Here is a 144,179-nt window from a genome sequence, read left to right as displayed (position 1 = left end):
AATATCCTTCTAACTCTGACAGGCCTTTACATGTGAACAAAACGTCCAGGACAGGTCAGAAATGTCTGGATGTGCTGGACACTTCGCTGGATGTCTGCATGCCAAAACTGTCTTGATTTGGCATTGGCCCTTGTAGTTCATTTTCACCTATGCTTGATATTGTCACCATCATAACAAGACTGTGTGTCCAAAATAGTAACTTTACATAGTACTGTTACATAGTAACTTTTCATAGACATTTACATAGTAATATTAGATAGTAACTTTACATAGTAATTTTAGATAGTAACTTTACATAGTAACTTCATATACTAAATTTACATGGACATTTTACATAGTAACATTACATAGTAAATGTAGTAACTTCATATATGTCCTATAACTTTTCATGGTAATTTACATGATAACCTTACATAGTTACTTTACATAGTAACTTTACAAGGTGATTTTATTATTACATGGTAACTTTATTTGGTAACTTTACATGGTAACTTTTTTATGCACATACATGTATATTTGTATGGTTTTGGACTATTTCTATAGGTCAAATCATCATTCAGCTTTCAAATTATCATTCAGCCTTTTCCCCACTGTTATGACTTAGAAACAACTCCGCCAGTTTTCATAGCTTTGCATGTAGTTACTGATTAGCAATCCTTAGGGTGTAATAAACTTTCTGGAGCGTAAGGGGTTAAATCAGCTTTTTTCCATGTTCATAAAACGCAGTAACCTGTCCATCCTGCTGTCTATGTGAAGATATCTGGATATATCAAATATCATATATATGACATGTACATATTAATCCTAATCCAGTGGGCTTGTGATATGACTGATATGGGACACATCTGCCATTCCAACTCTATGTAAAGTGACAGAGTTAGCGAGCGCCTGTATCACACTGACTGTCAATCACCTGTCTTAGTATTAGGGAGGTTGGTTGTGGCAGTGTTTGTGCATGTGTGTTGAGTGTGTGTGTGGTGGGCATTCCTCTGGGAACATTGCTCCTGTTTGATTAATGATGGCCGCATATGAATGAAGGCACCCGGACAATGAACACTTTGTGTGGAGTACTCATGGCTCCCTCAAGGGGAGATGTGTGTGTGTGTGTGTGTGTGTGAGAGAGAGAGAGAGAGAGAGAGAGAGAGAGAGAGTAAGAGCCTGCGTGCAAGCATGTGTGTGTAGATATAATGTGCTCGCTGACTGGCATCTCGTTGAAGCCACCCCCACATGCTAACACACTCCATAGCCCCCTTCATGCCCACGCATGTGGCATTTTTGAAGCAGCAGTCTTCATCAACCTATGCTAGATTTAACACCTATCCGCTATGCCGCACTCTGCTAAGCTGGGCCAAATAGTTTGATTTAAAAATACAAGCGAGAAGCTAACACTGTGTTTTCCACAATGTGAAGGAAATTGAAGGAAACTGGTTGATGATTTTAGCAGCTTTAAACTTTTGAATATTTGGTAGAAAGAAAATTCACTAATTAGTAAAATATCTGGATGCAGAAAGCACACTCAACGAGAAGGCCATAGGGGGCATGATCAGTTAACAGCAATGATACTCAAAACTAAATTTTTGTTTTATTTAGAATGTAACTTTTCTAACACTTTCTACACTAAATCAAAGACTTGTGTGTTTGTCCAAAATATGAATCTTTCTAACACCTATTTTACAAAATCAATAAATTGTCATAATATGAACTACATGTTCTAGCTGTAGCATGTAGCACAAAACTAGACACTGAGCACTTTTTAAATATTTGGTTTGTCAATTTCTTCCCCTTTTTCTCCCAATTTGTTGCTCCCAATTAACCCACACCAATGTGGCGACGTCGGGCAGTCATCATGCTTGGAGGAAGGCATCGGGTCCCCAGCTCCACTGCACCACCCAACAGACCAATATGTGCTGGCCAACATCACTTAAGAGTGATGAGGGGAAAAAGCACCATCTATCCACCCTGAGAGCATGGCCAGTTGTGCTCAATCTGACTCTGGCCGTTGATGGCGAAAAAGCGGCATAGCTATTTGTACGTGCATGGTAAACCAAAGATTTTTTTAACATTACCCAGAGGAGCTACATTGGTGAATGCAAATGTCCGGATCAGTTGTACCGGACATTACCCGGACTTTATCCTGCCAGCTCCCTAGTACAAAGTCCGGGTAATGGTCGATATAGCAAGTAATGTTCTTGATAATCCACAGTCAGTGTGTTGATGACATTGTTGCCATCTTCAATTTGCTGTAAACAAAACACTGCTATTTCAGCAGGGCACTTTTTGGCACGCAGGCACCACCCCATTTGCCTGTAATGTCCCAACTTGATTCTCTGGACGTTTGTCTGAGTTCATATGTGAAAAGTCTTGCGTGTAACAGGATTGCCTCAATCTATTAATACTGTCAGAACCCAAGTCTTGTATTGACAGATGCGTTGCTTGGGCACTCTCTGAATCTTCTACCTTCATAAAGTTCCTCAAAAAAGTATAATGGGAAGTGTTCTTCAGCTCAGAAGGATATGGACCAAGCGTACATTCCCGAAATCCCCCAAATCTTCTCCAGCGAGGCTGCAGTCAATCCTGGCTGGTCACACAGAGCCTAGAATGCATTAGAAGTTAATCTATTGTTAATCATGACTCTGCAGATGTGGCCTGGCTCGTGCTTTTAATACCGCCACGCTTCCAGCTCTGATGTGCCTGTGTGAGATTGGACAGCGTGGAATCGCTCTTTAATGGATTAGCTCTCCCTCACTCAAATCATTTATTTTGGCATCGATGCTCCTCCATTTCTTGGCTGGAGGGGGCCATCCCTGGTTGAGCGCGGACCTCGGCCAGGAGAGGATGTTAGCAAGACTGAGCGCACGCGTGTGTGTATGTGTGTGGGTGAGTGACGAGCCCGGGGGTTCCCTTTAATCAAAGCCAAACCGACAGTTCCAGAGTCAGCCTTGCTTGCACCACAAACAAGGCTGAGCATGGTCTGCGAAACCTGGCAAGGGTCTTGAACATTAGCATGTCGCTAAGCGCTCCTTCAAAATCACAGTTGAATGGTGACAGGAGTTTAGAGCAACATGGACAGGTTCTTGGACCCAGATTAAACCTTGCTCTTGACTGGGAAACCAGTTTACACTGGAGATTTAGCCATGGAATTAAATCTAAAGTGGGTGGGAGACACTGGCCTATAATGGTGACTATGGTGAATATGGAGATCCTCTGCTCCTATTGAGAGTTCAATCCTCGTCATCCCAGTCAGCCAAGGCTGAGAGTCCAAAAGAGGATAACTGGCTTTGTGCTCTTACTTCCCATTACTTAGCATGATGTAAGCCAATGTGGGTGTCTGTTAGCTGATGTGTTTTTGCACGTCGAGCTGTCCAATAATGATTACGTTGCCAACACTTTGAAAAGATGAGGTTTTGTGTCACGTGACTCAGAGGAAGTCTCAGACAAGTCTTTCGTCATTTCAAGACTTGATTACTGCAACTGCCTTCCGGCTGGTCTCCCTTTGTGCATCATCAGGCCCCTGCAACTTATCCAGAATGTAGTGTCACGGGTCGTCTTCAACGTTTCTATGTTCAGCCATGTCCATCTCCTCTGCTGCATTCTCTTCACTGGCTTCCTGTAGCTGCTGCCCGCATCAGATTCAAAACCCTGATGCTAGCCTGCAAAGCCAAGAATGGACCAGCCTCTCTGAACTTGATGGCTTAGCTTGACCCGCTATCCCTTAAGATCCACAGAAGACAAGCATCCAGGCTTTTTTCTGTTCTGGCACCGAAGTGGTGGAACGAACTTCCCCTGGGTGTCCGAATGGCAGAGTTGCTCGCTGTCTTTAAACGCAGACTGAAGACCCACCTCTTCTGAGAGTACTTGTGTTTATTGACTTTTGTCATATCTAAGCTTAGAGGTATCTTTGAATTTTAGTCTATTCTATTTTAGTCATCTTCCTAGCTTGATAGAGTCATATGTATAATGTTTACATTCTCACATTCTACTCCATAAATCCAAACAAAACTAACCCTTTATCTTATCTAGTATATGACTGTCCACCTGTCCGGCCAGACACTGATGGAATTTTGACCATCGGACTCTTCTGTTACCTTGCTCGCTGCTCCAGCTACTGCTACCTGCCTCAGACTAGTTGCCCATCCTCCACTGAAAACTACACTGAAGTTTACACAGACACTAACTATTGATCTTCTAATTGCTGCTATTAGTATTATTATTATTACTACCATTAAGCATCAGACGTACATTCACTATTCTTATGTCTTATGACTTATGACTATACTTGACTTTTTGATAGTAATTTCTAAGTAGTTCTGACCAGAGGAGGATGGGTCCCCCTGGTAGGTCTTGGTTCCTCCCAAAGTTCCTCCCTCCAGCATTGAGGGAGTTGAGCGCTATACAAATACATTTGATATGATGTGATTAATGGAGATGTAAATAGAGAGTAGAAACGGGCCATAACTAAACTAGGTAAAAAAAATAATATAATCATAAAAGAAAGCTTGGTTTAAAGAGGTGGTTCTGGGAAAAGCCAGAATTGGTATAGAATAGTCACCACTAACCCTGATCCTAGAGTTGCTACCTTCCTGCAGACTTTAGCTCCAATCCTAAGACACATCTCAACTGATCTGATCTTCTTGTGTTGGCTTCAGAAATGATAAGCTGAATGAGATGTGTTATATATGGCTTGCTGGTGAAACATGTAGGAAGGCCGATCTCCAGTAGGAGGGTTCGAGACAGCATTCCCTAAAAGATTCTTTGGGAAATAGAAGTGTTTTTTCTAGGCACTTATCCAGAAGCATTTTGGCACTGGCAGAAACTGGAGTGAGTTTATGAATACCTAAATATGCAGAGATTAAATGGAGGAGGTTTTTTGTTGTTTGTGTTTTTTGTTTTCATGTCTGTAGCTCCTGACAAATTGGCATCCAATGAACTCAACCCCTACCATGCTCTATTCGCTTCCTGCCTCAACTCTGGCCCACCACAAGTAGGCACCGCTCCAGCATGGTATGTCTGTTACATGGTGGGGAAGTTCACCCACAGGCTAGCACTACAGAGGAAAAACAACAATGCGGCTTCTGCAGAGAGCGTGAAGGAGTGCCAGAGAAAGAGCACATTCTTCCCTCTTGCCATTTTTCCTCTTTTCCGTGACCATAACCGTGATGGCCAGAGGCTGGGTCTGAAGGGATCAGTGTGTAATCTGCACACACTGGCGGTCCGGCTGCTACTGCTCCGCTCAAAGCTCCGTGTTGCACCCCATGTCTAACAACGAGCTTTTTCCTCCAGGCCGGAGATTAGTTAAGTACAATATGCAGGACAAAATGGCCACGGGCGCTTTAGAGGTTCCACTTGAGTTCTGGCTCTCTGTGAGCAGATTTATGACTCACCCAACCGCAGCGCTCTTTCCCTAAGTGTGCGGTGACAGATTGAACAGCAGCTTTTGTCCTCAGCCTGTGCTGTGTGGGTTTTGAAGGGCCCCTGTAGAATTTTCTCAATGTGGTTTGAAGATGTGGTCACACACCACAGATGATTTGATCAAGTTCTGGCCCAGTATGGACCATCCCATCCATTGTACTGTTTATGGCAACGTGAGGGCAGCAGTACATTTAATATATGTCAACAATGCGACAGGTTTACTAAGCTACCTATGTCTACCTCTTATCTATAGTGTTTTTACTTATATTCTTAACTGCTTTTTTAACCTGGTTTACAGTTTTTAATTATATCTTTAGTTTCCATTCTATCTTTAGTCTAAATATATTTATATTTATAACTCATGTTGTAGTTGTAGTTATATAGAAGTGAGTTTTAATAGCTTGTGTGTTAGTGGAGGATTAGTAAAGTAAGAATGTCCTAGTGTAACTGTGCACATGACAATGAAACTCCTGAATCTTGAGCATTAAGCTGATGTCAGTGTGAAATACAGCTTGATGAGTAGATCTGCTGACCAGTAACCTGGAGTTGTATTAGAACTTTTAGGCCTTGACTTCTCCGGGTTTTATATACATGACAATAGGGCAGAACTTCAGGCAGTGTTACCACTGAGGATCTTAATATGAGACTATCTCTGTTTAAGACTACTGCAAAATATAGGTTCTTGATAGTAAAATTAAAAACACTTAGAATTCTGAGACTGCAATCATCATTAAAAATTGCATTTTGTGTGAAATTGGAAAAACCACTCTGGAGAAACCACTTGTTCTATTAGTTATGTTTTATGCAATTTAAATTGGTCTTGTTTGATTGGTTTATTGTAAACAGCTGAAACTCAATGCAAAGGAAAATTCTGTAACCAAATTACAGGGTTGGGTGAATTTCCTGAGTAAGTATGCATGTAAAAGTTTCATTTAATTATTTAACTGAAAGCAGTTTTGGTTCTACCTTTACTCACATGCCAAGGAGGCCCTCCATAGTGAAAAAGACATATATTTTAGAGTTTTTAGTAGAGAAGCATGTTATATATTTCTTAATTGTGTGCAGACTATCTAAGTAAGCCTAAGCACTTTGAGATGTTTACGGACAGAGTATCTAGGCTGGGATGGCTTCTTAATGCTACGACCAGTTAGGGCCTGAACAACTAATTAAAAACAAAATAGTTACTCTGTATTTTTTTTTTAAATAAGCAGTTTATTCACTCTAATCTGAGTAATTACTGTATTACCAATAATGGTAAATGTACTAAGGTTAAATATGACCCCTGGTGATATTCTTCACTGCATGATTAAGATGTGTATATGTTTCTTTTTAGCCTTGATATGTTCTATTTTGTTTCCAGACATTCCCATGATTAAGTTGTGTGTTTGTGTATGTGAGTGTGAATGCAAGATAACCTCATCATTTCATTTCTCATGAGCAGAGCATGAGTTTAAGTGTGTGTGTTTGACACTGTGTGGTGAATTCTTCACTGTTATGAGGTCTGACGCCACTGCCAGTGGTTACGCACACAGTTTGGATTTCTAACCAACTTTGGAGCCTCGTAAAACACACAGCCTTCCCCTTAAAGCAGGGAGGAAGCTTCATGCAAAAAACAGTCAGTGCATCAGAACACAAAAAATGACTCAATGTACTAAAGATGACTTTTTTGTAATCAGGCTCAAAACTTGAAATCTATGGATATCTGTTGTGAGGGCAGTTTCTATAGAGTTCCATAACATTTGTTAGAATACCACAAACAAGGCTGTGTAAGCCACTTTAATTGTTACAATCTGGCTGCAATTCACTGCTGTAAAGCCGTTTAGTGTGTGAAGCATTAGTAATGTGCTGTGTATACAATCTCAACTATATTCAGCCTGCACGTGTTTAATTATATGTTTGGAGGCATTTACAGTACTGTACATTATTGCTATTCTTAAGATGAAAGGAGGTACAGTGATGATACATGTTCATTAGATGGTTGATTAGGGGAAATACAATGTTCTAGTCAAGTGAGGTGAATAGCTTTGATTATCTCATTATAATGCCATCTTTTAAGAGGTGGAAAAGAAAATGTTAGATGTAGGTAGGTAAGAAATATGTGTAGACCAGAGCCAAATTGTGATGGCGAGATGACTGGATCAAAGCCTCTACAAAACAGTAGGTTGTGTGGGGTGTTCTTGGTATGCAGTGGTCAGTCCCTACCTAAAGTGGTTCTAGGAAGAACAGCTAGTGAATTGGCAACCAGTTCATAACCACCTAAGGATCACTGATGTTATCCACTATTCCTGCTGCCAGCTATCACCTTTAGAGGTCCTGTGGAGTCCATGCCTCAACGGGTCAAAGGTTAGGCCTAAATACAATGTAGGAATTTAATAATAAGTGAAAGTGTTATAATAATACATAAACACAGGGGCGCTGCCAGGGGTTTTGAGACCCATGAAAAGATATTACACTGGGCCCCACAACTCTAACAACTCTTAATACTAAAACTTAATACTCAATGGGCCCCTGTCAGTCACAGGCCTTTAGAATCATCCTAACCTCCCCCCATACGGCACTACATACACATAACGAGAATTACACTGTTATCAGAATAATTATATTACAGAAGCGTAATAAAATTTAAATCATAACAGAATCAATAAATAAATACTTTTTAAACTTAAATTTAAACTTAGATTTGACAAATAATATATGATTTATGGGGACGCTGGACTCCTGCAATTCAATATGTGCATTTTATTGTTTGTACTGTTTCTGAAACCCTACAGAAATAAAAAAAATAATTTCTCTGCTTATTCAGGTGGACTTCGTCCCAATATCTGAATGACATATATATTTTTTTATTAATTATAGTAGGTCATTCTTTAAATCCATATTTGTTTCAAAGCACTCAAATATAAGCCTAGGGTTCAAGTTGTTAATGGCATCTGCAGATATTTACATGGAAAAAACTGGAGACCAGCATTAATATAGAATTCCTGTATCAGTGTCTATCAAATTCTATCATATACAGTATCATAACATTTGGAAAAGAGCCATAACAACTTTAGACAGACATATTTGGATGTGATGCCAGCAACATTCCCCTCTACAAAACCATATTCAAAACCAGTGTGTACAGGACAACGAGTGAACATCGTTCACGCATCACTCACTTCTATAGATCCTTTTGCAAATAGCATCCACAAATCTGGACATACAGAACACAAAATGTCATTAAATCTGCTGAGGACGGGGCTTCTGTTAGGCTTGGGAACTAATGAAAAGAAACAGGCACACATATGGGATGTTTTTTTAAGCTCCCAAGCGTGAGCCGAGGCCAGATTCACACACCATATGGGAGTGGGTGAGAGTGTGGAAGCTCCTAATGCATGTTCGCCTCTCCATCCAAGAGCTTCATGAGCGCGCCAAGATCTCGCCGGTGCCTCTCTCTGGTCTGGCTTCGGTTCTAGCGCCAGCTCATCAAAGCCAAGGTTATACTAAACCACTGCCTCAAAGCACCTTCGTACCGTTTCATGTTTTATTTTGGGTTCTGGCTCTCCAGGGAGCCATCCATGCTCTGTTCTCACCAAGGAAGGAGGAACACAAGCTCATAATGTTCCATAATAGCGTGTTATGAAATACCTTTAACATACAGTAGTATTCCACATGGCGTGCTTTACTGCCACTGGGACTGTGTTCTTTTCGTTTTGGAAGGTTACTGTGGTGCACTTCAAAGTGCAGAACTTTGGATTTCCTCCTGTTGCTGGGTAGCGGTAACTGCAGAAAGCCTATTCATGTAGCATACTATCATTTGCAAAGAGCCTACCCCTGTCCTACTGGTTTCACCTGAGAGTGCCCTTGTTTCTTCTGCATAGTTCCTGGCTGTAAAGAACAGTATATATAAATATATATATGAAGGAGTCGTCCAGCTGAAGGGAGGAACCACTCTCCTTCAATCTTCATGATGCAGAGCAGCTATCTGGAGAGCGTGCCAGCATTCTGGAACCAATTATGGGTCGAGGGAAAAGGGGAGTGGATTAGGTTTAGTGGAGAGGGTTGGTTTAAGGTAAACTGTAATGGATGGGAAGGTTTTTGGGGGAGCAGAGAGGATGAGGGGTTTCATATTATGCCCCATTACAGTCAAGGAGTCGACGCCTCTGTTCTCTGATTGGCTAAATGTTGAGTGCAGTGGGTGCAGGCCATGTAGAAACATGAGAAACTCCATAGGAAACACAAGAAAGCATAAGCAATCTTAATTCAGTGAGGACAAAAGTGGATTTTACTGAGGTATACAGTTCTTGACAAATTACAGCCATAAAAATAAAGGATTCTAAAGGATTGCTGGCTTGGACATATGTTGTTTTTTTTTTTAAGAAAAAAAATGGTGGTGTAGAAAAGGCACATTACATGGAAGTTCTTCCAGCTTTACTAAGGTTCTTCGTGCTAACACATCTCATTACCAGAACTTGTTACTGAGAGAACCACCAATTTAAAGGTTCTATTGGAAAAACAGATGTTTTAATAAATACAACAAATACAATATTCATTTAGTTCTGATATCCTAAATAGAATAAAGAACATTCTAGAAACCTTCTAGAGCAAAGTGGACAGAAGTGGACAGCATTCTTTATTTTAATGAAAAGAGTTTTCTGGAAAATGTAAATAGTGGAGAACAGGAGAATAGGAGAGTGAGGATGGGTTAGATGAATCTAGAACATCTAGAATGAGGGAAAACCTTCTACAACAGTTTAACGTGGGAAAATTCTTTCATACAGTGTGAATGCAGGAGAACATTCTAGAACAGTGTGAATGCAGGAGAACATTCTAGAACAGTGTGAATGCAGGAGAACATTCTAGAACAATGTAAATGCAATAGCGTATTCTAGAAGGTGTGAATGCAGGAGAACATTCTGAAAAGTGTGACTGCAGGAGCATATTCTAGAACATTGTGAATGCAGGAGAACATTCTAGAACAGTGTGAATGCAGGAGAACATTCTGAAACGTGTGAATGCAGGAGAACATTCTAGAAGAGTGTGAATGCCAAAGAACATTCTAGAACAGTGTGAATGTAGGAGCATATTCTAGAAGTGTGAATGCAGGAGAACATTCTAGAACAGTGTAAATGCAGGAGAACATTCTGAAAAGTGTGAATGCAGGAGAACATTCTAGAACAGTGTGAATGCACAAGAACATTCTAGAACAGTGTAAATTCAGGAGAACATTCTAGGACACTGTGGAATAGTGTAAATATGTAAAAACATTCTAGAACAAAGTGAATGGAGAGAACATTTTAAGGTGCAGAATAGTTGGAGAACATTCGAGAACTATAGAGTTGGAGTGGAACATTCTTGAAGTGCGTTAACAGGGTAGAGAGACCATTCTGGAACATTGGGAATGGAAAACAATATAGAACAGTGTGAATTAGGAAATGAATCTAGAACATTGAACATTGTCAGTGAAGAAAAGAATGTAGTGCAACAGAAGTCGATGTTCTAGACTCACTTTAGACTATCATACAATGCATGGATCACCAACCAAACGATTGGATTCGCTGATGTTTATTGGACTGGCCTGCTCCAGGCCTTTAGGGAACTTAACATGGTTCTTCTACGACCTTTCAGCACCTTTTTTCAAAAGTGTAGATCTTAGAAACACAAACATTCACACACAAATGCAGCATGTGTAAGAAGTAATTCTGCCTTTTTCAAGCTCAGTGTGGTTATGTAGCCCACCTCATATGTCTCCACCCCTTGTGTTTCAGTATTAATACCACATGCACCACCTCTCTCTCTCTCTCTCTTTCTCTCTCTCTCTCTCTCTCTCTCTTTCTCCCTCTCTCTCTGTGAGAATGTAGCGCCATCCTGTAAACCCCACAGCCTGACAGCCTCAACGCAGGGGCCTCCAGGGTCCAATCCAACATGTGGCTGCATTTACAGCCATGGCCCGTTTCTCTTTCTCTCTCTCTCTCTCTCTCTCTCTCTCTCTCTCTCTCTCTCTCTCTCTTTCTCTTCCCCCTCTTATAGAATGCTCTAACAGATTGATTTGAGTCATTATGCCCAGGGAGGATATGATATCACCTCCAAGGGGCAGGGGGGGAGGGGGGGGCTTCGCTACATGGGATTTGTTGGGATATCCTGAAGGAAAATGGGGGATGTGTGCAGAAAGTGTTGTATAACCCTAGAAACTGGGCCGAAGGCTGAAAAGTCGGACGCAGGGAGGGGTGGTCAGGCATTAAAGGCAATTACAGTGCTTAAGTCTTCATCACCGCAGTCATCACCGAATTCTTCACCAGGAATGATGCACAGACATTTACCTCTGGGTCTGTTTTCCTGGAATGCCAATCCCTCCAGAGAGGAGATTCATGAGTGAGCACGGAGGATGAGGAGGTGCATTACAGCTCAAAGCTTGTGTGTGGCATCTCTCACACTCACAGTAATCCATGAAGTATCCAATGGCATATAGGCCATTTTGGGGGCCATAAAATTGAGTCAAAACTGGGCGACTCTGCATTTCACCACAGTACTTTGGGCTAATTTCACTTCTAATGAAGGCCAGATTCTCAGGTGAACAGCAGGGTGGAAGCAAAGCTGGCCAAAAAGCAGAGCAGAGGGAGTTGGCCCATGAAAGAAGCTGTTCAAGTGACCAGCAGACCTTCCATACCCTGGGCCAGATGGGAGCCTCCTGATGGCCTGAGGACAAACCCCCAGTGAGTCCCAGTACAGTTACATTTCTACTCTCACGCTAAAAAAAATGAATGCACTGATTTGACTTTTAAATTCAAATGTCTACATAATTCCCAGAAGAAGAAAATTACATCACATCCAGAGGTTTCTGTTTAGCAGTTTACGTCCTGGTGGCAGTGAATATGTTAATGTAGTTCCAACCCAGCCTCCACTGGCCAGCACAGAAACTCTGAATCCAACATGGATACAGGTAAGCTTATACTTTATCTTTCCTGACATGTGCTACTGTATAATGTGTGCAGTAAATGGCACATCAGCAAATAGACCATCAGCTAGCAAGCCTTGAGCACCATACACTCTGGCAAAAATCAGAAACTAACAGTTTTTGATTCAAATGATTTTAATAAAAGGTCATAACATTTCATTTCCATATAGAAACTCTTCAAATGTAGAACGACATCTTTAAGCCCTTCAATAAAAACACTAATTTACCAGCCCTTCCAGAATTGAATGTCATTTGTATGTTCATTTGATTTTCCTTTCATTTGAAGTTTGACCTTGTTGGTTTTTTTGCACATAAATCTTTGTATTTATGACCTTTATTGCATTAATAAATCAATTTAAATATGCTTAAAAAATAATGACAGTAAAATGAGCTAGAAACAATTTCATATGAAAGTAATTAGACATTTAAAATGCTCATTTATGTTTTTGTGCATCTCATTCATCGCCCATGCCAAATCTCTAGTAGCTCTTGGCCTTGCCATACGTTTGGATAGGATTCCAGACTCAATTAGGCACGTTTCATGGTGTTCACAAGATCTATTCGTCACTCAAACCGAATGACTGCAGCTCGGAATTTAAGCTCCTTGGTTGTATTTGCTCTTTTCCTAGATTCCTCGATTGACTGGTCATTATAGGGCATTTGTATGAAACTGAACGGTGTTGCATGGGATTAAAATTTCTGTATGGGATTTTAAATTTTAGATTTAAGAAAAGGATGTAGTCCAATCTTGCTTAAAGGGGCTGTCATCTGATCTCAGTCTCAAATATCTCAATGTTCTCATAGATCTGTGTAATAAATGGGTAGAGGCAGGCTGCAAATGCAGAGTTATTATGATCAACCCAACTCACTGTCATCAAGGGAAACAGAGCCACTGCTTTACCTGCCTGTCTGTAAAGACTGTAAAGACTTCACAAACGTTTTAAGCTTTACCATAGACAGCTGAGCCTCTTATTACTGTCAGGTGAGATTCGGGAAGTAAACACAGAATCACATGACCAACTCTATATGTCTAAATGTTTGTGGACTCGCATTTTAATAAATGCATCAATTGCTGACACAGCTTGTCTAGTCCCTAGAGGACTGTAGTACCGTCAATAGAATCTAGAGCAGGTGAACATGAACCTGTTGGCACCATGCCTAATGCCAGAGGGGTATACAGCCCTCCAGCATTGAGCTGTGGAGCAGTGGAAGTCTGTTCTCTGGAATGATGGATGGTGCTCTATCCAATACGTTTGGGATGAGTTAGGGATGAGGGGGTGGTGATCATCCAACATCCTGACCTCACTAACGCTTCTGTCGCAGTTTTTTAACTCAATAAAAAACTTTAATACCCTTGATTTTGGATGAAACAGGTCATTTCAGTGTGGTTAAGGAGGGTTTTAAAAATGCCAGCCTGATGGCAGTCAGTCAGGCAGAGCGTTAGAGACTTCATGAGGTTTGTGAGGGGCAAGGCTGTGGTGTGGGAAAGGCAGGACTGTGGTGTGTTCACGTGTTGCTGCTGTCATATCAAAATCATACTTGTGACTGTGCTTGGTATTCTCTACAGCGTGTGCAGATTTATATAATAATAAAATTGAATAACAATAAAATTGCATTCTCTTAGTATTTAATATAACATTTAAGTTAAGAATGCTCTTCCTTCTCCTGTGAGGTGAGCATTCTGAAGATGCAAGGTTTTGTTGTGACAACGACGATATACAGCATGCATGTTCTGGATACACGCTCTGGATGTGTGTATGATTTCATACATGCTCCTCTTCACACTGAAAAAAAAGACAGCTAATATTCCAGTGCTGACAGAAACACAGGCTCGGTGATGGATGAGGCTGTGCTGCAGTGGGCCTGTGACATGATCAGAGCGGACAGCCAACATTGGAGCCAACACTGCAGGCCCCAAATGCTGGGCTACCACGCTTTACTGTCTCTGCCATGTGTTTTCCCCCCTCAGCTCCCAGCCCTGCTTTCAATTACAATACAGACAAAACAAGCACGGAACAAATGTCATTTCTCACACTAGACTGAAGACCATTATGTTTGGCGCTGGGTGTCTTTCTCATTTCTTCATATGCTATGAGTTTGTTTGGGGTGTGTGCCCTCCATTATTATTACTGAACGTCTTTATATGCTAATGATTATAGAAAGAAGTTCAAGTGGGGGTCAGGTTGCTGGGATCTGAACCAGGGGCATGCCTTCAAGACATGAATAACAGAAAGTGAGGAAAAGGTACTGCAACTGTAGATGAATACTGTTCTTTTTCTCTGTGTAGTCCAGCTGCTGCTATACAATTCCCAAACTGCCCACCTCCTGTGCCTCCTGAACTACTACTATGATTTCAACCCCTTTAACAGTGCTACAAGAGAAGCTGAAAACCTGAAGGAGCAACTGGTAAAAAATGACGCTATACTCCACACAGTTTATCCACACTGATCCTCTTGTTGTGCTCTAATTAAGTGGTGACAAAATACAATGTGGTTAAAAAATACTAATGAATTCAATAAAACATTTCCTTTCCTAGTAATTAAGATTCCAAAAATGATCCTTCTGTAAAACCATGAGGTTTTTAATGGCTTATGCTCAGAGGTGTAAGTAATGCAGTACAAATACTTTGTTACCTTACTTAAGTAGAATCTGTGGATTATCTATACTTTACTAGAGTAATTATTTTTCAGCCGGTTTTTGCTTTTACTTCTTACATTTTCACACAATTATCTGTACTTTCTACTCCTTACATTTTAAAAATAGCCTTGTTACTCCTATATTTCATTTCGGTTTGTTTTCATTCCAGCTTGTCATCATTCAAAAAAAAACAAAAACAAAACCCTATTCAGATAAATCGCTCCATCTGGAAAGTATGAATTTGATTGTGGTTGGATGAGAAGTATAAGCATATACTGTTCTATCACCCTATTGGTTTGTAGGCAAGCCATCGCACCTGCACGTGACATTACACTCCAGCAAGGACACAGCAGACCTATGTAGCCTAGTATGAAGACGTCTGTGGCTGAGACTCAAATGAAATGTCCCAACTACGCCCCACATTTACATTCCAATAAAGGTTATTGATAACATGCCTCTGAAGTTTGACTTTTTACACCATTACAAAACTTATAGGCAACTACTCATCAGCTTTTCTGCTCCATGAAACATGTTAATGCTCAGTAGTGCACATGGATGGTCCTGTAATATTTGATATTGCTAAAATGCATTTATTTTCAATGGGCAGATATGCAGCTGAAACAGGTAGCCTAGTGCATCCCAAAATGTTTCAACATTAACATTTTAATATATATATATATATATATATATATATATATATATATATATATATATATATATATATATATATATATATAAAACCATAATATAGTCATTATGGTTTTTAGAAAAAATGTTTTTTTGGGGGGAAGTGAGGTAGTGCACTATAGGCCCCTCTGGTATGGCCTAGGCTTTTGGCATTTGTTTTCCTTACATTACTTTAATACTTTAAGTAGTTTTGAAACCAGTACTTTTATACTTAGACTTGAGTAAACAGCTTAAGCTCTATAGGTTTTTTAAACTCTAGTATCTACACTTTTACCTGAGTAATGTGAATACTTTTAATATCTTTGCTTAGGCTAAAACTGGGAGCAGTTGCTAAGATTTTTTATCAAAGGTAATAGGCAATAACCAATCACGTTTGGCTGATGTATGGGTATATGTATATGTATGTATATGTATGTATATGTTCTGCCATAAGTTGATCCTTGCTAAATGTTTTCAATGGAAAATGGGGTGTTGTCATGTGCTGGTGTCTGCTGTCCTCCTCCACATTAAAATCAATAGTGGATACAAAAATGTTCTGAATGTGGCCTTAGTCTAGTAAAACAGGAACCGATTGATGCATGTGGTCCTATGTGAATATATATGGGCTAAATGTGAAAAAAATAAAAAAAAAAAAAATAAATAAAAAAAAAAAAAATATATATATATATATATATATATATATATTTCTTCAAGCCCCATTGTCAATTAGGAATTTCTTAGCAAAATGTACAAACCTCCAGCTGTTTGCAATAAACCAATCAAACAAGAGCAATTTCAACAGTTCAACACAACTAATGGAACAAGTGGTTTCTCCAAATTCAACACAAAGCACCACTTTTAATGATGACTGCAGTCTCAGAATTATTTAACCCTTTCAGGACAAGCGTCTTTACTACTTCATAGAGACCCTTTTTCTGTTATGACCTGCTGCAAGCGTGATGCATAGCCAGACACCAGCTATTACACTAACACCACACTGGCAGCATTCCTGAGGAATCGTATTCACTCCTCATGTGCAGTGGCCTCCAGTTCACCAATATTTGTGGGTTTTTATTCTCGTGCGCTGAAACTCCCTTTTTTATGGGGTTCAAGTCAGATGACTGTGACAAGCATTTCAGAATCTTCTAGGACTTCTTCTGAAACCAAGCCTTGGTGGACTTTGAGGTAATTTGTAGCTTCCTCACAGGAGGCATGATGTTTTCTCCTAGGATTTCCTGATACTGATACTTGAATCCATCTTGCCCTGCACACACTGCAGGTTTCCAGCGGCAGAGGAGGAAAAGCATCCCCAGAGCATCATAAGCATAAAATGGTCCGATTATGTTTTATCGCTCTACAGAACAGAATCTGTAGAATTTGTTTGTGTTGCACTTGTGTCTTGTATGCACTGTCTATGTTGCACCATGGTCCTGGAGGAACGTTGTTTCGTTTCACTGTGTACTCTGTATGTAGTTGAAATGACAATAAAACCCACTTGACTTGACTTGACTTGAATCCCAAAATGTCTGTGGCTTATTTATCTGGATTTGAGCAGATTGGAGATGACTTTTCTTGTGCTTTTCAATCAGTAGAGGTGTACGGGTATGGAGACCTTCAGCATTTAGTATGCGCCTTATTGTGCAAACTGAAACTTGGGCCACCGAATTTTGCTGCAGGTCTTTTGCAGTTTTCTCTTTCTGCCACATCCAGGTAGAGCCGCCAGTGTTCCTTTAACTCTGAACTTCACACTCTGCCTCCAACTGTATCTCTAGGAACATTCAGTACCTTTGCTCTTTTGTGTCCTTTCTCTTGTTTGTGCGAGACAATGATCTCTTCTCTGAACGTTTTGGACAACTCTCTTGACTTAGCCTTATTTTGAACATGCAATCCATCTTCACAGTCAACAAACCCCCTAGAAAATCCAGGTATTTGATGTGTTTTATCTCAAGCTCACCTGATACAACTAATGAAGCCCTTGATTTGCCACCTGATTTGTAAATGTGTGTTCTTATGAGGGACTTTATTCAGGAAGCTGCAGTCATCAATGAAAGTGGCATTTACTGTTGAAACCCATTTGGAACCCACTTTTTATATTAGCTGTGTTGAGCTATGTGTGTTAAGAAATTGCTCATGTTTGTAAACAGCTAAACATGTATGCATTTTGAATTTAAGGGTTTAATCATTTTAGTAGCTCTTCTTACTGAGTACTATACATTGTACAGTTGAAAGTATTTGGACAGTGGCAGCTGTTTTGTTGTTTTGGCTTTGCAGTGAAACTAAAAGTGCTATGAGGTTAAAGTATTAAAGGTATTCACATGGATAGGTATTTGAAGGCATTCACATCATATAGTAATCATAGTCATTTTCATTCATATCCCCTCAACATCAGCACTGTCTAATGTTAATGACTCCAAGGAGTCATGCCAGCCGTGTCAAATGAGGTGACCAGGTGTGTGATCTCATCAGTGTTGACCACCATTATCATCAATTCGCTCTTTTCATTCTCTCAAGCGGAGGCATGACCAGATGAGCACACGCTCACATGTGCAGTCATACATACACACACACACAGACACACACAGACACTAACTATCAGCACCTCTGATCTGACCACAGATGTAATCTAGCATTTTGTAATCTGCCATGAAATTGGCCTATTTTAAATGACACACGCTTTTGTGTTGTGTTTAGAGGAGGTTTTTCTTTCACATACTGCAGCATATACTTGATGCATATATACACTATTTGGACACCTACACATTACACCTACTGGAATCCATTTTAATGACCTATTCTAAATCCATCGGCATTAATTTAGAGATGGTCCCTCTGTTTGCAGGTTTGGAACTTTGCAGTTATTGAGTTGAATTTAATGCACCTTAAAACTCGGCGACCCCGCTCTGTAACTTTGTGGTTTCAGTAATACCACTCACAGTTGATTGTGGAATATCTAGGTATATCCATATTTAGAGTAGCTGTTGAGTCGTGTTAGGAAATCCATGAGCTGAGTTTTTCTTTTACCTGAAAAAGTGATTGTCATTACCAGAGCATGTCATTGCCAACACAAAACTGGTTGTGATGGTAATGACATCTGGTGATGGTACTGATGGGTTTTGAGCTTCACCATCAGTATCTTTTAATTTGTAAAATTAAAAAGAAAATTCATAACTTTCTAAAACTAATTGTTTTGTCTGTCAGTCATTGGCAGAGAGCGCTAAAGAATACAGTAAAGCAGTGAAAGATGAAAAAGTAAGTGACCCCCTAGCAATGACCTGGATGGCAAATAAATATAAAATATATGAATTCTATATACTCGACTTGGCCTTCATTTAACCTTTACTTCTGAACATTGTCCTGACATCATTATTGCCAATTTATTATTTTTTATGTATAAGTTAAGGTGAAAAAAAAGCCCTCAACTGAAGAATTAGCCATATACCCCCAGTTACAACAGTGACAACATATTGCACGGCATATTGCAGTCTCAATAGCTAGCAATACACTCACAATATTGCATAATGTCCAGATCATGTTGCCCTACTCAAAAAAGACATTAGTGTAGGTAATTAATCAGTTTATTAGCCAAATATGTGGCAAGACCGGCCATTAGTTCAGACCCCACCATGACAATGTTAGTTGACAGATAGAGATTGATTACAGGTGTGTGTGTGTGTGTGTAAGCACATGTGCAAGTCAGTGGGTCTGACATCTGGCACTGGGTTGGACTATTAGAGCCAGAGGGGTGTGTGCAGACGTCAGGGACACAGGAGCAGCCATCGTGTGCTGAATTCTCCCCAGAAAGACGTTTATAGATTAATGGGGAAAATGACAAACGCTTCCACATGGGCTTCTGAGAGGATCGACTCCCTCCAGCTCCTGCCTCCACATCATTTCAATTTCCTCTCCAACTACTCAGAGATTAAAAAGAAAACTGTGTATGGGTATTTTAAGGTGCAGACATTCACACACACACACAAAGAAGCAAAGTATGCATTAGATAAGAAGGGGTCATGCTAAGGCCTGTTCACATAAACTCAGAATCGGATCCACAATAAAATGCTAACATCTGTACTGGGTTTTCCTTTCGCATAAAAAAAGAAGAAACGAGAACATGGAACAGCAATGAGAACATTTCAATCACTGAATCACTCAGTTGTCATTGTTGATGTTTGTAGGTTCTGAAAAGGAAAGCTGGCATTGCTTTATTAAGCTGAAAAAGTGTCCCATATACATGATATAATCAGTATAATTCTGTTGACTTGCTTATGTTTACTGAGTTACACAGTTTTTTGTCACAGGTGACTAAAAGGGCTTCAGTACCTTTAGTTACCATATTCTTTTACAGTTTTTTGTTGTTGTAAGGACCCATTGTCATCACTCCAGGCTTATAAAATGTATTTTAAAAGTTATGTTGTTTTTAAAAGGGTTGTGGAAAGTATTTCTGCAACATGCCAGGAACACTCTGAAAACGTGCTGCAATAATTGTTTGTATCTTAATGTTCCTAGTTAGACAAACACTAATGTTATGGAAATGTTATATTCCATCATTAGATATATTCCAACATGAGATATTTACAGACATTTGATCACACTGCCACACTGATACATAACATTCAAAGAAGTGGCATAAAATGTTTTACAAATAAAATAATTGGAGCATTTATTTAAACATAGAATATTCTCAGAATTTACACTGATAATGAAAAATGTGAAAAGCTCATATTCAGTTATAAGAATAAAACAATAAAGTTTACTAAAGCATTTTGAAGGCATTTAATAAAAACATTCTAGGAACATCCAGAAAACTTCACAGATGCTCTTATGTTCCAAGAATCAAATCGTCGTCTAATCGTCAAACCAAAAGTCGTCTAATATCAGCACTCTGTTCCTCATGTTGACAACAAGGTCTCATCGAATTCACAGTTCACAATCTGCTACGGTTAAGTTTAGGTCTAGGTTAAGGTGTGGTAGGTTATGTTTAGATCTAGGTGTAGGTGTAGTGTGTTTAGGTTAGAAAGTAAAGTAAAGTTTAGGTTTAGTTTAAACTGTAGGTTCAGGTAATAAAATTACACTGTTTTGTATCTGTATCATTGTGTCTGTTCAAATTATTCACATTTTGCCTGTCTGGGTTGTGTCAGTAATTTGTGCATGTGCACAGACCAGGCTGTTCTTATATTTATATCTCCATATCTCTTATACCACTAATGAAGCAATTAAACACACCTGAGTAATTACAAACACCTGTGAATCCCTGTCCCGAACATTGTGGTGGTTTAAAACGAGGAGGCTATTTTTATTTAAAAAAGGGAGGTAATTCCCACATGCTGAAAGTAAAAAGTATAAAAAAGTACTGTTCATTAATGATGCATACCTTTAAACAATGTGCAAAACTGTTTAAGTACAAATGAAAAACATTAGTAGAGAGAGTAATAAACAGAAACTATGACTATGCCTATTGTATCATTGACCCTCCCAACATTATGGAGGGTCTGTAGATGGTAATACCTTTTTATTATTATTTTTTTCCAGACTAAAAGAATCCCAAAAGGAGAAGTATAGCGTCTAACAAACTTCACTTGCTGACTGCAATTCTATAGGGCAAGGGTGGCCTTCAGGAACCCCTTAGAGGGTTAAGATGTTAAGCTTTATTTATATTACTGTAAAAAAAAAAATTATCTTATTTCATAAAAATCTGGTTCCACAAAAGAACTAATTTGAATTAAGGTTCATTGTTCCTATCTTTAGGTTGCCAGGTCAAACTACAAGGAACATTTTGGAACTAGAGCTCTCTATAAAGGCTTTCATCTTTTAGAATAGGTTCTTCTAAGGAACCTTCTTTTTAAAAGTTTTTAGAGGTTCCTCCACAGTTTCAAATGCAAGAACCTCCTGTGGTTCCTCAAGGATCTTGTCATTTGAACAGTGTTTGAGTTGGGTTGGGTTGTAGTCCAGGAGGACTGGTTTGAGAACCACTGCTATAAGGATCACTCCATAAGATAGACCTGAATGTGGCTTTTCCTCTTCAGTAGTCTCACCGACTCTTACTGCCTGAAAAGCCTGTTTCATCCCGTTCCCTCTTGCTCCAACGCGGCAATTAAAACATTACAATAATGAATAATAATTAGGTTACTGGCCAGGAAAATAGAGCGTGGGATGGAGATTAAAAAAGAGAGAGAGATGTGTTTTGTGAAGCAATTTTGTGAAGCATCATTTTAGCATTTAGCAAACTTTGTTGTGGAGAGAGAGCGAGAGCGAGAGCGTGTGCGAGAGAGAGAGAGCGATGAGTGGTTGGCAGGCGGAGGGCAGCGTACGCTCCCAGCTCGAGCTTCACGCCAACAAACAAACAAACAGCAGGTTTACTGCGGCGCGTGCACCTGCAGCTCATTACCGCTACTGAACACAGCGCAGGTGCGCAAGACTCAAACGCACATGCGGCCACGCGCATAGAAATCAGTTTTACGCAAATGAAGAGTAAAAATAAGCCCATTCAATACACTAGCCTACACACACATGCACAAATATGTGTATTTTAACATATACATACATACAAAGATTTGGGACGCCCTGCTCAAAATTTCTGTTACTGTGAATAGTTAGGTGAGTAGAAGATCGCCAAAAAAGATGCAAGGACACCCCAAGATATTTGAGCTCTCAGATAACTTTACCAAGGCCTAGGTTAGGAAAGATCAAAGGTCAAATGCAAATTTCTTATGCTAAGCTGTACAATTACTCTCAAGTCATTGCCTCCTCTAAGCAGCTAGCAATCTAGCAATCTGACAATTAAAATAACTGGTGCACACCAAGCAACAGAAGGCTGTAAGAAGGTAGCAATGCTTTTCAGGTAGCTATCACCTCAGTTCATAAAGCAATTAAGAAATTGCAGTTAACAGCAATGGTGGAGGTTGAGATCTGAATAACCAAGAGAACTCAGCACTTAGAGAACCCCTTGTATGTTTGCTAGAAAGGCAAAAAACAAATTTTACTGTAAAAGACCTTCACTAAAATGTGAAAATTACTAGAGTGGTGCACTATTCTGCTGTGCGGCAACACCTGCACAAATATGAACTTCATGGAAGAGTTATCAGAAGAAGACCTTTCCTGCATCCTCACCACAAAATGTAGTGTTAGAAATGTTTAAAGGAACATCATTTAAAAGGAGCAAGCATGATACAAGTCATGTGTAATTTCATGAAAAGAACACCTCTCCAACTGTTAAGGTGTCTTCAACGTTGGACCATTGCCACTTAAGCCGATCTGTACCAAGAGCCCTTCAAGTTTCAAGTATGGCTTGGCTTGACCCGCCATCCTTTAAGATCCACGGAAGACAAGCATCCAGGCTTTTTTCTGTCCTGACACCCAAGTGGTGGAACGAACCCCTTAGTGTCTGAACGGCAGAGTCGCTTACTGTCTTCATACGCAGACTGAAGACCCACCTCTTCTAAGAGTACTTGGGTGAAGTATCGTGTCGAGTATTGTGGTCTCCATACTGACTTCAGTATTTAGTAGATCTAAGCTTAGAGGTATCTTTTGGATTCTAGACTTTACAAACTAGCTAAGGGTATTTTCTGAGTCGTTTTCATTCATCTGCTAAATGCCTTCAATGTAAATGAAAATGCAAATGTAAGTACAGGGTTGGATTGATCATGCTTTAGGTTTGTGTTGCAGCCAGTGGCACAAGGAACATCGGTTGGTTGGTTGGTTGGTTGGTTGGTTGGTTGAAGAAAGAACTAATTCAATTAAATACCAGCAAATTCTGGAGGCAATCATCACCCTTTCCTGCCTAAACAGTAATCTGTCCCTGCACAGAACTTCCTGAAGGGATGAATAAGTGTCTAGTAGTCCATGTAGTGCTCAGTTTTGGACATAGTGCTAATGTTCCACCCTTCCCCCTTCATGATCTATGCAGGTCTTTTTTGAATAATTCTTTAGGTCAAACTGGACCAATAACCAAATGAGGACTTCATTACTGTCCCTAAACTATTATGGCAAAGACACATTCACATTCCCTAAATGCATCCAACATTCAGATGCTGTTGAATTTTTTCCTCACTGTTTAGTCAGACCAAGGTTAAGTGGGTACTGTGGCACCACGTTCAGCATATGATAAACAGCATCAGTGACCGTTCATTACTGTGCCCTAACAACCAAATGAAATTGCTTATGAAAAACCTGTGTTTTTCATGAGTGGTTAGTCACGTAAAGCCATGAATTTATTCTCCATGCTAACTGCCTTTAATGCTGCTACATTACTGCAGTGTATAGATAGGACTGCTAATGCATTAGTGTACATACAGCACGGCTTCTTGAGGATGTTGGACGCATACAGAGAGGTTGTACAGAAAGAATCCAGTGTCGTACAGCATGACTTCTTTTTTTTTTTTTACAGTGCAGTGTTGGGGGGTGGGCAGAAAGCCCAGCAGAAAGATCAGGATGAACAGAGAGGAATCGGATGACACGAGAGCAGTTCTTGCAAGCGCAGCAGAAAAAGAGGAAATGCCAGGCCAGGAAAGGAGTGGGAGGGGAAAACACAAGGAGAGGGGAGAGGGGAGAGGGAAGACATGCATACGGTACAGTTTTAGGAATCTGCTGGGTCGGTTAGTGTAGGTCGGGGACATCTAATAGAATTGCAGTGTTAAAAATACATATTCAAACAGAACAGTTCTGGCTTCTGAATCTGATTGGCTGAGCCAATGTAAACAATGGAAAATATTCATCCACTCATTTTTGTCATTATGTCACAAAATTCAACACATTTACATGTATTCAGAGGTTATTTCAGAGATGGGGGAGGCCCAGTTATTACATGTATCTTGCAAATTGATGTCATAAAAATGTTATAACAATTAATAACCTTTCTATATATAGCCATTGTTTCTATTCTATATCCATTTACTTGTCTGTATTTATTATTCCTTAAGATACGATAAGATAAAATAAGATAAAATAAGATAATCCTTTATTTGTCCCACACTGGGGAAATGCACAGCAAAAAAGGGATAGCAAGATACTCAGATGCAAAAACATAGATAAATTACCACTATATACACAATATCAATAATAGAAGTAAAAAAAGCAATACTTTTTTTTTACTTATTTACAGATTATTTACAGATAATTGCAAATTGATTCTTAATTGCACACTTCATTTTAGGCATTAAACATCAAACTTAAAGCAACACTACAATTTTCAGAATATGACTCTATGGAGCAGATAAACATTAACCTTTTGGCACCATGAGCTGTGGAGCTATGGAACTGTGTTTTCTGGTATGATGGTGCTCCACCCGGTACTTTCAGGATGTGTTGGGGATGAAGTAGTGTGATGATCATCCAGCATCCTGACCTCACTAATGCTATTGTCACTTAATGCAATCAAATCTTCACAGCAATGCTGTAATGTGTAGTAGAAAGCCTTCCCTGGGCAGTAAAGACAGTTACTACAACAATGAGCAGATGTCCCAATACTTCTGTCCATTTAATGTAGCTTGTTGTAAATGTGTTTGTAGTAAGTACATTTGAAGTCAGTTGACAAAAGAGTAGTCTAAATGCAGGACTGTAAAACTACTTAGTAAAATGACTTAGCTCAGGTGGGACAACTGCAACTGCAATTTGCAAAGGCAACGAAACTCTATCTAGGCAAGGATGTGTCACTTAAGTTGTCACTGCAACCTAGTGGTGTTTTGAGAATGTATCACTCCTTCAAGCTGTGATCTATCAGATCACCGAATAGTGTAATGTAATTCACATAATACATTTCCACTAATAGAGTATGTTAGAGGACTTCAGCTCCATCAGCAGAATAACACACTCCAGCCCAATTTAACCATCAAGTGTCGAGACAAAATATCAACAGATAATGGATCTAACTAATAGCTCTAGACCTCCGCTAGATAATAGATGCCTATGTTACCTCCCTTCAGTGAAAATCCAAGTATGGTGTATTTTACAAGTGTAAAAAACAATAAATATAACTGCTGTCTAGGGAAAATCATGCATTTCCATTTTTAGTTTTCTCAGTAGTTTGTTCTGCGCACTGTCTAAATGATTCTGGATAAATGGACCAATAGAAATGCTCTAAATTACTTGGAATAAACTCTTATTTTACAAGTTAAGACCATTTTTGCCTTCTTCTGTAAAGTCACCATTTTGGAGATACATGTCTTCACTGACAGTGACAATATGCAGTATCAGTCCAGTATATATATATATATATATTAGCAAACACCTATTTATCCTAAGACTTGACTCTTGACTCTTAACTGGCCCTGACCAGATAGAGATTTGTACTTTTTTTTATTAATCTACAGGTTGGACTGGGGCTCATACAACAACTTAAAACTGTGTCATTTTTTGTGACTATTCTTAATAAAGAATTCATTTTTTATAGGATGTCTGCAATTTATCATGTTGTTTTGTGAACAACAGCACCCCTGAATGTTGGTAGAATCACAGTAACACATGACCTCTCATTGCTGAGGTATCAGTGTAGTGAAGGGTTAACCCTATAATGATCAGCTACAGCATGTTTTGTGTTTCAATCTCACACTGCATATTTCCTCCAGCATTGTGTACTGCACGCAAAAGAACCGCCAAAAAACTCCAAGGTCAGGACACACCCACTAGAGACACTCTGCACTTAAGCACTGTAATAATAGTCTTTGTGGCGACATCTGCTTTGACTTAGCCCAAACACTCTGGCACTTAATAAAGCATATAATCAAACTGCTGTATTCAAGACGAGAGAGCAAATGTCTCATGGAAGAGTGTGTGTGTGTGGGGGGGGGGGGGGGGGTAGAATTCCTGAAGAGCAGCTCGCTTTACTGTGAGAAAAAAAATAGCTTTCCAGACGATTGTCTCAGCTGTGGGAAAAAAAGACAGCTCACTTTGAGGAGAAAGTCTTTGTTTGTCAATAACTGAGAGCAACCCTCCTTCCAAAACACACCCAGAAGGATGCACTGTTCAATCTAGAAACACTCTGGGCCAGGTCTACAAACTGGATATGGCCATAACTCAATTTTACACAAACTACTTGAAGTTCTGAAGGAGAAGTGTTGTCATCTAGTGTAATAAAAGGCTGAATTTCACAGACAGTGAAAATGTTCATTTGAGCTTTATTTTTCCAACTACTAGAGAGGAAGTGATAGGGCTATTCTGTTGCTAAATAGGGCTGAGAATAGCTTTTCACAATCAGAAATTAATAAGTAAAATAAGACATGATGGCAAAGCAAGCGGAACTAGCAAAGAAGGTAAATCAGCGAAGGTAAATCAGTCATCAGGACAATTTAGCAGGACAATTTAACAGTGCACCTCACCATCTCTAGAAGGAATATGTAAAGAAGCCTGATGCATTTTAGTAAAATGTCTTTTGGACTGCTGACCTCAGAGCAATGGATTGGCTGTAATTAGCATAAAAATAACACCTTTCCAACTGTTAACCACAGAAGTGGATCAAGCATGCTTTGTAGCAGGACAATGATCTAAAACACACCTTAAAATCCACAGTGGACTACCTCCTACAGTCCCTCAACCTGAACATCATCAAACATCTGTGGATAGACCTCAAAAGAGCAGTGCACCAAGATTACCCAAAACTCTTGCAGAACTATGAAGCTTTTTGCAAGTAAGAACAGGAAAAAATCCCCCAAACAATCTGTTGTGACGTCAGGCCTGGCTAATGTAAGTCCTCTAATAACACACATTTGGAACACTGAATCTGCTCATTCATGTCTGGTTTGAAGCATGGGAGACAAGGCTGCAACATTTCTGTTGCTAGTTTCCCTGATTATAGTAAATCAGCAATTTCAATATCTCCAGCCACTTCCACCAAGGTTCTGCCTTGAAATGCTTATGCATGAGGAAGATATGAGGACATATTTAGCATTTTTCAACACCCACCTTACAAGCGGCTCATACTGTACATAACAGCAGGGTCATGCATCCTATTTGCAACTGAAATTGGTGCAAAAGCTTGAAACATCATCAAACTCTGGGCCTCTGAGACTCTATCCCAGCCCTTTCTGGAAGCCATGCATCAGTATGGCTCCCCCTCTGTCATTTGCTGCACTGGGCACAAGTTTGTGTTGGTTGGGTTATACGCATTGTTCACAGTGTCTAGACGGTGCACCAACATTGCTAATCCAGTTGTAGACAGACCATTGACTGGGTAAAATGGCCCTGGCCTCCACTTCTAGAGCATGACAAGGCCCATTTTTTTCTGTCTTGCCCCTATTGTCTGCTGATTCCTTGATGACTCAATCCGTTTACTTGAGACCGCCTTACCCCTACTCTGAGTTGGATTAGTCCTTTCTGAGGAGGATAAAGACAAGGTCAGGTAGCACTGTGAAATCAATTGAGTTGATCTGGGCTATGCTCGCCACTCTGATTAACTACTGAGAAAAATCTAATCATAAAACCATTGTCAACATTCATTCACAGAAACATGCTTAGCCAGATCTGCCCCTTACCCAGAATGTAAAAGTGTGACTCTCTGACCTGACGATGATATGATATCTATTTATGACTCTTTAATAAATAATCCAGTGCATTGGGAAAACTCCAATTTCATCATCATTTTAATTGAATTTATCATTTTGGAACGATTCTGAGTTCCAAATGAATTATTTAATGAATTACTAATCATTGCTATCTATGCTTGTAATTCCATATTTTAATCATCCTGCTGGTCTTTACATTGTGTACACATTTCATAATGAATTGACCAATGGAAACGGACCACTGGACCCAAAAGTAAAAAAAGAGTCTTTATTAATTTTTTGTATTTGTTTATGTCTTTATTTATGGTAATTGTTATAACAGCTTTATATGAGTTTTACTCATTTTCTCCTTAATTTGGATCACCAGTTATCCAGCCCTTACCTATTCCCATGAAACACACGCCTCCTCCAACATGTGCACTGCCAGCCATCGCCTCCAAAATGCTGCTGATGCAACGCCACCGGACAACCAACGCGCTCTGAGGAACTGGAGCACTGCACTGGAGCGCTGGCAGCTGCATGATGGCAGTGATTCTCCAGTCACAGTAAAAGTGTCTTATTCCACTGGACCACTCAGGGCCCCGTTATGACTGATTCTAACATTGCTCATGATCAACGCATTTGAGTCATCATCTTCAGAACTGTGTATCACAACCCATGATTGCACTTTGTACTCGTTTGTACTCTAGTTCAGAGCCTACAAACATAGCATAGTAATCATTGATTAACTGACACAGAAAGAAGAACTAGAGTTTAAAATGCGCACAAATAGTAAACGTACTGTACATGGAGAGACTCTTTAGTGGTGACTCTTCATTTATATTAAAACTCTGGCCGATCAGTCCTAACCCATCTGTGCCGAAACACAAAGCCTGTAAAACTCCCCCCAACTCATTACTTAAGACATCACTCTGCTCGTGCCTCAGCAACATGACCGCCGGTCATTCCCCTGGACATCCCAGGTGCCGGCTTTCGATATCCCTGCCAGAATGCTCAACTCAATCAGGCTCCATTTAGAGTGTGATTTACAAGCCAAGATAGCTACTTTGATTGCAGTCCAAGAGCTGGCCTGTAGTCCTTCCAAAGGAAACGCCACTTGTAAAGGGAAACAGGTAGTGACAGTAGTGTGGGTTAAGCACACTCTTACAAATTATGGAGCCAAAACCATTTTTTTTCCTAAATGATGCCTTAGAAAAAAAGGAGTGATTGCATGTTTAGAACCTTTTTTAAAGTTTGAGGAACCTTCACATAATGTTATGCTGAAGGTTCTGTACGTTCAAGCCAAGAACATTTAAGGAACCGTTATTTCTAAGAGTGGAGCATGGGTTTGGATTTATGTGTGAGCGCTGCATAGCTAGCACTTAAGAGTGAGTAAGATTCACTACTTGTCCTTCAGTGGTTATGAGTCAGCACATTAAGGGGGTTTGGCCTCAAACCATTAAACTTGCAGGCACTTCTGTGGAAAGAACAACAAGGCTTTGCGAACGTGTTTAATCCCGGTGTAATTTTCAAGGAATAAAACAAGCATGTCTGCGGCAACAAAGCAGGGGTTTGTGGTCAATCGAGAGCTTTCTCCTGACAGCTGGATTACAGTATACTGGCTCTTTTGTGGTTGTTATCTGCCAGCTCATGCTGACAAGGTGGGCAGTCCATGCATAGCTAAAATGCTTTCTCCTGTGCTTAACATTCATCCGCTACCATCCTCAAAAGGCACTTAAATCATTCCTTATTTCTCTCCTTCTGTTAGCTTATCATTTAGCTGCGTCCATGTTATGGGCTTTTGGGTAATTTATCAACTGACTGACGCCTCTCTTTGGGACGTTATTAGACACCTAAATACGCTCTCGTCCCAGTGCGTCTGTAAGGTGGCTTGTAGTGCAATTTTTTCACTGGTGTTTAGAGAATCCCTGCGTGACGTCTTAATGCTCCGTTTTGAATGAACTCTGCTGGTGATATAATGTGAAAATCAAGACTTCAATGGTAACATGGTGGGTTCAAGATGCACAGCTAGAACTGTGGTGTGATATTACTGAAGTTCATCACCAAACAGAAATTACCGTGCTCTACCTCACATTGTTGAATAGTGCCTGGGTTAGCAGTTAACATTAGCATGCCTTCTATCTTTTAGTTCACTAAACAACCATTCAATGCAGTTCAACTGACAGTTGCAATCGAAATTCTTTAACCCCCATTGTAAATTAGGCAAATTAGATCAAATATACAAACTCACAACACAACATACCACATTACTGGACTAAAACAGTCTCAGAATTACTCAAGTCCTTCATGACAAGCGTCTTTAGTACTTAGTAGAGCCCTCCTTTTGCTGGACCAAGAACTTTCTAAAATGGCCTAATAGAAAGCATCCATACCTCATCCTGATTTGGGAACCAGGATCCTGCAACAGGGGCATCATAGGAGATGGGGCTCTTGAACCTGAAGGACATCTACTAGGAAGACAAGCTTAAATGACTGTCAAGGATCTCAGCGATCCCAGCAATGCCATATTCTCACTGTTGCTGCCTGCACGATCCTATGGCAGCCTGAGAACCAACCCAGAGAGGTTAAGAAGGAATACAAATACTAATTAGCATTAATTACATTGTTCAGTAGGTAGCATAGCTATGTGTTGCAGTTCTGCACTATACAGCACAGTGCTATTTTCCTTCCACACCTTCTACAGACACATCCGAGCACTGATAATCAAGGATAATCAGTTCCGGTCATGGAGGGCTGGAGTCCAACACAGTTTGGTGATTTCCTTGTTAGAGCACACCTGATTCCACTCAGCAGTTAATTGCCGGAGCAGAGAAATTGCAGAACTGAGCAGGACACTGACCTTTCAGGACTGCTATTGGTGACCTCTGATTTAGGGAACTAGATGTTTTAACTTGTCTAACACAGTGTGTTGCATCAACAAGCAAGTATTTTACATTGTACACTTAGACTGTGTACATGAACCATTTTTTGCACTAGGCAAAGGTAGACAACAGCTTCCATTCCAGGCAGTCAAGCCACCTTCTTTTCTGCTTCTTCCTGGTCAGGGTTGCAGTGGGTCCAGACCCTTCCCAAAGTCATTGGACACAAGGTAAAAACACCTTCTGGACAGGGTGCCAGACCATCGCAAGGGTATCATTCATTCACACTTAGGTGCAATTTTGCATATACAATTTACGCACCACGCGTTTTCGAGAGTGGAAACCTTAGTACCTGGAAGAAACACATGCAGACAGCACACCAAACACCTCCAAATTCTTCTGGGACGGTTTCTGGCCATTAACTTTAGTGTAGATTACTCTAAATGTGAGGCACCTATAAACATTATGCTCCTTCATACTAACTGTTAAACTGTCAGCTGGCAAAACTCTTCAAGCCAAAACGGAATCCTACCCAGAAATAGTGTAAAAACTATTTGAACTATTTGAAGTATTTAATAAGAGTTAGTCAGATTTTAGTCAATATTCACATCAACACTAAGCTTGTTGCTCCATAAATGTAAAGCAAAAGTTTACGAGTCAGGTTGCTCAGGCAAGATATGAGAAGGCCAGAATTAATGAACTTGAGGATGAGTATCCAGGTTGCTGAATTCCTGCCCTTTGCCAAGGACCCCTCACTCTTTCCAAGACATTATTGCCCAGGGCCGCAAAATCATTCAATTCAATGGTGCAACTGTAAAAGTGTTGGCATTATCATTGGGAGATGACAAGTTTGCTCCCTGGTGATGCCACAGCTATCCATGGCCAGGTGTCCAAGAGATTCTTGCTGCTTCTTGCTGTCATTTGGAGGAAGCCCATGATAGCCTTCACCCTTCCAGCGTTGGTAGCATTGTGTAATGGGGGAGTCCTAGCTAGGGAGTGGCAATTGGGATCAAAACTAGAGGGATAACAACCAGTCAATTAAAATGTAAAGAATTTTAAAGAAGATTGAAGATGCTGTTACTTTTCTCAGTATAAACACTATAAACTAATCACTATGAAGTGGGGACTAAAGAGCAAATGTCTTTAGTGGAAGGAAGGAGTGGGTTTTTAATGTCCAGTTTTCTTGCTACAGTTTTGTTTTGACCACCTAGGGTGGAAGGCAGATTGTCTGCATTTACCTATAGCCTCTAATGACTGTGATCATTGCAGGGATGCACAAGTCCATCTGTGTCCACGTCTGCTGGCTTTCATTTGTGCCGCGTTCCGGCCTCTGAGGACGCTCATTACACCCCGCAGATGCACACACACACAACCACACACACCCACGTACACTGTCCCAGGGCCGGCAGCATCCTTGTTTGCCTGTGTTCGAGTGAAACGGGTTGTATGAGAACGGAACGTAGCAAGGGAGTGTGTCTGAGTTCCTTTGAATAGGCAGGCAGGGCTCAATATCAAGTTTGTTTGTTACGTCCCTCCTTGTCTGTGGCATATGCAAATTGGCTGTGTGTGTGTGTGTGTTTTGTGGGGCGGGGGTGTGCGAAGGGAGGGGGGGGGCTGTGGGAAAGTGAGGGAGCTAATCCTGAGACCATTCAGCGAGTGTGCCCCCACCCCACCACTACAACTCCCTGCACGGCACTTCTGGAGACAACGCCGTGGTGTTTTCTCTTTGTGCTGAAAGTCACCCCCCTGCGTACACACACAAACACTTTAATGCTGAACACCTGTTTCTGTACACACACACCCCGCTGACGCACAGACATAATAAAATCCCACGCTCCTGTCTACTGGGGGGGCCACACAAAGAGCTTCTTCATGGATAAGCACAAAATGATAACATCACATAAACCAATAAATCCTGACTGTGGGATCATACTGTTCAATTGAGCGCTGCCGGTCTGTGCTCTTTCACTGCCTCCCTCAATCCTGTCAGGTTTGTTTTTCTTTGTTGGCATCAAGGATTGAATTAATTGAAAGGAACGCTCCCTCGTTTGACAATTGGCACGGCTCTCAGTTAGGTCAACTCTATAGACTGGAAAGGACATCCAGCTTCAGATGTCCGTATAAATACATACGACCGTGCACAAATGAATTCTAGATGAATGCCCCAAGTTTCATACATAAAGATTAATTGTGTTACTTGGTAAGCGTGACCTACTGTAAATGAGCTGAATAAGAAGATTTTGTATTAATAGTCCTTTTTTGTAATCATTATTAATACTGGTGTTCTTTATCAACCCTGCGATGAACGGGCACTCTGTCCAGGCACCTTCTGATTCCGGGTAGGACGCACTGGACGCACCACAACTCTACCCGGGAAAAAGCTGATAAAAAGATGAATAAATAAATGTCTTATTATAATATCTTATAATGTTTTCATGATGTAATTTTGTATCTGTTTCTCAATGTCCAACAACCCCCCTTTCACCCTCCACATTGTCGCTGTCCAATAAAATACACATATCTCCAACATGGCAACTTTACAGGAACTTTTAATGGAAGTAAATGTAGAACATGAGTTTATTACAAGTAATTCTGAGCATTTCTATTGGTCCATTCTTCCAGAATTATCTACATAGTGAACAGAGCAGCTACAGGGTTCAAACCATAATAAAACACTAAAAACGCACAAGAATGGAGATACATGGTTTTCTTTGGACAGCGGTGATTTGTGGTTGTATACTTTCATTTCAGTTACTGGACAACACCCCCTTATAAACAATGTGTCATTTATGTTTTTAATTGTTATTGTTGCCTTTATTGGATGAATAACCTGATCTAATAACATTTAGAAAAATTTTTAACTACAATAATAAACTCAAACTATATTTTGAATAGGAAATTGCATGAATAGAAATACACTGTAAGTCACACATCTGTCATATTTTAACATTCTTAAACAAAACCAAAAACAGTGCATACTGATAATAAGTGATGGTGTGGGACTCCTAATTGGGATGCGTAAGAACATACTCAGGCCATGTCCCACTGTGCCGGTCTGCAGTGTCCTGATCTCACTCTGGTCAGGCAGCTCGCTTCACAAGCAGGCCCACTTCAGTCAGCTTTCAGCAGCCCTATCCAAAACAAAGCAATCACACACAGTGCCCCCTCTCCAGATGCCCCACGAAAACATAATCGGCCCGGATCACCATCTAGAGCACATAACTTCATCAAATCACCAACAGCAGGCCTTGGTGGAGGAGAAAAAAAGCGAAAGAGCCTTGGAAAATATGTAGGACACATGAAGAGCCAAAACCCTACAGACTTGCACCTCCCTATTGAAGCCAGATGTTTACTTAACTGGCCAATTTTGATAAATGGCATAATGATAACCATTATGTATTGGGGTAATTTTATATCAGCATAGCACCATATTGTTTTGTTTTATGGCCAAAGCGAAGTTGTTTTGCGTCTACAGCCAGGTGTTGGTTTCGGCCTAATTGATAAGGGTTCAGGAGGAACGCGGTTTTCATGTTAGTCCAACATGGCACCCATCGAGGCCTGAACATAATCAACTTATTCCCAGCCCTGAGCGTAGCGCAGGATTATAAAGAAGCGTCCTATGCCACCAAGTGCAGCCAGCAGTGCTGCTGGCTTATCTTGCAGACACAGTGGTGGGTATTTACAGCAACTCAAAACTTGGTATGTGAGAATCCTACTTGGACACACAGTCGCCGCTGCGGTTCTTTTCTTCTTACTTCACAGCCTGAGTCCTAAATAACACACATATGAACATTCTCACAACTGAATCAAAAACGATCACAGTGCCTGAGTGTGAAATTCTGGCACTTTCAGGTTTTAGTGCTTACCCAATAGCTTTGTCAGTGGAACTATCTGCAGTTACCAAAAATTGTACAAACCAGTTTTTGAAAGTGAACTTTGTCCAACATTTTGATGCTGTTGTACCATAACCTGGAATACCTTGAAACTTGGCATTAAATGGAGAGTTTATCCTGTTATTTTGGATTACTTTCATTTATCATGAAACGTACACCTTTCTTTGGGGACAGGTGTACAAAACACCAGCGAATGCCTTCCCCACAGCACCTTCAAATAGTCAGCCCAACTGCGTCCTTCACAATTCATTAGCACAGATGTTTTCCCAGATACAGTGCACGATACTAAACAGTAGTGAGCCTAAAATGGAGACTCACAGTCTGAAAAAAAAGACAAAAGAACACTCAGCTTTGTAGCATAGCTCATTTTATTGTTTAAACAGTTTTGCATAGGAAATATATCCACTTCCAGTAATTGACTGCAGTAAAAACAGCTGCTAGCAGTATAGGCTGGATATAACAGTAACAATCACAAAAAAGTCAAGCGCTATTTACACTCATTTTTAATCTTGTGGCAATTTTAGCCCCCAGATGCAACTAGCTCGAAGGCAGTGCCTACTGTTTCGCTGTGAAAACTGTAAAACTCAAAACAGAACAAACAAACAAAAAAACACAAAACTGAAGAAATCAAAACAGCTGAAAAACAAGGCCTTCGCTATACAGCTTCTTGAAGGATACCTGCATTTCCTGAACTGTAAATGAAACATAAAGGTTTGGAAAAGTCTATGACGTACATTCATGAACTTACATTGCCTTACATTGCATACAACTGTGTTGTTACTACAATCACTAGAGGCTGATACAACCTTAAAACACTTGCTGCTGTTGTTGTTGTTGTCATGTCACAAATCCATGTGTGAATATACCATTAAGTTTGCAGAGGGTGTGTAAAAGTGCCACAAGACTCAAACGAAATTAACCCTGCTGTGGAGCTGGCAAGCATCTTTTTTTTATTTTTAATTTCAACTGACATTTTTTTTTCGTCATCTACTGTAGTACTAAGTGTAGCATTGACAATCTAAAGAAACACACTGCCCAACTATCCATTTAATCTCCTCAAAGAAATATCGAGAGACCAGGGCACTCCATCCAATATGACTAAAATATTCGAAAATGAACAAAGCACAAAAACGCTTAAAAAGGACACATCACATAAAACCCAGGGGGGGAGGGGGTAAAAAAAGAGAGATAAAAATACAGGAAGAGGCATCCCACACATTCTGTTTTGACTGAAGTTGTATTTGTTTTATTTATTCTTTTCCCCAAAGAAATCTCAATCAGTGTTTTTTTTTTATTTACAACAGGAAGTCCACTGAGACTCTGAGCTGGAACAGGCACTGCTTAACATATATATACTGTATATATATATATTTCATTTTTTTGTCTTTTTTGTATTTTTTTTTTGGTAAACGTCTCATAATATGCTGGTTTCTTAAAACGTTCCTGTTTATGTCGACCTGATGTTCATTCACGCCACTGAAAATGCCCTAATAATGTACATGGAAATGTAGAAATGGACTTAAAAAGGTCCTCCTGCCTTTTTTCCTGCAGTGATCCACGTTCGGGTGAACTAAAGACAGATATTGCATGAGTGCCACCAGCCCTCCTTGCATAAGGAAAATACTTGTGGGCTTCTCAATGTCCATGAGCATGGCTTTCAGAACCGATACCAAGTGTAATACTCAACGTTACCAGGCCATCCTCTCATGTAATGTAATACATGTAATGCTATGAAGATTTCATATTCACTAATGAACTGATTAAAACAAAACAAAAAAGGATCAGCCCTTTGAAAAAGAAGAAACATCTAAAAATCTACTGAAACAAAACAAAAGGGTAGAAATTGACCATAACTCCTCAGATAAGCCTCATAACACTGTAGGCTGTGATGAAGGGGGAAGTGTTATGAGCTACCATGATGACACTCAATCAGACTAGATGTAACCGTTCAGGCTAACTAGAGCACATTCAAACAACGCACCAATGAAACGGGTAGTGGGGACTGTGGAAAGTGCAAATGCTGTTTGCCAAATTCTCCTCTGTGATGACGACATAACGGGATGTCTACAAGGCCGTGCAAAGCCTTCTGGGACTTCTCCCAGTACCACCCCTGAAAACGGCACGATGAACGCGACTAGCACTTATCTTAGCATGGCGATTGCTGCCTCTGTCGGGGCACATGTAAACACTATGAAACGAACATGCCTACGTGTCAGCATCAGCATGGTATGTCACAAATAATGTCTCATCAGAAATCAAGATGTGCACTGCATCGTGGACAAGCTTCTACCAATGAGGGGGAAGGTGGGGGTGAAGGAAACATGCTTTCTTTTGCACAAGACAGCAGAACAATAAATGATGTCTTTAACAACATTACCCTGGTACTCACTGTTGGCAGACTCAAATCAGGCGGCGTTTTAAAGTGAAGAGGATTTCCGTATACGTCCCCAAAACAACAAAACGCGACCCTAGCCAACCTGAATTTATCATTTGTTCTCTTCCCATTTTTGAGATCACATTATCACGTCACACGCACTCTATGTCCACACTAACCAAAACAACACTCTGAACATTTATGAAATGTCTCCAAAAATCCAAGTTAATCTACACAAAACACAACAAAAGACCTTCATTGTTTTCTTTAAAACATTTACAGTCCCACATAGGAATTCACCTCCACTTTTTAAGTATAACAAAATGAAAACAAAACCAAAACAAAAATTACACAATCATTCTAATTCTTATTTTATGGGCAGCTAGAGCTGTATCTCGAGTCTAGACGCAAAACAATTTTGTTGTAGCCTATTTCTACAATAATAGTAATAAAAAAATGTTGGGCATCAAATTCATTGACTTTTTTTTCCAAAAGGTTTGCTTTTTACAAACAACGACAAAGAAAAAAAGTTTACAGTGTACAAACTTTTGTCTACAAGGCAGGCATTTCAATAGAAAGATCCTCACTTGCTCACATCTTGTAGTGTCAGAGTCAGCTTTACACATTCACACTCGCACATACACACACACACACAGCCACACTCGCACCGCACCAACACAAACGAATGTCACGGAGCTGCCAGAGCAGATTTTAACCCCTAAGGACTACTACCAAAAGACTATTGCTATTACCTCGGCCATCATTTTGGCCCTCACCCACAGCCTTCTTCACCATTTTGAACGCACCTTAGACCACAAAAACAATACTACGACCCTGACACTCCCATCACTCTAGGGGAAATGCACTTCAGTGGCATTGCCAAACGGTCATAAGGCTGCAAAGCACTTCAATTTTATCAAATCCTAAAGGAAAAAAAAGGCAGAGCAGTGCACATAAAACGGGGTGGCTTCTTTTTTTATTTACTTTTTTTACCTCTCTAAATTTGAATGAACATGTCCGTGAAGGAGGAGAGATAGAGCTTGACTTGAGTTTATTTTCTTTTATCCAATTTTTTTGTTTTATTTTTCTTGTTCTTTTGAGGATATGCTTTAAGAATGGATGATTGAATAATGGTTGAGTGTATGTGCAAACAGTAGAAATGTGTGGTGCAAGTCTGATAATGTCACGGTCGTCTTGAAAGTAAACCTATCAACTGATAATGACAATGCCCCATATAGCATTACGCCTGAGTTACAGAGTTTTAGTCTTCAGTGTTTAATTGAAAGGACACTATAGGTGGATGATTGCCTATGTGCTGTATAAGTGCTAAATGTTTAATCAGCAGTGAGATATCTTGGTCCTCCAGACCAAATGGGGAATAGATAAGGCTCTTCCTTCGAAGTCCAAAGCTAGCTATCACAAACAGAATAGAAAATACAGATAATGAGTTAATACAGTGTCCCCGAGCCTGACTGACATCTCGATAAGGCTAAAACTGGGAAGATCTCCAAGATAGCAAAGCAATAAAGAATAGCAAATTCATGTTTTCTGATTGTGAGAGGTTTTATCACGCAGGACAGCGTGGTGATTGTAACGCATTTTGTAACAAGTCACTTTTTTTGTAAAAATTTAAGGCATCTATTTGCATACTGCTTCTTATTATAAGCAGAAGCAATGCTTTATGTGTAGGTTACTCTTCATAGCGTTCAAGACACAGTACAGACAATAAAAAAGATGTTGAGACTATTAAATGATCTTGGCTGTTTGCCGAGTGAATGAACAGACCATGTGTAGTGTATGAATAAACTCACTGTCCTCATTGCATGAAAGGAAATGATGAATTGATTGATCTTAGTGATATGAAAATGTTCATTTTGCTCCGGATTTCATTGCTGATTGTCACTCTCAAGCCAAGCTTTCTCTCCTATGAAAATGAGCTTCTTCCAGGAGTCGAGCTAGCACCCCAGGTGTGAAGTTTAAAGAAGGTGTTGGTTAGTCACAGTAGACAGATCAGTGACTTTGCAGCCGTATTAGACCAAATGGTGCATTCTTTGCAGACACGCTACAAAGTGTAGAAAAAGAATTACTCCCCTCGCAGAGAATACGAAACAAAACAACCCTTACACGCCTCTCCATCGTTCAGTACACTCAAGTGAAAAAAAAAAACAAAAAAAAAAGAACAAAAAAAAGAAAAAAAGACCTTGTCATACACTGCATAGAAAGCAGTTCCCACTTTGGTCAATAAAAAAAAAAGGAAAATAACAACAACAACATCAACGACAACGTCAACATTAACCATGACAACATCAACAAAATAAATGTTTACACTATTTGTATCTCCATACTAGCTTCTAAAATTCGACATAGCTAAAAGCACTACCTACATAGGCAAAACTTGGTATTGCATAATTTTATAATTCTGGACCCCTCCCTCCCCAATAATGACTGGAAGATGAAAAACAAAAATAAAACAACACCAAAATACTGAAAAATAATGCTGGTTGATTATAAACTTTAGAACGGCAACTATACACAGCCTTGATATGCACTGTAAATGTGAGATAAAGTAGTAAATGGAGCTAAAAATCAACAATGTCACAATTTCATCCAGAGTACAAAATATTTCTTATCATAAAAATGTTATTTTTTTCTAAAACGGTAATAAATGCAGCAAAAACAAGTGTAGTGATGTCTATATTCAAAGGCAAGGCACGTAATGTGGACTATATATCTTCGTGCAAATTAAGATTATTGGAAAGATTAGTTATATAAATATATCTGATTGGAGAGGCGATGGCATTGGGGCTGCCGTGAACAATTGCGGATTTATGGGACTGCAACTCTTGGGATCCACCAAACTGGGCATAAAAGAAGCACCATGAGACCTAGCCTCACCCTGCAGGTTAGTGTTTAACTGAGTGCAGATTTTACACATAACACACACGCACACACGCACACGCAAGCACACACAATTACTCTTAAATTACTTCACCAGCCTGCGTTCCTCATGTTTCTCATGTAATATCACATTGTAAACAGTAGCTTTATAAGCTAATGGCCCAAATGAAAATGCACACTAAGTTGGTGGGTACTACATCAAAATAAGCCATTTTCTACATGTGGTGTATCTGTGTCTTTTCACCTTTTTAAGTTTCTGTTTGCCATTTCACAAAATAAATTAAACAAAAGCTACCCGAGTGCTGGGTACGGCTCAAGATAAGTGCTGTTTTGTTCGTGTTCAGTTCCGCTCAGGTAAACGTTCACTGTCAATCACACCTTTCCACCCTCAACTATCCCCCATTTTCATATTTGAGGATGCAATTTTAAATTGTATTTCATGATTTAAAAGTTTACTTAAAACTTTTACTCCCCCTTCCTTTAGAGTCCTAGGGCAGACAGACTATGATAGCTTCCCTTCAGTAAAAAAAAATCATTTAAATTGCACTTGCCTCATATGAGATATTTTCTTTTTCTTTTTGTTTTCTGAAAATCCTTTCTAGGATATATCAAAAAATGAATGGGGTTGTTTTTCTAACCTATTAATACAGGTCTTTTTCTTTCACTGAAAAAACAGAGTACTTAACTCTTAAGAGAGTAAAGTTAACCTTTACCTTTAAAGGAAATACAAATCCAGGATTGACAAGATTACAGATACCAGAAGGCGACTTTCGATCACGGAAAATGAAAATTTAGAGGGTAAAAAAAAAAAAAAAAACAGAAACATCTGAATTGCTAATAAAAATTGTTCCTATGATTATGTAATGAATTGTTTGAGCCTTGTTTGATGCGTTTTTTCAGAATTGGAGCCTTCTTTCCCAAAACGTCCAGCCAGCCAGCCCTTGTGTGCCTCTCCTTCTACACCTGCTCATAAATCAAGACTAGAAATTGTGACGTAAGAATGAGAGAAAACACTACGAGAGACTAGCGTGTCATGCAAAAACATTAAGGCATCTAATTTTTTTTATGGTAAATATCACAGTATGTCAGTTGAGGGGCCTCCTCACACAATGACTGACTGGCATGGAGAGGCTCGTGCCAGCTTTGACCCAGCCCACTCCTCTGTTCTAGGTCAAAGTCCTTCAGTGGGAGGGACAAAAGTCAATGGCGATTGTATAAGTGCTGCTTGCTGGTTTGTCCACGGACCTGTCACTCCAGAGTCTAGGCTCGGCCCCACTCGGTCAGTTGCTTGTCTCTGCCTGGAGAAGGGGCTCACCAATGATGTTTATGCTGTAATTCTGGACATTTGTTGGCAGAATCTGAGTCCCGTTCGACACTTGGAATGGAATTAAGCTCGCCCAGGTACCACTGTTGACACAAAAGAGAAAGGATTTATTGAATGCAGTACAACTAAACATACTAAAACCTGGGGTAACAAATGTATAAAGACAAACAAACCATGTGAAAGAATTACTTGAAACTCACTCGTTATTCTGAACAATAATTACTGAGAGACATTAAAACATGTTGGTGGTTAGTTCATACTTAATACATAAATAGCTCTGTATGTCTGTGAAATAAAGACAAGCTGAATCAAGCACACATGACTAACAAGATCATAATTAATGCCGACACTGAAATACGTCAGGAAATTGAAAGATTAGATAGTAAAGTTGCACAATAGATCATTTTTAGAACAGTTTTCATAATACTGATCTCTACAATTTTACAGAACACAGCAATATGTTTAGAAGATGAACAACTATTACCATCACAGATTAAATACTGTAAATGCTATAAGCCGTCAGACCAAATCTCAGATGTTCTAGATCCGTTTCTACGGATGTGCTCATTCTCTCGTGATCCAATAATTATCCCAATGTCTAGCAATGGTCAAAATACAGAACTGTGTAGGGCAGATGTGGAAATGGTTATACAAAGCACCATTAACAACCATCTGGTTCAATCGATAAAAACATGAAATCCTTTATATCAATGATGCATCAAAAGTATACATTTTTACCTAGTGATACAATCAAGTGAGACATGGTTTTGATCCAAATCATCTGACCGTTTGGAGGTAGGACATAAATGAAAACATTAACAGGTAACAGATTTCAAATTAACATGTTTCAGAGGAGATATGCTTCAGCTGCATTTTTAGTTCCTAGCAAAGGACAGTTTGTTTCTGTTTATAAGCAAAAAAGCTGTCTACATATAACTGTATACTTTTTACATTTTGGACTCTTTCTCCCCCTAAATGACTGAAAGATAAAAAAACAACTTTAATTTGATTAGGGGTTTCCATTTTTTCCCACAGTCTGTCTGAAGGGCTTCCATGCCTTCCCCCCCTTTATCATGGATAGCACCGGGGCACAGGAAACCCATAGAAACAAAGCTTCCTCAGAGAGTGGATGGATAAGGAGAAGGGGAGTCCACCCCCCCCCCCCCCCTTTAGGCGCGCCTGCACCCATCTCAACCCCCCGGGGGCTGACACCCACTCTCTGATCAATAGGGTTAAGTCAGGGGCTGATTGTGTACCGTACTTTCCCATCCGCATTCGACTAGCATGCTAGCCGCACAACAACACAAGACTGTTAATTGCGAGCTGCGGCGCGGGCCTTGAATGCGAAAGCGCCAGGGTGCACAAACACCATGTTGTTCCCTGGGGGGAGGACAGCGGGGGTCTGAATGGTACGTACATGTGTCGAATAATTAGGCAGGCCAGAAACCACTACTCACCCCCCCCACCCCCCCCCACATACACACACACCACCACCACCCCCACCTCCTCCTTTTCCGTCTCCCTCTCTCTTAAATACCTGTCTCACACAATCGGCGCTTTCTGTTTGCAGATTACAGACCGTGCTCCTGCTTCTTTCAACAGTGCTCAACACACACAGCCACCTCTTTGTTATTTTTCTCCTTCTTTTTTACTTTTTCCCTCACAAAAAAAAAAAAAAAAAGGCAGAACTGGCTGGGTGTGGGTGGCGGCAGCGGCGGGGTGGGCAAAAAAAGGGCATAGAGGGTTATTTGAAGGAAGGCAACAGTAAACAGAAGAAGCTGAGCGACTTTTCCCTAAGACCTCTGAGATGCAGGTGCATAGCTTCAGTTGATCAGCTGGAGGGTGGGGGTGTGGAGGGTTTAAAGGAGTTTTCTTTGGGGGTTTGTTTGTTTTCCAAAGAGGACATGAGGGGTCTCAGGCTGATGACTGGTGAAGGCGACAGGGACTCGGCGGATGTAGAACACTGACTTTATTCTTCCTCTGGCTGCCTGGAGTGACACGCCTGACTGTGGCCATGAATGCAGCTAATGATTCAGTCTGCATTTTATACAAATCACCCACAGCTAAGGGGGCTGAGACTTCACTTAAAACAATAGAGCCAAAGTTTATGATTCCAGCGACACAAACACGGTCGCACTTTACAAAGCATGGGATAGAAGCAGAGTGAAAGGATGGCTGGGGAAAACAGACTGGGAGCAGAAGACAAAGAGATAATGAATGAAAGGAGAGAAGTAAGAGAAAGGGAAAACTGCATCGCTTTACATGAGTGTATGTCTAATTTTGCACCAAAAAAATAATGCATTCACTTGCATTTTCTTGATTCAAATATGTACATAGCATCCACATAAATAATTTAGTTAGTTCTAATAAAAAAATAGTAAAAAGAAAGACAAAACCGTTGGTTTTAATGTTTTTTTTTCATGTGGAAACTTAAATCACATAAATTCAAGTGCATCACTTTATTCACTGTATAGACAAAACTATTTCTCTCGTCCCTTCACCGTCCTCGCTCTATGCTCCTCCTTTTGCCGTACCCTGCTCTCCCTTTCTTTCTCTTTCTGACCTGCCAGAAATCATCTGACAGGAAATGAGAGATTAAGTTTTTCCTACCTTGCTGAACAAAGAGAGCTCAGAGGAGGGAAATACTCGGCAGCGATTCGGCTTTAGATTTTTTTCTTAAGCTGGCTTTTTATCCCTTTCTTTCTCTCTCTATCTCACTCTTTCTTTGTGACATACAACTCACTCCAGAGCAACACAGGAGAGCCCAGCAGTAATGGATTACTTTCTGGGCGGTGCAGATGGTCCTCAACTCCTCAGTCCTCCTGTGGATCTCTGCCCCAGAGCCCAGCCTTGGCCTTTTGCACAGCGCCATTAGTGCCGTCTCCTGGCCGATTGATCGCCGGGGCTAGTGGGGTGCCACCCCTTCTTTAACAATTTCAAGTTCAGTCTGGCATTACCTAATGTCTGGTTTCCCCTGGATACCAGACGGCTTAAGACGTGACAGCTCCCATCCACAAGGGGGTTACAGGGGGTTATGGAGAAGGGAGAGGGAAAGGGGAACAAACAACATTCCTCACGCTTCGTGTCCCTTGTCAAATTCTGCACTATTGCTGAGCCCCTCTCACTATCCGTTTGCCCATCCTGCTCTTCTACCCTCTAAAGTCCACTTGGCTGTAGTGGCAAGCTTACAGCATGCTTCATTTGGGGATCAGGTCCTAAATTAGATTATCTAATGGCATCTTAATGGATTGCTGACCCCATTTCCTCCAGGATGGCAATGAGCAAGACTGGCTGCAATTCAATTTGGGCTGAGCCATGGGCCGACGTGCACGGTTCTCCGCCAAAGCAGCCCTGCCCGCATGCAAGCAACAAATTACATTTACATACAGTGGACCAATCACCCACGGCCCAGCTCGCAAACTATGTTAGTCTCCGTCTATGACTAACCGCTTTCTGTTTAAAGAAAAAATCTGACTGCAAAGCAGGTTTTACACAATCCAACAGCACAGTCGACCAAAATCGCTAGAAAACATTGATTATAAAATAGCAAGCCTGTGATGGAATGCGTTTCTCCACTGGTCCCATTTTTGTAGGAAGCTACAAAAACGAGATAAGTTTGAAGAAAGAGGCCCAGTAACCGTGGCGACCGCAGAGGAAACGGGAGCGTGCTCAATGCCACTTTGCCACACCACGGAATAAGTGCTAAAAGGAAATGCTGAGCAAGGGTTTTTGCCATGGGGAGAGGGAAAGAGAGAGATACTTAGGAAAAGAAAAGAGAGAGACAGAGAGAAAGAGAGGGAGTATGAGAAAGACAAGTGTCTACCATGTTGAAGGAGAAAGCCTGTATCAGGCTTGACTATGAATGCATGTATATTACAAAAAATAGAAAAGATGAATAATGATATTGATTATGAGACATATAAATGAAGTATGTATGAGGTACAAATTGAAGAGACTCCGGTCCAATTATGTTAGCCTCAACAGGTCAAGTCAATTCTACAATATTTGCACCGTACTTGTGCACATACTTATAATTGGTTACGATGTAATTTACTGTACTTTGGAAGAGCAGAATGGTCAGAAGATGCTGGGATTCTGCGCTAAAATATCTGCAGTTCATTTATTTTACTGCATTTGTAATCTTACAGAAGCACATGTTACATTTCTCTGTAATGCTAAAACTGGCAAATGTAGTCCCAGTGTGTACAATCCCAAAAAATAAGCCAGTTAAGCTGGCTAAGACTAGCTAGAGCAGAGAAAATATAGTGGCAAAGTTTCTAAAATGCATAACATTTTTCAAAGCTACCAGCTAACATAATTAAAAAGCTGTTACATGTAATAGCATATTACATGTACAGTATCAGCATGTAATCGGGATAACGGCCCACAATTGTCATTTCGGTGCATGGTAAAGGCAATTTTTTTTGTTAATAATAACAACAGAAAATGGACGTCTGAGACCTATGATGATATGTATTGCAATATGGCCTGAGAGGATTATCTCATTGGGAGGTGATAAAACAGAGAAGAGCTACATATTAAGGCTGTCGGGGCTCAGAAAATCTAGGCTGACCTTTAGAAATATGCAGCCTGCTGCCTTTGCTAAGCCCAAAACAGATGCTCGTCATTCGAAGAGTATGTCTGGAGTTCTGCTATTTCCCATAAGTAACAACCGTTGTTACTCTTGTTGTTTTTAAGGAATATAAGGCATTAACCACTGATGCTCTCATACACAAGAATTTCACTAGAAGCTATTTTTTTCTAGGAATTCCATGTCCTCATTCCTGAGGGCTAATCAACCGAGAGAGCCAGCTAGAGTACAGCTAGGAAAAAAATGTTGCACACACTGACACACACAATTGACACACAAAAGAGTTCAAAGAGTTCTTAAAGGACTTTGGCACATAAACGTCTGTTAGATTGGACAAAGACTCATAAGGAGGTGATTTAGAGTTCCAGCGACAATGTAAATACTCAAGTCATGTCTCTGGCACCCACTTCTTGCAATTCAACATGGGCACGGTTCCATAATATAGTGAGGACATGACCTACATTTGGCTCCTGAACAAAACTGCTGAGTCACACAGCCTTTTACAGTTAAACAAAATCAAACACTACCCTTTCCAGACAAAAACTATAAGTGAATGTCAAACAGCAATGTTATATATTTTCCTTTTTTTCTTGTGAACCCTGCTGTGCATTTAGGTGTATATCTTCAGACAATGAGAACATTCCAGTTGATTACAGTTCAACAATATGGCTAATAGCTGTTCAACAACATCTGTTGACAGATCAAAGAAATGTTCTTCTGTAATATGAATGTAGTACCTATTAAAAGTCAAGGAAACTGTTGCCAGGCGTCTATATCAGTGACACTTGCACCTGCAGGACACCATGATATTCCAAAAGCTTGCCCAGTAAATAGCATTTATCAACCCCAACCAGAACATAGGTTTACCGTGTCTTAATTCTTCCTAATATATATTTATATATAATGTGTTTGTATCAATAGAATGTATTTATTATCATTATACATTAAGTAAAATGTACTACTAGCTGCTGTAGCTACCACTGTCAGGTAGGACAACTGTAACAAAAGTCAACCTAACGAGAAACTATCACACACTTCTACTTACAACTGCCAAAATATATAACCTGAGTTTATGTATAAACTCAGTTTATACATATATTTATATAGAGTTTACATATATTTATTTTATATGTGTGTATGCTGGGTGATTTTTTTCTGTCATGTAAATGAACGCAAATTTCAAGTTGTCATTTTCAATCTGTCCAGTCCAGTTAGCTACAAAACAGTTCTGCTCAGCAGTTTAAATACATATGTTATGTAGCAACGCTACACAGAGAGCAGCAGCCCGGCCAAAAAAATCCTACAAGTTCTTATTAGGTTGATTGGTAGAGTTCTGTAGAGTTTATCCAACCTTATAACAGTCGCTACGAAAGAAAGAATAAATGGCTTTGTGGGTGGAGCATGCATAAGGTCCTAGATTTAGGAAGGGCATGGAGAGCGTTGCACCACTACAAAGACAGATTGCGAAGAAAGAAAGAAAAGAAGAAAGAAAAAAGAAAAAAAAAAGAAAAAAGAAAGAAAAGAAGGAAGAAACAAACAAAGCAAGAAAAAAGACAACAACACAGAAGAGACTTGATGGAGAAGTGTGTTTGAAAATAAAGGAAACGTTTACCTTTGCCAAGAAATCCCCAAAGCCTCCTCTGAGCCATAAGACCTGACGTTTTGATTCACGGGCCAGTCACAAATCCTCAGCTGTCAATCAAACACCTCTCAGTCAGACAACGGGGCCAGCACAACGGTACTAACACACACACATTTAGCATGCAACAAGGCCAGGAGCAGTCTGTGCCTAGTTCCATATTGTATGCTATCAATTACACTCAGTCATTTAGGTTACTTCTTATTTAATCAGGATTCTTAAATGAAAATGGTTAAACTGCTTTTAGTAAAAACATTAGGCTTAATCAGGTTCCTGGAAAACTTGCATGACAAACCTAAATGTACAAAGAGCAAATGTTATATGTAGCATGCAACAATATTAGTGGGGTAATCATTAACTGTTATGGAAGCAAAAAAGAAGAGGTTAGTTTACAAAACTAGGGGCTGGGGGTCACATGGATATCATTCATATGGGCCAAAACGCTTCTGTATGGGAACAGGGGCATGCATTCCATCTGGTGCATGCGCTTTGTCATCTATGCTGCTGTTAGACTTGTTCAAAGCAGATGGGTTGAATGAAGCATGGCCATGCTGTGTGGAGGCAGCGTATCGCTGCTCATTGGTGTCAGATATGTTACTTTGTGCCTCTTTCTGCTGATCTCTAAAAGTATGAGGCAAACACTTTGGTAAATATATGAGTGTGGATGGAGAAAAAGAATGAATACAAATGCATGATTATACACACTCGCGCGCACACACACACACACACACACACATGCACCAAGATTGTAGTATGAATGAGACTAGGGCAAGCTCAAACGGATCACGTGGTCTACAAACAGAATGAAATATCCCTGCAAGTACACACAAACAGCTCTCTGCAATGAACGCAACAAAGGCAGAAGTTGACACTTCATCAAACTTTCCATTTTGCTAATGCATGGCGGAAAATATTGCGCTCCTTTCCGCCCGCCTGCAGTACTGTCAGACGCACAGCCTATTTACAAGCTTTAATCAGGTAGACACACACTCTGAATATTCAGTGCCACTTATTCTCAGTCAATAGAGCTCGCCATTTCTGGAAAGCACCTGTACCATTCCCCAAACTGAATCAATTTCCATCGCAATAAATCTGGGAAGGTGAATAATTGATTTCCTATATTTACTTCAAAGATGCTTTAGCGCTGACCCAGAGAGGCTCAGGTGGCTAAAATATCCATTTCCCTGAGTGAAAGCCACATAAATTAGGAGAGCAAGCACAAGCGTTTGCGTCCAACAGGAACTCATTGTAATTTTACTGCTAGCTCAGAAGCCCAGTCATGGTTGGAGCCAGTGTAAATCACAGATACAGTATGTACTGAGGAGCTAATAGAGAAAATATAGTGTAGAAGGTATGAGGAGAAGGTGCAGCTGTGGAAGAGCGTGTGTGTATTTTGACTGAACTCTAGCACTAAAATTGCATAAAATACAGTTTTACTTAAAATTGCAGTAAAGTATGTGATGCTATGTAAAGTATTTTTTCTGGCCATGTTGTTCTTGCCACAGTTTTTAAACTGTTAGTGTGCGGATATCCACTTCCATCAGTGGAACAGTCAACTTGTGTGTGTATGAGTGTGTTTGTAGCCAGAAAACAATGGCTTTGGGTCAAAGTCGAGGTCAGCTATCAGACTGTTTCAGTGGCGGGCATTTCTTCGTCCTGTTTTGGTGGACCCCCACACACTAAAAAAACACACGCACACAATATGTGGTGAAAAGGAGCCAGTAGTGCGGCGATTAGTGTTGATGCATACACTTAAGTTCAAGGCCGTGTGCCCTGGATAATAGCAAAGAAAAGTTCACTTGAGGTCTGTTGTAGGATACTGTTGTGAAATGGCACAGCCTCTTTAAACTGGGCCTCAATGGCTTAGCAAGTTGACTGTAAAAGACCACAGGGGGCAGTTGTAGTCAGCCTGTACTGACTATACAAGAATTTTTCCCAAAACTGTCATTTAAATTTTTAACATTTCCTTGCTGTTGGAACAAAACCTAGTACTGTATGTTCATATAATGAGATTTTATACAACACGTTCACACTATGCTGTTTTTTATTAAAAAGTAAATTATATATTTTAATTGATTTATTAAAGAAATAAAAAACAAAATTACATTTAATTTCTACAACACTGAATTCAGAGCTGAATGCCATACCAAGTCTTATCTCGCTAACTGAGGGACAGCTTGTCCAAATGTCACTCACATTCGCCAGTTTCAAGTAAATAACAACAGCATGACCAAACGACCAAATACCCAAGCTCAGGGTCAGCAATTAGCCGCCCAGCACTAGCAAGCTTTCAGTAGATGTTCAGGGCCAAGGCTGCTCCTAGAGTTTAGTACCATCTGTCCACATCACCGCTAGATCACAGAGGTGCACTGTGGCGTTAGCGCCCTAGCCAAGTTAGCGCTAGTGAACAGCTGTGTGTGGTGGCTAGATAAGCGTGCTAACATTAGATAAAGCCAAATAAGATTTTGATCAGTGATCAGTCCCAGAAGTGAGACTACGAGCCTTTTCCCAGGATGGAAAGAGGCAGCGAGAGAGTGAAAGGGAGGGGGAGCCCTTAGGGAGGACGGCTAATGAAATCTTCTTTTCGCTGGTGTTTTCACAAACACTTTACACAGGGGCCTCAGTCCGGAGCAGGTGTTGGGTTTTCCTGTGTATGTGTGTGTGTGTTTTGTGCTTGTATGTGAGTTTATTTGTTATTTTACCAAGTGTGTGTGGGTTACAACTTTCAAATGGGCATGGCTGAACAGAAATGGCATTGTAACACTCAGACACAATGACCATCTGCCTGTCTGTCTGTCAATGTTGTCAGTCAACCTGTTTGTCTGCCTCCGTACGGTTAATCATTGAAGCAAATACTAATGCCATATTGAGTCACATTTATATATATGCAGATTCTTACCATACGCAGCCACTACAATCCGTTATAATAATCACTATTGAGCTTCCCCCACAAATATGTTCTTTTGTGATTTTGTTTAAATGTCAAATAAATGAACAAAACACACTCTAAATGTAGACATTTGGACAACACTGACTAAATTGTTCACTACAGTGTTTCAGTCGAGTGTGTCCAGATTTTGTGGGTGGAGCATGGATAGGTCAACTGTCAAAAACATGCCGTAAGAGGACTTGTTACAAGGAACTTATTGTAATTTTACAGCAAGTTCAGCTCTTGCACTCCCAAAATCCGACCTGTCCAACCATACACAGGTTGTCATGGAGACACTTCAAAGGTTGTGACCCTCATCTTACTTCCTTAACGTCTCCTCTCTAGATGGATTACATAAGCAGTGTTTAAGAGCTCCTCTGGAGCCTGGGCTTATCAGAGGAAACCGTCCATTATCCGTAATAGCTGCAGTCCCAGAGCCGCCCCTTCAAAGCCTGTGCTTCTTCCCGTGTCTGTGTCATAAGTTACATGCATGTATAGCCTCCACCTCGTATGTCACATGCTTCGGTGACGACAGGCTTGTGGGATCGTGTGCGCAGATTAAACGTGGGACCTCGGGCTACAAATCATAAGTGGTGATCTGGGCCAACGTCTCCCGTTGCCGCTATAAGGCCCTCATGTGCACAGATGGTTATTGTAAATGAGGTACGCTCAAACAGTTGTCAAGTCGCCAATAGCGGTGGCCTTCACATATATAAGTGCATTGCCTTTCCATCCATTGGCTAGCGTATGAAAAGACTAATCAGATTGCATGAATGTTTATGTCGATGAGAGAATAATTTACCTTTGGGATTAAGTATTTTGTTAATTAGGATCTGGATGGGGTGGAGGGTTCAGGGGAATTCTGAAGCCTACAAACCTCCATTTGAATGTTATTTAACCATTACAAGCTGTTCTTATTGTCGGTGACAATAAAAGTTATTTATAGTAAATGTTTATGAAATATTTTTTACTGTATAATTCTGTATAATTTGATTGCGTTCATAAGCAGATAAGTATGATTTGAATACTGTTACTGCTGTGCACACATAGCAAAAATTAATTCCTATTAATTTCCACCATGTTTTGCCCTGTAATACAGCAAAACCATAATAATAACTACACTTGTGAGGGTTAATGGCTAACGGGGGCGTACCAAGAGAAGAGAGGAAAAAATAATAGGAGAAAGAGACAAGGCAAACAAAAGAGTGAGAGGCAGAGTGATAGAGAAAAGAGAAAACAGAGAAAAAGAACGTGTCTGCGCAGTGAGCGGGCCCTGCCGAGCGTCTGAAGTCTAGACGCTTGTTCTCAAGTTGCAGACGGCTCGACAGCACCCAGCCCCACGGCATGCTGGGAAGAAACGGCTGCGTGGCTGTAAGATGACGCCGTGGTGACGGCTGTAATCCATACAGCCTCGCGCGTTACACCACACGCCCCACAAAGGCCCAGCAGGGGAACGCAGGTGTCAATACAACTCATAATATCGCATGATATATCACCCTGCATAAAAGCTAGTGTATACCGGAGACGTTATTTACCCTGCTACGGGGCTCAATAGCCACAGGTTCAGCGCGGGTCAGGCCTCGGCATACAAATCACTGGGCAGAAAACACACAAAGGCCCAGGCTTATATAAACATGATGGATGGCTGATATATCACCCTGTCTGTTTGTGACCCTTCTCCTTATTCTGTGTAATATGGCTGAAACAAAAGAAACTAAGTGTGTGGCTGAGGCGAGGCGAGGCAAAGAGAGGCGAGGTAAGGCATTGAGCGCACTCTGTTGCTGAGCCACTGCAGATTTGTGAGTGTGATACCTGTCCGTAGGTGCTATAATGAGAACACATGCCTCGACTGTCTATTCAATCCTGTATCCACATCTGTTTGCCTACCTCTGTTGAATTCCCCCTCATCTATCTGTCAGTCACTGTATCTAGCCATCCATTCTGGAACCACTGTTTAAACTTAATTATGTGATTTAAAGTAAAAATAATAACCAAACATGTACCGTCTCAGTGCACAGGCAATGTTTATAGATAATATATATTTTAAATGCTCTGACTGCTCTCTTATACTGTACATACCAGAGCCTGAGGGACAAACCCCTTTATATGTATTCATTTGCAACACAGTCGTTTTAATATTGACTATTTCTCTACTTTAACCTAAGCGCTCTACGGTACTTTAGCGGTGGTGAGCTGCACATTTCTCAGCCCTCGTCCAGCTATGCCAAACCAGAAAGCAATAAAAGCAGAGGCTTGCCATTACTCTAACTCAGGAGCAGGGCAGGAGAAAACCACTAATTATTATGAAGCCGCGTGCAGATGAATTCAATTAGAGAAGGGTGGAAAACGCTGGCCTCGGACCAGGCCTTTCATGCTGCACAGGACTGCTGCTACACACACTCACAGACACACAAACTAACACACACACACACACACACACACACACACACACATTTCTACTTTTATAACAGTCTTTTGTCAGAAAGATCACTGTGAAATATCTTACGAGCCTAACCTATTCACACCAAGTGTTATGCTTTTCTGTAAACAGTTTGGTCCAGTCAGAAACAATGCTAGCTATTGTCTTACAGTAAGTTTTTCAACACATAGCAAAATTCAATAAATGCCGATACGGGCCTCAGGGGAGGAAGTTAAAATCAAACAAACATTCAGGTCCTGAAGAGCATCCATTAAAGCTGAACAGCAGCAATGCCATAAAAAGCTGCAAAATATGTGAAAATACTGAAATGTATATATTACAAACTTACATACATCTAAAATCACTACCCTAACTTGGGTTCTGTTAAACTGGCAAACTCGTCCTCTGCCAATTAATCTGTCTGTATTTGTTCAGGGTTACTTGTGCTGAAGAGGTTAGTCAGACCCAACGATTTTCAGGGAAAATGCATCCTGTTGGGCAAATGCTCTCTCAAGACAATAATGCTAACCCACACTTGGAATGACCTTAGAGGCTCTGCGGGTCATCATGGCTACTGGGTAACTAAAGGCAATTTCTCAGCAACGGAGGAAAGTCTGCAAACTCATGGAAAAAGACCAAAACCTGATTCATAGAAGGACTACATGATCTTTTGTATATGCCACACACACTTGTTCACAAAATGACCAACAGAAAATCCTCCCCAGTCTAAAGAAACAGCAGCAAGTACAGTTTTTAACTTCATCAAATTATAATTCTAAACAACTGTGCTAGAGCACAAAGTGAGCAAAAGACATCAGAGATCGAGAGAGTGAGAGCAATGGAGTATAAAAAACAAAAGAAAATAATAAAGATATAAAGGAGAAAGTAAGAGAAGTAAGAGAGAAAAAAGAAATGAAGAAAGATGAAGAGAAAGACAGATTAAAGGAGAGAGTAAAAAGAATTAAAGAAAAACAGAAAGAGAAACAAAGAGAGAGAAAAAATGGAAGGAGAGAAACCCAGAGTGAAAATGACAAAAAGCAAGAGAGAAAGAGAGACAGAGACACAGACAGAGAGAGAGAGAGAGAGAGAGAGAGAGAGAGAGAGAGATGGAATAAAAAGAAGAGAGCATAAGAGAAAGGAGAGATATTAAATGAGAGAGCGAGAGAGACAGAAAGAGATGTGTGACGGAGAAAAATAAGTAAAAGACAAATATATAATAGAGAAATTAATTTACGGAGAAACAGAAATATGGAAAAGAGTGAGAAAGTAAAAGAAAACAAAAGAAGGAAAAAGAGAAAGAAATATGGAAAGAGCAAGAGGGAAAAGAGAGAGAATAAGAAAGACAGAGAGAGAGCACAGCATGTGTTTGAGTTGAAGTGCTACTTGTCGGTCTGTCGTGACACCTGCGGTGAGAGTTGAACAGCTGGGTGGGGATTTGGAGAGGAAGAGAGAGATGGAGAGGAAGAGAGGAAACAGAGGGAGGAGGAGAGAAGGAGAGGGGGATGAGTAGCATCTCACCTGTTGCTGGTGGAGGAAGGCAGGGTCTCTAGGGCTCAGTCCCACAAAACGGTTAGCAGTAGGGGTGCCAGGAGCCGAATAACCTGAACAGCACACACATACACACAAACTTAAACTAATTAGGAGTGATGTAAACATGTAAATACTCAATCAAAACAAGCAGTTGTGTCAGTTCAGAAAACTAGCTTTATAAAAAGGATCAATCTGGATTTCTGCACATGTGAAAGTGCCGTTAGACACACATGCACACATACAGCATGAACTGAATTCTGCATTAATGCACAAAATGATTAAACCCATTGCACTGCCTGTTGATAAAGAAGTACGCTTTATTAAGCAGTTAGTGTGATTATCATTAATATTTTAATAAATATATATATATATATATTTTATTAATCATTATTTGTGTATTTTACAGTACTATGTTAAATACAATGGCATGTTGTTGTTATTTTCCAAGTCTGCTTTGTGTTCCAAATAATAACCTTTAACCATGATCAGTTTAATCAGTGTAACACGTTATGTCTAGTCTATCATGGTTCCCTGCTTTAGGGCAACACTGCGTGTACCGAATGAGTGTGCGCGTGTGTGTGTGTGTTTGTTTTCCGCTCACCCTCTGAGGATGTGGTGATTGGCTTGGTGTCAGGCATGGAGAGAGAGACTGGTCTGACTGTGCCGTGGTGGGGAGACGGGGTCAGCACTGGTGTGAAGTGGCCTGGAACCTTCCCCACCACCTGACCACTGCTGTTTGGCTGTGACGCACATTTGCAAACACACAAAAACATACACACACACACACACACACACACACACACAGACACAAACACACATATACAATTGGTCAAACAGTGTCCAAAAAATGGAGTCTTAATTTTTCGTAACATTACAAAAATTCACAATCTGTAATAAGACTGCAGCAAAGCACATTAGTGTCTTATTGAGTCTGAGTAACACACACACACACACACACACACACACACACACACACACACACAGCAACCTCTTCTGTTACAGAAAGTTTACAATGAAAGAAGCAAAACAAAAACTGTGTTCATGTACATTAATTAGACAGAGAGAGAGAGCAAGAGAGTGAGCGAGAGGAGAGAGGGGCAACAGAGAGACAGACAAAAAGAGAAGGAGGGGGAGAAAGAGAGAGACAGAGAGAGAGAGAGAGAGAGAGAGAGAGAGAGAGAGAGAGAGAGAGACTGTTGACTGCTGGAGACAGACGCTACAGAATTCACTTTGCGGGGCCCGAAGTTCAGACCTCAGTCGGCCTTTATGAAGCAGAATGGAGTCTGCAGGGTTCCCCCATGTGAATAGAATGTTTAATTAGGGTGTAATATAATCTGCGTTAAAGCAAGCATAAAAACATCCTGGCCCCCGTCCACTCGATTATATGCAGCATGTTATTTGCAGAGCGATCTCCCCCCGCCGAGCGCCGGACCCCGGCAACGGCAAATATTTACGACATTTATCCCTCTCATAGCTTTCTCCTGAGTAACGGTCCCCGCGCGATGGGCCTCGTCCTGTCTCACACTCATTTCTTTACGATGTAAACCTCTGGCATCGCACAGAGCGTCGGGAAAGAAGAGAGGCCTTCGTACAACCGTGAGTGTCGCTTAGAGTATCACGTCGTGTCCAAAACGTGTTCCATTTCGTTCTTCATGAGAGTTGGTTTACAAGCCCTTTAGTGCATCCTGGCCTAATGACTGCATTTGTTGGAGATTTTTTTTCTGTTCACACACAGAGAGAGGACCAGGGTTCAGGTTTCTATCAGGCCGTAATTTCTGCTGTTGAGAGACTATGAAACTAAAGCCGCAGTATTAGGAGGAGGTTTGTGGACACATGGTGGCCCTGAGCCCGCTGCGGTCCAAACGGGGCCATAAGCCCTGATTTAGACTCTGCTGGACCTCAGCCAAGCGTCCAGCAAGGTGGTGGACTCCCTCTTATTCTGCCCTAACCAAAGCGGATGCTTTTAACAGATTTACGGCACTAAATTATTCCAGTCCTTTTGACTTTCCGCACCTTCTCTTGTTTCGAGTGTCGTAAAAGGGTGCTATCAAAATTAATTCACACTCGGGGAAAAACACAACGATAACCGTCAAGTGTCGACGGCATCGCATGGACAGGAGGGAGTGTAAATTTCTCTCAAGAAAACACTTAAAAAAAATCTGCCCTTTTTTCAGGGGATTTGGTTGAGCTAATTAAGATGAGTGGAGCAGACTGGGTTGCCTGGCACAGAGGAAGAAAGACACAGTTATTTTACACTGGGCTCACCCAGAGCCCATCAATCACCCGTCACAGAGGAGGAGTCAGTTTCAGTGTGACCACAGCAGGCCCTCACCACAGTACCCTTAGAACTTACTATACCACTAAAAGGCTAGTTAGGAAATAAAACCAACAGCTGTCTTAATAAAAAAAAGTTAATAATTAATAATTAATAATAATAATAATAATTTCTGCTGTTCCATTATGAAATTAGCAAATTAGCTGAATCTGTTAACATTTTAGGACATATTACTGCTTTGCTATACATATGAGTTATATATTACCGCAGTCACCAATTCTGCTGTTTTCACTTTCTCACATTATTCGAATTGGCATGAGTGGCATTAGAAATGCTCCAACCAATAGAAATGCTTTAAAAATTACAATCTGTTTACACTGACTCTTATAAGTTAAGACAGATTTCCTTCATCCTTCTTTTGTAAAGTCGCCATTTTGGAAATATGTTCAATGTTTGAGTGGTCCTGTTCAGACACACGTGGTGGATTTGCTAAGTAATAAAGATGTAAACAATTTTCAACAGTAAACAAATAAAAAAAAACATTTTCTGCACATTTAAAGCAACATTTAACATACTGAAAATAAATAAAACATATCTAATGTGCCATAACTCTTGCACGTCACTTTTAATGTTTTTGAATCATGTTAAATTAGACAAATAAACAGTAATTATGCTTTAGTTTGTGTGAACGTAGATTCACTATAGAAGATGTGTGACTTTACACTCAAAAAAACACACATAATCTAACCAGGGGTGCCCAAACATTAGACTATATAATAATAATAAAAATAAAACAATAATATTAAGAAATGTTCAAAATAATAAAATGTTTTACAGTAAAAAGTTACTGTAAAGTTAATGTTTCAATTATTATTTTACATAGCTCCATAATGAATTGTTCTTTTACTTTCACATTGTACATTTAAATGTTCTTTATTTTTTTTAAAGTTACGTTTAGTTAAGTTACTTAAAGTACTTAAAGTTACTTAAAGTTAAAGTTAAGTTTCAATGTCAAACACAAATCTACAAATCTTACAAATCTTTCAACAAAACAAGACTTTACACACAACTCCCAAATCCAACTATAATCATAGTAATATATCTGCTCTTCTACGTCTACTACAAAAACAAAGTTACCATGTTTGAACCGTCTTTAACGAGCTTTAACGAGTGTAACTGCAGTAACTGCAACTCCAATGGCTTAAATACATCAATAACGCTTTAAAAAATAAACCCTTCTCTCCACACATACAACAAAACCCTGTTCATAATTATTCACAGAGTCATGGGGTATTGAGCCTGAGCTCATTTAGTAACTGATGAGCTAAACCCATCCAACAGCAAAGCAGTCGACAGCCAGAGCGCAGCTTCAGAGGGTAAATTGGCAAAGCTGGCTCCACATTGAATACATATGTGCTTGGGCTAATGTGTAGCAGCTAGCTTGGTTGGAGTGTTTATTGACTGGCTTTTTTGTTGTTGTTTTCTTTTCCTCTCTTCTCCGTTAACCCTGGCACTGGTAAACACAGTCGGCGTGTCAATGCCGAGGCCATCGGCTGAACCGCCCTCCGCTTGGGGCTGAGTGAGAGAAGGCGCCGATGTAGCAAACCACTAATGATTTTGCGTTCGTTAGCTAAACTGGGTCAATTACCGCTCCGAAACAATATGTCCCGTTAATCAAACTCCAGACCAGCTCAGTGTGAAAAATGGAGAGAGGCTGAGAGAGACAAAATACACACACAGAGAAAACCACAGCACAGAAGGAAAAGTCAGAGGGAGAAAAAGGCAAAGAAAAAGAGAGGAAAAACCCTAAACAAACGTTAGCTAAGGCGTTCTGACAGTGTTTAGTGCCTGTGCTTCACACTAATGAGTCTCATCTCATTTTAAAGAGTAGCTGTAAGAGGCGAACTGGCCTTGGCACCGGAGTGCATGGAGCACACATGTCACTTTGGTGAAAAGTGAGTAGTTGCGCAATTCTGAGCTTTAGTGCACTAAACATGCTAAAACATGTTATTTATAGAGAACCTGTGTGTGTGTGCATGTGAAAGACAAAAAAGTTCAAAGAATTTGCAGTTATAACCTGCAGGTTATAAATTTATACTCATAGAAAGATTCTAACCTTTTAAACAGATTTGTTAAGCTTCATTGTGAGCAGGAGACACATTTTATTTTATTTTCATCTGAATTCAATAAAATGTTCCTTAGTTTCATTGGTTTTGTTATTTTAAACAAACAAATAAAACACATAGAATATGTAAACAAATTATAAAATGAAGCAACTACCTTGAAATAGCAAAGCAAAATAAAAGTAATGACTTCTTTAGAATTCTATTTTAATTACTGTTTAGGTATACTGGATTTCAGTCTGGATTTCGAATACAGGTTTTGTGTGCTCACCTGGCTACTCTGGGGGCTGGACGGGTCGTAAGGCTGCACATAATTCTTCAGGGAGTCGGGAGGGTTGAGGTGGGGCGGGTAGCGGATGGTGGGGTGAGAGAAGTAGGATGACGGAGCAGGTGGAAGGATGGCAGGAGCTGAGAACTGCAGCGGAGAGTGAGGGGGAGGACTTCTTGTGGAAATCACTGCACACAGGTATGACAAAAAAATATGTACGTTAGCCATTGATCACAAATAAATCAATACATGCATTAGCCATTACTGCTTTAGTGACCCAGCTTTACACTGGGACAGGTACACAGGTCTACAGAAAAGTATATTCATAGGTGTCTAGTTTTGGTCCTTGAGGCAAACAATCCATAAATGGATACTGTCAATTTGATGGTGATTACAGGTTTTCATCAAAGCCACAGTTGTACCTTTTCACATGTCTGGGAGTGGCTGTCTGAGAGTGGAACATTTTAGTGCTGGGTGTGTGGTACATAGTAGGACAGACATACCACTGTGGCCAACACTGGTCAGGCCCGGATGGTGATGCTGGGGGAAGGAGCTGAGGCGGGGTGAGGAGTCCTGAGGGGACGTGGGGCTGAACAGAGGCTTCTCTGCCTTCTTCATGGTGGGAGAGGACATCTCAGCTGCAGGACAGACACACAAACAGAGAATACAGGTTAAATGACAGTTTCAGAGGACATTTAACAAAATAAATGCAATAGTATCCTGAATCTGTTGTGCTCAGTGGAGCCAATCACAGTCTGCATGAACCTTCTGTTGTTGTGTAGTCAGTAACAACACTGCCCTCCCTAGCATCTGATTCCCTGGCCAGGCAACCACGACACACTACACCAATAGAGCCCCTTTTAGACATGGACGGTAACCCAGATTTTTTCCAAACATTACCTGGAGGAGCTGTATGTGTGAACGCAAAAGTCCACCGAACAGCCCCTGGACTTTATCCTGACAGCTCCCTAGTACAATGAGTGAGCCTGAGTGTGAATAGAGCAGGTCATTTTCTTGGAGAGTGGGTCATGCCATATCTTATGTACATGCTACACAGGCACTGCCCCTTGCCTAAACCACACAGAACATTTCCTGTAGTGAGACCGCATCTGACACGGAAAATCTCCGGCTGTACGCTAGATGTGTGAAAGAGCAAGTGTGGAAAATGTCCAGTCCTGATTCTCTGGACATTTTCCAGAGTTCATATGTTAGAGTTTAGGGCCTTAAATGTAAGTCACTCTGGACAAGAGCACCAGCTAAATACCGGAAATGTGAAAGTAAAATATAAATATATAAATACATAGCTGAAGGGCTGTTTTACTGCAGTTATAATCTTTGAACGAACAATTCCTTGATCTTTGGACATCACTAATACAAGCGACGGTGGGTAATATGACAATGTTATTGTTGTGAAGTTATATTTGTGTCATTTTGCTGATTCCAAACTTCAAGTCATCTAAAACTGCTTTTTTGTTTCAGTGAAGCATTTACATCACACACACATTTAAAAAGAAATAAAACTATCTATGTTCTTCCAGGAGACAAGCGGGAGACACTTCTTTTGGCTGCAATGAGGAAAAGAAAAAGCAAGGAAAAAGAAACGAGAAACTAATGATGCGTGTAAACCAGCAGTTCTCTGACATGTGTCAACTGTCGCTCGTGTGTGTGTGCGTGCATGTCTTGAAGATTTCTTTGTGGCTTTATGCAAGAGAACGCACCCGACGCTATGTCTCCTTGTGTAATGAACACCATAAACCCACCAACACACATACACACACACACACACATACACACACACTGTTATCTATCTCTCATGCTTTCTCCCTGTTTCTGTCTCTTTGGTGACTGTAGGAAAAAGAGGAAAATGATATTAGATACAAGGAGACAAAAAATGTGGAATGCAGGGGAATTCCTTGTTGCGCATGTCTGTCTGTGTGTCTTGTCTCTACACAGCATGTAAAGAAACAGTAGACTAAGCCAAACACAAAGTCTGGAAAAGCTGATAGTTGGAACAGGCTGTCAGTGGACTAATGCAACAGATGAGATGTTGAGTGTGGATCTGGTAAAGATGAACCTGTTTGGACCCTGTGAGTACAAACTGGCCATCTTTTAACTTTATAGCTTCTAGCCAATGTGGTTTACCCCACTCTCTCTACTCCTCCAGTACGACTTTCCAGCACACAAGCCTTTCCTTTCAGTTTCCACACATAGCCTTCAGAGTGATATATGTGTGTGTGTGACACTGTAGGTATGGGATTATGCTTTCTGAACATGTCAGAATGTCAGAATCCAGCGGTTGGACCTCACTAATAATATTTGGCCACTGCACCTGTTGCAACAGAACTGGCATTTGTGGAAAGAAGAGGAAAAAAAGAGAAGCTGTCAAAGGAGCGGATTGTACTTCCTCAGGAATGTGTGTGTGTGTGTGTGTGTGTGTGTGTGTGTGTGTGTGTGTGTGTGTGTGTGTGTGTGCGAGAGAGAGAGAGGCAGAGAGAGAGAGGGAAAAAGAGACAGAGAGAGAGAAGACAAATCATACACTGAGAAAATGTTCTCAAAAGGGCACAGGATTTTTGTGTGAGTATCTGTGTGTGTGTATGTGTGTGTGTATGTGTGAGTGTGTGCAGGACTGGGACTGCACATTTCTCAGGAACATAGATCTGGAAAACTGATATATACTTTTTTCATTGCAAACAGCTGTTTGTTATCAAACCATTCCCAGAGTGAAACGGCCCTCCCATGCCAACAAAAGAGAGAGAGAGAGAGAGAGAGAGAGAGCAAGATATGGAGAAGAGAAAAGAAAAAAACATATGAGTGTGTAAAAGAAAGAGACTGAATGTGAGAAAATGAGATATAGGGAAAAGAAAGCGGATGAGAGAGTGTGTCAGAGAGAGAGAGAGAGAGAGAGAGAGAGAGAAAGAGAAAGAGAAAGAGAAAGAGAAAGAGAGAGAGAGAGAGAGAGAGAGAGAGAGAGAAAGAGAAAGAGAAAGAGAGAGAGAGAGAGAGAGAGAGAGAGAGAGAGAGAGAAAGAGAGAGAGAGTCAGGGAGGAGGCCAAACAATGTCAAAGTCATTTCAGAAAGTTTACATTAGGAAAAGCAAATGAAGTGTGTATGTGTGTGTGTGTGTGTGTATGTGTGTCTCCACGTGAGTGCTGCCTTGGCTGAGCCACTCTCCTTCTGTCACGGCCTCATATGGCTTTAATATCAATCCTTCTCTCTTCTGATATGAGCACTACAAAACAAGCCTCTTTCTCATGAGCTCTCTACCCTCGCTCCCTTCCTCCCTCTTTCTGCTCCCCATCCCCCTCTCTCCTCCCCCCTCTATCCCCCTCTACTCTATCAGCCTCACATAACCACTCCAGCGGGCCGAGGACAACTAAAAGACGAGGCAAGAGAAAGACAGCACAGCATTAACACCCAAACTCTAGCCTTATTATTTAGCTATTAATCTGAATCAACACATTAACAATAAAGTACATCAAAAACCCCAGCCACACAATAATGATTTATTCAAACATTATTTATGTGGAAATGGGGTACACGTTTGAATCAAGTGAAGTAAATGTATCACTTGTTCCAGTGTAGTTAAACCATGTCTATGCTCCGCCCACAAACGCTGTTCCTTCACAGCAGCTGTTGGGAGCCTGGACAGCATATACAGAATGTCAGTGAAAACTCCATTCAACCTAATTAGAAACCTAAGTAGAAAGGCTGTTTTTTGTTAAAATGTCAAAACTTTTTGTTGTTTATTACTTTCAGGTGATATTTATTTTGCATGCAAGTGACTTATGTGAGCAAGCTGGAAAATTCATTATCTATCTGAAACTCCCAAGTTTTGAATTGCAACAAAGCAGAATTCTCATTTAAACCCTTTCTCAAGTGACTTCTGGCTATCTCAAACAGTCTGCCCATTAAAGTAAGATCTTTCAGGCGCATTTTTGTGACTGGTAGGCAGTTTCAGCTCTATATGACATCTGCAGAATGATGTGGGGATCAGAAGGTTATACTTGCAAATGATCATTTTTGTATGTGGTGACACGTCATGATACATGATTTTGAATAAACTGGAACTGACTATTATCAAGTGCTTTACTATCAACTTTTAAAAAATATAAAACAACATGAACAAACAAACAAATCGTAGGCGCAGCATGAAGAAGGCATCTCATTCACCAGCCTTTTTTTGGGGGGCAGTTCCACCTTAAATGGAACTGCAACAACATTTAAGGTTCTAAAGAAGAAGATGGCAATTAAAAGCAAAATTCAGACTTATTAGCACAGCCATGGTTAATTATATTGTTTAGAATCAGAACAGAAATACTATACTGAGTATGTATGATGTATGATGAGGTTTTAGCAAGAAACAACGAAAAGACAATTTTATAGACTGTGTTGTGGGGACGACAAGTCAGCCGGTAGATTTAATAAACGAGGAGAATTAAAGCTGAATGTTGAAATCTAACGACTGAGACCCTGTTGCCTAGGCATCAGCCATGACATGTCCTATCAGTAGGACTGTGCTTATGAATGGGTTAAGCAGAAACCTAGTGTAATGTAGTGACACTAAACTCCAACCTAAATTCATTGGGTTGAATGGAATTTTGTACAACTGGACAAACCCATCAACACTTATCAATAATTAAAAATGCTTTTGTGGGCAAAGCATGAATATATAAGTTTGGAAAAGAATGGTCTTTGGTTCATTAGATGCAGAAGCTGCAACATTAGTTAACAGGATCCACATTAGAAGAGACTGTTAGGCTGCAGGCTATACTTCTCTCCTTTGGGCTATAGAGCAGCTCTCTCTCTCTCTTTCTCTGTCTCTTTCTCTCTCATGCTGGCCACCTGTCGGTCGTCAAGGGACAAGTTCAAACAGACGCTGCTGCACCTGTCTACCTCTCTTTCCCTTTTTCTTTCTGTCTCTCACACTATCTCTCTCTCTCTCTCTCTCTCTCTCTCTCTCTCTCTCTCTCACACACACACACACACACACACAGACACCTGCCATCTCAGCCCTTGATACTTTCACATAAACACACTCACACAAGCTCTGTCTCACACACTCTGTCTTTGTCAATGACATAGCCCGCCCCCTTCTCTGGCCCCGGGGTCATTTGTTGTGTTTTTGAAACCTGAGGTCACAGTGTGGTCGTGACCCTTACACACACACTTAAAAGGTCGGGTCAAGTTCAATTGGTGCCACACGCCACACTAAAGTCAGACCCACCTCTCAGTTCTCTACGGCCAATCAATTACCAAACCATGCAGAAACTACCACGGAAAACACAATGGAGGCCAGAGGTGAGCTGACATGACCTATCACAGCATAACAGACCATGGAGAATCACCAAATTCATGGCTTTTTGATGCATTTTACTAAAATGGAAGGGTGCTGTTTAGGAATTAAACCCTCCTCAATCATGGTATAAATGTACTGCGAGAAAGGACATGAGTTACATGCTGGTAAAACTCACTTTCAGCATAAGGAGAAACTGTAACACCAGTCGGTTTTGTCAAAAAGCTAAAATTAAGATTTCAAATGGCATTAATATTTGCATCAGTGTGAAAGGTCACACTGTTAGGAAAGACTGGGTGTAGTTTCAGTTTGATGTGTTTTTAACTTAACATCAGCATGGCAGCAAATTCATTATCGTTTTCATTTTGCAAGCTGCCCAGTTGCATACGCTACAAAAACATATAATTTTATACATTACATTATGTTCAATATAATAAAATTCACCAGATGAAACTATTTACTATACACGTGTGAACACTGGCTGTAGCAGTATAAGCAAACACACATTTACACATACACATTCTGGTGAAGCATGGTTCGATTACCAGCTTTGTTTTGCTTTTGTAGCGCTTCGAAAGTGAAAACACAAGAGCAGGGGGCTTATCGAAGGTTTAAATCACTGCTAACAAAAACAAACAACTCTTCCACTGTGGGAGAAAGACGTTCAAAAAGCAGAATGCTGCAAAACATCACTTCTGTATAAAACATTTGAAACACAGCATTGGAGAGCAGTGCAGAGGATATGGGATTGCCACAGGCTGACAGTGAATGATTTGTTTTTAGACTGTGTGAGGCTGGCAGTTGGGAGTTCAGCAAGTGCAAGGAGGAGAGAAAGGAGGTAAAAAGACGAGTTTACCAACATTACACTAGACTGCAATTCTGAGGGGGAGCAGAACTGCACTTCTTCATATACTCACGAGAGAGACTGCCATCCCCACAGTACCTTTATCTTCTACATGTAAATAGGTTACCTAGGTACGTTTTAACCTAACTGTATTCAATCAGCCAAGACATCTGCTGTCTAAAGTTCGCTTCTTTAGTTCTGACGCTAAGAGGTTAATGTCGTTAAAAAGTAATAAAAGTCTATGGAAGACTTTTTTCCCTTTTTTTTAGGTTTTTGCATGAGAGCGACAATATCTGAGGCAATTGTGTGTACAAAGCTAATAAGAACTACTTGCCTCAGACCTCAGACCCCAAATATGTCCAAGATTCTTAAGCTACACTTAGGAAACGAGAAACATTGGACACATTAAAATGATTACTTTAAATAAACAAAACGATAAGACTAGAATGTACAAGACAAAATAACACACACACTGACACACACACTGACACACACATTCCCTCTCTCTCACCTTGGTCTCTCTCATGCCAGGGCCGGCTGACCGGTGAGCTGGGGGAGGAGTAGAAGTCTGGGCCGGTCGGACTGGTCTCCATACTGTCCTCTGGAATTGTCTTGGCTCGTTTACTGCAGATAAACAGACATTAGTGAGAAGGTGCTCAGGTAATAATGTTTCTATGTGGGGGCGTGTGTGCAAAAACGATATAATAAAAAGATTGATGGGAATTCATATTTACAAATGTGTGCATGCGTGCGTGTGTGTGTATGTGCATGTGCGTACCTGCCATGAGGAGAGGAGAGTGAGCGATGTAAGCTCACTGAGTTCAGGTCATGGTAGTATGGCTGACTGGGCATGTCTGCCATTGTGAAATTCACCCCTGCTCCCTGCGTGATAGGAGCTGCAGAGAGAAAAAGAGAGAGGGAGAGGGGGAGAGAGGAGGAAGGGAGGGAAATAAGCACAGAGAAAATAGATTAAAATGCCTCATTCTTTAAAAATCCAATTAATCCAGCATTTGCAATATATCAACTACATCCGCGCGCACACACACGCACACACATTCTCAATTTGATACAGTTAGTCAGATCTGGATTTGCATGCTGACAAACCCAAACATGAATAAAGCAGTAACTCAATTTCTGGACAGGACAGCTTGAGGGGGCTGGCACAGAAAGAGCCATATAAGACGTATCACATCTACAGAAAAACCACAGCACCCACAATACCGTTCAGTGGTCTAACCACCGGCAGCGGCCCTCTTTGTTTACACACAAAAGCACGTCCCAGCTAGTTCTTGCTTTTATACTCTGAGAAATCTACACAGCTACGAGGCCAACTGCAGATAAAGACACCTTACGAGTGGTGTTATCTTAAGTGCAGTTAAGGAGGAAGTGTCCTACACTAAATGAACTACTGCAGTGAAATTGTTTGACTTAAATGTGTGCTTTATTTGAACATTTGACCATTTTATTTTATTCATTCACATGTACACTTTTGAATCAAGTAGATTGAGTGTATCGCTTTTTACAGAGCCGTTTTTCCATTCTAAATATTCCTATTTACTTAAGTACAATTTTCCTTTTCAGTGTATCAGGATACAATCTTTCTTTTTCTCTCTCTCTCTCACGCACACACACACAAGAGATGAATGAATTGCTATGTGCAAGATGCATTTAACATGCTGAAAACTAGCAAGTGTGTAAGAGTATATCCCATTCTGATCCAGACAACAAAGAAACCCAAACACAGGACTGATATGATACCTCATTAACCGTGTGTGAGGAAAATCTACAGACTGCTTTCCACATTGCGTCTTATTCCACAGAGAGTCGAGAGTCCTTGTGGTACAGTAAAGGATACTGTTTCAAGCGAGCAGTTAAGTGCCTATGAAGGCCACTGAGTGGTGTGAGCATATGTATGTGTGTTCCCTCGCTTGTTGTGGCCAGAGCTTTGCTGGTGGCTTTATGAATGTATGCTGGACTCAGCTGGCCACGGGCTCCTCTGCTGTCCTCCAGCAGAGTGTCCTGGGTTAAATATGGCACCTAAGCTGTAAAATCAGCCTGTTTGGTGTTTAACGTTATTGTGAGGACAACCATGAAAACATTACATATGACCAAACATTCAACATACAGTAGCTTACCCGCTCATGATGATAAATCAAATTTTAGGTAAACATAAAATATATAAGCCACCATATTCATGAACATTTTTTACACAATTGCAAGGAGCTTGCAAGCTTGCAAGTTTATATGTTCTACTCATTTCAACCTGGACTGCTTTTTGAATGACAGGGCAGCCAATCAGAACAGAGGTAATTTACACGAATCATTCTAAAAGGTGTAGTTATAAGTGGACACTGTCTCCATTCCTCTATCCTCCTTCAGTGTGGTTCATTTATTTCAGAAGTTTAGCCATGGCTCCTGCTCCCCTTTTGGCTAAGGCAGCTCAGTGCTGAAAGGCTGGATGACTCTAGAGTCCAGGCTTCTCTTGCAGCTCTGAGAGATCAGCACATCAAAGAGGCTCTGAAGAGTGCTGAGGCCAGCCTGACGGACCGCCCGTCTCATGGGGGACAGTATGTGAGTCTGTGTGTGTGTGTGTGTGAGAGAGATGGGGCATAGGGCATTCTGTTACATGTAGAAGGTGTGACATGGATCAGTTACAGTGTCACTGAGTGCAACCCACACTGCCTATGCCGATGTGCCTGTGTATTTATATGTGTGTGTGTATGTGTGTGTCGAGGGGGGGCGGGGTGTCCTCTCAACCCCCTCGGGAAAGTGTACAAATCCTGCCATCATCGTCTGTCATCGTCTTTGATGAAGGCAGGCATGTCTACACACACGCTCCTGTGAATTTTCACTCACTCACACACACACACACACATACAATCACATGCACACACTGTGCTTATTGGACCTGCCAGACTGGATTTTCCACTCATGTTCCGGGCAAGTCCCTCCTTCGCTAAGTCAAGCAAGGCCGAACATAAAGCAAAGTGAATGTGTGTGTGTGTGTGTGTGTGTGCGTGTTTGTGTTGCACAGCCAACTTACTTCTGGATACTCTCACCAGCTCTGAAACACTGAAGACTCCTGATTTCACAAAGCTGTCTTCCAAGTAACCTGTGAACAAATTGACAGACACACTTCAGACCAGTATCATTGCTAAACACTGTTGTTCAACATACTGTATGGCTGACCAAAGAACTTGCTCAGATCCTCAGATCACATTATTCACCATGGTTGTTTATGAACTTTTGGGGACTATGAGCAAGTCATGACTCATTTAACCATGTGACCTTCTTATTTCCCTTTCTATACATAACTGTCACAATAAAAGAAACCATGTAAGAAGGTCTTTTTGAAACAACCTGAGACAAGTGTGTGGTGATTAAAGCATGTAATAAAGGCTTTCCTTTATTTGTGAGCTAGATTGGTCTCATAATCCTAGTGCAAAACTTAACAAGTAAGCTTCAACGAACTGTGAAGCGTACATGGATTTTCTCTGCAGCATATTTTCTTGACCAGAAACGAAACAAAACAATGGAGGTCTTTGCTTATAAGATGTAGCTCTACGCTCTTGCTAAGCCAAAACTACCTCCAGGCTCTGGCCAACTATCAGAGCATGGCAGAAGATTGAAGTGTGTCCTACAGCCCAGCACGGGGCCCAGTGGGAGGCCCAGGGCCCAAACTGACAGAGTAGCAGCATCAATGCAAGGCTATGCTTTACTTGGCCAGGAAAGACGAAAAACCTGCTCTTGAGGTAAAGAGCTAATTGTGCGCACCACTGTTTTCATTCTTTACACATTACGTAGCGAGCATCTGCTGTGGAGAAAAAAAACAAGGGAGGGAGGAAGACAGAGAAATAAATCCCAGGTCAACCCAGGAGAACAGCAGGCTCGCTGTGGAACGTTCACAGGGCCGGGGGGAATGACCAACAGGTGCTGCTTGGAGAAGAATACCACTTTCCCCCCCTCCACGCCTACACCACAATGACATCACACATCGGCAACATGCGCTGAGACATGACAGGACCCCTGATGTCATGAGGTGATTTATCTTTAAGAAATCGACACTTTCTGATTTTTTTTTAATTTAATAATTACAAATGTGACACAGCTGGCTTCACTGTTGACTTTAATTTGCACTGAAGACAGACTTAAATTACAAGCCAACTAAGCATGTCTAAGTGCAGTCTGCTGCGAGAAACAAAACAGCGGAAAGTCATGAAAAGTACATTTTTACTTCCAATGCTTTGGTAATGCAGGTACGGCAGTTAAGAGAAAAAACTCTCAGCTGGGATACTGCCACCAAACAGCCACTTCTCTTGTTATGTTAGCAGGGAAGTCGGTTTTTCTAATACTATCACATAAGGCTGGAATATAAACATGAATTTAAGAAGTATTGCCAGTAGAACAGGACTTTCTGAAGCTGATATGTGAATGTATCGGGACCACACTTAATGACAGGCATATAAAGTCCCCCACCCATGCAACTGAACAGTGGGTTCTCTGGAATGATTGTGCTCCATCCAATACTTCTGGGATGCTTTAGGGAGTTGGAAATAAGGTGGGGTGATGATTTTTGAATTTTCTGACCTAACTATTGATTCGATTTGAGACAAAAAAAAATCTGATGTGTGATATGCTAAATAATGTGATAAAATAATATGCAATATATGCAATTAACCATGTAGTAGACAAAGCAACACTCATCGCCTTCCTTATGTTTAGAAGGTTGTTTAGTGCAATTTACAGTGGTAGGGTCATGTTACATCAAAGGACTTGTCATAAAACTAAATGGTAATTGGTGAAAATATAATATTATGTGTGTATTTATCTCTATTGTGCAGTACTACCAGTCAGACAGCAGATCCCAAAGGTATCTAAGCAAACTGTGCTGTGAACCACTAGCCCACTCTTTTATGTGATCTGATAGATGCAGGGTGTTCCACGACAGAAAAATTGTCCACAAGTAAGCTAATTGGTCTGGAACGAAGCAGAACAATTGCAGCTCCTCACCCCCCAACCTCTGCAAATCCCATCAATGGTGCTTTCCGGTCGGCAGTTCTAAGAGGCTCCTGTTCCCACCGGCTTGGAAGTCACATGGAAGGGCGCTCTCTGAATTCGTCAGTGCTGGGCCTTTTGTGTTTGAGTGAGTTTTTTTTTTTTTTTTTTAAGGTTTCCGCACTAACGTGCTGTGGTCAAGGAAAAGCCTTCTTATACTGGATGTGGATATAAATGAGTGTGTGTGTGTGTGTGTGTGTGTATATGTGTGCAAAAAAAGAGAGAGAGAGAAAGACATACCTGGAGGGTTCTTGCCAGGCTCATTGTTACTGGGACTTCCTGACTGCTGTGAGTCTGTAAACAAAAATAAAGAAGGTGGATTAGAACACAAAGCGCAGACAGAGGGACTCAAAAGAGCAGCAGCCGTGCCGATTACATTACCGTACATTACCTTCATTTATCATCCACTTCCATTCCCTTCAGCTTTATTTGTTTAGCTCTTACAGCCTTTCATGGCTTTTTATTTGTCTCTCTGACACAGGGAAATTAGTGAAATCCTTGATCGCAATCACCTAAAGCGCACTGTCTCTAAGGACAGGGCAATGGTGGGCGATACGGCAACTAGCTCAATAGTGATAATAATGATAAATGACACTGAAAAGGCATTTTCACAACACATGGATATGTGTAATGATAATTAGCTTGTGAATAAGTTAAATGAACAGATTTCACATTGAGTGCCACATTCTGAATCAGTGTGTGCATGGCCACAAAAAATTTAATCTTTATTTTTTACATAATTTGAAGTTGTTCTTTACATTGTTTCTAATTTAATGATGACTGGACCGATAGACATGCTCCAAAATGGCTGTGTGTGTGTTAGTATAAATAAACATTTTAGGAGCTACTTCTTACTGTGCAGCTTATGCAGTTAGTTTGCAATTGCAGATATAATATACGCAGGAAAGCTAAATGAAACAGAAGTTTTCATGATAATAATGATAATGACATAGTAAATATCCCATGTCATATAACCCACCCCTAAGACAGAGGCATTGAGCGTTGGTTGTCTGAAGTCAGTTTTAACAGATGTAACATTTTGTTTTAGGTAAATTGATAGGCCTTTATTAACTGTACAAGTTCTAAGAGTATTATACCCACATGCAAATCCTATTCCTTTGAAAGAGATGGCAGTTATTGTTACTGTTCACACCCAACCCCCATTCTCGCTGTGGAAGAGACTGCCGGAGCTCAGTCCTGACAGGCCAGGCCAGATGTGTGCAGAAACATGTCTTTTTTTTTCCTCCAGAATTTGGGAATGAGAAATACAGAGAAGACGGAGGAGGGGAAGGTAGCAAATGTGCTCTGCACAAAACATACGTAAAGAATGTCTTTTTGAGCAACCACACACACACACACACACACTTACGCAGCGGTCCAAACGAGCGACGCCTTAGGGGGTCCTAAATCCTGACCATATTTCACATAACACAGGAGCAGAAGAGGGATGCAGAGGGAGGAGTGGAGGAGGAGGAAGGGAAGAATGAAAAGAATCCAGCCTGTTGTTGGCGTGTGGTTTCAGAGTGCATGTGCTCCTGACTGATGATGTTACCTTACAGGACCTTTGGGAGGCCTGTGCTCGGTTCTGTTCAACTCCACTGATCACCAGCCATGCATTCAAATCTACAGATTGTCCACTTCTGGTCAAACACCTAGAATTTTATAATTAAGTCCACAAACCCTAGGCTCAATCTTAAATATGGAATAACTACTATGAATGACTGTATTACTGTATTAGTTATGAGAGCAAGGTGCATTTTTGCATGCTGGCAAAATCCCTATATAACCAAAAAACATCAGTTTTGTGAAACTAAAAATCTATTAATTTCTGTGATTTTTCTACAGAAGAACCTGGACAAAAACATGAACAGCTCAATGGAAGTGTGGGCCTGCATATAGTTCAAGTGGTCACCTTAAAGTTGTATTGACATTTTGTCACTGAGAAATGCTTTAGGATCAGCAAACTCATGATGCAGGCTAAGTAGGACTGTTAGATGTAACTTTTTAGAAGAGCCAAACTAGGATGAAGACTTGGAAAAAAAACAGAGTGACCTAACCTTCTGATTTACACAGTCTAACACATACACACATAGACACACAGACAAAGACCCACCCATGCACGAGGGGCCCCGTGAAAAAGAGGAGGACGATATGATCTCTGAAACACAGGGAGAGTGAACGAAAGAGTGACGCTGAACTCAGATAGCCTGAGCCTACACTCCTTTTCCTGCCTCCATAAGCTTTGTTTCACCAGTCGAAGACGGGAGGGATGAGGGAGAGGGGGGAGGTGGAGAAGGATAAATATATATATTTAAAAAATAAGGAGATTTATTTCTCCCCTCCAAAAAATGACCATTAAACACTGCTGCACAAACGGAATGTTCTTGGCTTTGGCTCAACAATGACAAAGAAAGGGAGGGAGGACCATACGTTAAGAGAAAAACAGAAACAGAATTCCTAGCACTTAACCCCACCGAGACAGAGAGAGAGAGATACAGTACAACACTGATAATGAACTTTGCTTGTATAGCACCTTTCATACAAAGAATGCAGCTGAAGGTGCTGCTTGAGGTTCAGGCTTTAGCTCGCTATATTTTTGTTCATAATCTGAAGCTGTGTTAACTGCAATACTAAGCACAAGGAATAGTCCCTATAAAATCTAGAGCTCTGTCTATTATATTACTAACCTATGAAGAGTCTTTCCAAAATATTTATATATGATTCAACATGTCATGATTAATTCATTTGGTTAATAATAAGCTCTGTATTTTAAAATTGGAATAAAATAAATGATATTGGGCAGGCATAATCTGCCTCTGGAAAACAAGAACGTTCCTTTCGTATCAAGCTAGTTTTAGTATGACCTGCTATGAGACATTGCGCATACACACACTGAGATGGCGATGCTGAAACGATGTATGGTGCAGCCCTCATTTACATATCAATGGGAGTGTCCATAGGACTAATCGTCGTTGATTCCCCAAGATGGTATACTTTGAATTGAGTAATCAGGTCTAAATGAGTAATTATGACAGGCCTTCTAAAATCGCTAAAGTGCAGCATGGTATTCAAATTACTCAAGCCTGCTTGGACTATTGAGCACCACTATGGCCTCTGACTAGTTGGTATGGCAGCAGGCTGGCATTGTGTCAGTCGTGCCAGTTCCTATGCCAACTCCCTCCCTCATCCCCCGCTGATCAGCCTTCTCTTACTCACTCTACACCATCCATCAGTCTGGCTAAAGACACCTCCTACTGCGCCACAGAGAGAAACAGAGACAGAAGAGAGGGGGTATCTTGCATCTATAGGTGCAATCTAGCATAGCAGTGTTTAGTGTGATTAAACTGGAAGTCGCAACAATAGAGCAGCTGGCTCTGGCTATTAGACAACTATGGTCCAGACACATTTTTCATTAGAGGCATGGGCGCACACCAATAAAGTAGTCACACACACACCACAGTCATCCACACACATACACAATAAGTGTATGCATTAAGCAAACAAAGGCACAATGCGCAAACAAGCACTTGAATTAGTGCTGTCACCATACTGGAATTTCCAAATTTTAACTTTAAATTGTATTGATAGTGGATACTATTTTGATACCATGAAAACAAGGGATCTCCAGTTCTTTTCAATTTCATGCTGAGTTTTTAAAAGTGACTCACTGCACCAAATGCAATTCTTTGAAATTGAATTAAACCCAAATTAAAGATAAGGTTAGATTTACAGAATTAAATCAAATGTTAACAGTTGACATAGATGGACATAAATATTTCATGTCATTAATAATGTAAATAGAGATAGAAAATCATACAATTTCACACAAATTTTATATATATATATATATATATATATATATATATATATTTTTTTTTTTTTTTTAATTTTCTTTCTTTTTTTATGTAGAACAAGTAGAATGAGACGCTCACTATTTCCAATGCCTCTATCACTGGCTAGAGGGGCCCCCGCATTAGGCTGTGGAGCAGCTGAACTAATTTTTTTGAAGTATTGAAGTGTTTCTGAAGCTCCATCTATAAACTCCGTTGGAGCTGCAACAGCGTTTATGATCCAGAGCCGATCATCCACCTTTTGTGTCTGACTTCACCAATGCTTTTGTGACTGAATGCAATCAAATTCTTTCCACAAATGTTCCCATTTTAAAAGTAAAGATTTTTCCAATAGAGTAGACACTGTTTCTGCAGTTAAAAAGGGGGGCGCAAACTCAATAATACCATTAATTTCAGAGGAAACATTGAATGGGCAGGTGACTATACGCTTTCATTTCTGTAAATGATAGAAACAAAGACTGAACTGTTTGATGGTGACTGTTATAACAGGCCTGTATGTCCAGGTGTGTGTGCATAGTTGTATGTACAGAACAATACATATTACTTTAAGGTGGAGCATTTTACTAGAAGACGGATGGTACACTTTAAAAATAAAAATCTGCAGGCTGCGTCTATATACAGTTTGGTCAGGGTGGTACCGAGTGTGCTGTGAGACTGTGTGTGTGTGTGTGTGTGTGTATGAGAGGGAGACACCGATACCAGAAACACACAGGCTCTCCAAACACAACACTTCTCAGCACTTAGTGACCCTGCCACTTGTTTAAACAAACTGATCCAGAACTGCAAGAGAGAGAAAGAGGGAAGACCAAAGAAAAAAAGACACCTCTGCTTTCAATTCAACTCAATTAGCATCAATCAATCTATTTCATTAAGCCTGAATGTTAACCAATACATAAGCATATTTTAAGCGTACATTTAGTAAGTACGTTTCTGATTTATATTTCCATAATTTTTTTTATGTACTATACAGCCTCTCCATACATGTTAGGCCCTCCATACACTTTTCTCAGGATAGAGTAAGTAGTGACGACCTTTGCTGCATGTCTGGTCATATTCTTTTCCTCCAGTCTAAGATTGCTTGATCTTCATTCTCCATGGAAAGGAACACTAGTGTTTTTTGGAAGGAAGGCGGTGTGATATTTATAGCATTCTGTTCGGAAGTACAGAGGAAGAAACTGTGTCTCTGCTACTGCAGGACTAACAGAGGAACAGCAGCCAGGCCTGTCTGAGACTGCCAATTGCAAAATCCAGGCTGTGCTTTCTAAGATTATCATTCATCTTAGATTGCTGCTTCTGTACATAACAAACAGAGGGGCGAGTGAAAGTGAAGCTTGTGCTGTATTTTGTCTGTTTCCTTTCCGGAACCAGTGAAACAATGAATAAGATTTAAACAGATCTCTAGTTTTTAGTTTAACAGTGATTTACTGAGTGACATGACTGTCAACTGTCACATAGGAGGTATCTGTCTAACAATATATTAATTCACGGGAAGAGAGACTCTATAATGTGTCCTCAGAAGTTGTCTGCTTTGGGCTAATAGCTGGCATTCACCTTTAACGTTGCTGTAACATTACTACTGCAGGTGTTATGTCACAGAGCAACAGGAGCAAGTCAACTATGTCTCTTCTGTTTCTTTTTCATTGAGACTAAAGAGAGAGAGAGAGAAAGAGAGAAGAAAAGTCAGTTGACGTATCAGTCTTTTGATGCGCCACCCAAGAAAAGATTATCATTCCTCTCATACAAGCCACATAATTACACTGCAATCATTTGCAAAAAAAATCCTTCGGCAGAAAAGCTTCTTTTGCCGGCAACGCAGAAGTCTTTCTGTGGAAATATTGCAGAATACCTCCCACCGCACCTCAAACAAACACCCTGAAAACTCGCAACTCCTACACTTGGCACGGACTCTGCGCTAAACCCACCCAACCTCTTGTCTCTGCTTTGTGCTTCGTCGAGTGCTATCACATACTTTAGCAACTTTTCTTCGCTTGCAGACTGGACTGTATCTCTCGCTCTCACACATGCACACACACACACATTAAGCGACGAGGCGCATGCATACCGTCGACATTTCAGGAGGCGTCTGGCAGCCATTTTAGAGAGGCCTGCACACGTACTGCTGCGCTTGCCAGAGAAATCGGCCTTAGCCAAGAACTCTCTCTCTCTTTCTACTGAGCCAACCATGAGGGAGCGAGAAAGAGAGTGAGAGAGTGAGTGAGAGAGAGAGAGAGAGAGAGAGAGAGTATGAGAGAGCAAGCGAGAGAGAGAAGGAGACAGGAATATCTCCTAATTGCGGGCTGTCCCGGCCCAAATGTTTTAAGCAATACAGCTGCACTAGTGTAAATACTGCCTGTGGCTGAGTGACACCCAAAGAGTGTGTGTGTGTGTGAGATTGTGTCTTTCTTTCTGTTGGTGTGTATACTCATTCATCAGTATTTTGGTCCTGGCTCTACTCAGCACTTATGACCTCATGACACATGGCTGTGACTTCAACACACACACACACACACACACACACACACACACACACACAAATTAGCCCAGGCGGATCTCGTTGAACGACTGTTTACCTTTCTCTTTCACTCACTCTATCACTCCATTATCTCGCTCTATCAGCCTGTATTTATATTCCCATCACTGTCACCATTTTTCTCCATCTTTCTTTGCCTCTGTAATTACTTTCTTCATATCTATCCTTTGATATATCTCTCGCACACACCTCTTATCTCCCTGTTTCTCTTGCTCTCTTCGTCTAGAATCCTCTCTCTCTTTTGTGCTCCCTCTATCCTTTTTTTCTTCCTCTTCTCCCTCCTGGCTTGTGTTGATAAAACACCGGGCTCTTTATCGAAGCGAGCCGTAACCTAAACACAGATAGACGGAGGAAAAGCATCCTGGCAGCAGGAGAAAGAGAGAGAGAGAGCGCGAGATAGAGAAAGACAGCAAGAGAGAGAGAGAGAGAGAGAGAGAGAAAGAAAGAGAGCGCCCTGGCCCTGATCGCCCCTTGGCGCCCGGAGCAGTGTGAGTGGTGGGCAATGCCAAAGCCAATGCCATGTTAGCAGCATCTGCTCTAAAAGCCGACACAAAGACAGACTGGCAGCCATCTTGTGATGAAGTCCTGCCACCTCTTTTACGCTTGAATTAACCCTCTGAGGTCCGCCATGGAATGCTTGTTTTTCACTCGTAGCTCATTGAAAGGAATGGATAAAGTCTGTCCAGTAAACTTTCAGTTTACACCACATTTGTGTTTGTAAGGAGAAGCGGAGATCGTTTATTAGGCTTTGAAATGAAGGGCTATAGTTTTAGCTGAAAGGATGAAGTCTTTACATTTTACTTTACATGCATTTCTATACATTTCTGAAACTTAAAACAAGGCGGGGTGGTGGGACGTGGGACTCAAATCTGCCAATATAGAATGTAAATTAAACGTAAATGTCATTCATCACATAACCTACCATTTAATTAACTGCATAATTAAGGAACTAGTACAGCAAATGGAAAAGTAACTGTAGACAACTGGTTTGACATTAGAGGCCCTTAGAATACATTATATGCTCAGATTTGCAATTATATCCTATTATATATATAATATTTTACATTCCTTTTCATGTTCTGTCTCAAAATAAAAGTCTGATTAAAGCCATTAAAGCCAGTTTCTGATTTCTTATTTACTTATTTATTAGTTTTTTTCAGCTAGAATCAACACCAAACCTGGCCTGAAGCTGCAAGCATAACTCACGTTATTCTTGTTTGCATAAAGTACATGCATAACTGTCCGCATTTCCTACAGTTGATAAACCTATATTTGTTTTTCAGGACCTATTTTTGGTTAATCTGTATTTATTGTAGTAGCTATATGCACATTAGTAAACTACAGTTGCCGTAACGGTACACACACACACACACGTTACACGTAAATGGGGTATTCAGTGCTGGCTGGCAGTGGAACCGGTTTCTTTCTGTACACAAGTGACCGTTCTGTGCTAGAAGAACCTTCTGCACTGTAATTGAGGCAAGACGTTTTTTATTATGGCCTCTGATTGGATTAGAAGTCCAGTTTGCTGATTGGGGCCAGCAGGTCGGAGACAACCCACATATACACACATGCAAGCACATGCACACACAGAAAGTAAAAAAAACTAGGAAATCACCATGAATTCCGGTATCTATTCAATTCTGGCTAAGATTAAACAGTTAACTGAAGACTTTAAGAGGGCACGTTAAATTCAGGGTATGGCAAGATGAATGCAAGTGTGTACAGAAAGGGAGGAGGGAAGAAAAACAGCAGTAAAACAATAACACAGACAGGACAGGCCTGTTAAGTAAGAGAAGAGCTTGAGAGCAAGGGAGAGAGAGAGGGGAGGAGAGAGAGAATTACAGAGAGTGAACAGAGACTAAAAGCTTAAGTGCTATTGTTAGTTTGTCTCTGCGTGTATGTGCTGTTTTCAGAGCAGCACGGCACACGTACGTATAGGCGCGCACACACACTACTCCGATGGGGACAAAGCCCACAGTATTGGTCTGTTTGTGTGTTAACAAAGTTCAGCACAGTCTGACACACACGGCGTCATGCAGAGAATGCTGCAGTACATGTGTTAGCCATCGTCAGTCCAGCACTGAAGGCACACATACTCATCAGTCACATGACAAACGACAGTGTCACGCTGACAGCAGTGTGTGGCTCCACATTTCAGTGACAATAAGAGCAGAGAGCACTCAGCACTCCGGCCATACGTCAACTCACTCCGCTACACGTGGAGATATTGGCACATTTGGTGGATACCAGGGCCGGCTGCAACACACCTCAAGTTACAGCCTTAACCTTAAGTTATGAGCTTATTTACAAGTGCAATGCAAATGCACACATTTTGAAATGTAGAATCTCTGGGTAGATAGGGTGGCCCTCTTTTTCCCCTTGATGCTAGTCAGTGCAGGTGTCTCCTAGGTAATGTTACAGAACTGGCAGTTAGTATTCTCCTCAAGACATGTTCAGCTGTCCACTGACATTACATCAGTAACAGTCTAAAAAGATGTGGTTGGCTGGCTTCATGTGAATCAGAAGAAACACAAGCTTTCTCCCTCCCAGTACTGGAAAAGAAAGTGTAAATTAAGAACTGATGTAATGCTTAAAATTGCTTGTTTATGTTTAAATGTTTAAAAAGGCTTTTTAATTATCTAACCATGTCTGCATATCTGGAGTTTTGGGTTATATTAGGTGGCCCTTGTTTGATAAAATGAAAATTAGTAACTTGCGTTTTTCTATATTCAAATGATTTTAAATATTAATGGCACATTATGTGGTGAGAAAAACTGAATTAGTGCAACGCTCCTACCCTCCTGCGCTTGTCCGCAGGGTATTTATAGTAGGAGTGAAGATTGCAAAGGCTGAAATTGTATGACATCTCATCAGGGTATCTCCTCTTCACAGTGACAGCACGCCACTAGGATGTGTATTGTTATTTGATTGGCTGAGTGAGCGGCCCATTTGCATGAGTGTGTGTGGAGTCATGGGTACGGCCGGGGGGATGCGGCGGGGTTCAGGCTGATCCATCCTCAGCCGTGGCAATGGGCCAACAGCCCTTTTGTAGCTGTCGCAAGCCGGGCAAGGGGTGGTGGGCAAAGAAAGAGGCGGAGACGGAGGGAGAGAGAGAGTGAGACTATAGATTTAATTATGCATGCGCATTTCCCCATTCATAGAGGTGGTGGTGGCAGGGGGGAACCAATGACATTCCGCCGTACGAGCTCCTGTCTGGAGGAACACTAATGAGGTGACACTCAGCGGCTGGAGCCCAGCCAAAACAGTCCATTAACTCCACACAAGTAGTTAAGAGGAGGAGAGACAAGGGGGGGGGGGGGGGGTGGTGGGTAGACGGGGAGAAGAAGTGAAGGAGAAGTTCGAGATCGAGAGAGAGTGAGTGTGTGTGAGAGAGAGTGAGCGAAAGAGCAGTTGTGAATGACACAACAGGGAGCCCATCAGGGGGGGGGGGGGGGGGGGGGTCATGGCTGGGATGACAGAGAGTGTGTATGTGTGTGTGTGTGTGTGTGTGTGAATGTGTATAAGAGGTCAGTAGGCTAGTGCAGTCTCATGCACTCAGACCACCAGACTCAGACAGTCCTTCAACAGAGCAGCTCTTTTCTTTCATCTCACACTTTGCAAGTCAGACGGATGCAGGATAACAGCAGCACAGGCACGCATGATATAGATAAGATACCAGCACTGCGATTATACTGCTGTATTTACGTAGCTGCAAAACACCTCAAAATATACAGCCTCACTGTATACTATAACAAAACCTTAGAAACATTCAATGAACATTACTGTGCTGAGATGAGAAACTTATTTTTGGCCACCTCTATCAATCTACTGGTCATGAAATGCTTACAGCTGGCTATTCCAAACACTGCAACTAAGTAGAACCTAGCTTGGAAAAAGAGTTGGTGAACCATGGGTAATGTAATTTTGATAATTTGGGGCCCTGGACAAAGACAGTAATGGGTTCTCCTGGATGCAATTCAGGCCCTGTCATACCTTGTATTACCAACCTGACTTGTAAACTGTTGCTTTACAGGTATAGAGTGACATGCCTGGTGTAGCTGGCAACTTGAACTAGAACATGACCCTGAGAACTGGCTTCATTGAGTTTTATGGAATTCTTCACATCCAGGAACGTCTTGATTACATGCACAGCTCATAGAAAGGACAGCATTTCTTCTGAGAAAGTTGGCCTCGTATTCAGAAGGTGCGTTTTCAGATGTAGTATTTTTGGGGATGTTTCAAAACTGATAGTGAGTTGTGTTGCATACATCCCTTGCATATTTGCTAGCCATATACACCTTGGTCTTCATCTTCATCAATATCCTAGTTCTTGTAATCAGGAGTGTCATAAGACATAAAAGCTTAGATTGTTAAAAAAAACACCCCCAGAAACGCAAAGTAATCAGTTGTACTTCACATAAAATTGTTACTTTATATAAAATTGTGTATTTATTTATATTAACAATTCCGACCCTTATGTGTTACAAATATATTGCGATATTAACACACTTATTATTTACCTATGAAGTTACCATTAATTTTTTTTTTTACAACAGTTACACTGTTGCACAGTCTATGCTAGAATGCAGTCCGGAGATACGGCCAGACTTTAATTCATCCTGGATTAAAGGACTAAAAACAACAATCACACAAATTATATCTGATCTTCTCTCTGGGCTTATATTACAACTGCTGGATCTGCTGCCACTGTAGCATTCTTTCTCATAACCTCAGTTAAATCACCTCACACATGCCCACACCATATTCAAATAGCACATTCAAACAAATTCCATTCAAATGAATCTGCAAAGTAAAATGAGGATAGCGTCTTTTGGGGCACTGGCACCTCTGGCATTCATGTGTTGACTGTGAAATGCTGCCTCACCACATAACTATGTTCGCTCTGTCAGGACATGTTGTATTAACTGTATCTCCAACAATATCCGCACAGAACTTTACAGACTAAAAGCGTATGGGTCACCCTCAGCGCCACATCAGTCGTTTAGAGAACGAAAAGAAGTTTATTTGATGCTAACACTTAAAACAGGAAACAGTTAATACGGTATTGTTGTCCGTTTTATAAAAGCATGGACTATTTCATGGTAATGAATGTTGTGTAATATTCTTTTTACTTATATGCTGCAAAGTCTTGGTAAAAGTTAACACGTTACCTAAAATATTAAAACTGTTTAAGTCTCACTGAGAGCCTGTAAAGAGGAAATTCATCTAAAAGGATTACAGGTGTTTCAAAGGGTATCTGAGAGCATGCTTCTAAATAGGACAGGATTAAGAGTGTCCCTTATGCAACAAAGTTTCCTCATGCCGCAGGTTGTGACTGTGCCAGGCTCAGCTGCTGGCCAGGCTCCTCTGTGGAGAGCAAGACGAGACGGCCAGTAGGCTGCCAGCTCCAGCATGAGAAGGCGGGGCAAGGTGCCAGGCTGGAGGAGGTGGAGTCTCACAGTGTGGCCCCTGTCCAGCCGGGCCGGAGGCGACAGCCACCGTTTACATACGCACTTGTACACAAAGACACACGCGCACCACACACGCACAAACACACAAACACTCCCACACACACACACACACAAACCCTAATTAGGATGCTGAAGGAATTATTGGATCATATAATGCCACATCTAAGGCGAGATCTTGGCCCGAAAGAGACAAAGGAACAAAGCGCGCACTCATTTAGACCGCTCCGCTGGCACCGGCACATGGAACGAGACTTGGGGGGAGGTGCTGAGTTTAATGTGTCATTACAAACATAAAAACAGACTCCCGACATAGCCAACAGATGTCTAAACACTTTTATAGTGCTGCAACTCTGCTAATTTCAGAGCGAAAAACACTCGCCCAAGTGAAAATAGATGCTGCAGGTGTCCTGTGTGGTCTCTTGCTTGCTCTAACACTCAATTACCAGCAAAGTGCTCTTGATATAAAGCCCTCTTTCTCTCATTCATAAAATGAAGGATTATATATCCTTAATGGAACTAATGAAGGTTTCTGATGCTACATGATGCAACATATCTGTAGAAAATGGACACATGTATGATACGCATAGCTAAAAAACATCCGGAAGCCTGAATTTTAGATTCAGAGGGTCATGAAGTATTAGCAACCGTTAAGTAAGTGTGTCTTCTAGATAACTGGAACTGTGCAAAGTATGAGGAAACACTCATGTTTTACTGTTTTTCATTAAAACATTGTTCAGAGCAGAATTGCGGCATTTAGCCTCCATAAAAATGAAGCTGGACAATACAAAGTCGCAAAGCATTGGTTTGGAAATTCAGGGTCTTGCTCACTTTATCAGCAACAGACTGCAGAAGAGCAGAGAGATCATGACAGCAGATGTTGAGCTTCACCTCTTGTCTGTTTCACCTGAAGTCCTCTTTCTACACCAAACCCACTATGTTCTGCTGTGTTTAGATCTTGAACACTCCTAGTCTCTACAGACCTTAAGTCTTCTGAGTCCATGCAACACCAGTAAAAGAGTACTCTAGCTAATGAGCCTGGCCTGCAATGGGCCTTTGTGAAGCCCACGCCAGGCGTGCACTAAATCAAACTGCCATGGCTTTCAGCACTGAAGGATCTGAGTGGTGTAGCTACAGTTCCACCTGGTACCCGACAGGTTAGTTCCTCAAAGGAGCCACAAGCCTGATGGGACTAACAAGCAATGACATTGTATGGCATACTGTATACTGTTGACCATGTTTAAGCCATTCAGCTGTATGGTGGTTGTTGTACAAGGTCAGAAACCATATAACTATTTCTGTCTGAGATTTGACTTGAAGTGATTTTATGCAAGTGTGTGATAATTTAGGCATGCAGTTCAGGCAACACTAATAGGTTACACTAGTCGTAATGCTTCCTTTACCTTGTTTTTGCGCAGGAGACACTGAAATTAAATTTGAGGAACATCAGCTACCACAATAAGTCATGCTTGTATGCAAGGGGCACTGCTTGTAGATGAAGCAGCTTGCTGAGGCAGGGCAGCATTCCCCTGATAAAGGCTCTCCTGCAAAGAGAGGCGGCAGGCCAGTGGCTGATGATTAATACGAGCATAATGAAGGAGGCTCTCATTCCACTCTGGAGAGCCGGCGCTGCCCGCTGCAAGGTCAGAAAGCGGGCAAGCAGCCAATGGGCCGGTCCTGCCGACCGGTGGTCGCAGAGAGTGGTGGGTAGCCCTCCAGGATGGGCAGATGCAATCCCATAATTCATGTTCTGTTAGTTGCAGGGTCCCTCCTCCCTGGCATGCACTCAGGAAGACAAATCCGCCATGTGCTCTTGATGCTTGCTGGGGCGGCCCTGGGCTGCAGCAGTAACAACATGTGGTTTGGCTCCGGCGCTCAGTTTATATGGGCGACAGTGAGAGGAGGAACCGCTAAATGAATTTCAGATTCTGTTGTTCCAAAACCATAAACAATGTTACACAAAGCCTGGCATTAAGCAGATGTCGAGGAATGTGGCTATTAACTAAACGTCTTACACAAGCATCTGCGCCATGATCATAGCATAATCTGCCAGTTCTTTTCTTAAAATCAATATTTATTTCACTCTGGTGCAAAACGGCAATGTTTTCAACAGCTGTGATTGACTTTTCTAATATGTGATTGACATGCAGCAAGAGTTTATGATATCAAACCATCACTGAATTAAAAATGTTGAGAAATTATCAAATGTATCTAACCATGTGAACAAATGAATGATTTCTGAATACAAAATCTTGTGATTGTAAGCAATTGTGTGATATAAATTCATATGACTACATAGCATAAGGTTTTAGTCACAGTGATGCTTTGCCCATTTAAACAAACTTTTCAAATAAACAATTATTTCCCACAATAATGCAACCAAAGCCACATATCATGTTGTCCCATCTCAAACAAACATATACATAAGGCACAAGAGCAAGTCTTGTGAGAGAGAAAAAAGGCTGCCGTGCACTGCAAACAGTGCGGGCAGTGTTGCTCTTTCTGTAATCTCATGTTATGCAGCATAAAAGTTATACCAGGCATCCCTGCACAGCATGGCAGCTAACTCCCTCCCATGCCATAGGGGCTGAGAATGCAAAAGGCCTTTTGTGTGCACTTCAGTTTTTCTGGCACGGTGTCAGAGAGCTGGAATGATATGGAGAACAATGCCCAGCTGTCATACAGACTAATGCAGAGCAGGGCTGTTCGTCTGCCGGCACCTCAAAAGGTGGGATTTCTTAACAAACTTCCCTGCGGATGAATTGAAGGAGAGGGCAAGCAAGGAAGTTAGGACAAGCCTAAAGGCAATGATGAGACTAAGTGTTAGGAACTATGGCACATTCCTTTCTTTGTTTGACCTCAAAATGCCAGTTCTCCAGTTCCCACGAGTTAATCTCTTTACTTTTTGAGCTAGTAATGCTTCTCCTTTGCAGGCACGCAATGTCCAAACTGAACCAACTGTTCGGCCCGGTCAGTAGAACTTGGAGGTGTACTAGAGTAGATGTCATGCTGTCCAATGATATGAATTTAACCATACTGTGGATACTGTGAAACACATTTGAAAATGAGCCAAATTAAGCATGAAGTGCTTAAACAGCTCTTAGAAAAGCAAAAGGTAGTACTCACAATTACTTACACCGTCAGCATAGATAATCACTTTATTATTATTATATTTTTGTATTTGATATTTTGATAATGTCTTGGTAGTGGTGAATATTGTGATATTAACTGAACTTTATACTGACCACCCCTACTGGTCAGTCAGCTTTTCCATGACCTGGTTCAGGAATTCTTTGTCCATTTTTTTTTTAATCTCCACCCCCTTGATCTTTCCGCCACTTCCTCTGTTCTTTGGTATCATCGACTCAACCTAACGGCAGGGGTCTTTACGCTCTCTTCACAGCCAAATCTGCCGCCTGGCTCTGCAGTCATCTGAGCATGTCGTTTTGAGTTTATCAGCGATGGTGAGTGAGAGGTCGAGGCCGGGCAAGGGAAGAGGTGGGGGTGGACAGTCGTCCAGCTCTGTTCCGGAAGCTAAACAGTGTTGGGGAAAGTGGAGCCTTCTTGTTTATGTTGTATGGAACACATTTTGCTTGCGTAACAAGGCTAGCCAGTGAGGAAAAAGGGGAAGAAGGAAGAGAAGGGAGGAGAAAGATTGGCCGTTCTGTTATGCACTGTACTGTGCGATCTGATTTTCAGCACCATGCTGCTACCTGTCCATACTGCTCCCCAAGACCTCCTGGGCTTGACCACGTTGCCACTGTTCCAGACAACACACACGTTGTTTCCATTTTGGGCCTTACTGCAGGGGTAGCTCTGAAGCACGCCCCTGTCTCTTCAACTTTAGCAGAATGCTGAAGGCCAGAACACTTTTAAGATCCTTTTTTTTTTTTTTTTACAGCCTAGGTATGCTACCATCCTGCACATTAATTATTACTGCCTGCAGCCATTTTCCATCGTCTGAGGAAAAACCCAGCTAAGGTTTACTGGCTTTTTTTCCTCTCAGCCCTGTGTGGCACTGCCATAAATGTGTAGATGTTTGATCACCTCCCCCCTCATTTCACGTTTATAAGTAAGCAAAAATTACACCCGCTTGAACTGAGTGTTGGAATTGTTCTCTGAGTATGTGTGAAGCCTCTTCTGGATTTCTAAGTCTAGGTGGAGTACAGCGCATAATGTGTGGTAGGTCTACTTTCTCAACAGGGGAAATGTCTATTGTTTCCCAGTAACAAGGTACTAGAACATATCACTTGTTGAAGCTGAACATAATAATGTGTCCATTAAATCGCAAATAAAAACATCAAAGCATTTGCTGCATGTGTACGCTAAAATATTTGGCCTACTCTGAAAGGCATTATAAATCGTATGCCTTGCCAAGACAAGATCCATAAGTTTAGGCTACTGAACTATAAGCCCAAGAAGTCATGTTCCTTTCCAGCCTCACAGCATGTGGGAAAACACAGGCCGATTGTTTTCCTCCAATTAGGACTGCTTTTGCAAACGTAACCAGACTGTAACCAGTGTAAGCATCAACATCCCAAAAATGTGTTTTCTATGTAATAAATCTTTTAGTTTTCCAACATTAAAGGCCGATGCAAAAGTGATACTCCCCCGTCGCTTGAATAGGCTGAACTCCAGAGGCTGTAAAATGTTATCTGTGCTGGAGCTGGATACACAGTTGCATCATGGGAACTGGAGAGGATATCAAAGGGCCACAATTGGATCAGGCTCAGAAATCCACACTCTTGGCAAGTGTTCTCATGTACATACATCCCCAGCCCTCAATCCTAAAGAGCAAGGCTTCCCCCGCCCCTTATATACAGGCACTTTTCTGAGTATCGCCTAGTGGTCAAGTCACAACTAGGGATGTCCTCTGATAGCGAATAGAACTAGTTATAACTTGTAAAAACTGGTGAATGGTTCTGCTATTGGAGCTGGAGTGACTGAAATGAATGGAGACTTCTGCGTTTGTGTAAGGGGACTGACTGTGCACTCACAAACAGACACCTACAAACATATTCTCACTAAATAAGTTAAGAAGTCTTTTCTTACAGATCACCCAAGATGATCTAAAACGTGGTTACATTGTAGCTGATTCTGAGGAACAAACAGTGGTGTAACTACAGCAGAAGAAAGAATATTGTATTCATGGTCTTTGCCTGCTGTAACATTACAAAATCAGCAATATGCTATTTCAAGTTTATAAACCAAACAGGAAAATTTGTTTACTGTGTTTTGAGAGCATCCAGATAAAGCATCCCTTGATTAATCTTAACTGGGGGTTTTGATTAATGTGACCCAACAAACGTAAATAAAATAATACATTTATTTCCTAAATCCTCAACACAACATCAAATGCCAATATTTCAGTTGATGCTGACCACAGCACTTCTTATTTCTGTACTGATGTATAATGCACTGTGTGCAAGCATAAATATGTACAGTATGTGCAATTTGAGAATTTACCATGAGCTGTGCTCTCCAAATCTACCTACATATTTACACAACATAAGAGCAATATGATATTTTGTCCATATTGTGCAGCCGTGGTGACAACCGAGACTCAGCACTGACACGGGCAGCAGGCAGCAAGGTTTCGGCTGCCATCCCAGGGCGGGTTGGCAGAGGCGCTGAAGCACTTCCCCTTCCGCCGCGTGCGGGCCCCGTCCAAGCCACTCGAGTTTGGCACGGCTTACCTGGAACACCCCGGGCCTCTGTCTGCAAACATTCGCCATGGCAAACTCTGGAACCCACACAGTCACAGCACGGACAGTGCAGTAATGCTAAGGCCTCAGTCACACAACCAGCGGAAAGGAAAGAGAAAAAAAAGAAAGAAAAAACAGTGGGAGGCTTCTTTTAAGCTATTCATGCTGAGCACACAAAGAACGGTACACGCAAAGGTAGGGCTTTTTTATCAATTGAAGGAATTACACAGATCGTATGTCACCATATGGAATTCCTTTTACACATAATGCATTTCCTTCATGGAGTCTGTGAGAAGCCGTACAGCAACAGTCTGCTGGGAGCACTCTTTAGCACAGGAGAAAAAACCTCTGTGTGTGTGTGTGTGCACGCGTGTGAGGGGTGGGGGGCCTCTGTCAGGGGGCAGCCTCGGCACAGTGAGCAGAAATATGCCATATGCACTCGTTGAACTGGGGCCTGCACAGGCTTCTCTCAAGGTTATTAGAAAACCCTGCGCACCACACAGCCGGAGCAAAAACAAATATTGAAGAGGGGAGCTGAAAGAAGGCTCGGGTCCTACTGCATCTCTCCCATGGGCAAGCCCTGCTTGAGGACATTTTAGGAGGCGAGAAAATTTTTTTTTTTAAATCAAGGAAAACACCAGTGGGTTTGTTGTGGGGGTGCAAGCATTGACATGCGATTCAGTTATGGTTTAGGAAGCGATTCAATGCTTGCAGAAAATATGAAACTGTACCAAATGTGACTAAAGGAGATATTGACACAGTAGTACAATACAGCATGGTTTGGCAGACTATTAAAAAATATATATTTCTTTTTATTAAAAATAGTTTAGATAAAACATAAAATATTAAATGATACAGATCAGTATCATAATAGTAAAACCACCTGCCTAATTTTGTCAAGGTCCCCCTGGTGCTGCCAAAAACAGCTCTGCCCGTCTAGGCACAAACTCTGCAAGACCTCTAAAGGTGTGCTGTAGAATCTGGCACCAAGATGTAAACAGCGGATCCTTTAAGTTCTGTTAATTGCAAGGTTGTTTCTCCTTGGACCACGTTTGGTAGATACTAACCACAGCATACTGGGAACCCCACAAGACAAAAACAGCATACTGGGAACACTACAAGACAAAAGAAAGTCATTCAGATCCTTTTTGCTGCTTCCAACAAGTCAATGTCAAGAACGTACCACTGTAACGAGTTAATCTTTATTGGATGGGTTCCTAAATATGTTAATAAATAATTTAGTTTAATAATAAGTTTATGCTATAAACAAAATGGGTCGAAGAATACAGAGAGTACAGACCATTTCTCTGTTTATAGTCTTTTCTTTTGATCAATTATGATATTTTAAAGTTTATAGACACCTTCATATTGATGCACTGTGGATTTTTACACCCCTGGTTTGTTGTATCTAGTCCCTGACAGAGCTGCTGCAGCAGAGAGTGTGCCTTTGCCTCAGATAACAGGGCCGCCTTTGACACAGAGTTTCCTTCCCTCTGCTGGGCCGGGGGCCGGGGCTGTGCATCCGCTGCCCCACCTCTGGGTCCTCGTCCACACAAAGGTAGGAAGCGACGGCTGCGGCCACTCGCATTGTGGCGGGCCTCCCTAAATCACGTCTCGTTTCATCCCATGCCCTTAATAAGAGGTTCTGCAGAGGAAACCATAAACACAACAACTGCCCGTAAACGCATCTGCCACGGCTACCCGAGCGCTCAGGACAGCGATAGCTAATTGAGTAACACTGTTGCCCTGATGCACTCGCATTAGGTTACAGCGCTGTGTAAACCAAACCTGTACATCTACAGACAAAAGTTCCTGCGCAAAGTAAACAGATACTATCAGATCAAGATACCAGGATACAAAGATACCATCAAAACAGGCTACAGGCAGTCCACAAGACCCAAATTTGTGTTCAACTGGCTTTAGAGAACTTGCAACTTACTTAAACACCATCACTTAAACTAATGAATTAGAAAATACACTAGAATTTCAATATACATTACCAGTCAAAAGTTTAGACATGTCTGATTAAATGTACGTTTTTTACAACGCTTACATTTTGATCTAGAGACTCATGCATAAATGTTGTTACCTAAACGAATACAAATACGGCCTACTTCTAAGATTTACAATTACCCATCATTATTTTCTTTTTGTAATGACCTACAGAAATGTAGTCAACAGGTTCTCAGTATATGTAGGACCTGTAGAAAAAATAAGCATTTTTTACTCATACTTTTCCTCAGACACATTACCTTTATTGGAAAAGGAAAAACATAATTGAACTGAAAGTGAAACATTTCAAATGCTTTCACAATGTAAAAATCGGCTAGCACTTCCAAATGATGTATTACTTGAAAACTAACTGCTAGTTTCCTCCAATCAGCCAAAAGGAACTAAGTAAAACAGGCTGGTTGACCTGTCACCATTCTGTTCTGGCCTGGAGAGAATAAATAAACAACCAGCTAAATGAACTGGTTACTTTGCGTTAACACACCATTAGCACCTCGTAAAGGAAGGTTTCCCTGTTTTACAGCAGATTAACCTTCGTCTTCGTAAAATCCGGAAAGGCAAGTATCTAGCTCACTGAAAGCTTCACAGCAAGGAATGGGCTTTGTAGAATCGGCTTTCAGTCTCTGCAGCCCAGCAGATTCCAGCAGACAGAGCTAGGACATTAAGGCCCATCCATCATCACTCAGTCGTGTCTCACCCCGTTTCTCCAGGCGGTACATTCTTGCGCTGTGCAAGCACATGGGCCCAGCAGAAAGAAGGACTCCAGGACTCAGGGAAGAAGAGGGACTCACATGGGCTCTGGGCAAACCAGCTTTAGCGAAGAGCAAACAGCCGGCAAAGGCGGCACAGTTTGAGACGATTGCCTTATCAGGGGCCGTTTAATGGAAGATAAACTGGGTCATAAACGCGGTGAGACAACACAGTCTGGTTCAAACACAATAAGAGCGGCTCAGCGGGTGCGCAGAGGCAGAGCCGATGGATTAGATGTCACTTGGGGCTGTTGACTCAAATTGTTTCGATGTCACCAGAGGATCTCCACCCAAGGAGAACCGAGTGGCAAACAAATGAAGAGGGATGAACGCTAACTGCTAGGATTAGCTTTTTTTATTAGCCTTGCTCTCCAAGTGTTCTTCAATGAAGCTGTTTTTATTATCCAAAGGTCTTGTGTGCTTTTTCACTGAGAAAGGCAGTTTGATAAAACAAAGGCAATAATTACATCTTTAAAAGGCAGGCACAATCACACTGACTGCCATCCCGACTGATAACAGGCCTCTAACACAACTTATACAAACCTCCCAATAGCCCCAAGAAGGCCAGGCTTCACGACAAAACCAGCCAAACTAGATAGAACATTTCAGCAAGTAAACAATTTCCTATCACCTTATTTAACCTTGGCAGCTGCAGTTCTGTGGAAGATGTTTGCAGCCTTAACCCTTAAGTGCACACCCCAAGTGTCAGGGGCTGCTGAATATCTGAATCAGCAATTCATAAAACACTGGCTTAGGACATGAGCTGGAGGCCAGCAGTGCCTGAGTCATGGAAAGGCATGATAGTAACTGTTTTTAGAAATTAGGTTTTAGTCTGAATGAAGAGCAATAAGGCCAAAGTAACCAGCCAGGTCCGTTAACCTTTTCAGTGAACACAAATTTGCCACATGGAGACTGATTCGAATGCAAATACAAATGCAAATGAAATTGTTTGCTGAATCACATTCCCTAGACTAGCAAACAAATCCTGTGGAGACTTAAATCTACAGGGTTCAAAAACAGAAGAAAGAAAATCATACACACACACACACACACATGTACGTGCAAGGGTATTTTTAGACTGGTGATATTTTGCCTAGGACATATTGACTGCTTCGGACAGCGCTGAAAAGTGACATCATTAGCATGCGTACTGTATGCAGAGCTGTGAGTCCATGCACGTAGAGCACTGCGCCGGAGATCAGGCTAAATTTAGCCCTCTACACTACCCCTGTGCTGGGCCTCCAACCATTCCTCCTGAAAAGTGCATGGACACCGTTCTTTTGTTCCAACTCCACACAACTAACCTGAAACAAGCGAGTGCTTTACACTGGCCATTTCTGTCTTGAACGACTTTGGGTCATCAAATATTTAATAGGAACAAGCGCCACACTTTCAGCATGACTCTAAATTAAAACCCTGTGTCAATGACTAGGCCAACGTGCTGCAGCTAAAGACACTTCCATGAGTCCCGTGGCCACAGGGTGCGGTTAGCAAGTTGACGTTCAGAACCAGCGATGGGACCCCAATCTGGAAACTGTCAATTAAGGTGTGAGCTGAGCAGCTGCAACTGTAACAGAGGACATGAAAGTCTGGCTGCGAGGCTTGGTTTATGTTCTATCTTAGTGGCTTCTACTGTGTGGGAAGGGGATAAGCATCAGCCACCCTTTATCTCTCCTTTGGCACTCTGTTGAAGATGTAAACATTTGTGTAATCAGCTCTTAAGGGCCTCAGATGGAGAGGGAAGGGGGCACAGAGTACGGGTGATCTAACACTCTATTATATCTTTCACCTGTGGAAAAGCATGTATTGATGCTGAAGCTAAAGGACACTGTTTAATGCAGAGTGTGAAAATGCACTGATATCAGGGGTAAAGCAAAACAATGCACACTGTAGGCGCAAGCTTGGCTGTTGGCTTGAATGTTACCAACATGTGAACTCATCTCCGTCTGAATTGGGTAACTGAATATGTTAAATACATTTTAGATTGATGAAGGACATGAAGTACCTAATACTACATCTCATGTTAAACATAATGGCCACATTTAAATAAAGCTGTGTTTGCAAACATTTGAAACCAAAAAGCTGAATACTTTTATAGTATAAGGTGTTTTTTGTAGGTCAACAATTACACCACAAAGACAAATCTCAACATAGTTTGAAATAATCAGTTTTTTTGCTGTTAATTTACGAACGAACAAATAAACAAACACATTCTAGCTGGGATTTTCTAACAGTATTCGTTTACAATCCAAATATTTAAAAAGCAAAGTGGTTAAAAATGGCGACCCCTTGTATATACGAACTATAATCTGTATAAAGAGTAAATACCAGAGACATAACTCATATCAGAGATACAACACAAACATGTTACAATGATTAATCAGGGAATAACATTATTTCTATTTCAGGCACTTATGAACTTCTGAACAACAGCTTTTCAATTCATGTTTAACCTCTTACTATGACCTCCAGTATTACGACCATAACAGTATCTAGCCCCTCCTTTTCAGACACACAGGGGACAAATAAGCATCCAGTCCAAGTCCTCCTCACTACAGCCAGAGTTTTAATATGGTGTCCAATCCAAACTGATTAAGCATCACAGAGCACAAACAATGCTGGCCCTTAAATCTCTGGGAGCCTCTTTCGGGGGACGGTGGAATGAAAGAGCGCTCTGTTAGGCCCAGCAGATGACAGGCGTCTGCTCGGGAGATAAGTCTTCTACTGCGGTCTCCCGCCCTGCACTCAGAACTGATCCCGTGCGACGGTTAGCCCAATGTGAGCATGGTTTACAAAAGCACTGACCCACCAGAACAGCACACAACAGTGTGTTAGCAACAAACAAGCATGTCTATAGCAACTTACAAATCCCCTCTAACCGAAATCTATGGCTGGAAACAGCAAATAAGCCTTGGACAACAGGCTGGTAAAACACACAGATGTATTTAAGCATGTAAGGTTTGGGGAAAACTATATATATAAATTAAAAGGTTATTGTCTTCCTTGGTATGAAGGGCAGGTTTTGCCCCAATGACAAGTTTGTTTTCGGCCCATACACAAACACGGGATGAAATGTGTTTTTTATCAGTTGTTCTTTCAGTTTTTTGTTCTTGAAGATCTAAACAGCTTTCTAATTAGTATGTCACTGCAAAACCAACAGAGAAAACGTGCATTTATATTTAAAATATTCTAAAAGGCAAGATTTCCCAAACTTTTTTACGGGCAGTGTATATTGACACAATCTCCCCAAGAGGGTACAGATGACATCATACTTGCTAAATCAACACAGCTTCACTTTAGCAGCAGCAAAAACAGAAACACTTTCAACCCACTCTTCACTCAGCATTTCCACAGACTGCGTTTAACTGAACAACAGCATGCATCGTGGGGGGCAGACATGCCACCGCATTCCCAATCAACTCATTAAACAGCTAAACGAACAGGACCAACAATCATAACACTCGCATTAGGCTCTATGTAATGCAATAAGCTGAACTAACATGTTCAATACAGACTGTTAGGCATGCCCTACTTGGTCTTACAGTACAGCATCAAAGTACAGAAAGTTCCAGAGCTTGTACAGTGAACCAAACATGGCTGGCCATTTTTTCTTTACTGCCCTACACCTTAAAACCAACTGGACACGGGCGTCATGGTGAGTGACCATCATGGAGAAGTGAAGAAGGAGGGAAAGAAAATCAAACCCAAAGTGAAGAGGGCTTGGGAAAAGGAATTTTCCTTTCCCTCTGAAACACACAGCCTCTGCTTATGAGCATTTCACACTTTTAAGAGCATATCTGAAGGCCAAATAAGCTTTTAGGTTGGCGTTACGTGGCTAGGTAAAATAGCACTGCAGATGAATTTATATAAGCAGAAAGATATAGCGTACATAAACGCCCTAGCTATTAATCTTCCTAACTAGTGCAATCAGTATGTTTAATGGGAGTATTTTTAAATTCCTTTGTGCTAACTGTCCAGCAACAAGCTGCATGAAAGCTTCATCACATAAAGCCAGCCTTTGTGCTCTGCCCTAGCTAAGTGACACAGAGAGAGAGTAAGAGGCAGGGAAGAGTTAAAAGCTGGAAGTCTCTGAAGCTTGACAGTCATGTATACAGTGAGAGCTTACAGCTACTCAAGCAGGTGACTCTCAAGCCTGGAGCCTGGTATGCAAGCTCATTTCCTGATTACAAGTACATGCAAGAGAAAAAGAGCTTTCACAGAGAGAGCAAGTGAGGTGGTAGGCGCGCAAGGTTTTAGTTAGCACAGATATACATTAGTGTAGCTTTCAGTGCTTCAGCAGAACACATGCGCTGAGCCCACCATAACACATGTAGAGGAGTAAGAGGGGTTTATCTGCTTCTGAACACAAACACTGGCCCATGTAGTAAAAACATCAGTGTGCACGTCCCCGTTCCAACTCGAGACATGTAGGTATGCACACCAGCAGTCCACTTGAAAAATGACGAGGCGTGGTCTTTGACGTCTTCTGAACGCAACACTGTATTTTTTTTTTTATTATTAAACAATAACTACTCATAAACAATCTATTGACTAATTAGTAAACTAAGTTACATAACCAGATAATTACATTTACAATTACATAAAGGAGCAAAATAACATACATGCTATTCTTCTTGTATGAAAATAACTCTCTCCAAAACTGAATCCTTTTTCACTTTCGATTTGATTCATTTCCTTCATGAGGACACACTGACTGAATCAGTCCTCTCTGCCTCAAAACACCCCTGTCCCTGGTTTCAATCTGATAGCTGGAGAGCCATAATGGCTGCGAGTTTTTGCGGTTGGCTGACGCATATGGTGTGTGGTGGTGTTCGGGCTGCATGCCCGGGTGAGAGCAGAGGGACAGGAGCTGCGCCTCTGTTGCATTTACAGCAGCGCCACTGCTCTTCATTAAAGGCTCAGATGAGCCTCAGCCACCAGAACAAGAGGCCCCTGCTTCACACAGAGGGTCCAACAGCCGCATATGACCTCTAAATACAGTTACAATAATGTCTCCAACAACATGCAACTCAGTGGCACAGTGACAACGAGCATAAAATGACTAGAATGAAACTCTGTAGCTGTTATTTACTCTATGTTGTTACCAGCAAAAATACAGGTACTGGTGACCCCACATCACCCTCTCATTACTGTTACTATCTGAACTACCATCCTACTTAATTATTAGCCTAAATCTGTGATGATGATTTAACTTGTTCTGCGACTTTAAACAGTCATTTAAAGAGTTCATATAGTATAATTCTAGTGTGTTTGTGAAAGACAGCCCTATATCTAAATGGCATGTCTTATTCAGGTGTTAGATGGTCAATATTAGAATATAATGGAAGGACAGAAGTAAAAATAGAATAGTCCAAAACAACTCTGACCTGTCGAAGCATGGACCCATGAATTCCTCCATGAATCGCATCAATGAGTCTTGGGCACCCATGGCACCCATGACACAAATTATTGATTTTAACAGCATCCCATACACTAGTGAGAGCAGTAAGTTCTGTGTGTATGCCCTGTGCCATGTGTCCTGTGACATGTGTCCTGTTTGTGCTTGCCTGCTTGTAACATTTTCAGGTTGCCTTTGTTTGGTTTTCCTTATCGGGGGCTCCTCCTGAGCTAATCTCCCCTCACAAAGCCCTCCATTTTGTGTTCCTCGCTGGAGATAGTGTTACATGGAGCCCAGACACAACTCGCAGGGCCGGGGGGCTAGAGGGAAAACGCGATGGCGATTAGCACACTTCCTGCGTCCGCTGCATGCCATACATGTGCACTGTGCTTACGATCTCTTGAGGACGCTTTGAGCTGCATGGTCCAGCTGGATGGACGATCGATGGACGGACAGACAGTGAGAGCCGATGAAGTCATACAGGTGGAATGTAAATTGTACGTACCAGCTAAATGATACACAACAGGGTAAAGGCATAAATACTGTGGATTACGGCTGTTTAGGGATTCCTGTTGAAAAATCCTGTTGAAAGTGTAGATCTGAACCCTATAATACAAGGAGATAACACCCATTACATTTGTATGCTATTACTTTTGAATTGTTCAGCAAAATGATTATACACGTGCTCGTCTTCTGAGAGTTACGATGTCTTCCCATACTCAAACCATACACCATTGCATAATACAGCTGTTGCTTGCAAGGGCATGCAGGGCACTACCAAGAGGACTGGAGGTATTTACACTAAAGAGCCAAGGCAATGTGATCTTATCAGGCAGAGTCGTGTTGTTTGTCACTTTTGACGTGGTATAAAGAGGGTGTGAGGGTTTGGAGTTCCCCTGTACAGGAAAAGTAGTGAAGCACAACGGCCATGCGTGTGAGCGTGCATATGTGTGTGTGATGGTCTGGGAATGGGTTCCGCTCCGGCAGCCCCCTTTACGGACATTTAGAGGTCCCCTGTGGTCCACGTGCATCTCTCTCTCTCTCTCTCTCTTTCGTTCTCTCATTTTCTCTCTCTCTCTCTCTCTCTCTCTCTCTCTTTCTTTCACACACATGCACACACACACTCTTCCTGGACAGAGGATATAAGGGTTGGAGGGGCCACACTGAGGGGCCCCTCCCAACAGCGCGTGTCCTCATTGTTCTTCTCAGGAAAAAAAGGAGGGAAAATGAGGGAGGGGAGATTTTTCTTATTTGCAGGAAAGGGAGGGGCACAGAGAACTCCTCTTGTTCTGACCTAGTACTGGAGAGAGTGAGAGAGGTGAGTGAGCAAGAAAGAGAAGAGAGACAGAGAGAGAGAGAGACAGAGAGAGAGAGAGAGACAGAGAGAGAGAGAGAGAGAGAGAGAGAGGACTGGATTATTTCCTCAGAGTAGAGTGATAGACTGAATGTTTACACAGGTGTTTTACGATCGGGCCGCGCGTTCCGCAACATCTCACTATAAATACTCCATCTCTCTCTCTTACACACACACTGTACATGTGCAGCTGCAAACCCACATTACACACAACATACAGCTTAATGTTCACCAGCTTTCAAACTGGGACAGTGAAATGTTTAAAATAATGAAATTATAAGTCCATAGATGCTTTTGGAGAACTAAGACAACCCTAAAGTGTTAAGTTCATATCAGCACTACTAAGGCTGTAAATGGAGACACACTGACAGGATTTAATAATTCAGTATGGTCATTCATTAGCTTATTCACCCACCTTGAATGTTCTCAGTTATCATCGCTTGAGGACGTTTATGCAAAAGCTCTGGAAGATACACTATTCAAATCTCCTCAAGCCAATAAGAGCAAAAAAAGAACACTCCCAACAGCTCCCTCCTTGAGCTGTTACACACCTGGCCTGGCCTTTGAACTTTCTTGATAATGTATCATGCCTCTGGTGCTGCCGTAATCAGTTTAGCAGTCCGCACTTCCTTTCCGTTGAAGCTTCAACATGTGAACCGACTGTTGATGATTATCTCACTGTAAATTTCTAACCAGATGCACTTTGGAGAAGGTATGAAGAAGACAGCTTTACGATCTCTGTGTGTTTTTATGTGAGTCTGTGTGGGTGGGTGTGTGTGTGAGTGTGTGTGTGTGTGTTTTTGTGTTACTGTATGAGAAACAGCGTGACAGTGGGCTATCCTGGTGGTCAGGGCTTGTGCTGGACTTTGTTTTATGGAGCGAGCCTGGACTCACAGGGGGCCGAGTAGAAACTGTCCAATCAGCTGCTTCAACTGGTGGACCACAGCAGCCTGCTCCAATAACAACAAGCCTCTGGCTGACAGTCAAGCCTGCGGAGGGCTCACCTACCGCTTCCACAGCTCAATGAAACAACTGGGCCAACATGCAGAGAAGCCAAGTATGTGTGTGAGCGAGAGAGAGATGGTGGGAGAGAGAGCAAGAGGGAGAGAGAGAGAGAGAAACATACTTTTGTATGAAAACAGTTTGACAGTAAACTTGAAACTAAACATACAGTACTGTGCGAGTCTTAGGCCAAGTCTTAGGCAATTCATCCAGACAGTAAACATTTTTATACCAATAAACACAAATGTGAACAAACATTAATGGAATATACTGTGATTTTACATCTGCCAGTGTGTTAGCTTAACCATTTCTAAATCTCTCCTCCAGGCAGCCCAATCCGATACCTGTTCCAGCTAATCAACTCTTCGTTAAATGAATGTGATATGGGTGTAGCAGTACAGTGATGTCTCAATATGGTACACATAGGGCCTATATGTTCATTTGTAGTGGCTTGTGTTCATATGTTAATGTTAATATGTTAATGCATATACCATGTACAACAACAAACATTAATTTTTGATATTCAATTCAATTCAATTCAATTTAAATCAATGCAATTCAATTTAATTCAATTCAATTCAATTTTGATTGGCCAGTCCATACAGAATCCTTCAGAGAGGAGTTTTACAATTCCATTCCATATTATCTTATTTTCTTATCTTATCATATTGTCTTTTTAACTGCATTTAAGTTTATTTCCATTTATTATAATGCTATATCATGTTTGTACAGGTTCACTCAAAAGCACATTAAATGCAAAAGTATTTCATTCAGTCATGTTTTGAATTTGAAGCTTTACCCACATGGTAATATTTCAGATTACGATACTCCGGAAAGAAAGTGATGTTTGCGCAGCAATTTTTTTCTTTAAAAAATGTTCTTTCTTTTTTTGTTGGCTCACCTTAGAAGGAGTGAGATGGGGGTATGTGTTGGGGAAGGTGAAATGAGGCGAGGCTCTGGCAGAATCAGCCACTCTCTCTTCCGCAAGAGAGCCAAAACTACAGCTGTGAGTCAACCTGGCTGAGGTAATTGTTCTAAATGCTTCACTCTGACACTGATTACAAGAAAATAAAGAGGGTATGCCAAACACAACACATCCTTTTGACTTGCGTTGGAGTTTTTTGTGTAAAAAAAATGCAAGTGTTTGAGAAAGAGAGAGAGAGGGAGAGAGAGAGAGAGAGAGAGAGAGAGAGAGAGAGAGAGAAACAAACTTTCACAGCATTTGTTCAGCTAAACTTGCAGGAAAGAAAGTTAGTGAGAACAACTCCGCCACTGTTCTCTTACTGTATGCACAGGAAAGAACGCTTATACATAAACAAACCATACATTAGCTGCACGCTAACTCTGAAAGGATTTATGTGTGTGTATGTGTGTGTGGGTGGTGGGAGGGTGCAGCTGGTTGCCGGGCAGCAGGGTCTTCTGAGGTGAATTAAAAGAATTTAGGTCACTAGAGCCGAGATGTTGGAGCAGAGTGAGCTACAGCCTGGGGAAACGGAGCAAGAGGCCCCGAGCAGGGGAGGCAACCACGGCCTGTACATCCTGAACACACATACACACACACTTACTCATACACACACAGCTAACACCTTCACTGCTCTCTGGTCACACACTCCATAAACACGACTGGAACAACCCTAATGATCCTTAGTTGCATCAGGACTTTAAAACTCCCAATACAGCAAACAGAACTAGAACATGTCTACAAATACATGAACACCCTAAGAGTACAATGAATAATACTGCACTTTGCATGTAAGACACTTATTACTGACTCACTGTGCATAGGGCTTACTTATAAAGTCATTTACAGTGTTGCATTTACCTCTTTGGCAAAGCAAAGCTGACGAATAGGGGTGTAACAGTATGTGTATTCATCCCTATCGTCACTTAAACGTTCATTATAGTTTGGTGCATGCCGTTGACTATATGAAGAATACACAGTAGTATGAAGATTGATAAATGCAATGCATAACTAAATTTTACAAGCACAAATTCCACCTGGATATCTTCAGCTGTAAGCTTAATTAGCAAGTTAGCATCATGCCTAAGCCAAGCTTAGCTTAAGCTGACTGGTGTCTGACCATGGTGAGAGCGAATGACACACGGGAGTCTTTTCCTCTGTCTTTTCTTTTGGAGGGTTGAGCTTACATTTTGATATTTATTTTAAATAGCCCTTTAAATTTAAAGTTAGACACTGTATTCAAGAAAACCTAATCCACTAATAAATAAAATGATGTACTGTCCAAACATACAAACAAAGAAAGTTTTAATATCTTTTATTTTAAACAGTATAATATCAGCTTTATATAAGTTATTAGCCACACTGCAAATATTTTGTTCCAAAACCATGTGTAACCAACTATTCTCAAAATATTAAATTGATATAATTTTAATTTCTTAGTGAAGCTGAGTAAAATGGCTTAATGGCTTTTAAACGTTTTCAAACCCTTGAAATATTGGTATCAGCATCAATGCTTTTAAAAAAAACAATGAATTTCTAATTTGCATATTTCTTTTAGTTTCAATGGAGACCTTTTAGTGTGTCTGGAGCCTGCGATGGACCCTGCTATGTGCCCAGCCGGCACTGCTCATTCTCCGCTCTGCTTCTCTTCACTCAGCCCCCTTTCACTCCCTCTCTTCTAGCTTTACAGGGACACCCATAACAGATAACAGCCAGCAGACAGACAATGCCCTGTTCTTCAGCTTTCTCTCAGTTTAGCACACTCACATACACACACACACACACACACACACACACACACACACTGTAAACACTCTTTATGAAGTCGTGAGGCCTTATACAAACACAGTCAGGTTCTATTGAGGTCTTTCTGAGGCAGGGTCCGAACAATAGCAAGCCAAAGGGTCCATGCTTAGACGTGTGCGTATGTGTGTGTGTGTGGGGGTTCCACACAGACGGTCTGTGTAAAATCCAATTATCAAGGCCATGGCATTAACATTCCTACGGTCTGGCAGGTGACGGCGGAGTCCTTTCAGTGCACAGGACCGCCGCGGCCCAACAAAGAGCAGCGATGAAGACGTAGACGTCGGGGGTGGGGGTCCCACAAATACTGCCCTATTCTTGAATGTTTTAAAGCCTTTTCTGTGGGGGTACAACACACTGTCTGTGGCGATGTGACTGCATGACAGCTTATAGTGTGAGAACATGTTCCTCATTCACTGAGGAAGCGAGAATGGGGTGCCTAATTCACACTGGAAACCCAGACTTTATAAAGGCATGCCTGGCCGAAACGTAGCATAGCTAAGAATTGGATCTGGATTAAAACTGTTGAAACTGTGTGCCATGGTCTGCATGTTATTGTTATAAATTACATCACAGTGCATTTTTCTTAGTACAGCATGGGTATTTTCAGAATTTCTAGTTGAAAAGTTGAAAAGTTAATTTCAACTTTTGCCATTAAAACCATCACCATGTCAACCAGCACAACATCCTTTAGTGTTACTTCTGTCTTATCTACCAAGCAAGCAACAGAATACATTTTCTCTAATGTTGAATGATCTTCACACTCATCTTAAAGAATCAATAAAGAGCACTTATATAGAGTGCAGTGAACCTGCAATAACATGCATCTTACAGAGCCATCAATAAAATGAGTCTAAACTTCTTTCTGGACAGATTAACCCGTAGGGCTTGTGTGTGTTTGTGTGTGTGTGTGGGTGTGTGTGTGTATGTGTCAGCTCTGTTCAAGTTGTGTGTAGGTGTTGTTCATATGACTACAGTATCAGATGTGCACAATGCACCTGGAACGCTGCAACACGTCATTCAGAGTCCTGTCATGAACCCTGAGTCTCCCTCCCGCTTTAAAGTTCCACATAAGCACACATTCATTTACAGATCCTATAAAGGTTTCATGACAATTCATGAGAGGACAGAATGCCGCAATAGCTGCAAGATTCACCGTCATTTATTAGAAACCAGTCATTTGTACATTGGCCCTCCGCTCACTGAAACACAGACACAAGCCTGTACTCTCATGGTGATCGGATCTCCTTGGGAGATGCCGGACAGGCGCAGAAGCAGAATGACTTGCGGTGTTCCTTTGTACTTTTTGATTCCGCAGGTGCAGCAGATCTCTTGCTGTGATGTGTGTGTGCATGTGTGTGTCTGCTTAAAGGCCCTTACAGCTCACTGCCCTGCCACAATAACTAATCTAAGACTTGCTACTTCATCAAGTACAAGCTTTAACACTACAACTAACACAACAAACCTTCTGTCCAAAGTCCACAACCCTCTTTGTCCGACTCTTTCCAATCTTACATGTCTGAAGCAACTGCCATAGCTTTGAGGAAAAAAATGGACCAAAAAGAAGGAAAAGAAAAAAACAAGAGAAAAGAGGCTAAGATGTGTGCCAGGAGATTCTCACATTACATAAACTTTCTTAAGGGCACGGCAGATCCGCTTACCTCCAACTTCCCTCCTTGCAGGCGGATCGCTTTTCATCGTTTGATTAATCCTTATTAAAAGGGGAAAAAAACGCAGCGGGTATAATACAGCTACTCTATTCTCTGCCCTGTTACAGTATCTCTCTGATGCATCGCCTGATCCAGGTGTATTTTTTTCCTTTTTTAAAACTAAATATTTTACAACAGACACATTTATGAAGCTACCCACCAATTCAACTGAGAATAGTTACATCTCTGTGATTGTGTTTATTTCCTCAGAAAACTGTTTAGGCTAGAACAACAACTAAATATATGGTAGGTAAGGAACATGTCTGGCCTACTGTGTGTGACTGTTGTAAATCAACCAGGTTAGTCACTACTACTCTTGCCAGTATTGGTTAGGACTCCCCCACACTCTTTCCAAGTCTGCTGCCATGCCCTCTCACACTCTCACTCTGTTGGTCTGGGCAGGAACTCTGTGGCTTTGTCCATGAGCTGGGATTCACAGCCAGAGGGGCTAAGCTTAATCATTCTTGGATGCAGTGGAAAAAATCTGTTCTTTTTTTCATTCAGCAGTTTCCATTCATTCAGGTTTGTTGGCACTCCCTTGACACCTCATGCTTGACAAACAGCATCATTTCCCTTTACCGCATTCTTTTTATTCCATCTACATCTCTCATACATCCAGGAGAGCCTACTTTTTAAGAACACTGTCCTACACTGAAGGGGACAGTCAGTGAACAGTGAACTGTTTCCTACTGCTTCCAGTGAATGACTTTTAAAAGCCACAGAGTAGACTATCGCAGACTGGAACATCTACGGAAAAGCAACCATTCTCTGGCTGCAACTTGGGCTGTCATTTTCAGTTATATTACTAGCAATATAGTACAATATAGTAGTAAGAACCATAACAATGTGATATTCTTTGGTCTAAATACCAAATAAAGCCAATTAGGATCACACACCAAGAGCATACTTTTCACCCTGTCTGAACAGCCCTGTTCAGAACAGGGGATTTCTGTGCCTTTTGCTTTTAACTGCCCCCCACCCCCATAGTATTTCATTAGTCCTCTGCCCTGTTACAGAAATCCTAAAACGTAACATCTGTTCATTCTCATTTGTCCCTTTTTGCACAAGTTAGCTAACATTTACTTCACCTTGAGTTCAAATTTCACACACTCCTCCCCACTGTCCTCCTCCCTGCTCTCTTTCAGCTGTAATCTGCTGTGCCAGCCTTTCTGTCTTTAGGTTTTCAGCTACTGAAATCAGGATTGCTATACACTTATGTCGCAGTTCGTTTTTATTTCCTGCTGTCTGTAGTCAAATTAGATGGCTGCCTCAGTACATTTTCAAAGTAGCAAAAGAAACTGCATCCCACAACCTGACAATTTTGACCTGCAGGTACCTTTGCGGCTGGAGCTACTTAGATGGGGCAGTATAATGCTAATGAGACGGCTTGTGACACAAACAGGGGAGCCAAATCTGAACAGTGTGTTGACTGCTCTGCTAGACAGCCCACAGTTTGAGGGGTTGGTAGTACCTGGTATGTGCACAAGCACTTAAAATAAACGGGTAAATGGGTGTGTCAATTAGACTCTATTTCCTACTGTACAGGAGACCAAAATGAAAATGTAAAACATGTATTATACAAACTAAGCACTACCAATCTGTCAAGTAATTTTGATTGATTATTTTTAAATCTAGTAATCAAGTAAGTAAAACGTGGAGAACTAACAGGACTGAAAGCTAGAGATGGAGGGAAGGATGAGGGAAGCAGTCATTCATTCTGACCATTTGTATGCCAGCTTGGGAATGGGAAGCCATTAGTCTCATGAAGAGTGTGTATTCATTTGAGTGCAGTCCAGCTGACAGTGACCACTGCAACATGCACTTCATCATTACAAACCCAGTGGGAATGTAGCCCCTGACAAGCCACTTCCCTCTGCACATACATCCCAGCCAGACACTGCAGCTGTGTGCAGGGAAATGTGTGTGTATTTATTTGTATGTGTGTGTTTGTGTGTGTGTGTGCATTACACTGATTCCAACAAACCTGCACTTGTCTGATCTATACCAACACACAGAAAATCTGATGACGATTAAACCGAAACACATCACCCCTCTTCTCTGTCCCTCTCTCTCTTTCTGAAACTCTGAGGTTGGCTAGGGCCAGCAGGAGTAGGGGCAGGTTGGCTGGTTGTGGATTAGAGTCCGACAGTGGCCCATTGTTAATTGGGCGCCATGTGTGAAAGCTACAGAGAGATTAGTTTGTACAGCTGCTGCCATTTGTCATAACTGCCCTTAACAAGACACACATGGTGAGCCTGGTTTTGAGCCTCTCGAGCTTCAGCCTGCTGCTTTCACACTGCCAGATACTTTAGCATAAGCAGATGAAGATGTTTTAATAAAAACGCACTGCTCCGATTCCTCTTCTTCGCCTCATTTTTCCTTCTCTGAGCCCTCTGTGTTCCATTTGTTCAGTGCCATAAGTTCATTTGTTCAGGGTTGCAAGACTGAGACAGGCTGCTTATCCCTTTTAGTCTCTTGACACAGTTTGCAATGTAGAAAGCAAGATGTTCCTTTAGACATTTTAACATTGTGACATAATTTGAAGCCGTCTTTTACATAGTGTCCAAATTGATGAAGATAAATGGACAAATAAAAATGGCCCAAAATAACATTATGTGTCTGTGAGCAAAAGCGACAACATAGAATTTAGCACAGCAAACCCATTGCCAGTTATCTGCTGTGAGTTTCCCTCCCTGTCTGAGTTCACGTCTTTTAGACTAGCCTGGCTGATAAGGCCGCCCTGACCTCAACCTGAGCCACCATCAGCATTTTCAGGCCACATCTCCCTAAATTACGCCTAAGTGCATTAATATGTGGCAGTGCTCTAGGGTAAGTGATAAAGGCTAATCTTTCCAGCTCTACAGACCAGGGGCTGATCTCAATCTGGAGATCAGCTTTTCTGCTATCTGCACTACAGGAAGAGCACAGGATGACTCCCACTGTCTAGACTTCTCTCTTTTATTTCATTCTTTAATTTTCTATCTGTATATCTTCCTATTTCTTAACAAATACAACAGTGCTGCATTAAAAAAAGGTTGTTCACACAAATGGATTGGCCTCTTTTCTGAAATCCTGGTCAATCCTGGTCAGTACAAATTTGTCTTTTTATCTGCCTATGTTTTCTCACACACACACATATTCCCCCTCCAAGCTTTGGGTTTAAGGTTTAGCAATAGAGCACACTATATGTCAATGTAAGGGAAAGGCTAACACGGACACAATTTCTCTTTGGGAGAACAATGGTGAACTTTCCTCTAATCCCTCTTCACCCAGAATCAAAGGTTCATGGTCCGTTTCTGAGCTAAGTTGGCATTGTTCTGGAGCGCAGCACTGACACTACAAAATATAACCTACGTAGGAATGCATGTCACTTATGACACAGTAGTGAATTGTAGGAAGTCTCACATGACAATTCCAGTTTGGGGTGTGTTGTGATGTATGAGGGTGAATGGGGTTACATGGTGTAAAGGGACTATGGGAATAGTGACGCCAGGGTGAATGCAGACAGCGCCCGTTTCCAACCCAGTTATCACAAAGAAAAAGCCCCTTCAATGCCCGATGCATCCCTTTCCTATGCACTTTTCTTTTACCCACGGCCCCAAAACTTTCATGCTCAACATTTAAAGTTAACCAATCCTACTAATCAGGATTCCTGTTCGTAAAACGCATGAATTAATGAACAGAAAGCGGCAGAACTTCAATCCATTCCCAGCATTCGTGTAGCCGTAACTCCACTTGCCCTTGCACTACCACTTTAATTGGACCGTGTCGTTAGGTTATTATTTTGGGATAGAACGCATTATGTAATTGTGGGCTTAGGGTCTGCGCACATGTAACAGTCCTAATTACAATCTTCCATGGATTCAGGAGCCTGAATTTAACTGTTCACTTTTAAAAATACACTCACCCTGCGGACAGATGCTGTATTGCGGCTGTGGTTAGCCAGTCTGTACGCTTGATTTTGTCTAAGTGCAGGCTTTGGGGGCCTGGGTGCAGGCAAGCAAGGATGTGTGTGTGTGCACTGGGGGGGTGTACTTTCTGCAAAAGTCAGACAAATGGAGAGAGGAGAGGAGGGGGGGAATGGTAGTAGGGATTCCTATGCCAAGCAGAAAGGCAGGCCAATTTGAGAAGAATTCCAGTAATCTAGAGGCAGCACGTATATTCTTTCAGCGCGGGTGCCCATAACGAGGGCCATACGCAGCCGTTAAAGCCCAGCTTTCATTAGTGTCTCCGTTACCGGGCCGTGTTACCGGCGCACTGGCTTTAATCACTGCCAACCGAGCGTTTACTTTGCACCACTCTGCATTTTACACATCAACTTCCCAGAACCCTCTGCAGCAGATACCACCCTCTTCACCAGATACATCGAATTAAAGGAACTCACTGCTCCAAAAGACTAAAGGATGAAGAAGCATCAGTCTCACTCACTTTTTTAACAGTTATGTGTAGGTTAGGTGCCTTTTCTGTGTATTGCTTTTACAACTGATCTACTGAAACTCTAAGCACTGGGACACAATTAAATTAACAACTGAATGAAAAACCTAGAGGATTGTTCAAGGGGTTAAAAAGGTTCTATCTCTAATCAGATAAAGAGTGATGCTTAAACTAATGCTGACATTTGAGGTTAGCAGTAACAGACAGCACTGAGATGCTACTCAAACATTACCAGATAGTAGGAAGGCTCCACCGTGGGTTTTGGGAGAAGAGAAAGCCCTGTAGACAGTGAGATCATCAACTGCTGTCCAAATACCAAATTCTTGCACTTTCTATTCCCTTCATCTCAAATTTGCTATAAACTCTGCATGTTCCAGTCCCCTCTCTCATACTCTTTCTCCTCTCACTGTTTTCCTTTTCTTCTCTAAATTCTGCCTTTACACAGTGAAACCGTGTGAAAACAGGATGTGATTATCACAGGGGAAAGTAACTGGCCAGACGTGTTTTGACATCTGTCTTCCCAGAGATTGTAGAGGGTTGGGTTTCATGTATTTTTTTTTATTTTCACCCCAATATTTAGTCATTTCCAATTCCCACACAGTAGCTAGGATTCCCCTACCACACAGTGCCACCAGTGCTGGGAGGGTAAATGTGACGTTGATGTGATGTTGCCACTAATGCAACATCACTGAACAGCTAAATGTAACAGGTACCAGCATTGGTTAGCATTGCGAGTGATGAGTGCAATGCTACCCAGTGAGAGCAAAACCCGGGGTCCTGGGGTTTTACATTGTTCCATCCAGCAGAATGTCAACAAAAGACATAGAACAACCAGCAGGAATTCTCTTTACGCCAAAAACAAATTTTCTATCCACTACAACTTTAACCTTGAATGAGATGTGCTGCATTTCAGCAATGTACATCCCTGTTTGTTGAAGCTGAAGTAAAAACAATGCATATCTTTAAGCTTGAGACGTTCTGTGATAGGCCACATAAAGGGAACAGTCTGCCACTCTGTCACCTATAAGTCTGTGTTTTTATAGCTTTGCATTGCTGGGCCCCCTTCAGACAGACTTTAGGCCAAACCCGGTCACAGCTGCCCACCCCACGTCTGCACGGCTAGCTCTGAGCCGTCCGTCTCAGCGGCGGGGGGTACTGTACCAGACTAGACAAAAGAGGAGGCGGCCATCATTCTGAAGCCTGTCTGCCATGAAAAGACTTTTTACTGTGGGCGGAGGGGGGAGAAGTCACTGTCTCCCGTAGCAACCTCCACGATTGTCTCTGGCCCGCCATGGCAGCCATTCATGTGCCGTCCCGCTCATGAAGGATGCCCGTCGGCATGGAGATGTGAAAGACACCAACTGTCCCACAATGGAGGAATGTAGACCCTTTCTCTTTACTTTTCTGTCTGACTTTACCTGCATCCTATATATCTCTTTCATTGTCAGCTTTTTGCTTTCACAAACTCCTTAGTCTTTACAATTTCTGAGAAACTCCCCTCCAAGTATCTTTCTCCCATTCACTCCTCCTTCTTCTCTCTGGCTAAGCAGCATACGTATAGTGGTGTAACAAGGTTGTCTAGTGGATGCAGGACTGACGGGGTGCCATGATTGGGTCGTGCTGCCCAGTCGACGTGGGGCAGAGAGCGAAAGATTTGGGGCGGTGCTGCAGGGACAGGACCCAGACACCCCATACAGTGAACTACAGTAAAGAAGGATGGACCCATCCGTCTTCATTTGAAGGAGGCGTGGGAGGCAAGGAAAAGAAGGGAGGAAGGGGGTCTGGTGCTGCTCCTCTTGTCAAGAGGGCCCCAGAGAGCAGCAAAGGATTTGGGGTTCTGCCCTGACGCTGCGGGACTAAAAAAAAATGCTGAGTGAATGCTGGAGATACAAGATAAGCTTTTGAGAAAAAAAGTGAACAAGCAAAGCAGACCAGTTTCAAGTGACCTCTGAAATGTGAGTCACTTTTTAGACATTTTCCCATTTCTGGTGGTTCCTAATTCTTATGTCAACAAAGGCTGAGGACATGGACCATATTTGATAAAATATTAAAGCATTCCAAACTAATACACATCCTCACAAACTCCACAATTACTTAGACATACATACCACAATGGCATGGGTGTGGTTGCCATGGTGCTTTGTACACATAACTGTTTCTGCAAGAAAGCAATGGAGGTTACAGTGCGCTTATGGCTGAAGGCTAGAACTAGAGTTTCACAAAATGAAAAGATACAGACACACACAAACACACATACACACCCCAACAAAACCTCCACCATGAAACTGCTTACAAGATCTAGCTCTCTGTAAAGACTGCAGGGAGGGGGTGATGAGTGAAAACAGAGACAAAGAACAGAAGTAGGAGACAAGCACCAAGAACTGTGAGAACACTATAAGCAAAGCTCAGGCAGTAAAGCAATACAATTTCACAATACATGTAAAAGAGGCAGAAAGTGATTAAACCCTTAAACTTTAAACATATTGACCTGTTTTGGGCCACCCACGGGCCGTTGAGGTTTATGAAATGATCAGAAAACAACCTAAAACATGGAAAAATAGAAGAAAAAGGAAATACACCAGACAAGCCTGAGAAGTGAAGGAATGAAACAGCTTCACTGCAGCAGTATGTGGAGTAACTGTACACCACCAAATACCGAATTGAACCAACGGTGGAGCAGAGAGCCAGAAATCGAGGGAGGGGTGGAGAGGAGAGGGGGGATATAGATGGAGGGAGGGAGGGAAATCAATAAAGAAGGCCAGAGAGCTGGAGGGAGCTCTAAATGGATTAGACTAAGGGAATGTGTTCGATAGGTTATGGCTTTGCGTGAGGTAGTCACCGCGGGCCGAGCAGAATACTAATCAGCTCTCCAGCCCTGTTCGGAGCAGCCAGAGCCCAGCACAGGCCTTATTGCCTGCTCAGCACAAACATAAATCAGCATCTTCCCCAAATGACCTTCAGCTCACTCAGCAGCGCTCCCTCCATTCTGTAATGGAGCAGGAACAGGAGAGTGATCGAAAAGCAAATTTTCTATACGCTATAGATTTTGTTTCAGCATTTAAAATGAGAAAAGTGAGCAAAAGAACAATGACTAAATTATTGACCAAAATAAGTGTACTGTAAGTATGCTGAGTGGATGACTTTGATTTTCTTTCCTTTTTGTACTTGAAACCCCGGCAAGGGCACTAGTCGCTATCACAAGCCAAACACAAAGTTGGCGTACTGCGTTACTATAGCATTTTTGCTCTCACACTCAGACAAGCACTAGTAAACACTGTAGAAAGCTCAGGTCTATAATAAAGCTCTTTTCTAACAGCAGTGCACTCGTGCAAATGTATGTAGAGCAAGGCAAGAAATGTGTTTTTGCTCAATCAAGCTTTTTTTTATCAGAGGAAACTCGGCAGAAAGGCACTCGCAAACACCCGCAGGCTGCTAAGATTATCGTGGATTGAAGTCGTGGCAGCAAATCCTTTCGTACTCCTCCAACCCCCTTACATCGCTCCCTCCTTTTTCCCCCTTTATGCTTAATGTGGCGGTACACCAGTGTACTAAAACATCAAACAGAAGCCATTGCCTTTCATTTCCACAACTGAAACCAAGTCGTGCGTTGTTGTTCCTTTTGAAAGCAAGGCACCCACAAATGCTCAATTTAGTGGCGGGAGAGGGAGAATGCAAAAAAGAGAGCAAGCGTGAAAGAGACCAAGACCGACAGAGAGAAGACCATCTGTACTGGTTTCTGGAGAAAGTCAGTAGCTGTAGGCCTACAAACGGATCCGCCACAAACTCACTCTCTAACGGACAGCGCTACGACCACAGCAGCCACAAGGCCGCGCTGGAAACAATTAGCCAACAAACAAATAACCGGCTAAACAAAAACAAATGCCACGGAGCAGTGGCGTCCTTTATGCTTGTGTACTTGTATAACAATTTTTGAAGCAGACTGCTGTCAGGGCTCCAAACCGTCTCTGCTTCTGTAGCTCTGGGTGTAAGCCCGTGTTTCTGTGAGTGTGTGTATCTGTGTCTGTGTGTGTGCGTGTCTGGGCAGCTGTCCCTTTGGACCAGACTCTGAGTGTGGTATACAAGGGGCAGGATGGGTCTAGGACAGCCCCAGGAAAACCACTGCTATAAGTGGAAAAGCGAGAGAACAAGAGAGAGAGTGAGTGAGAGAGAGAGGGAGTTGAGGAGAAGAGATAAAAAGGAGAAAGTGAGAGAGAGAGAGAGAGAGAGAGAGAGAGAGAGAGAGAGAGAGAGAATCACAGGCTGTGCTTAGTCACTGGCAGGGGTGGTGACCTCTAGGTCAATGTGGCTAGTCCTGACTCTGCCTTAAACTCAGCCAGCTGGAAAACTGGGAGCAAACAACCAACCTCCCAGCTCAACCTCCTCCCTGTAACAAACACACATATACACACTCACTGACAGGGACACAGAGGGAGTGTTGCAAACGGTCAGTTTTAGTCAAGGGGTTGTCCACCGCTCCACTGACCCGGATGTCTAAAGGTTAAAGGGAGGCTTGGGGGTTCAGGTACACCCCCAAGCCCTCTATACACACTCCCGCTAAACCCCCTGGTCTGCCCCTGCACGCCGCAGGCCACCTCTGTGTTTTCACAAATCCGTTGTGCTCAATTAAACTTCACAGGACACCCGCCGCATCTTTTAGCCGAGGTCCTGACACAGGGGCCAAAAGCTAAGTCTCACACTCGTAAAACAGGCCTCTTTAACACGCTAGAACAAATGAGAAATAATCCATCCACCACCAGCAAAACCATAAAACGCTAGCTGCTATAGAGTATTGGTACTAAAGAGAAGAACTATCAATAGTTATTAATGCTATGGGAAAATAATTGCAATTAATGGAGACAAATGAAGGTATGAAAGACACTAAAATGAACACTAAAATGAATAGCAGTGTTAGTAAACTTGATATAATCCAAATAAGCAAGTATATTTTTTATTTATTGAACACTGTTCATTTTGCAGCTTTTCAACACATTACTTTTTCAAATTAGCATGGTCAAACATCTGAACCAAAACACGGCACCAGACATTCCAAACATTAAAAAAAAAACTAATTTTGAATTGGCATAATATAACTTATCCAATATATTCAAAATAGTGTCAGAAAAGCCCAGATATCCCTGAAGAAATTCCAGTTTGATATAAACTCCCCGATCTACTGTCCCTTAAAATACGTTCTTCATGCTTAAAGCTTACACATACCACAATGTACGCTTTTAAAAAATAGCCTGTGCCTGCAAAAACACGAGAGCTGTAGTATTCAAAGTCTTCATAAAATGTCCTTCCACAAACAAAAAACTAAATATTACTTTGTCTCCTTCTTTGTGATGTGTGTGCCGAGCTGTGAATCGAAAGCGTGGCCAAATGCTCACACGTTCACACGTCCTGACTTGACTTGTAGTGCCAGTAAGGAACCAGCTTGTACAAATTTTTAAAAGATGAGCACATTCTCTAATGACAACCCACAATTTATAAGCAAGGGAAGACTGAACAGCTTTTTTTGTCTTGGTAAAAGCGCTATAGATTTGCTATTGAACGATCTGCTATTGAACGATAGTGGACCTGGGCCAACATCATAAATCTCAGAAAACAGACTGCATCTCAACCTCAATTAAAACCGGCCTCGCGATCTTCAGATCCATACCAAAAATGAAGAAAAAAGCCCTGAATTTATTTCAACTGTTTCGACACAGATAAGCGTTGACCATGATAACAATGTTGTAATCGTTTTCGCGAAAGAAGGAGGCTGAACGAAACAGGGTGTAGGGGTTGGCACAATGGCGATGGTGGGCTTGGAGAAGCGTGGAGGCAGGGCATGGCGCAATGCCCATTGCCTAAGCTTACCACCCCCACCTCCCTACTCCCACACTGATGGCTATTCAACTGGCCATTCACCGTGGCAGTGTGGCAGAGGCCATCTAGTTCACTCTGAATCTGCCCACAAGCACAAAGCCTTGTGCCCAACGCCTGCTGCAGTACCATGGCTAATGCTAAGGCTAGCATGACCACCCACTTATAGTAGCAGAATAAATCGCAGAAGCAAGCTTCAAGCACTACTCACTTTATGTCATGCATGAGGTTGCGTGTTAGCCACTTTGTGATTCCGTCTGCACCAAACATTTTTTTTTAAAACAAGACGAAATCAAACAGTGCACCACCGCAACAGCATTAAAGATCTAAGCTAGTTAAATTTTTTCGGCCTGACAATTTTGTCGTTGACATGGCTGATGATGCCTGTCCTTTTGCACATTAGCATGCTTTGTGCGAATTCTGAAAGACAAATCATGGCGGCTGCCATTCTCCCGCTATCAAAAACTTTCCGCCATGCCCACTGCATTGCAGATGCCAACTAACGAATCAAAGGCATGCAAGCAGACAAAGAGGGTTTGATGCCAACCACCATCCTCCCGTTACTGGCACTCTCCCTACCGCTCTCCTGGCACAACGCAAACAAAATGGCCGCCCGGGGAGCTCTGGTACAATGTGAGGGCATTGTGTGAGGAGATGGGCACGAGGTCCAGGGGGCAAAACGTGCTGCTGCCCCACATTAAACCCCTAACAGAGAACCCACTAGCTTTATTCAGTCGCCACTGTTAATGTAGCTGTTAATGGTGTGCTGAACCATCAAACGCTTTATCTGGGCAAAGGGTTGATGTGCCAAAGACTGTTTCTTATACCTTTTAACTGTAGATGTATAATCCCTATATCGAACCTTATGGTAAAAATATTTGTGACAATTTAAAAATACCTCCAAACAGGCATCCTCTGATCATCAGTATAACACTCACCATCTTAAACTGTGCGTAGAATAATGTTTAAACATTTAAAATATGATTAGTAATAAAGCTCATATGTGTTTATTTCAAATTATGGTTTGTTCTGCTCTGATCAAATCAGTAGAATAAAAACTGAGCCGGCAGTGGGAGTGCCAACGGGCGAATGCACGACACCCTACAAAGACACAAAAGAGAGTGTGATGCCAACCCTGGTGCCAGTGGCAACCATTATTGTCCTTCCATCATGCCTTCTGCTTAGCCTGGCACTCCACTCCTACAAAATGGAGGCGCCAAGCCTGGTGATAACCCACCGCCTCACAAATAGCATTTAAATACACACACACACTCACACACACACACACAACACAGCAAAATATAAGCACTGTCACAGCATTTGGAATTTTGAGGATTTAAACAATTGGATTACCTGAAGAATTACAGTGATTAGATGTTTTATGTCAGAGATGACACGCACTGAGGTAAAATTATAAAGCAAAATTATAATCATGAATTAGAAAATTACAGGAGAACACAACACTTAGTAGGGAATGACTATAGAATATTTGAGATGTAGAATATGATTACAGTATCAAACCAGATGCTTAGAACAAAGTGGCCAAAGGGGAAAACATTAACACTTTAAACATGTAGATTTGCTTTCAGAAAATCGGTTCTATTTCCACAGCTGTTTTTTATATCTGTTTTTATATCTAAATGTCTAAAATATTTATCTATGTGTCAAATATCTGTAATTTGTGCAGTAGATTTTTTGGTTCTTCCTTAAATGCAAAGGATGAAATTCCATTTAAGCTTCAGAAGATCAATCTAGTGTTCCTAATTTCTGCAAATGTAGTACGTCAGGAAAAAAACATTTTTAAGTTTACCGATGTTTCTAAACACACATACAATTTACTCTTAATATTTAATTCTAGAACTAATTCAATCAAACTAGATGTGTTTTGTTTTGTTTACCTCAAACATACTTTGAAGCACAATTTCAAACAAAATATTACTTAGTAATTGCATCTTTTAAGATGTTATGATGTTATACATTCCTGTCAGATATAATGTCATGGGAAAAAGCTTTTGAATTCTGTAACTTTGAATGTATTAGAAAGAAATGAACAAATGGATTTAATGTGAATTAGTAAATCAGTGTTTGAGAAAGGAGTTAAGCTTCCCAGGCATGAGTCACTCAGGCCACTGTAGACTGACTCAGGCCCTTCCCGTCGGAAAGGCGCAACCTCAAACAGCGACACTTCCCTCCCTCCTGCCCTCCCGTCCATCTGCCGCCGTTCTGTGGGCTTACCTTGGTCCTGGACGTAGTAAGCCAGGAACAGGTCCAGCTCCTTGACGGACACCGTGATGTGGTGGGGCTGGACGCAGAGCGCCTGGTTGGTGCAGTGCGGCGACTTGACGAGCCGCTCGCCGTCCGTGCTCTCCAGCGGGATGCCTTTAAACAGGATGACCATCACCAGGTCCAGCCGCCACACCTTATCCGCCTGCCGCAGGCAGTCAATGCGCCGGATCTTACCCTTCTGGTCGGGGTTGGAAAGCACGCAGCATGGGTGCTTCTTGCCCGTCACGCTGAGCACAAAGTCCTCACGGTACTCCTGCCGGATGTCCTTGCGCAGCTTGGCCAGGAGGCGCGAAGCCCACTTCTGCTTGATCTCAGGCTTTTCACTCAGCAGTTCGTCCTTCACTGCTCGCTCCTCATCCTTGGACATCCGCTTCTCGTGCTTCTTGAAATACTTGCGTTTCCGAGCCTGTAGGTTGAACCAGGTGTAGGCGATGGAGCGCACATGAGGGAGCAGCGCCTCGATGAAGGGATGGAACTCATCCTGTAAGCAGAGTGAAAAAGAGAGAGGGAAGAGAAAGAAAAGGGAGACGGGGGGAAAAAAAGGGGCAAATAAGTAAACAGGAGCAGAAGTGACCTTTTTGGCATAGGTTCCCTGCTCAATTAGCCAAGAGGCTACGCGGCCAAAAAAGCGAAAGAGACACTAGGCAGAAAAGAAAAAAAATCATACTGCTTGGAAAACAAAACAAACAAAACAGACTATTTATACGACAAACAAAAGGAGGTGTAAGTAGTCACTGAAATGCAGTTTAAGACTCCAAACCACAAAAGGCGCCTAAAACAATTACGCACAGTAAACAACTGCAAATGCAATGCACAAAAGATGCTCTGGCGTACACTTCAGACAGACTCTTTGACATTTTGCAGCTTATAAACACCTTTTTCTAATTAAAAAAGGCATTTAAAGCCGTTTTTGGAAATGCAAAAAATAATTCAACAACCATCTGAGACTCTAATGGAAGAAAGATACATCTACCATTCCTGCTGCGATTGTAGACACAGCGCTGGCCTGTATGGAACTGCAGGTGTTGCAGGCACACAGAAGGAGGATGCCACTGTTTACCGCGTCTGCTTGCACCGTGCCAGCACACAGCAGACAGTTAGAGAAGCCTCACTCTCTCTCTCTCTCTCCTACTCTCTCTTTCCCCACTCTCTCCGAGCATGCTCCAAGCTCAAAACCCCCGTGAATGCTGGCACACCAGAGCATGCGCCCCTCTCGCTTTCCAGCCTTCTTATCAAACAGCCCTGCATTCCGGCTGTGGCCCCGACCCCACAGCACAAGTCCACAGAACCCTTTTGGAACAAACAAAGCCTGTCGAGAAAGTGCGGACAGAATAGACAGAATCTATTAGCACTAAATGTAAAACAACTCACACCACCAAATACAAACACACAAACAGTAACATACATGAGGCTAAGACCCTAAAAAGGGCAACAAGGGGGGAAAAAAGGGGGGAAAGTTCTACAGCTCCATGTAAGTGGATCTGCTTTGCCGTCGGGACATTTTGTGGGTTCCAAAAGAGGGGGGGGGCTTAATTTGTTAGCACAAATTTGTGGCAATTATTCGAAGCTCCCTCTTAAAATCAAACCAAGGTGGACAATGAAAATGGCACCTTGGCACAAGCCGCACATTCCTTCTGCCCCAAAGCTCTTGAAGGAAGAGTGGCATTAAAAGTGTCTGCTGCCCAGCAAGCTGTAAATGAAGAGAGGCCTGATTCCACAGCAGTGTGCAGAGGCTTCGCAGTTGTCAGGCCTGTTTTCGTCCTTCTCTACCGCAGCATGTTCAGCTGCACTACACAAGCACATTACGCAAAATCTGCTGCTATTTTAAATGGACATGAGGAACCGTGCTTCGCATTCCTGGCAACAGCAACAAAAATAATATATATGTAGTGAAGTAAATGAAACTATGCAGTCCTAAAATTGAGCCAAAATTAAAATTGGTCTTCTGTGACTAAGATGTTTTTCCACTGAAAAAGCCTAATACTGTACAAGCAAGTTCAACTGTAACACACTGAACACTGAACAAACGAGAGGGCACTAAAACAGCTCTTAAATACAGGGAATCTTTATCAAGTGGAACTGGGTGTTAAAAAATAAACAGCTTGAGAGACTTTGGCCCTCTTTAGGATATCTGCAAATCTCCGGGACAGAAATGACCAAACGCTGCTCCTGCGTCCCACTGAAAGCTAAGCGACCAAAATCTGAACGAGGGCAGAGGGTAAGAGTTAAACCACATATTGTTCTTCATGCAGGCGAGTGTCTGCTCTTTGGGAAACCGCAGGCAGCAGTGCACTCCCTATCCCCCCCTGTGATAGCCTCACACTCCGAGCCCACGCTTCACCGCTGCTTACACACACACACCGCAACTGTACACCAAAACTGCACAACTTAAATTATCTAAATACTATACAATGGTCTGCTGCATAAAAGGGGGCAGGCTGTAGTTTTCTGTATTGTTTAGACATGTGGAAATGTGGTGTACTGCATAATGTGTTAGTGTGCCACTTTTGTATCATTTCACAATTAAAATAGGGACACGGAATTTTTGGAAAAAAGCTTTGGATCATAAAAAAGCTGGAAAAAAATGTATATAATGTATTATTAGATTAGTACATATAATGAGGAACATAATTTGTGAAAGTTTTTCATGAAGTTATTTAAAGAAGTTCCACAAAAGCATTTTGCTCAGAATTTCCTTGTTCTAAAATTATCTGCATTTTAAAATGTACGCTTTAAAAACGACAGGAAAAGCCTAACCAGTTTAACTTGTGGGTATTTAACATTTAGGTCTATGAAGCAAAAAACATGCTCTCAAAATTGAAAAACTGCTAAAATAATACAGAAATAATAAAGTTAAATAAATAAAATCTATACAGATACTAGATAGTAGATGCGAGTAAAAAACACACAACAAAACAAGGAAAATTAAACAAATAAACTTTTCCATAAGGATTTGATTATGGCTACTTACTTATGATATGTGCCCTTAACTGAGACCTAAAATCAACCATTTCAAAACCTAGCTACCCTTTACATTTTAAAATCGCATTTAAAGACACGGGATCACTCTGGATATCACAAAGCTGACAGATCACACTTTTAGCTGTAGAAATTTCCCACAGAGCAAGTCCACAGCAGCGCTCACTGAGCGCAGACCAAATCTACAGACACCACTGCGGTCTTATCTGGTGGTGTGATAATTACACGGAGCTTCAGAAAGGTGCTTTTGGCTCACTGTTCACTGAGGTAAAGTCTTTAAAAGTGAGGAAGGAACAAACGGCGCTGTGAGTGAGCGGTGTGTGCAGTGGCTGCGGCCCTCCAGGCTGAGTCCTGCTTTGTGCTCCCCATATCTCAGTCAATCACTCCGCGATGCCAAGTCAAATATAAACAGTAAAATTGTGTCAGCCAAACCCGGCGGACTCTGGCCAACCGCTGAATCAACCTTATCACTGTTTTCATCTTAATTCGCTCGGAGAGAGAGAGAGAGAGAGGCTCCCCTCTCTCACACACTGCCGAGTTTCTGACAGACTAAAAAAACTTACATGAGGGGAAACACAGCAAAACTTCTTCTCGAGCTCAGCTAGCTGGCTTGCCCGGCTTTCTGCTTTTCTGAAAATATCGACCGTTTTAGCTAGCTAGCACCAGCACTGCGTACTGCGAGACTTCGTACTTTTCACGTTGTTTCGGAAACAATTTTTTGGTATTTTCGTCCGTAATAGTGATTCACTAAAACAGGCGATTAATTTATGGGTATAAAACCCGAATAAATGCCTTTTTGTGTGGCAAATTTCATAAATACCTCAGCTGAAGTCTCGCAACTGCCGTGGTGCGACGGGCTGAACGAGAGCGCGCGCGACAGAGAGAGACCGAGAGCAGCACGCGCACCGAGCTTCACCTTAAATCGCTATAGAAATCACTTCTTACTTATATCTCCTACGCGCCCGATGTTTTAAACGCTGAAACATGCAATATTGGCCTTAATGCTCGCTCGTGCAAAACTGCATTGAAATAAATAACATTTTTGTTTATAAAAAAACAAACAAAAAAAAAACTTGTGCACCTTTGCAGGCGCACAGTTACGCAAACGCAACAAGGGTCAATCGAAAAAAACGAAAGAAAAAAAAGCAAGCTATAAGAGTGATACCTGGGTCAGACAAATCGGCGAATACATCGTGCCCTCGCCGGCCAATGCAGATCGATTAGATCGGTCAATAAAGTCCAGATAGGATATTATCGGTTCATCCTCCGGAGCTCGTGCTGCTGCTGCTGCTGCTGCTGCACCGTGCACGGCCGAGTGGAAGTTGTCCTCATTAACAGGCGAGCGAGAGCCCGGAGTCCACACAGTCCAGCTGAAGCATTTATAAAAACGTGGCAGAACAGCACGAGAGAGCGTTCAAACAGAGCGCGCGTGCATTCGCAGAAACCGAGCTCGAGCCGGTCTGGAGTGAAGGGTGGGAAAGAAAAAAAGACAGAGAGAGCGAAAGGAGGGGGGGGAGCCCGCTACCGGCCTCTGCTGCTGCTGCTGCTGCTCGTGCTGCTCGTGCTGCTTTAAAGGAGAATCTGCAAGAATGTCACGAGCGCGGTACGAAAACTAGAAGGCGCCAAATTTCTGATCCCGTGTTTGCTTTTCAAACTTGATATAATATCATACGGTAACACCCTCCGGTCTGCTCGATCCCAACAAATCAGTCTCTTGATATTTTTTTTCTTCGTTTAATTACACAGTCATACTCCTCCTCTTCCAGCAAGCCCCTCTCCGTGTCCACAGCCCACCTTCCGCTTTTCCTCACAAACCACACCATTTCCACGGGATTGCTTTGTCACTTTTCTCTCCTCTCTTCTCTGAGATTTCAAACTGATTGAGATTTTGGGGGGCTTTGCAGAGAGAGAAGTCTTATTTACAACTTCTTAAAGACATGCATAACTTTTTATTTATTGAAATCAATGCACGAGCTGCGCCAACTGGACGTTTTGGACAAATTGACCAACATTTTATCATGCAAAAACTAACAAATAAATAAATAAACACAATGCATGTGCAGGGCCCAAAAAGGGTGCACGCGTTCTAGGTAAAGAAGAAGAACACGTCTGAGAACCGTCTGCGCAACATCCTCACCGCTGGCGCGCGAAATGCTCATTGTGCAATATCTCAACGTAGTCTGTGCATTTGTTCTTTACGTGTTCAGGACCTTAAACACGTGTTCTTTAGACTGTGTTCAGGTTCATGATTCATCTATGTTCACGTTCAGCAAATGTGGGTCTATACAGTACAGTCTTTGACAATAAGACCAGCGGAACCGGTTTAAAGGGTCTTTATAGGACAGCAAAGAACTGTTACCCCACTTATTGATCCTTCATATCTGCATTTTTCTAAAGAACCGTCAAAGAACCTCATTTTTAAGCACGCAAAGTGTACTGGACGAACTGGTCTTCATTTTAGGTCTAACCTTTTTCTAAAAGCATCCAACAACAAGGTTCAAGACCGGTTCCTCACAAACCGGTGACTTTGCGTGTGGACGCTCTTGAGAGAGGTTCTGCAGTGTTAGCTGGCTCATACAGCTCCATATGACTCGACTCCTAATACTCGAGAACCAGAATAACCCCTTTCAGCTTCCTAATCTTTCACGAGCTGAGCAGACAGTCCACGAGGTGATCGCCACACGGACCGACTCCCTGAAATACGCGCCATAAAACACGTCAATCGGCCAATTACCGGTTGCTAACAGGCTCTTCTGAAACTAGCAGGTCGCCACGGCTCGACTTTGGCGCTCTTTCATGAGAGGGAAAAGTTGGCCGGTGTTTGAGGCTGTGTATCCCAGTGGAGCGCGCGCTCCCGGGAGGGGGAAGAGCAGAGGAGGACTAGAACCGCTTTCGTTTGAGATTCATAAAAGATTCACAGCACGTCGAGTCGTAATCTTGTGTCAAAGTCGACCGTCCAGACCTCCCCGCACACCTCCCAAACACACACACACACACACACTCACACACACACACACTCACTCACTCACTCCTTCCGTCCAGCAGAGCAGGACTTTGTGGAGTGTGCTGGTAATGGTTTGTAGCCTCGCGTTAGCCTCGGCGCAGGATAGCCTGAGCTTTCCCTCAAGGTCAAACCGCCTGAAAGTGAGCAGGTTTGGTCACACACACATGGAGGCTGTTGTACCTACTACTTTAATATCTCTACGTACGAATACAGACGTTTTCCCGTTACCGCGTAGCTGACACATGAGTTAACACCGTGCATGAGTGCTGAAGTATGGCTGCTGTACCTGTTCAGAGGTAACACGGTGTAGTTGTACACAGGTGCTTCAATGCGTCTTAAATAACTCAATAACTCCCGGTGACACGTAGTTTACACTTTACACAGGGTTCAGTATAATCCAGTCTAGACTGCAGGACTTGTTCAGATGTTCTTCATTTGTAATTAATACAAAATAGCTATACTGTGCACCCCCCCCCCCCCCCCCCACACACACACACACACCGTAACGCGCTGTTTACAACGTAACAGTGCACAGATGCAGGCCAGCAGTGAATTATGGGTGTTGTTGTCTGCACAGAGGTACTTTAATACATACAAACTTCAGATGCTCTCCCTGTAACACGTCATTTACACGTTACCACATGGCTCAAATGTGGACCACCAGGGCAATATGATTGTCGTACATGCACAGAGGCAAATAAAACAGATCTACTGCTCCCTGTAACGCGTTGTTTACAGTGTAACACGCTGCTAGCGAACTGTGGATACTGTAGTTATTGTAGCACATGTACTTTATACGTCTGAGCTGTAACTCGTAGTTTACGCTGCAACACTCTACACGAACGCAGACTAACAGCGAAAACCCGAGGACACACATCTACACAGGTGATCTCTCTCACACACACACACACACACAGATCTGTCTACACGAGAGTGATCAAACCAGAAACAGGGCTGTAAAATCTGCCACTGGGCTAAAAAAAAAAAAAAACGCACGAGTGTCTCACTCTCCCACTTCTCCTGCAGCGTGCCAGAAAGTGTGTGAGAGGGGGAAGAGTCGGCTAAAGAGCAGGACGCGCGCCAAGAGCTCGAGTCTTTTAGGAGCAAACTCTGCCACCGACTTCTGACACGACGATATGACCCACATAGGAAAGCTGCCAACACACAACATAAACAGTCCGACATCTACCCTCCGCTCTCCGCACCCCCACCACCCCCCAACACACACACACACACACACACACACACACACACACACACAGCACAGGCACTTTCTCGAAAGCCCGTTCAGTTTAACTGTGGCATTGCAGGCTAACACTGCGGAGTCGGGCAGCAACTCCAGAGAGAAACAGGAGAAAGTGTTCACACACGCCACAGTCACACACACACCATGTTAACGTACCATCGCACTGTATTGCATGGGTTTAAACGGGGACTCCTGGAGGCCGTGTGAAACTGAAGCCGGTACCTTCACATGTCTCAAGTTCAGAAAAAAAAGGGAAAAATGTGCTTTTCAGATTGTTTTCTTCTGCGGTGCTCTCCAAAAAATGAACACCGGAAGAGAATTCTTGGCAGACAGGCGGAGAAATCAAGTCAGCGAGCACCTCTGATTTCTTTTTTTTATCTTCCTTCCTCTGCGAGTCAGATTTCTGGCTGCTGCTTTCAGTGAAGCGGTTGTGAACGCAGTCCAGCAGATTCAGTCTCTCTCTCTCTCTCTCTCATCTCTTCTCTCTCTCTCTCTCTCTCTCTTCTCTCTCTCTCTCTCACTCATCTGTCTCTCTCTCTCTCTTCTCTCTCTCTCTCTTCTCTTCTCTCTCTCTCTCTGTCTCTCTCTCTCTCTCTCTCTCTCTCTCTTTGGCTCGCGCAGCTGCAGCCAAACGGAGCTGAGCGCTTTGGATTCTCATTCTCGGCTCTGATTGGCTACGGCACCGGTCGAAGCTCTGCGCGCCGCTCACTTCCGCTCACGGCCAGCGGCTGAATTTACATATGGAGAGGACACACACACACACACACACACACACACACACACTGCACATTACAACACAGCATCACACACCAATAATAATAATATTAATAGTAATAATAATAATAATAATAATAATAATTTATATTTAATCATTATTAATGTTGTTATTATACTGATATAGCTCATGCAGTAATTATTAACACAATTAAACACAGCATCTAAAATGACTGTTTTTGTTATTTATTCTAATATTACAAATAAATAACAATAATAATGTTGCAAATTATATTTTTGTAAGTAAATATTAGTTAAAAATACATGAAGCACTTAATAATAATAATTTCCACAATGACACGAATAACTATGTTTATGGTTAATTACTCATTGTAAATTGGTAATAATTATTCCATCTACTGTACTACTATGACATTTTATAACAATAATAATAACATACAGCAACAACAACAACCGTAATAATAATAATAATAATAATAATAGTGTATTGTTCAGTCTTCATACTGTTGTAATGAAGCTGCACACTGCAGCAGTAATGCTGCTAACACTCTCTTTTGGCAGGGGCACTCTGTGTGTGTTGAGAGCACAATGATGGCACCGGTCCAGACCACAACAACCACCATCCCAGAGACACACTTTCTATTACAGCAAAGGCACTAAACACGCCTGTCCATGATCATCCACACACATGAGCTACTGTAGTAGCACCAGTACAAACTCCTGCATGCACAGTGTGAATTAAATACACTGCTTATTTTTATTCATTTGCTTCCATAACATTTACTCAGAATTGGACCATTCAGAATGACTCAACCACCACTACACTACAGGGGTAAGGATATGCCAGTAGAACATCTGCAGGCGTGCGTTTGAGAAGATGCCCATAAAAGCTTCCAGTATACTCTTTTACAGATCAGTCTGGTGAACACCAGATTTCAGATTGTTGGTTAGATTGTGATGGATGGTGAACGTCGTTGTCAGACGACGTTGTCAACACGTTCAGATCAGATATGACTGAGTGAGTGAGTGAGTGAGTGAGTGAGTGAGTGAGTGAGTGGGCTGAAGTTCTGCACCTTTAACACAGCGGTCTTAATGTGTACTAAAGTCAAACATGTTTAATATTTCCTTGACTGCCAGATCTGCATCTGTGTGTGTTCATGTGTATGTATTCTTAGTTGTGCATACCTCAAAGACTTTTCCCCTAAATAAAATTCTTCTGTTTTTAAAGAAATCAGCTTCAATTTTTTACAGAAAATCTGATTATTTTTGAAGATGGCAATTACACTTTTATTAAGTATTTCTTTAGTATTTATAATTGGTATGAATAGAATCTTGTGATATTAAAACAATCCTCTAGACATAGTATGTTTTATTTATTTGCTTATCTTATTCATTTATTTATTTTTAAAAGGCCATAAACTCTAATAATTAAAAACCAGTGACCAGTGAAACCATGCTTGTTTATTTATTCTCTTCTCTGGAATTTATTTGCAAAAGGTGATATAAACAATCACAAGAAAATAATAAATCAATGGTTGTACCTTTAATAATTGCTTTAATAAATACAACCCACATATGAGGCTCCTCAGACTGCAAAGCACCAAATACAACCAGGATCTTTCTCCTCACTTATCACACACACACACACACACACACACACACACAGTGAAAAGTTTATTTTCACACAGTCTGAGTGGGGAACCGCTGAGACACCAGCAGACACACAGTTTACACTCTGGTGAATCTGCGGTCCGAGTCTCCCTCTCTCTCTCTCCCTCTCTCTCTCTCTCTCTCTCTCTCTCTCTCTCTCTCTTTGTCAGAAAAAGGCAACTTCCTAAAAAGCGTAAGGAATAAAAGCGATTAGTCTTTGATCGATTGAGTTACGTGTCTTTTGTCCGCGTTATTCAGGTGCAAATGACCGCGCTCGTGTCCAGAAGAGGCTTGGCCAAAGGACGAGCGGGAGGGAGGCGTCGGGAAAAACCCTCTGCGCTTCCTCAGCGCAAACTTGACGAGCTCGACGACGCGTGTAGGAAAAAAGGCGAAAAGGAGAAACTAGTTTGTTTATTAGAATAAAAAAGGAGGCCGTTGGAAGGGGCTGGTCTGTGGTGTGTGTGTTCACTTTACGGAGTTTGACCCGACTCTGGACGTGTTGTGTTGCTCTGCGGAAGAAGGGAGCTCCTCTCCACACTGGAGTACACTCCGCGTTTGGACACACACTTCAGCGGTCGACAAGACAAGCGTAGATCTTTACTTCAGACTACATCTGAGCAGACATGGCGAAGCACGCAGCGAGCTGCTCCTCAACACCTTCACCCACCGCAGAGCTGCTCTTCGGTGTGTACCCGGACACAACCCGGACACAACCCGGACTCATCAGCTCATCGACAAAAAGCACATTAGCCTCAGTCAGAAAAGTCCGGACGTTACAGGCTGGTCCTTCTGGTCTGTAGGCTGTACTGTACTGGTGGAGGTCTGAACTGGTGGTAGAACAGTAGAGCCAAACCCAGACGGTGTCATGAACACAGGTCACTGTGAGCCTCCACTTGCGTGTGTTCTCTCTTTTTCGTTCAGTTTCTCTCAGTCTGCCATTATTAGCCATTATAACTGCTGAGTACTTAAGATTTATTAGATATGAAAATGTATTTTTAACCTCATAGAAATCCTCATATAACATAATAATAATAAACAACAATTATATATATATATATGGCATGCAAAACCCATCTCCATCTCCAAAATATCATTATATCATGATAATTGTATCAACAGAAATAAATACATTTAATATTTGTTTAAAATATTTAAAAATATCATTTACATTTATTTAAAGGTAAGCTTTTGTCTCATAAAAAGCTGCATTTTGGAATTATTTTTTATTTTTGCAAAATTGTCAGTACAGTGTAGTCCTGAACTTTCTGATTAGTCATGACTGCATAATTAAGTCCTACAAGCTCAATTTACATGTATATTTATTGTTTTATTATTTATTATGATTATCATTATGATTTATATTATTATTAATTAATTAATTAATTACAAATTGTTCAATATCAGAAGCTTAAGTCTGTACTGTACTGTTCAAGTGTTTCTCATATGTACTAAAGTTTAATTCTCTAGTCATGATAGCTTTATTAAATAAAATTTAAAAATGGATTTATAATATAATAATTGTACTATTGTATTTGTTATTTTTAAGTTCTTCTGTCATATAAATTAAGGTGATATACAGGCTAAGCTTGACATTTGTATATTTGGGTGTGCATTTGTGTAGTTAAAATAAATGAATAAATAAAGTAAAATAAATGATAAATTCTAAAATAAGTGAGGACGTTTTTATCATTCCCATATATTCAATTTTGTACCATTATATATATATATATATATATATATATAGATAGATAGATAGATAAATAGATAGATATAGATATAGATATTTTTATTTTTTTTAAGTAACTGTGCATTTTGTTTGTGTATTTGATTGTAAAACATTGACTTATTTCAGTCTATGTTAACATGAAGGTGGTACATTTACTGAATATTAACATCAAACGATATGGAGGAAAAACAGAAATAAAGAAATCCTGAAGAAACGTTTGATCTTTGAGTCTTTAGATAAATATACTACTGTACTGCACTTGTCTACCTAGACAACATAACACACTGCTTGGCAGTAGAGAGATTACCATGGCCACCAAGTGTCAGTATTTGATCGAATATTTGCTCTTGTTTTCTGAATTGAGATCCACTTACTGAACCAGACAACTGCAGTTCAACAAGACACTAGTGAAGGTGCACAGTTGTTTACTGTGGTGCATATAGTCTGTTCATTAGATGCAGGGAGCTATAGTTTGATTAATGGAGCAACGTGGGAAAGCTTGCCTCTTTAAGATGATTGTTCATGTGTGTCACCCGTGGCGTCCGTTTAGCACGACATGCACAGTCGTTACAACACCGAGGAGTTATTTTATTACCCTGCGGTGTAATAAAATTAAATAAAAACCGATAGGACCCATAAACACACAACGGCAACAGCCATATAGTGCTTTACAGCTTAGGTCTTCTGACAGCAAAGCGGATCCTCGCCTTATCTGATGTGATGTAAGTTAATTGACAACCTTTGACTAAACTGAACAAGTTCTACGTTATGTCTGAGCCCAAACACTGGGTCTGAGTGCAGGTAGCTAACAGTAACAGAAAATACACCCTGGAATAACACAGTGGACGCCTTAAGTCAACTGTCTTGCTCTACTGAATCTTTTTATTAATTATTATTATTAATTATTCGTTGTGCATGACGTAAGTCACTTTACATTGAACATAACCTATAAGCGTGGTGATTTTCGGAAACGTGTTTCACTAGATGTTCCCGCAGAGCGAGTGAAGAAACGAAAGACAGGAAGAAAAGCACTAGAAACCATGAGCTTTCTCAGCTGCTCGGTAGCTCGCCGTGATCGTATAGTGGTTAGTACTCTGCGTTGTGGCCGCAGCAACCCCGGTTCGAATCCGGGTCACGGCAAGAGAAATCAGATAGCAGCAGATCTTTTTTTTTAACTTATTTATTAAATAGTGATACAAAAATAAATGACAACATGTTCATATATCTGAACATAATTAGCTAAAAACGCCCAGAATGCTGCCCCTCATACTGCAAACCGTCCTGCTCACGAAAGGCGGAAACCAAAGCGAACACGTCACAGTCAGCAACAGGACTACGTCACAATGATCCCCTTTTTTGTTCGATTTCGTTCGATTTTAATGCTTTAGTTCAAACATTAGAACGCACATTCAAAAACGATGAATTATTACGTCACCCGGTAGCGTCACTCGCTTGATCTGGTTTAGCTAGTTTATTTCGGAAGATGACGGGTTTTACACGACAAAGTTAACAGCTTTCCGTGACGTTGCGTACGTGTATAATACTTGTGAAACTGCGTTCATTTACCGACATCATAACGACATGAGAAAGTAGGAGTTCTTGCATTTTCTCATTGAGTCCACAAGGAAGCGCTCAGCGTATGAAGCAACCCCTCTCAGCTGCCCGGTAGCTCGCCGTGATCGTATAGTGGTTAGTACTCTGCGTTGTGGCCGCAGCAACCCCGGTTCGAATCCGGGTCACGGCAGACTCTACTGCAGCACGTGCACTTTTGTGTTCTCATGTTATTTGTAATTCGTAACTAATACATTTATCGATGTTGCGAGCACGGACTGTGAACTTATATTTTATTAAATAAGTTTGGGATACGTGTTGTTCTAATGAACATTAATAACTCACAACAGCTCGCTTTGGCCATATAATTAATGTTAATTAAAGTTATACACTTTATAAATAGTTATACCGTCAAACCAAAAAATCGGGCAATTGTACACCAACTGAACTAATTAGAGGTTTTTTTTTAAACTAGTTGGCCTATCAGATTGTGCTGCCAGCTTGGCATGGCACCGATGTGGTTTGTCCTGTTGTACAAAGACAAAAAAACTTGGATCTATTAGCTTCTCCCCGACTAAAATGATCTATAAATAGACACGTTACATTGATTTGAATTTAACTGAACCCATAAATTGGTGTCATATACTGAAAGAATTCAGAAATGTACCAGAATTCAGCACTAGAGGGCGACAGAACACCTTACAAATAAAGAGAACTCCTTAGGTACTGGGGAAATGTGAACTTGGTTAAAAATTAAATTCAATTAAATTGATCTAGTTGATTTCTAAACTGAATTAATGAGTTATTAAATGTCCAGTGTAAAGCTAGGAAGGACTTCAGAGGACTGTGATTTCAGTTTCAAGCCGTGAAGTGAATTGACTTTGTACATGCTTTGTTAACATGACCAACCATTTAACAAGTCAGATATCACTGTGGATTTATAGTATATATAAGATTTATAAGTAGCTGTTTTTCTCTTAAACTGAAGATAATAAGCAGAAATTCTACATCCCTTAACAACCAGTTTCAGTGATCTAAGGCATGCTACAAGAGTTTAATTGGTTAATCTGGCAAATGTTTGTAATAAATTTGTATGTGTCTGCAAAGATGTATGTTTATGGTGAAACACAACATATAGATCACAAGGTCTCCTTTAAAAAAAAGTGTGTGTGGGAGTGCATGTGTGTGTGTGTTCCCACATACAGTGAGAAATCCTTTGCACCTGCTGGAAAGCATGAAAGATCTCTTGTTCCTTGAAATCCCTAACTAGGCAGTCAAGTGCAAAAGCAACAAAGAGCCGTACACAAATAAACAAGGAGAAGGCACAGAGTAAACAAGGAACTCTGCCAAAACCTCTGCACCTCATTTACACACACACACACACACACACACACACACACACACACACACATACACGCAAAGAAAAAGACAGCAGGCCCCTTAACAGTGAGGCAAGACAAAACTGCTGTGTACTTGCTTTCATTTTGAATGGATTGTTGTGTTTCTTGCCTCACTTCAATGAGCCTTGATTGACATGACGAGCATGCACCTATGTCACACGAAATGAGCATTTCTACAGGCCTTTGTCTTTGTTTGAGCACACACAGAAAAATTGACAGCTTCAGTTCTGTATTCGAAGCTATATATTTGATGTGTGGTTCCCAAGTTAGAATGATATTTAGTAGTACATCTTTCATTGAATACTAATTAATGTAATACATTTTGGTGCTTTCACATGGAAAACCTTGTGTCTCTATTTTGTTGCACATTAGAATAAAGAATGTATTCTCTAAAATGACTGTTTCATTAAACAGAAACAGGTTACAACAAAAATGACTGAATGGATACATAGTATGTAGGCTGGTAAATGGATGGATGGATGAACAGTAGATAGGTAGTGAACGGATGGATTAATGTATAGTAGGTGGATGGATGGGTGGATGATGGATAGTAGGAAGGAATGTAGTTGGATTGGTGGATGGATAGTTGGAAGGTAGATGGATAGTAAATAGGTAGGTAGTTGTAGATGAATGGATGGATGGATAGTAGATGGATGGATAGTAGGTGGATGGTTGGATGGATGGATAGATAAAAGGTGGTTGGATAGGTGGATGGTTGATGGATAGTAGGTAGGCAGGTGGATGAAATGGAATGGGAAAAAATAGGTTGGTGGATAAGTGAATGGATGGATGGACAGAAGGTAGATATGGTCTATGGGTGGAAGATGGTAGGTAGGTAGGTGGATGAATGGATGGATAGATAGATGGATGGATGAATGGATGGATGGATAGTAGTTAGGTAGGTAGGTAGGTATGTAGTTGGATGAATGAATGGATGGATAGATGGATAGTAGGTAGGTGGATGGATAGACGGATGGATGGATAGACAGAATATATTAATAAGAAAATTGACAGACAGATAGAGTGGAGACATATTGAGGCAAAAATATCCTTGTAGCATGTAAAATTGATATACAGTAGGAGCTTAAGGAGCTCCAAAGAGATCCAAAGTACAGCATAGCAAAATTAGAACTCGGTCCTGGCAGTGAGAAGCAAATAATTGTCTATAGCAGTGTGTCTTGTGTGAAGTCATAACCAGTGCACCTTTAGGAATAATCAAGATTAAAGCTCAGGAAACTGGAAACACTGGCAGCTGTAAAAAATAAAACTGTAAAAAAAAAGATTTTCACAGCTAAATAACCCAATTTCTATTTTTGAATCCAGTCTAGCAACACAAAACTCTCTTTGTTGTAATCAATGAAAATCCCTGAAAGGATTAACTGAAAGGTTCATCAGGGAATTGTTTAGAGGTTCTTCCACAGCATCACTCCAAAGAACCCTTGTTGACGCTTCTATTTCTAAGAGTATAAACTTTGCCTTTCTGTGACAAGGGCGCCTGGCCACTCCATCACCATGTTAACTGTATCCTGTGTGCCAGCGTCTCTCTTCTCTTCTCCTCCCCTCATATCTCTCCTCTTCTTGCGTCTACTTCTCTCTCCTCCTGACCCTTTCCTCAACAAAGAGGCCTTTTGTTCTTTAATTACCCTGGGCAGATCCTCCTCAGCCACAGCTGCACAGGGCTAAAGCACTGAAAGAATCCAAATGGGGTGCACTCTTCAAAATAATCCTCATCTTATCTTTAACAATAATGAATAACTAACAAACTGCTCTCGCTTTATGTGTGATCTCAAATGAACAATGCGTCCCCTAAAGTAGGGGCTCGCTGACCCCTCCATCCTCTTAAGTGCTTGCATTCCACTAATGTCAAGGAAGAGCCAATTACTGTCACCTGACAAACAAACCCCCAAATCCATTAGCTGCTTTTCTTAACTTGAAGACGTGACTGAAACGTTTTTTAACTGCACTTGTGCTCTTTTCCTGCAGTGGTGTTATGAGTGAAAGGAGTGCAAGATCAGTGAGGCAATGCCAGGTCTGAATTCTGATAAACATAAGCCCGAGGTCATACATACGGTCTGATGCCTGTTCAGAGGGATTAACACTTTAATGTGTGCGTCTCTGTCAGTCAGTTTTTCACAGTTAAAGTATTGAAACTTCTCATTATTTTTAAAGCCTGTAGGCACTAGCCAGCATGCACTACCAGTCAATAATTTGTGTACACCTGCTGGAATGTGGTTCCCTTATCTGAAATACTGTTGGTGTAAACAGCTGTTTGAAGGATTTAAAGGAAAAATACATTATCATGTACAAAACAAACTTTCTTTGGGTTGAGTTGTTGAGTTCTTTGGTGGAGGTTCTATATAGAGCCATGATAGCTCAACTCTCTGAATGCTGAAGTGGTACTTTGCCTGCAAAAATGTTCCTCTAAATGATGGAAATGGTTCTTTAAAGAACCCTGAAAGAAAAGCAGTTTTATACAGCACCAAAAAAGGGTTCCACTGTTGTAATAATTGTGGAATAACTATGTGGGACCTAGTCCTGGAGGACAGTACAAAAGCAACGTTTAAGGAAAAGACACATTGCTGTTTTTTTATTGTACAAATAAACCTGGCAGGTCTTTATGAATTTTTAGTTCAAGACTAAAATCCCATTGTTTTGGGTAACCATGTCCCTTTGCACAATAAAGAACCACGGATGGATAATTTTTGGTCTTTTCTATGTATGGTTTTCCAGAGCATAAGCTATTTAGATATGTGTAACCCTTTAAATTACTCAAAGTTTAAAACATATAAAGAATCTTCTCACTGATGTGGTTACAGATCAGATCAAATCACATCAAATCAATCACATCAATCAATATGTGTACAACACTTTGTACAACTCGGACATTGTGGCAAAGCAGCTTCACAGAAATCCAGTAACGAAACAAAAGATGAACAAAAACATAAAACATAGGACCCCCAGTGATCAAACCAAAGGCAACCATGACAAGGTCAGAAAGAAAGACACCACCACCACATAAAACTGTTCCAGCAGTCTGATCTGCTCCAGTGTTCTGATATACTGATATAGTCATAGAGGTGCTGGTGAGAATAATGAAAGTAAGATCAATAATTAGAGTCCATGTAACTTTAAATTATAACCATCCACTTAAAAACAGAAATTAGGTAGGTGTAGACAGTTACAGCATCAGTGCTGATATAAAACAACACAACAAATTGTTTTATCGCATTAATAAAAAGAAAACTTGGTTCCAAGCAAGCTCCTTCAAACTGTTGGCTGATAGCTTTCAGTACAAAGTATAAAATGTTGACAAATGCAGCTAAAGACTTCACTTTGATGCATGTTGTTGCATTATGAAATGAAATCGCCAGACGCTAAAACCCAGGTTCCTCTTCAAATTCCCCAAAAGATGAATTACAAAGTCCCTGAAACAATGACTCAATCCAAACACCCAAGCCTGTCCATTCTACACTAACTGTCACTGACTCAGACATCATGATGCAGAAAGTGTGACTACTTTGCCTGGCCATCATTAGCCAGTTGCTCAGGACACTGGTGATTTTCCGTCAACATGTTCGGGAGTGTCACGGCCCAGTAGCCTTCAGAGCATATCATAAACACAGTCATCGGAGGGATTTTCTCATTTATTCCTACCCTTCCGCTAATCCCTTTAATTACTGCCTTACTCGATGCTAATGTTATTCACGATTAGTTGGTATTATGCTAATCTCCGACCCACATTCGGCCCGGAACGCAGGAGCATCGTCTGAAGGCCAGATTGCTTGGAGGCTGCATACAAACTGACATCAGTCCCCCCAGCTGTACAGAGCAAGCCAGACAGGAGGACTCGGAGAAATAAGGGTGAGGGAACGTCAAAAAAGAGTGTGTGGTTGGGGGGTGGGGGGGTCATAATAGTCTACCTTAATGAACAACTGTTGGCAACAAGGATTAGTGATAAATACAGGTTTCCTGCCTGATAGCCCACCCCAGCATCTGCTCGCCTGGGTACATTTCATACCGCCTTTACAGCGTCTGGTCCCGTGTGTCTGGCTGGTTAGCATTTCAAACTGGACCAGCCCCTGAATGAGCGAAATTGCTTTGACCGCTCACGCACCTGTGAGTCTAAACTCACTTCAGCATTCCACAGGTGAGTCCTCATCTGACCTGCTGCCTTATTTACTAACTATCAGCACACATTCTGCTCATCCACTCCAAACTGTCCTGAGCCTAATGCACATACACTGACTTAATTGGCCTAAAATGGACAAGACGTATTCATTTCTATAGCGATTTCATACATTCATACAAATATATATTTATTTATAGCTTATTTAAGAATATGTAAAAAAAAACACTAACTAAACTTATTTGACAACTGATTATTATTTAACCAATAAACAAATTATATTTAAAACTTTTTTCCCAAAAAGTACACTGACAAAAGATTATTATTAAAATTAAAATATTGGACTTTATTTTCTGACCATTAATTAATTTATTGGCCTACAAAAAATGCCTTAATTTATTTTAATACATTAATATAATAGAAATACACTGTTTTAGCAAAAATAATTAAAAAAACAGCAAAAGTTAATGCTTTATAAACTGGATAACTGGTTACGAATGTTTGAATTTGGCAGGATTTGTTTTTGTTAGTTTTTTTGGAATATCCATCCTTTTAAGGAAAAGAAGTTTTGTAAATATCACAGTTTAACTTCTACACTTTCAGCCATTGAGAAAGACAGCACTTGTTAAAGTGTAAAAAAATATATGAAAAAAATCAAGAAGCGAGTAGGGGAAAAAAGTTGGTCTGGACTTTTGAGAAAACATTAATATTCATAGTAGAGCGAGAGCCGGCAGTAGCTTCATTCAGGGCAAGAACCCAGACAAGAGCCCATTGTTCAGTAAGCAGAGAAAATGGACAAACAGAGAGAAAAATGTCAGCAAGTGCAGAGCAGGACTACCATCTCGAGTCTCCACATTCACAGGAAGCAAGAGTGAAACAAGAAGCCAGAGTGGAGAAGACTCTGGAGCAGAAACACAGACGAGAAACCCCTTTGCGAGAAAGGAACCATGTGAGGGATTCCGCAGTGGAATTAAGGAGAAGACCTGGATTTGACGTTCTCCTTCTCTCAGACCTCTCAGTGACTTTGAACTATGGCTTTGCACTGCTTCCACACAAGTTCCAAGGATCCGAAAGGGGCTGCTACGGCACTGAGCATCTGATTCAGGTATGATCTATAACCCGTCACAGTCGCACAGAGGGCTTTCTCTTGACCTGGACGGAGTGGAGTTCCCCGAGACGACGTTAACCTCCTGACAACCAGCCAAGCGTACGGGTTACGACCTGCCTGACCCCAGAAACACCCCCCCGGCCCCTTCACACACTCCACTGAGCAACAACACACAAGGCAACATCTGAAGAGGGGTCGCAAGAGAGGTGAGGAGAAGTTCAATGTCAAACGGGAGGTCTGCCAAAAAAGACTCAGAAGCCACAAACTCAGAACCCAACATTTGAAGCCAATTCAGCTTCTGCTTGAATGAGAATTCTATTACATTAGGTATGAAGCGCTGAAGTTTTTGCAAAGTTGTAACCCTAACCTCTTCAACTCTGTCTCAACACATGCAGCGAAGCGCTCTGAAGGAGGAGTTATCTGGCCCTAAGTCACCAGGCGAGAAAAAAAAAATTAGAGTAGGGGGAAAAAAAGAGAAAACGCCAAACTTACCATCCACCAGGTCCTGGCTGTCATGTCATAACATAGCTGCCATTTGATGGAGCTGTCCGCTGCTTTCCCAGCCATTGCCCTTTCAGTAGCTTTCATCAGGAGCAGCTCAGGAGCAGATAACACACCTAATCAAGCCTTCATCAGACGCCACACTCGCAGCCTCATGTAGGCCAATCCTTATCACACTGCATTATGGGAAAAACGCACACACATACACACACACACACACACATACACAGCCCCGTGCACGAGCGATGACTCCAGCCTCTGCTGCTGCCTATAATGACAGGATCAGGATCTGGATCCCTCTCTCTCTCACACACACACACGCACACACACACACACACTTACACACACACACACCCCTTAGCCACGGCTTTAATTTTTTAAGCAGTGTAGAATAGGAGCATGCTTCTTTTATGGCACCCCGAGGAGTGCGGCAAGTGTGTGGCCGGTCAGGGGGCTTTTGTGAGGAGACGCCGTATAAACTTTATTTGCATTCTTGTCTATTGTATATTGTTTGACTTGTGGTTTGAACACCCCCCCATCCCACCCCACTCACACACACCCCACCACCCCACCGCTCCAAGACACACAAACATGCACACACACACACACTTCAGCCCCCCTCCTACGACACCACCCCTTGTCAATGAGGGGAGGCCCAAATAGGAATTAATTTCCCCAAACAAAGACCAGGGAGTTTCATAGACATTAGAGCTAGGCACGGTTCAGATATCACAGACTGCATACGTGGTGGGGTGGAGTGGGGTGGGGGGGTGGGGGGTGAAGGTACAGCAACCAGGGCTGAGAGAGCGAGCTAGAGAGACTCACAGGTATTCCCACACTTCTCTTTACGCTGCCACAGTGAGAAAGTGTTTTGGATGTTGTTTATTTGTTTGTTTGCTTTCTCCACAAGGACCGCCAGCTTGTGTAAGGCTTTAACGCTATTTACGAAGCACTGCAGCAATGCAACATAAATGCCTGAACAGCAAAAGGGCCTATGGGGCAGCATCACAGATGGAACACAGGTGTATTACACATTTCAAACATCTTTCAGCTTTCAAAGCAAATGATCTGGTAATGTGTTACCGCTGCATTTCCTCTCATTATGCCTGTGACGTGCCGATGTCTTATGCAGCCGTATTCTGCATATGTCATTTAAAGATAATATTTAATAAAAACACATACAAACAACAGATAAACTCACCACTGTTTCCCAATCTGCCTCAACATCGGAGTTATTTCTGAAGCCACGTGCTTCACATCTACTTCTGCATCTCCCAAAATTAGAATATTGTGAAAATGTTCATTTTGGTTCATAATTTTAGAACTGTCATATATTTTAGATTCATTACATGTCAAGTGACATTTTCCAATCTTTTTTGTCTTACTTTTGATCTGTATGACTTACAACTCATGAAAATCAGAAATCCAGTCTCTCAACAAGGATCCTTTACTATGAATTACTGCATCAATGTGGTGTGGCATGGAGGCAGTGAGCTTGGCACTGGCACTGCTGAGATGTTGTTGAAGCCCAGGTTGCTCTAATAGTGGCCCTCAGCTTGTATGCATTGCTGGGTTGGATGTTTCTCATCTTCCTTTTAACAATACCTTATAGATACTCTATGGGGTCGAGATCCAGAGAGTTGGCTGGACAATCAACAGTAATATGATGGTGAGAAAACCATTTGCTAGTAGGTTCAGCAGTGTGGGCAGGCATCTCCATAAAGCCTTTCAGAAGTGCTGTAAAATCTCCTGATAATCATTTTTGAGATGCACTAGTAAATATTAGGGACAAGTGCATGTTAAACAGTGAGAACCATTTTTATTTGTGTCAATAATGTAGGAACAATATTGTTGGATTTTTTGGTAACATGAGGTGTTCTGTGTCCCAATTTTATGAAAATGTGACTACAATTCTCTTTCTATCGTAGTAGCTTGATTGCATGAATTACTGGACTTTGCTGTTTTTAATATTGCTTGTTTGATGGGTTTGACATTACTATTATAGCAGAACATCTCCTGATTCTGTTCTGACAAATATATAAATCTAAAAAACTTTACAGTACCAAAGATGCCCCCTTTTGACATCACAAACCCTTCCTGTCCACTTGACCTGTGTGCTCAGAGCAGCTGCTTCCATTTATCTACTGTTGTTACTGCTGAACTGGTGGAAAAGATACAGTTTATATAGAACACTTGAACTTACACATGAAACTGGTCCACGTCTGCTCACTGCTGGCAGTTAGCATTCTCCTCCGAGCATTCTTCTAGGGGCAGTTTGAAAAGCGTCTGGCAAGCATTACATTTCTTGGTGTTAGCCTAATGGAGGCATCATGTGATAGCATGGCAATGATTGGCAATGATGAAACTAGGGAAAAAAGTTGGTGGGAGGAGGTAACTGTGTTTATCTATTAACTCGGTTCATTACATCAAATGGTTAAACTGATTTTACTGAAATCGTGTTGGTAATGGTTTCAATTTCCAGCATGGGCCAACAGTGCCAGAGCTCCATGCTAAGTATTGTACTAAATTGTGTCACAGTGCTCGTACCCTGTCTTTGGATTGTGACCAGCATGTTAGCTTGTGGCTAGTGTTAATTTGGGGCAAAACATATTACACCCTGTTCAAACCTCATCACTTCATGTACTGCATGGGGAGGTGTTTTGGTTGTAGTGGGAGGGGTTTTGGTTGTCAAATGCATCTTGGAGAGACAGAGGTGTTTACACTGCAGTAACATGTGGCTCAAATGTGCCTCGGATGCTTTCACATTTCCATTCTTATGTGGCTTGGCCTTATCCAGACACAATCCTGATCCTCAAGATGCATGAATTTGACCAGGTGTATGTGGGGTCCTAGAGGTCGGTGAAGCACAGGGGGTAACATCGCTCTTTCCGTGGCAAACTAAAAACTAATAAGAGACTTTGGGCAAGACATCTAATGAGACATTCACCTACCTGTGTAACATGGCTTCACTGTCAGCTCTGGATAAGAGTGTAAGCCAAATGCACAGACATTAGCTTGTGGCAGGACGCAGCAGCACAGAATTAAATTTTGAATTTTGTGAATCGTTACACTCGTTACTACTTACAGCACCATATCAAAATGCTAATCAAAGAAAGCACCTACTACACATTTCAGATTTGAGGTTTGTGAAATAAGAGTAGCGTGTGTGAAAGGCACTGTTGTAAAGAGGCAGCAGCAGCTTCACTGAAGGCAGATTAGGCTCAGCAGGGCTGACTAGCACCTCTTCTCCACTCCACATGCTTTCATGGGCTTATCCTAGATCTTGATCCAGTTAGAACAGTGGTTAGGTTGAAAGTGTCGCTTTTGTGTCTCCTAAAGCCACCTGATGGATCTGTCCATTTAGGGTTGACATAAGAAGGATACCTCTGCCATAGTCCGAATAGAAGGGGCACCTCCAGCCTTGGCTCAGTACTCCTGATCATATGTTGGAAATACATGTTTGACAATAAACTGGACTGAAAATGTAAGTTATTTAAAAATATATAAGAATGAATAGGTCCATATCATGTTCTGGACAAAAGCTCATATGCCATCTAAGAGGCCTTTGCAGGATCTTCAGTACTTAAATGCACAATAGCTAGGTCTTATTTTAGCAGCACTGTACAAATTCCCTGTCTAATATCGAAAAAGGTCTTCTGTGTAGTTTTAACATAAATGTTCTAAAAAAAACTTGCACACATGCCCACACATGTGAACACACACCCACACTAAACACTCCAAGAACATGTAACCTCTAATGTGCCTTTAACAGGGTTAGGTAAAGACGCTAAAGTCATGTGCCTAAAAGTCCAAATCTTTCCAGGAAGCTGCAGAAAGCCACAGCATTTCCTGGTTCTTTATAACTGGCTTTTGTTAATAGCATTGTTTATAGCTGAGAGTAAGGCAAAGCAGTCTTTTCTCCTACATGTATCAATCTATAAATCTTTCCTACATGTAACTACACAATGAGCAATGAGCACCAAACTGCCAGCACCAAATCAATTCTACACTTTTCTACACTTTCAACTTGTGATGTCACCAAATAAATCACATTCACAAACATCTTACCTCAACATGAACATCTAATTCAGCCCGCAGCAGGTTAGCCTTCAGCCAGACCTGCTTTCTGAATTAGGCAATAAACAGAGCAGCCAATAAGAACAGAGCAATGACTGTAGAAAAAGATATCATGTCATGTCATGGTTCAATTCCTTCCATTTAATATAAAGGAAGACAAATTGTCAGCCATGTTGTCAAATTTGCAACCAGAGTCTGGCAATACAATTCATCTACTCATTTGATAGGCCCGCCCCCTTCTCTCCGACCAAGCATGCCTGTCAGTTGTGGTCATACAGTTCATATACATTTATCATGGACATGAATGACATTGAAATATTGGATATTTGGTGCACAATTTTATTTTTGGGAACGCTTCTAATAGCAATGTCCCCACATGTCCTTTAGCAAGTTGCACCATGATCAGATGCTTTTGGTCACTATCAACAAGCGTCTGGTTGGATATTTCACCATTTCTTCTTGGTAGAGCTCAGTTAAATGTATTGGTTTTCTGGCACAGAAGAAGAACAGTCTAAATATTTTCATTAGGTTTGAGGTCAGGAGTTTGGCAAGCCTATTCCAAAAGTTTATCCATTCTGTATCCACTATTGATGGGCGTTTGGGGGCACTGTCCTGTTGGAAAGTGTCCTGTTTTAAGTGTCTAGCTGATAGTTTTAGCTGAAGAATTATTCTAAAAAAAAAAGTATTCCAAGGTAGTCCTCTTCCTTCATATTTCCATCCACTTTGTGCTATGTACCAGTTCAACTTCGCAGCAAAACAGCCTTACCTGCTACCATGCTTGGTATAGTGTTCTTGGGGTTAAATTACTAAACCTTTTTCCCACAAACACTCTTCTAATCATTGTGGCCAATGACTCCTTGTGTGATAACTCCAATGACTCCTTATCTAATCTGAACATAAAACGTTCCTATCGATGGCTTTTTCTTTGTCCATGTGTTCAGCTGAACACTTTAGTCAAGCTTGAAGGTGATGATTTTGGAACAGGGGCATCTTTCTTTGATGGCAGTCTCTCAGTCCATTGCAATGTAAAATCCCTTGACTGTAGACAGTGACACTGGAGTTCCAGCAGCTGTGACATTCCATGTCCATGATGAGTTTATGTCAATTTCCAACCACAGCTATATAATAGTCTTAAAAGTTAATGGCTGTTTAATTCAAAGGGAATATGTAACCTCTAAAAATAAAGATACCGAAAAAATGGACACCAAAGAAGAACCACTTTTGGTTCCCTAATTTTGGTTCCCTTTCAGGAAATGTATTTATTCTAATTTAATTCATTTCATTTATTTAAATGATAACATTCATAAATGAGATGTGTATGTGAATCTAATAAAACTTCTCATGTAAAGAAAATGTACGTGTACATGAAAATATAACTTCTTGGAACATGTAATGCTGTAAATCTAGACATGTACTCCTCGTCCCACTCTTTCTGCATTGCACGTCTGGTTCTCAGACACCCTAACAAACGACAGTCTACATTTGCGCTTCTGACATTTAGAGAAGTGCGCGTCAACCTGCCTCCCAAGCCTGCGTGGTGGGACTGGAGGGTGAATGCCAGCTTTGTGCCATGTTTGGGACGCTCTTTGTAACCTATCCAGAGTGTTTTCCCTCGGCCGCGCATTCCCAACCTCCACCTCCTCCCAGAATGTTCCCGCCAGCAGCTGCTTCCCTCCACGTGAATTGTGGGTTTTGTGTGAGACTGTCCTGCTAGTCGAGGGCGCACTGCGACTGGCATTCAAGGGTCGAGGTGGCATTTCACGAGACACAAGAGTGGCCAGAAGAATACCTTGAGTGTTGTCCCCCTCAGGACTGTGTTGTTCTTTTCATTCCTGAAACCTTTACCACATTTCTACAGCGATCCAAAAGAGGTGACTGTATCTGTAAGCACTAGAGTCTTAAAACAAACAAAAAAGATTCATCAAGGGTTACTTAGGAAAAATGATGGTTCAGTGTAGAACCATGACAAATTTGGTTGTATAATTGATAATTGTTTTTTTGCTGCCTTAAAACTTTTGCAAACACCAAATCAGTCAGAGAATTTGTTGTTGAATTTGTTTTGAGTGCAGGGTTTAAGAACATTACGACAATAATATCCACTTTTCAGCCTCTAAAAGATGAATGAGAGAAGCTAAATTATTAATGTTGGATCTCTTATATAACACTGTATTATACATCGTACACTGTGTGCATAATTCAGTGTTTATTTAATGTAAACAAAGTAATTCAGAGCCGTCGTATGTAAAATCGTGTATAATAATAAACCAGGGAGACTACAGCACAGTAGTCATTTTATTTACTATCTTACATTATATGTAATGTGGAAAACTGGTAAAACAGTGGTGCGTCTGAAAAAGAACTGTTTTCTCTGGTTACACTCTTAGCAAAAAAAGGGATCTTTGATTCATTCTAAAAAGAGCCATCCATCCATCCATCTTCTTATTCACTTCTTCCTGGTCAGGGTTACAGTAGGTCTGGAGCGTACGCAGAATCATTAAGAGCAAGGCAGGAATACCCCCTCGACAGAGCGCTACGAGGGCTGGACAACGAGGTGCTGGAGATCTACTAACAGATCTACTAAATCTGGCAATTAACAGGTGAGGTTGGGCAGGAAAAGCACAAAACTGCAGGAATCCAGCCCTCCAGTACTGGAATTGCCCACCCCTGGCATAGTCAATTTGCCTACTTTGTGTTTTTAGGAGGCAGGAGGTAACCGGAGGAAACACTGGGTGCACACACCCAGTTCCACACAGATAGTTACCAGAGACTCCTGGAGCTCACTACCACTCACTATCTGCAATGCTACTGTGCCACTCTCTAAATTTAATATGAAATAAATCTTTAATTAATTGTTTTACTATATTTACATTTATTTTATTTCTATATAGAACTATTGCCTTTATCAAAGAAACCTTAAAGAACCTCTTTTTAAGAGTGCACTATATGTCAAACAAAGCTCTGCATGTATCACCCCACCATTATTATTATTATTTTTTTAAAAGGGTTATTGCAAAATTATCACAGTACAGAGTAACGTTATTACAGAGTAATGTCTCAAACATCAGGCAAGGATTTTGTAACCATCTCATGTAAAGATGTTCTGTAATGTAGCTCCTACAAACATTATAATAAACATTATACTTCTGGTTCCTGTCGTCAACACTGAATGTCCGAACGTCTGTAAGTTTCTCTGGAATTTGGCAACAAACCAGAGTTGAGAATTTAATTATGTGTAAAATGTAGACACAACCTGACTATACTAAGTGTATCCTCTGAAGATCTAGACCTAGAACATAATACAGCAATGCATTCCCTTTATATCACCTTCATCACATGTAGTTAACTGGCTAACTGCCTAAGTGGGCAAAAACCCACTGATCCACTTAAACCACCTTTTTCAACAAATGTTTCACTGAAAGTTCACACACGTACTGTACTCACTTTGCCCATGCAGATCAATACATATCCTCGCTTTGATTGGATTAGGATTATTTTCTTAGACTCATTTTAATTGGATTCTTACTCTCTTCCAGTCCAGTATTTGTGTGGTTTACATGGAAAAATCAATAAGCCAATCAATACGCTGAATAGCCCGGAAGTGCTGAAGTCTTTGGGTGCAGCTGCTATGAGGAACTGGCGCATTGATCCAAGCAGGCCGGACACCTGCTACAAGTCAGAGACCAAAAAAAAAAACACTTTCTGTTTTTATGGGGCTGTTCATGAACCTTGGCCTTTTCTTCTTTTTGTTTATAAGGTCTAAATGTCCGTAGGCATCCTATGTACTCGCTACAAGAATAAAGAATAAAGTTGCTCTTCCACTAATTTGCCATTTGTGTGGACCTACTTCTTTTTAATGGCATAAACACACATCATTTCAAAGAAATTCTTTAATTTATTTACCCCATCTTGTCTTTCAGTTGAGGTCAATTGCAATTTTGTACTGCAAGGGTCTCTAACAATGTTTTAACTACTGCTCTGGGAGTGCACTCTCTGGAGAATGCTAAGCACTCAACTCAAATACATGACCATGTAGAAGGTGACAAGCACGTACACCACATTACACATTCCTTCAAAACTGGAAAGCATCTTTTAAAGCTAGAAAACAACCAATCACATTGTCCATACCAAAGGCCATGACCGTGGTATACCATTTATTAAGGGGGGGTATACCATTGCATCCCACTGCTGTGTTTTGACTAGACACATCCTCACAAGGCATCAACATTTAAAGATTTGAATGTACTGCAGGGTTCATCATCTAGCCTCTGGATTAATTTAGGCCCATATGGAACAGGCCGTCCGACAAAAATCAGAGCGCTTGTCTGCAACTAATTGCCTACAAACAATATCTGAAGATTTGCTGTTAATCCCAGTCTAGCGCTGTTAGGCATTGTGAGGAACCTGAGTCATCTTCAGACTGCAACACCACCAATCATACTGCTAATAGATGCGTAAAATGGATATCATCCCACATATCACTCCTATAGACAGTGCTCTT

At 41.4% G+C, this 144,179-nt stretch overlaps 1 protein-coding gene and 2 non-coding genes across 6 annotated transcripts; 2 read left to right on the top strand and 1 right to left on the bottom strand.

Moving 5' to 3' along the window:
• Nucleotides 1-35,238: 35,238 nt before the first annotated feature.
• LOC140562343 (nuclear factor 1 B-type-like) lies at nucleotides 35,239-123,203 on the bottom strand. Of its 4 annotated transcripts, none has more exons than XM_072687888.1 (12): nucleotides 122,964-123,203; nucleotides 115,528-116,059; nucleotides 70,691-70,744; nucleotides 68,439-68,507; nucleotides 66,174-66,291; nucleotides 65,907-66,019; nucleotides 59,762-59,896; nucleotides 59,262-59,446; nucleotides 55,194-55,332; nucleotides 54,581-54,663; nucleotides 47,688-47,767; nucleotides 35,239-41,567 (listed from the first exon to the last, which is right to left on the bottom strand). In XM_072687888.1, exons 1-12 carry the CDS (start codon nucleotides 122,979-122,981, stop codon nucleotides 41,441-41,443), a joined length of 1,653 nt encoding a protein of 550 aa, XP_072543989.1. In that variant the 5' UTR covers nucleotides 122,982-123,203; the 3' UTR covers nucleotides 35,239-41,440. The 4 variants fall into 4 exon arrangements, with proteins under 4 accessions (XP_072543989.1, XP_072543988.1, XP_072543990.1 ...); XM_072687887.1 differs by lacking the exon at nucleotides 122,964-123,203 and adding an exon at nucleotides 119,723-120,220; XM_072687889.1 differs by lacking the exons at nucleotides 47,688-47,767; nucleotides 122,964-123,203 and adding an exon at nucleotides 119,723-120,219.
• A 4,783-nt stretch (nucleotides 123,204-127,986) lies between these two features.
• Nucleotides 127,987-128,058, top strand: trnah-gug (transfer RNA histidin (anticodon GUG)). The gene has a single exon. It is a non-coding gene; the product is annotated as a tRNA-His (tRNA).
• Nucleotides 128,059-128,590: 532 nt separating this feature from the next.
• On the top strand, nucleotides 128,591-128,662 carry trnah-gug (transfer RNA histidin (anticodon GUG)). Its single transcript has one exon. It is a non-coding gene; the product is annotated as a tRNA-His (tRNA).
• The last annotated feature ends 15,517 nt before the right edge of the window (nucleotides 128,663-144,179 follow it).

The sequence above is a fragment of the Salminus brasiliensis genome, chromosome 9, assembly GCF_030463535.1.
Source record: "Salminus brasiliensis chromosome 9, fSalBra1.hap2, whole genome shotgun sequence".
Taxonomy (NCBI): domain Eukaryota; kingdom Metazoa; phylum Chordata; class Actinopteri; order Characiformes; family Bryconidae; genus Salminus; species Salminus brasiliensis.
Note: the sequence above shows the minus strand (reverse complement) of the source record. Positions and strands in the feature narration are given on the sequence as shown.

Excerpts from the sequence above, each read along its gene's own strand:
- LOC140562343 (XM_072687887.1), bottom strand. The coding sequence starts at position 119,749 with ATGTATTCGCCGATTTGTCTGACCCAG. Across the intron at positions 116,060-119,722 it reads CGCCGATTTGTCTGACCCAG|GATGAGTTCCATCCCTTCAT; the intron begins GTATCACTCTTA and ends CTCTGCTTACAG. Across the intron at positions 55,333-59,261 it reads CCAGCCCCCAGAGTAGCCAG|CCAAACAGCAGTGGTCAGGT; the intron begins GTGAGCACACAA and ends TGTGCGTCACAG.